Source organism: Ipomoea nil, unplaced genomic scaffold, assembly GCF_001879475.1.
Source record: "Ipomoea nil cultivar Tokyo-kokei standard unplaced genomic scaffold, Asagao_1.1 scaffold0782, whole genome shotgun sequence".
Classification (NCBI taxonomy): domain Eukaryota; kingdom Viridiplantae; phylum Streptophyta; class Magnoliopsida; order Solanales; family Convolvulaceae; genus Ipomoea; species Ipomoea nil.
The window spans coordinates 713976-858154 of NW_017617210.1; the positions used below are offsets into that span (position 1 = coordinate 713976).

Sequence of the window (144179 nt, forward strand, 5' to 3'; positions counted from 1 at the left end):
TTATAGGTTGCAAGCATCTAAAAAGTATATGATAGATCTAGAGATGTATATGAGATGAGTTTGTTGTATACAAGTGAAATCAAATGTTTTCAAAGTATATTCTATAGTGCTTTACAGGGTTGAGTGTGGTTATACTTAGCTTCGTGCTAACAGGTGTTTTCCTATTTGTCTATGTGTTGCTTGCAAAACCCCTTTCAGGTGGGCCCAGCAGTGAGAAGTGATCGAGTTAGATTAATCTCGTAGTTTGAGATGTCTAAACTCTAGTTATGTTGATGACTTTGTTTACGGATTTTAGACTCCTGATTGTTATTATGGTTTTGATGATGATGTAGACTTTTGGGGTGACTTTTTCCCCCTTATGTTTTTCAGTATTTATTTTGGGAGTTAGATATTTATTTTATTTCTAGTTTTACCCCTTAGCCTGTGCAATCACCACGGAGTGGTGGTTGTGGCGGTGACATTCCCACTAGTTATCTTTTTAGTTATTATTTTCGCTGCTTAGTTTATGTTAATGACTAATTAGAGTTGTGATTAAGAGATAGAAAAGTGGGGTGTTATAGAGGCAAACAATGGCTAACGGTCTACCGTTAAGAGGCAACACAACAGGAACATCAACTGTGGCCGGAGATCAACACTGTTAAACTTCCGCTACTACGAGGTTAGGCTTCTCGTATATTATTGTTTAGTAAACGTTAGATTATTTATATCTAACATTTAGTATCACAGCCTTTATAATCTCTGCCTGGTTGGTTGTTTTGCCCAAACAATATTAAGAAAAATTTTCATATACATCAAGTTTTTGTATATGCTTTGGTATTCAATTACATTCCTTTAATTCTTCAAAATATGCAAATATAATTGTATCTTTTTTTTTTTTTTTTGAAATAATTGTATCTATATTTAGTTTTGATATTATTGAGTATTTTTAGCATGCATATTTTTAATGAATTAAATTGTAATTGAATTTTTGAATTGCTAAAATTGAATTCGAGCATGAATCGAGGATTATATATAGTTTCTTTGAATTTTTAACGACTGCCCTAGTTTATTAGCTCGACGTTAATTTTGGGACGTTGGTTGTTGTCAACGCCGTTGCCAGCGGTCACCATAGATGGCTGGAGTAACGACGGAAGTTAGATTAAAAAAAAAAATATATATATATATATATCTTCGTTGTTCTCCATTCGGACGAGCCACCACTACAGCGTCGGTTCTACTAGTGACGACGAAGGGCCGTTGGCGACGAGTGAACGATGCAAAGGATCGTCATCCGGCGAAGGCGTCGCGAACTGGGGCGATCAGCGGCTATGACTAGCGTAGCGGAGAGATGCGGCGGAGGCGAAGCTGGGTTCCCCGGCGACGTCGCTACTCCATTCCCTCCTTCAGGCGACGTCGACAACATTGAGTTGCTGCTGCTTGTGTTTCACGATGTCACGTTCAAGGATACCCGCGGTGAACATGGTGTCGCAACGAGGAGAGATGGCGGAGGCATGCTGATTTTCCGGTGTCGTCGCTTTCCTCTTCCCTCCTTTAAGCGGCACTGGTTCACTTGTGATGGGCGGCGCTGTTGATTCTCATGGCTGCTAAGGCTGCTTCTGGCTGATTAATGTGAACAAGATGATGATGGACTTAAAGTTATATATATATATATATATATATATATATATATATATATATATATGAGAATCACTTATCATCAGTTATGCATAATTTTGATGGGAATAATGATGATATCAATAATGTTGATGGAAGTTATCAAACACTTCATGTACCCTCCTTTACTCTGGTTATAATTAAAGGCATCAAAGGATGTATGTCTAAAGATGGAGAAAAATACAATTATTTTTCATCAGTTGCCTACAAAATTCTGACATATCAGTTATGCATAATTTTGATGGGAATAATAATGATATCAATAATGTTGATGGAAGTTATCAAACACTTCATGTAACTTCCTTCTTTAGCCTGGTTATAAAGAAGGCAAATGATGTATGTCTAAAGATGGAGAGAACTACAATTATTTTTCATTAGTTGCCAACAAAATTCTTGGCTACACTACTTGGTAGGGAATACCCCGACCGACATAAGCGTTACCCCGACCGGTTGGCCTGCGTCCTTTTTTTCTTGTCTTTGCAGGTAACAGGTCGGGTTTCTTGTGAAGAACCCGGTCGGGATCCGACCGGGTGTTACCCGAGCGGCAGTGTCGACCACCGAGCGGTAGCCCTTAAGCGAGAGAGCTGACGAGGAACACGTGGCGGCTCCACGCATTGACAGGCAGGGCACCCGGGACATTGACACGTGGTTGCTACGTGGGAAGCATGCCGAACGGCCGGATTTGTGTCTCCGGCTCCGCGGCTATAAATACCCGCGATAGCGACAGTGTGAGGGACTTTTGGACGATCGATAGGTTGTTAGAAAATCCCGACCACAGTCAGTCGGTACTCAGAGCAACCAAGTAGATTGTACTTAGGGCCTTCATTGATCAATAAGAGTTATTTACTTGCTTTAATTGGTCTCTTATTTAGTTAATTACCGCATTACGTGGCAATTAACACTATCACTACTGTATAGGAGAGAATTTGACAGACAAAAATCCAAGTTACATGTTTGGTGAATTTCACAAAAAAACTTGTGAAATTTGGTATATGAGAGAATGTATTATACTTTTGATTTTTTTATAAATATATTAAAAACCCAATTACACTTATTCTAAGTTTGAGTATCTTTTGTTTTTTAACCATCAGAAACTTCAATAGATTAAACCAGAACCAACCTCGAGATACAACTCGGACAATAGTTATGTTGTGCATCCGTATGCACCATGCATGGTGCATACGGATGCCAAAACGACGTCGTTTTATTAAAAAAACGCGCGTCTCCCTCTTTAAAAAAAATCCAGGTTCGATTCCCAGCAACAACATTATATTGTTCATTTATTCTGGAATTTTAGTTCATAGATTATGGAATTATAGTTCATTGATTATGGAATTATAGTTCATCAATTCTGGAATTGTAGTTCATCGATTCTGAAATTTTAGTTCATAGATTATGGAATTTTAGTTCATTCATTCTGGAATTTTTAGTTCGTAGATTAGATTCTGGAATTATAGTTCATCGATTATGGAATTATAGTTCATCGATTCTGGAATTTTAGTTCATATGTTGTTGCTGGGAATCGAACCTGATTTTTTTTAAGAAGAGACACGCATTTTATTAAAACGACGTCGTTTTTGCATCCGTATGCACCATGCATGGTGCATACGGATGCACAGCATAATATGCCCAACTCGGAGGAACAAAGTCATAAAGACCAAGGATAGACATAGAAACTGTTGCCTGTGCAAGTACATGGGCTACATAATTCGCTGACCTTCAAACATGGCGAATAATAACATCACCAATGTCCATCACCAAGTTTGATTATCTATTTAAAACATTTTGTAATTTAGGAGGTTAATTACATTTTTTTTCAAATATTCTGAGAATATATTTGACTTTTATTTTTGAGTGACAAAGAAAACTGGCAACCACTTCCCACGTCTTTGACCTTTATCATGATAGAAACATCTTTCTTTGCAAAATTAAACAACCCAAAGATTGATGCATAACACTAGTTTCTCTAACCATGCAAATAAATGCCTATTAATCTTTTTCTGTATATTTCGCTTCGGTTGTTGAATCTCGTGCAAATTTGGTTTTGGTTGTATTGGCTGCAAGCGGAACGTAGGCGCTTTAGGTGTGTGTTGACCAAAGGACCAAAGTGAAATTATTACAGAACATAAGCGGATACAAATAGAATATGATTGTTTCCACTCATCTAATTATCGATATTCAACTCTACATCCTTTATGCCACTACTAAACAACCAAACTTCAAAATGGAGTGAAGATATATATATATATATATATATATATATATATATATATAACTCTTCCTCTTTTATGCCACTACTAAACAATCAAACTTCAAAATGGAGAGAATAAAGGGTGTTTATATTGGTTAGCTTGCTGTTATATCTTTTTTTTTTTTTCTTTTTTTCCTTGTGTGGCCTTACCGTGATACCGCCTACAGGGAGTTTCCTGAGACTTGCTAAAACTTCGCTTCAGCGTTGCAGTATTTGACTGATTAGCGTTTCTGGTAATTGTTTCTTTGCCTACAAACACAGTTCGTAAGATTAGTGTCGGAAACTCTGCAAGCTCCCATGTTTTCAGAGGTTATTCAAAAGACATTGGCATATTAATGGTGTTCTTAAGTACTAATCACAAACTTGGATTGGGAACTCTTGTGACAAAAGGTGGAATCGCCCACCCCACACCCCGGCCCGACATTTTGTGGAGGGATAAATCATGGTGACTCAACTGATCAACAAAGACTAGATTTTTGGTCACTGCGCACAAGGAGCCCCCTTCAATTTGAGAGGTTGCTCACAGACTGCAGCTAGTGAGACTCGATCCTTGGTCTATTGGATTGGGAACTCTAGTTAAGGCAATGATGGTGCTAACTGCTAAAAGCTCCACATTTGTTAATATATATAAATGATAACGATGTTGAAGTTACCTGAAAATGTCTCATGTGCAGAATTGGCTCACAACCAACATCTGCGATCAATCTCCCGTTTGGTGTTAGCACACTGAATCGCCTAGCCTCGTATGCTGAAAGATTATCTTTGCCACTTGGCAGGCTTTGGGAAACTTTAAGGAGCGAGCTCAGAGAATTCATCTGTCATGAGAAAACGAGGAATAGAGAAAATACTAAGATAATGAGCTAGCATAAGCAGAAATGACAAAACTAGAGAAATTATCAAAAAAAACTAATAATGCATGTGAAAGAAAACATGCAAAGTTTAAACACACGCATTATTTGGAGATTAGAAAATGAAAGTATAATAATTGAGCTGAAAGTAAAAATTGGTGTGCAAATGGGAGAAGAGGGATTGTTCGAGATCATTAATAATGTGGGTTTGGTGACAACAGAGAGAGAGAGCTAAAGAAAGAAATACGCTAACCTTCATATAAGGACAAGATGCACAGCCACCATGAAGAGAACACCCCTCTCCACTCGCAACTCCAGGTATAACAGGGACCTTTAAGAAATCACCCATGTCACCTAAAGAGAGGTCCTGAGATGAAATCTTTGGCGTTTTTGTCACTGACTCAGATGATACAGGGAAGACAATCTCGACACTAACTTTTGCTCCTCTGTCGGTAGAGTTCACGGAGCCTAATAATTTGCGAACTGCTGCAACTATTGAAGTAATCATTCCAGATTCTGTTCCTAAAACAAACTGAAGATGCTCATCGATGTTTCTATCCATTGCCTCTTGTACCCTTTGTGTTATAAAATCTAATATGTTCTGGGTAGACCCAACTACTCCCATCCCTCTCTGTTTAGCTTCCATTGCTAGTGAAAACATTTCACCAGGAACTTCAAAGTGGGCAGTGAGGAATGCATCACAATACATTTCCTTTATCTTCTCCACAACTTCATGACCAAAGAGGTGATGCACAATACATGTTCCATCCTGGTACACCCAAAATATAAATACAAGAATTGAAGGATATTGATTGACCAAATACGGCTAGTACAAAAGATGAAGAATCATCCATCATCCATATTATTAATTCCTTGATTTTAGTCCTTTTGTTGCTTTTACCTGTTAATTGGATTATAAAACAACTATATATCTTTTTAACTCTTGACTTATAAAGTAACCTATCCGTAGTATCTGCTCAACATGATTATGCCAACATCCTTGATTGGAATGGGACTCGAACCTATGACCTTCCGTTTAGAATGGTAACAGTGATGCCATCAGACCACAAGGTACTTGGCAATAGTGTAAAAACCATCTATTATTACCTGAAAATAGTGTAAACGAGGTAGCAAAGATTTAAGAGACTTTCTGTTATGTTGTGGATGTATCTCAGCAATTTCTTGATCAGTCATCATGGTCATCTGCTGAAACAACTCCACAATGTTTGCACCCATGTAAGAGTCAGGACCGTACCACACATTTAAGTTGGGTACTTCAGCAAATGCCTGCACATATGTGAAGTTTGAATTAAGTCAAATATTAAGAAGGGATTTTTTTTTTTTTTTTTTAAAGGTATTTTCCAAAATAACAAAGAGAAATAAAATAAAAGAAAAACAACCTGCAGAATAGTTTGCACAACATTAGAAGAAGTGCAGGTTATAGTTGGCACAAGCTCATGAGAATATGCTTTTGTCTCCAAAGCGGTATTAATGTAAACAACATGTAAAGAAGGAGAAGAAAGAGAAGCCGCCATTGCAAGGTAATCCATATATGCAGGACTGGCTGCAGCATCTGCCAAAGAACAACCAATGCGTTCATCAGACATCCGATAGACACCAACCTGCAAAGCAAAGATGTCAATATATGCCAAAAGTGTGAAACCATATCTCATTGCCCCATGTAATAAACTTCGGAAAACATAGTGTGTTTATACTACAACTTCAAAAGCTCCAAAACTAACATCATGATCCACCTTTCATCTGTAGTAATTGCAGTAAAGCAATATTGCAGAAAATTGGAAACAAGTAGAGAAATTTGCATCTACTTTTCTGTCAAAGAAAAAAAAATACTCCACTCAACATCTCAATAACAACACAAAGCAAGCCCCTTGATATAACATTGGATGAACTACTTAGCTAAACGAATCCTATTTCTCTATTAGCTCTATGTTACATATTATAGATTTATAGCACTCTATTCTCCAGTTCATATGAAATATGAAATAATTGCAAGGGGAGAATTCATTCGTTCAGATTCAAAAGCAATAGAAAGCATACCACAAAAATTGATAAGAATTCATGCTGAACTTACTAGGAAGTTATTTTCATAATTGCAAAAGATATTATTATATTAACAAGAATGAAGAAAGGTAGGGTATAGAGATGAAAAGTACCTCAGGAAATCCAGCCTGATCAAGGATTGCACGAACATTTTCTGACATAAAATCTACTCCAAGAACAGTGATATACTGACATCCAGCTTTTGCCATCTTAACAGCTGAATCTGCCATAACCAAGGAATCGGATATATGTATATGAGGCCACAGCTTCTGTGCTGCTGTTAAAACACCTTGGACCTCAGGATCCATGTAAAAATGTGCAACAATGCCAATTTTCTTTTCCTGTAGCAAATTGGCAATCTCTTGGACTTTTGAATCATCAGGAAACAGAAATCTGGCCTGCAATTACACTAAAATGAAACTTAGGCCTTTAAAATCTGGAATTTCTAAGATGGGAGTTACAGTAATTGCACCCTTGCTAAATATTTTCCCTCATTATATATTCTACCCAATTCACATAAAGTCTTGCTAAAAATAGATAGAGTTGAAACACATATTTTACTCCGTAATTATAATGAGATTTTCTCCAAAGCAAGCCAATTCTTTGTTTTTCTTTCTTGCTATATATCAAAAGCATGAGAACATTTTATTCTACAAGCACGCATCAAAATTCAAGGAACTACATAATTTGCATCATTGAATCAAGCATACTGCATACTTTTTGTTTTTTTTTTGTGTGTTTTTTGTTTTGGGGTGGGGAGGGGTGGTGTGTTCTTTGTCATTTGCAGTTTAAAAATTACCCATAAACAATACTGAAAACAGTCTGACAAATCTCAATATTTTGAGCAAAACGTTTCTCCATAGAATTTATTGGTTAAACAAATAGTTGTGAACATTTTTCCCTCACAAAATACTAACTTTTCTATTATTATCATCTAAAACTCGTCTCCTTATAATGTCTAATACTATTATTCTGCTGAGATCCCATTTATAATTATTTTTTTTTCTGCTGATATGTTTATTATTCATTTTGAGAGAAAAGCAGATGAAAACTGGGGACCTTGTTGTCTGGAGTAAGAAAGATGCTCTGGTTGTTTATAAAGGGCACAATTATCCGCTAGGGTTCAACGCTTCTCCAAAGAAACGTCGCAATCTGGACAGAATTCTTCATTGAGTGGTGGTGGTGAAGAGGAGAGTGTATCAATTGATGGATCACTCTATGAAAGAGAAGCTGACAGATTACTCTTTTAGCATGTTTTTGTCCTTGCATTATGAATAGGCAGAATGCAAATGAATGATGTAAAAAAAAATTCAAAAGTCTAAAATTTCTGGGTTGCTTAAAAAATGACAAGTAATGGAGTTTAATGAAATCCTCTGGTTTTTATACAGAGACTCACTGGAGGAATTATTCTATTACGTAATAAATTCCGTATAATTCCATATCGAGGAGGGAAGGACTTTCTTCCTTCTCAAGTGGCAGAGCGAGAAGCATTACTTATGAGACATCAATTTCATGAAGAATCTGCTGGGCTAGAAACAACTGAAATCTTATGAAACTTCAGTGAACTCTGACATACTTGGAACTTTGTCAGAATTCCAGCTTATCACAGGTTATGCAAAACAGGAAGTTAGAAATGTTGAGGTGAAGATTCAGATGGAGACTCAAAAAGCTAGATTGGAAAAAGAAGTGAGAAATCAAGAGTGGAAGCTTTTCATAGTAAGATATTACCAAATCCATACCTCCCATTTATGGTCCTGGGTAGGATTCGAACCAAGCACGTTTATGATCTTATTTTGGGTTGGCTGATCAGTTGAACTTTTGTTAATAAAGTGTGTGCAAGTGATCCAAACAACTTCATAATCAACACTAATCATGGATTAATTTTGCATCAGAATAACTCCCAACCATGACATGGACAATTAAATAATCAGTACTCGTGATCTAAAATTATCAAAAAGTAATCTGTGACAAAAATTTCAGAGACAGGCTAAAATACTGAATAACAAAACCAAGAAATGAAGAGAAAAGGCAAAAGATCACCTGAGCTTCAGCATAGCTTCCTTTGGCACTTATACCTTCAGCAGTGACTACCAGAGATGGGAATGGCTCACTTCGCATCCTGCCCTCCATTTCAGCCACCAAAGCTTTTGTCCTCTTCTGCATACTCATCAACACATTATGCCAAGTATTCACCCGAGAAGAAGACACCATTTTTCCATTTAAGCCCATCACATTCAGAGCACCCAAATCCTCTGTTTTCATGGCGAGAACCTCCTCCGGAGCTGCCCCATCGAGCATCCAAACCAAGCAGGCACAGAACCCTTTGGTAATTTCCGAATCGCTATCCGCAAAGAACCTAACTTTATTCTCCCCATCTAACCTCACATGCAGCCACACCTGGGCGGTACACCCGGGCACCCGATTCTCCATGGTTTTCAGTGAGTCCTCCATGGGAGGCAGCAAAGAGGAGTAGTGCAAGAGGCGCTTCACGCGGTCGATCGGCTCCGCGAGAGACTGGAATTCCGATGCAAGGAGCTGGAGCTTCGCCGGAGCAAGGTGGCTCGGGGGGCAGGTCTGTGATTCCGTCTCGGATGTTAAGGCAGCGCAAGAAAACTCCGGATTCCGGGGGCTCCGGAGAACGAATTTGGGAAATGATGAGGAGGAGTTGAGATCCATTTTTGACGGATTTCTGGTTTGGGTCCATTTCACAGAGAGTCTGGAGAAAGGCGAGGAGCTGGGACTGAAAGTGGCAATGGATTTAAAAAGGAAAGATGAGGAAGAGCAAGAAGCTTTCATGGCTACCACTGCGGCGTCCATAGAGAGGCAATGAAGGAAGAAGAGGTGCGGCGGCGGCGGTGGTTATGGGGGAGAGAGGCGGCTGGGGTGCAGAGAGGAGTGGAGGAAATTCGTAGGAAGGAAAGAGGACCTTAAGAAGCGCGAAAAGGCATACCAAAAAGAATGGTAGTGAATATACTTCCAATTATTTACTCCGTATTATTTATTCTGCACTTTATCCCCTGCCTGGCCTACAAATCTTACAAAAATAAACAAACAAATTAAATTGGAAGAAGTATTTTCTCCAAATAATAATAATATAATAATAGGACCCGAAAAAGCTAAATAAACATTTCCTTCAGAATTCCTAATGGTCGTTTACTTCATTTTTCTGTTTTTCAATTCCAATTTTCTATTTTCTCATTTTTTCAGTTTTTATTATCCATTACTCTAGTTTTCTATTTCTCCATTCCTCTAGTTTTTTATTTTTCTAGTTTTGTGATTTTATTAAATACAATCATCTTATATACCATTTGTATATTTATACAACAAAGATAATAATAATCATCATAATCATAATAATAACAACAACAATAATACCAAGACTATGTGGTATAATGGTACATGAGTTGGACTTCCGTTTGAAAGGTTGTGAGTTTGAGTCTCAGTATACTACATCAGGCGTCACCAGCAGGATTCAATGCTTGGACCTCAACGCCAGCCAATGTTGATTTTTCTCAATTTCTCCATTTTTCTGAAAAATTCTCCAATGTTGATTTTTCTAAACTTCTCTATTTTTTATTTTTTCCACTTCTCAATTTCTCAATTTTTCTGGAAAATTCTCCATTTTTTCAAGTTGGTAAACGACCCCTAATTCTCTCGAAACCTCTCTTTCTGTTTAACAAAATTTTAGCTTCTTTTTTGGGCGTTTCTTTATCTGGTGGCCGCCGGCCTCTGGCCGAAGCTTTGAGCCTTTGACGGAGCTTCGTTTATTGGCCGGCGGTCTCCTGTTTTCTTTTGTTTTTTGTTTTTTAGTTTCATAATAAAGTTCGCTGCCGATTCAGCCGCCAACCCTTCAAGGAAGTTGCGGTAGGTTCAAAAATCTAAATATTAAGGATTTCGCCAGATCGGAATAAAGAAGTGGTATGATTCCCGTGGATCCGTAAAATAAAGTTTAAGAGGTGTATTGCTGCTTCTCTTTTCTTTTGTGTTCTGTTTTTTTTTTTTCTGTGTTTTTCTCTCGTTTGTGGGACGAGTTTGTTTTCCTCTCGTTTCTTTTGGCGAGTTTGTTTTTCTCTCGTTTCTTTTGGCGAGTTCTTTTTTTTCATAAGTGTGAAACATATAAGTTAGTCATGGCGTATATGGACTTCATTCTGGGTGACAAAGATGACCATGTAAAAGAGCATCTCCATCTCAACTCGATGGATATATTGTCAATAAATGACAGATGGAAAACATATACTCAGGTGGTGTGCAAGATTTATCAACCAAAGTTAGTCTTGATTACGTTTGATCAATTTTTCAATGATATTAAAGAAGCACTAAATTCATCTAACGAATTCAACTTTAAATTTGTTAAACAATCTGCAATTCAAGTTCTTTGTAGCATTGCTAGGGAAGTTTTTTCTGTCTGACTATAAAGAATAGTATATTGTTCCATCGATTATATTTGTAATTGTTTCAGCTTATGATTAAATGAATGAGCTTCTTTATTAAATATATATATATATATATATATATATATATATATATATATATATATATATATATATATATATATATATATGACCCGTTGGCTAGGGGAAGAATTTTTCCAGATTTTAAAAATTTGAAGAATAGAAATGAGAAAACATGTTTTCTAGCACAATTTTTCATTTAAAAATAAAATAAAATAAAATACATTTTCCAGACTTTTAAAAATTGTACTATTTTTTAAATGAAAAATAGAATATATTTGGCTATATATATCACTATAACCACATTCTCACCATTATTTACTTACATATTTATTCATGGATAACATTTGTGTGAGACCGTCTCACGATGACTGGGTCAAATCTTTGATTAATGGCTCGGATCTTTGACCTCATTAATCAAAGATCCGACCCGAGACCCGTGAGACGGTCTCACACAAGTTTTTGCTTTAATTCATTATTATGATTACATTCATTATCATCTTATTTTACTTATCATCATATTTTATCTTTTCTACTTGCATTTATTATATAAACATAACTTATTTGCTTACCCTTAAAGTTAGATATTTTTTCACATTATCAAATTTAAATTTGAACTCTACACCAAGTTTTAGATTTTGATTGAACTCAATAGATTATTGGTTCATATATTTTTGGTTATGCTATATCGTAATACAAGTTTGGTCCGAATATCGAGTATTGAAATTTCACATATATTAAATTTTAAAGTAAACATTATGTATATACATGTTATTCAAAAGAATATATTCAAAAATATTTTAAATATTAGTTCAAAGAATATTAATATTATCTAAACTAAATTTTATGTGAACTTAATAGGTTATTGGTTCGAATATATTTTTAGTTATGTTATATACGAATATAAATTTGATTCGGATATCAAATATAAAAATCTTAAATATATTAGACTTAAAAATAAAAATTAATCAATCTGGCCCGCACTTTTTTTTTATTATTATAAAGGAAGGGGATACCCACATATACAAGCTACTACATCAGATGTCACCATAATCGCCTCCACCGAGGCCCGAACCCACTGCATAGGGGAGCAACTTGATACGCATTAATTGGGCTAACACGGTGCGAATGTTGATTAGACCGAGTATAATACGGGTTTAAAGATATATTCTACAGTTATGGCCTGCTCAGGACACCTCATGGTCTGACAAAAAAAAATTATATTTCTTTCATTTAAACCAAACATATTCAAAAATATTTTAAATTTAAGATCTAAGCTAAGACCTTGTGGTCTAATGGCATTAAGGTTGGATTCCTATATGGGAGGTTATGAGTTTGGGCTTCAGTGGAGGCGGTATTGACTCTTGAACATATATTACAGTTTGTGGTCTTCGTGGAGGCTATCCTTAAAAGGAGTTGAAAGTGTTAGCTAAAATTAGTTTTTTGATAAAAGCTGATAAATGTAAAGAGACAAAAAATGACATCTTCATAAAATTTAAATTTGTTTGTTTATATATTAAACTTTTAACATTTTGTCATCAAAAAAAAAAAAAAAAAATTAACATTTTCATATAAATTTATTAGCATAATCATGATCTATCATCCCATAATAAAATAACAATATTGTTGCAAATCTCCTTCATATAATAATAATAATAATAATAATAATAATAATAATAATAATAATAATAATAATAATAATAATAATAATAATTTCAAGCATAAGAGTCAGCTAATAATAATAATAATAATAATAATAATAATAATAATAATAACACTTTCAAACATAACAGCTAGTTTAACATCTCTTCAGTTTTCAGTTCCTAGCTTATAGCTTTTCAGCTCTTTTTAAGCTTTCAGCTACCTTTTCAGCTAGGTTTGCCAAATATAGCTTTAAGGTATCGTTCCAAAATAAGCTCTTATTTTAAGTTATGAGTTTATTTTGGGAATATTACCAAACAGAGCTTATAACTTATTAGTAGCTTAAAAGAGCGAAATGCCCTTATATTCAATGATATTTAAACTATTTTGTTGATAGAGGACAAAAAATAATCATTCTACAATAATACTAGGACCAAAAAAGGATGTTTAAAAAAAAAAGAATTAAAACTGGATTGTTACCTATAAATGCAGGACCAAATAAGGAATTAAGTCTAAATTTTTTAAACATAAAACAGAGAATGAAAACTAAAAAAAATAAAAAATAGAAAACAATTTATTGAAGTAAACGGGTATTACTCATTTAGTCATTTTTCCAATTCCATATTTATGATTGTGATTTATTAGCATCGAATCTGAAAAAGAGGATTTAAAAAGAAGATTATTCTGTGGTCCCAAATTCACTCTCATCTGTAATTGACTTTTGTATTATCTTTCCTTACTGCTCAAAAAGGGCAAGTAATGACCAACGATGTCGTAATTTCTTGACTAGAATCGAGTTCCATTCAGCATCATAACGAGAAAAATTAAATTGAGTTTTTTGTGGATCCAATTATAAAAATTAAAAATAAAAAGAAAATTGCTCAAAGTGGTTTGTTGAGTTGGTGGTTATCCTGTCGCACAATGAATTTGCACGTTGGGCGTTACTGGTGCACACAACGTACATTTCTTTTGCAAGTCTCACAAAAAAAAAAAAAAAAAAAATCACCACAACTTTTAACGCATCCCCAATTCCCACAACAGTTTTTGGGAGTTTTTTTTAGATAAAAGGAGAGGAGGAAGAAGAAAATTATAGAGATAATAAAAAGCCAAAACATGCAAAATTAATCATAGTAAATCTGATGTCACGTACAATGAACCTGAGTTAGGGATGGCAACGGAGCAGGAAGCGGGGTCCTCGTCCTCGTCTCCAAAATAGATCCTCATTCCTAAAACTGGTCCCATTTTTCGGCGGGGACCGGCAGAAAATTTTTCGGGGACGAGAAACCCCGCCTCATTTTTTTAATGATGCCAATGAAAAAAAATCAAAAAATTGGAAAGAATTGACTTAAAATATTTATAAATTAACTCATGTCTGCAGGCTCAACCAAAACAAGAGAAAAGTATGCACATCACGGAGATGAATTCACTAGCATTTCAACCTAAATATTATGGTGCGTTTGGAAACCCGGAAAATATTTTTCGAGTTTTCAATGTTTAGCCAGAGGAGGAAAAATAAGGTCAATGGAAAATGATGCATTAGTCAAAGGAAAATATGTATGTTTTGGGTGAAAATGACTTCCTCTTTTTTTGGGGAGAAGTCATTTTTCAAGAGATGCACATGCAAAAAATTTTGGGCCTAATTTTTTACGGACTTTTGCGAGTCGGCCCACCAAACTCGCAGGTTAGGGTTCATGCAACCAAAGCCCGCCCATGCAGGTTGGTGGGCCCCGCGGGCCGATCCTCGAATTTTTTTTTTTGAATTCAAAGTTCAAAAAAATAAGTAAAGTCTACAAATAATATTAATTTTTTTGTATTTGAAAATAAAAAAAAAAGTTACTTTCTTTAAAATGTTAATATATATATATATATATATATATATATATATATATATATATATATTACTGTGTTATGTGTAGAAACCCATACAAAACAAATATATCTATCATGCAAATGAGAATCATGCAAATCATATATATATATGTGTTTTTTATGATTTGCATGATAGATATATTTGTTTTGTATGGGTTTCTACACAGTAATATATATATATATATATATATATATATATATATATATATATATATATATAAAGAATGCTATTCAGAAAAGAATTTTATTAAAAGTATCAAACAATTAAAATTAAGATAGTTTTTCGTTGTGTAGCTAAACACCAGAAAGAAAAATATCTTCTAAAAAATAACTCATTTTTCAAAAAACATTTTCCAGAAATCATTTTCCTGTATTTAAAGCTTTTAATTTCAATTTGATAAACTTGAATCTTTCATGCCTCACACTAAAATTTTGATTATAACTAAAAATTTCAAACGTTGGCACTACATTTTATTCAAAAAGATAACTTCCAAAACTCATAAAATATTCTTTTTTTTTTTTCTTTCAAAAAGATAACTTCCAAAACTCATAAAATATTCTTTTCAATAAGATGCTTATAAACCACTATAACTTAATTTTTAAAATGGTCCTGGAATCTCAAAATAAATTACTTAAAAGTGAGAATGAAGGAATTACCCTGTTATATGTAGTATATGTTCATATATACTTTCTCAATCTAGGCTCAAACTAATAACCTCCCACTTAAGAGAGTCACTTCATGCCACTTGACCATAAGGTTTTTGGCAATTTAATTCTAATCTAAATCTAATATAAAAATAAAAATATAATACAGGACGTTTGGTTGGAAGGGGGGAATTACGTGTGAAAGGAATTGCAATTCCATGGGAGATGAATTACTCGGAATAAAGTAGGAATTTAAATTACAGTGTTTGGGTTACAGGAATAGAATTACTGGGAGTTTCAATTCCAATTTTGGTATACATGGAAATTGAAAGGGAATAAGTAGTGTAAAGTCCAAAATGTCCATTATTGTTGTGGTATTAATTTTAGGTTTAAGAAAGGGAGGGGTAATTTTGTCTCATCACTAGCTTTTTTTCTTCCCAAAATCCCAGGAATTAAAATCCCATGGGGGTACATGGGATTTTAATTCCATGAAAATGGGTGAATTGCAATTCCATGGAATTGCAATTCCTTCCAACCAAACGAAGGAATTTTATGGCCTTTGGAATTAGGTGGGAATTAAGTGGGAACGAAATTTAAATTCCCTCCAACCAAACACCCTGTAAGTGTGAATGAAGGTTAGTACCATTTATTTATGTCTATTTTTCTGTTATATTTTTTGATACATTAAGCTATAAAAGTTGTATTATATAATTTTTTTTTTAAAAAAAAATGTCCCTACCATTATAACTTCCGTTATCTATTTCCATTATTATTACCATGCACTTGCATCCACCATATACTTCCTTACTTTCTTTAATTATACGAATATATGTATATATTATATTAGAATATGTAATAAATAAATAAATAGAACTATAAAAAATCTTCTCTCTAAACTTAATTTGGGATGAGCACCCCCTAAAACCGAAAAAAATCTTCTCTCTAAACTTTCCTCTCGAGCGGTATCCTTCGTTTGGTACGTTACTAGTGGATCCACACTTAGTGGAACCTTCATTCTATGGAAGACGCGCGGCGAGCCGCGGTCAGCCCCCCATCCGGTGGCGGAAGGAGAGTCAAGAAGGGCCCCTTATGACTCACACGAGCAAGAGAGTGAAGATCCTCAAACGTACTTTTTTCGAGACTACCGCAACCCCATCCATGCTCAATGATGATCCCATGTTGGAGGAGTTAGACGGCGACTGGCTGGACGAGGGCTTCACAGTGGAACCAGACAAGGAGATGGAAGAGGTGAGGGATGGAATCCTAGTTGCTAAGTTCCCTAAAGATTTCCGGGAAGACCTGGTGAAACCTTGGCGCAAGGCACTTATCATCAAATATCTGGGGAAGCCTCCAGCCGTCCCGCTTCTGAAACAAAGACTACTCCGATTATGGAATATCAATGACAGGGTTGAAATGTTGGACATCGAGATGGCTACTGCGTCGTCCGGTTTAACTTGGCGACGGAGTATAAGCACGTCCTCCTTGATGGTCCGTAGAAGCTGTTTGATTGCTATGTGATCCCCCAGCGGTAGATGCCGAACTTTGATCCCCAAACCGCAAAAACGGAGAAGATTGTGGTTTGGGTTCGCCTCCTAAGGCTACTGGTTGAATACTTCTGGGATGACTCGATCAAGACAATTTTGAACCACGTTAGAAAGCCTATCAAGCTTGACAGAACTACAGCGGCCATGGAGCGGGGGAGATCTCTCAAAATCAGCGGAGAATGGAATTCGGATGGTAAGGTCTTTAAAGAACATGTCATCTAATTTTTTTCTAACTTGTTTTGCAGGGATTGACCAAGGGGGGCTTACACCCCGGTTCTTCATTGTGGTAAGAAATAAAGTCCCACAAAAGCCTAGAGTCTAATTCGTCCGGCTGACTTGGAGGAAGTTAGGAACACAGTCTTTGGGATGAAGAGGATGGGTAGCCCGGGTCCTGACAGAATCCAGGCCGCCTTCTACTAAGATTTCTGGAATGTGGAGGGTAATTCTGTAACTAATATTGTCAACGAGGCCATCATCTTCGGGAGGTACCTGTTAGAGTTAATACCTTCAATGGTCCTCCGAGTATTACCAATTTACCAGTTGTGGTCATCCGAGTTTTAAATGACCTCTAATGGTCCTCCATGTTTTAAAAAATAACCACCCGTGGTCCTAATTCTTAAACAAAATCCAAGTTTAAAATGACCACCAGACGTCCTAAAAGGACCACGGGTGGTTATTTTTTAAAACATGGAAGACCATTGGAGGTCATTTAAAACTCGGATGACCACAACTGGTAAATCGCTAATACTCGGAGGACCATTGGAGGTATTAACTCATACCTGTTAATTTGTTATAGGCATTCATCACTCTTATCCCAAAAAAAGGATAATCCTAAGAGCGCTGCTGACTTTCGGCCTATCACGTTGCTCAATGTTATCTTTACAATTGTGTCTAAAGTTATGTTAATAGAATTATGCCGTTGATGGATATGCTCATCGGCCCTCATCAGAATAGCTTTCTGTTGGGCAGATCTACCTTAGACAATATTGTTCTCACCCAGGAAATCATCCACAAATTAACAAGAAAAAGGTAAAAATGGTTGAAAGTCGACCTTCACACAGCCTATGACAGCATCGATTGGGGTTTTATGGAAAGGGTTTTGGTGGACTTTGGATTCCCGATTCAGTTAATCAGGCTTATTCTTTTTTCTCTCAAGAAGAGCAACATTGGGGTTCTTTAGAATGTTGAGAAACTTCCCCTGTTCCAACTAGGGAGAGGTCTGAGACAAGGGGATCCCTTAGCCCCTTACTTGTTCAATCTTGCCATAGAAAAACTCTCCCATATCATTCAACAAGAGGTCAGCAAGAAAAGGTGCAAACCAATCCACATCACAAGAGGAGAAATTGGGGTATCTCATCTTTCTTTCTTTCTTTCTTTCTTTTTTTTTTTTTTTTTTTTTTTTTTTTTTTTTTTTTTTTTTTTTTTTTCTTTTTTTTTTTTGCGGATGACCTTATGCTTTTCGGGGAGGCCTCCGAAATCAAATCTCCATCATCATGGATTGCTTGAAGGATTTCTCCTGTCGGTCAGGTTTGCATATCAATCTCTCTAAATCTTTGATTTACTGCTCTTCTAACACTCTTAATAAGGTCAAGATGGGGGTGGGAAGTATTTCTGGCATTCCGGTTACTGAAAATCTTGACAAAAACCTTGGCATCCCTATCTTTCAAAAGAGGGTTACCAAACGGCATTTCACCTACATCTTGGATAATATGAGAAGAAAGCAGACACCCTGAGTTTAGCCAGCAGATGGATTGGTGGGTCAATGACAAACCGTTGGGGCTGGAGCTTGAGATTGATATTCCGAGCACCTACAATGCAAGAGTTTGTGACTATATCACAGAGGATTTGTCAATAAAGTGCGAGCCATACCTTTACCCATTGACGAATGAACAAAGGATAGACTGGTCTGGCTGGGCTGCACCTCAGGTACGTTTTTCGTCAAATCTACTTACACTTTGATCGCAGGTACGAAGGCCGAAGAGAATAGCTGGGCATAGATTTGGAATCTCAAATGCGTGGAGAAAGTCAAGTCCTTCCCATGGCTACTACGCAAGGACAAGCTGCTCACAAATGTAGAAAGACGAAAAAGGAATATGACGGACTACACTTCCTGCCAGTGATGCGGTGACGAGGAGGAGATGACGGACCACATTTTCTAGGAGTGCCCTTTCGCCGTACGTCTAGTGCTGGGAAACTGCTTGGAGGCTTAGAGGGTTGGCATTGAACAGGTTCTCCCCCTTCATGAGTTGGGTTGAAACCAACTACTAGAGCACGAAGTTGATGACAGATGGCACTCCCTAGAGCGTCGTGTTCGTCTACACCCTTTGGAAGATCTGAAAGGCCAGGAACGATCACATTTTTAACAACAATTTTGGAACTCCCTCCCGCGTGACAAACTTGGCGCACAGATTTGTTGGAGAGGCCAGTGTAAACCTCATAAATCATTTAGGGGGGGGGGGGGGGGTCTCGAATGGAACTGGAAATGGATCACATGGACTCCACCGCAATCGGGTTGGGTGAAGCTTAATACAGATGGTGCCATGAAAAACAACTCGAGGTTAGCTAGTGCTGGGGGTTTAATCCGGGATTATCTCGATAGATGGGTTAAGGGTTTTTCTATCAAGATCGGGACTTGAAAAGGTTTGGGGCCTAAGGGAGGGTCTACGGCTCAGTCTGAGTTTAGGACTTGAAAAGGTTTGGGTTGAGATGGACTCGGCGGCGGTGGTGTCCATCATGAATAGAGGATGCAACCGGCCTAAGACAGTGGTGGTCTTAGTTAAAGATTATCTTGACCTTGCAAAAGTTTTTAGGCTTTTTCGGGTCACTCACATAGAGCGAGAAGCCGAGAAGGTAATAAGTGTGCCGACTGGCTGGCGAACTTGGGCCAGACGATTGATTGGGGGATCCTCTTCCTTGATAACGCCCTTGTTGAGATGAACGATCTTCTTTTGGCTGATTCTTGAGAAGTCGAGAAGGTAATAAGTGTGCCGATTGGCGAACTTGGGCCAGACGATTGATTGGGGATCCTCTTCCTTGATAACGCCCTTGTTGAGATGAACGATCTTCTTTTGGCTGATTCTTGTAATACCCCCATCTAAGGGTTAGATAGTGCTCTCCTTAAGGGCTTCAGATGCACACAAAAAAAAAAAAATGTAATAAATAAATTTGATTTCATTTACATTTTAGTTAGTCATTTCCTAAAATATAAAATAAAATTTGTAAATATGTAAAATCTAATCTAAATCTAAATAAAAAACTTATAAGAGTGAATCAAGATTAGTAGTTTTCCGTATTTCTATACTTAGTTGAACATATACGCTACAAAATTATATTATCATTTTTAAAGGACAAAATTATCTTACACTATTAAACTTCGGTCAATATACATTAAATTATACAATAATTATATTTAATCATTTACCATATCTAAATTCGTAGTTTAACAATTATTAATCATACTATAATTATTAACCAAATTATGAACTATTCTTTTTAATATATAATATGAACTCTACAACTATAAATTTTATGATTTTTTTAAAAAAATTATAAAATATTATTTTTTTAAAAAAATTATAACTATTGATAAGGAATATACCCCGAGTTCAGCCTCCCCGTACACTTCGTGCTCCTGTTTGGGTCGGGATCAAACGGTTTGGGTCAAAGTCAATGGGTCAATAGTTTAAACCTATATAAAGGCCATTACGCTCACAAGTTAGGGGTTCCTTCTCCTCTCTCCCCTTACACCCTCTATACTCTCTCTAAGCATGCAAGAAGATAAATGAATAAGAGAGCCCCGTTGAGCTATTTTTCTTAGTCTACTCCATCGTTCATACATTTTATATACATATACATACATATGGTATACACTCCACATACATAGGGTAATTAACCGTATCAAATATAATTTTAACATTAAATACTAATGTTGGGCATTTATTTTTGCGCATCGCGTATAAAAAAGAATAATGTTGGGCATTAATTTTTACATCGGTGAGGGGACGGGGATCGGGGTCGGGGCGGGCGGGAGATGCCCTCCCCGTCCTCATCCCAATCCCCGCCCCCGTTCCCCGAACCCGTCCCTGTCGGGGCGATGATGGATTTCTCCCGTCGAGGGCGGGTTAATTACCATCCTTAACCTGAGTTTTAAGTTTTTGGGGTTCATTTGGCACCCCTTTGCACACAAGAGAGAACATTTATATTATTCGGAGTATAATTTAAACCCCTTTAAAAATGTATATATATATATATATATATATATATATATATATATATATTAATTAGTGTAAACCCACATTCATTAAAATGGGACAAATGTTAAAAAATCTTCTCAATTTCATTTTTTTTTTCTCTACTTAATTAGGTAATCTTTTAAAATCAATTTTTCATTAATCTATTATTCATTTTGAGTGTGTGATATATCAAATCGAACATCACAAATCAATAATAAATATCAAATCTAATAGTAAGGTACAAAAATATCCAACCAAATGCCACCTAAGTGAATTCTCATTTCTCTGGAGTAATACTCCTTATTTAAATTGCATTGATGAAGTAAAAAAGAAAAAATTGAAGAAAAAAAGTGGACCATCTCTTAAAATCAATAATAATCAATCTAACACATAAAAAAATGTAAACGTAAATTACAACTATAATAAACGATGAAATATCCTTATTCTCCTATAATTAACCAAACATATTTTAAAGGATGGGAGATGAAGTCCAGTTTGGGCGACCAAGAATTAACCAATAACGTTTGGGTCAAATTTGAGAATGCTTTTTTTTTTTTTTTTTTTTTTTTTTAAGGAATTTGAGAATGCTTTTATTAACCAGTCTTTCACGGATTCACTGCCTCAATACTTTCTCCGTGTGGCAATACTTTCCACATGAGTCTAAAAAAGTTCAAAAAGCTAAGGTTAGAGTCGTATCGAGTTGTTATACCAATATACTATGTACCAGGGTCCACCTGATAAGTTGGACCTTGATTCTAAATGACGTATAAATTATGTATTTTTAGTATTAGAATTGTAAACTTTTAGAATATAAATTATATTTCTAAGTAAAAAATAGTCAAAACACATAATAACTGTAGAAAAGAATTTGTGAATATAATACAAAGTCATAAAATCCTAATTTGTTAATACTGTGTGACTGCAATATTTGAAAGGAACTTGTGAATACAAAACAAGATAATCAATTACATATATATTAACATTGTGTGTTCGTAGTATATAAATTGTGAACATTTGGACCAGTAAGGTGGACCTGGGTCCATAAAATAATTTGCGGAGTCGTATCCTTACAAGTTACAATCTAGGTTTTAAAGTTATTAGCAATGGTGAATTTATAAAAACTGTGATATTCAAATGGTTAAAGCTAAGTAATAAAAGTGAAATTATAATAGTTATATTATTTTTATTACTACTATTTTTATCGAATTTTTATCTCTTAAAATTTCTATAATTGGAGCAGCTAATTGTTTTAATCACTTCAACCACGACAAAATTTATCAAATAATCTTGTGGAGAGTCATTAGAGTAATTAGGGATGACATGCAAGTTCAATTGGTTATAAGATATCCATCCAAATTGAACCCACATGGATCAGATTTTTTTGGACGTTAACGGGCAGTGGGTTGGGATGGGTCTTAAAAATAATAAGACACCAGCGGGTTCAAGGCATGTTTTATCAATAGTTATGCTGTGTGCATGGTGCACACGGTTGCAAAATAACGTTGTTTTGACTAAAAACGCGCATCTCATTTTTTTTAAAAAAAATCAGTTTTGATTACCTTCAACAGTATTATTGTGGATATATAGTTATGAATTTGTGGATATATAGTTATGAATTTGTGGATATTTGGTTCATTCATTGTGGATATTTGGTTCATTCATTGTGGATATTTAGTTCATTCATTCTGGATTTTGTGTTATTCATTCACTGTGGATATATAGTTATGAATTTGTGGATACATAGTTATGAACTTGTGGATATATAGTTATGAATTTGTGGATATATAATTCAAATTATGCACAAAAAATGCTATTGCGAGGAATCGAACCTGATTTTTTTTTTTTAAAGTGGGATGCGCGTTTTTTACTCAAAACGGCGTCGTTTTTGCAACCGTGTGCACCATACATGGTGCACACGGTTGCACGGCATAATTTGCGATGTTTTATACATCAAACTCCAATAGAAGCTCACTCGACCAATCATTAGCCGTTATATCGTGGACCGCGGTGCATAATCGATTATGCACCGCGCATCAAAACGAATTTGTTTCTTTAAGTAAAGAAACGGCGCGCTGTTAGTGTTAACGGAGTGACACTACATTGTATCTAAATCAACACTGTCTCACGCATTATTTTTTTTTATTATCAAATGAAACTGCAATTATATCAAAACGATACTGTAGTTGTGGTGAAATGAAGCTGTAGTATATATAAAGTGAAACTGAATAACATTTCACACATTTGAGTGTATATTGTACAATGAAGCTGTAATTATATCAAAATGATCTTGTAGTAATGTTTTAATGAAACTATAGTGTATATATAAAATAAAATTAAATAACATTTTCACATATTTGAGTGTATAAATATTGAATGAAACTGTAGTTATATCAAAATGAAACTGTAGTTGTGTTGAACTGAAACTGCAATGTATACAAAATGAAACTGAAGAACAGAGTTATTTTTGTGGAATGGCGTGAAATGGATTACGTTTCTTTTCATTAAATAAAACAACGTCGTTTTGATGCGCGGTGCATAATCGATAATGCACCGCGGTGCACGATATAATTTTCCACCAATTATGTTATTTTATATAGGCCGGGGAACGTTCATTTATAATTTATTTTTTTGATTTAAAAAAAAAAATTACCGATTACTTGAACTCATTGCATCAAAATGAGAAGCTAAGATATCTAATTGGTTTATAGTTAGGAACTTAATTACTTGTTGGCCTATTAAATACCTTATTTAACCATTTTTTCTCTAAAATATTGTAAAATTATTATTATTATTATTATTATTATTATTATTATTATTATTATTATTATTATTATTATTATTATTATTATATACATAGAGTTGCACTCGGGTGCGAACGGCTCGCCCAGGCGCGAAATAGGAATGGATTCTGTTCGCCCACGTGTCCAGATCTAATGGATGAGAAACACTGATTTTTTTAAAAAAAATGCGGTGGCATTTTCGTAAATAATTGAACATCGAAGTGCAAGTAAAATGTATTACAAGTGCATGTAAAATGTATTATAGGTGCAAGTAAAAATTTACACTGAGCATCAATACTTAGTTGCACTTATAGTTCTAAGTAGTTGCACATATAGTTCTAAGTAGTTGCACACATAGGTATAAGTAGTTGCATCTAGGTGTATGAATGTTTGCGAGTGGTTTTCAGGAGTATTACTACCCGCTGAACTCAGATCAATGAATGTTAACAAGGCAAAATTACATGCACTTATAGGTCTCTTCCCACGAATTAGTGAATTCGGCAGGATTCTTTGGTACAAAATAAAAAATAGCAGGTCAATCTTCATCAATTTCATCGCAAATGTGAAATACTTATACAAATCAAAATGAAGGAGAGATAAAAAAGATGCAGAGTTTTTTGTCTGTTTGGCTAGTCAAGCATGGGATAATTCATAGATCTTTGGGCTTTGATTACCAAGGAATAGAGACTTTACAAATAAAGCCCGAGGATTGGCATTTCGTTGCTGTCATTTTATATGTATATGGTTACAATTATCTACGCTCTCAATGTGCCTATGATGTAGCACCTGGCGGACTGTTAGCTAGTGTGTAACTATAGGTGCACCTATAGTTATAAGTAGTTGCACCTATAGTGATAAATAGTTGCACATATAGTTATAAGCACACCCAAGTGCATGAATGGTTGCGGAAAGTGAATGCTAACAAGGCAAAATTACATGCACTTATAAAATAGGTGCACTTATAGGTGAAAATAGGTGCACTTATAAGAGATTTCACTTGCACTTCGATGTTCAATTATTTACGAAAATGCCACCGCATTTCTTTTAAGCTATTAGATCTGGACACGTGTCGCGCGCTGATTCGTTCGCATTTCCTTCCTGGACATTTATTCGCACCTGAGTGCGTCCCTATATATATATATATATATATATATATATTAAAAAAAACTATATTTTGTGTATATTAGATTTTTATTAATTAGATATTATTTTTAATATTATTTATTTTATAATTTTCCATAAGTTTATCAAATAATAATATTCATGTATGATTTTTTTTTTAAAAAAGTTGTAGTTTACGTATAATAGCTTTTTTATATAATTGGATATTAATTTTATTTATTATTTTATAATTGCATGCATGATCAAAGGTAAAACACGTCTTTGCTTTGAAAGCACGTATTTTTTGTTTGCTCATACTGTTCATAATTTGACCTATTAAGAGAAAAGAGCTAATATATATATATACACATCAACTTTGATGATGCGATTGATTCCTATTGAATTTTAAAAACTCAGCAAAATTTATTCCTTACGAATTGCATCGTCATCTGATCTATTTTGCTTTTAGAATATTATTACAAATCCATCATCATATTCGAGAATACTTGCAAACCTCCCTCACATTTAAGTATCCAACATTTGAGGATAATTCCAATATTTCAACATTTGAGGCATAGAGCCCTGCTGCAATTTTATTTGATGATTTTCAAATAGTGCTTAATTAAGTTTAAAGTGGGTGAAATATGTATGTATCAAAATTTTGGTTCCTAGCTTTACTCTGAAAACCAATAAATCACAATGTAAAAATTGCATAAAGACATGCAACTGAGTCGTTTGGACAATAAAAGAGTAATACTCCATTAATCTACACACAAATTAGCTGGTCAAGGCAGTGTTAACTATTATGCACGTACTCTATCCAAGAATGTAGTTAACAGAGGACATCATCCCTATTTACACAAGCTCTACCCAACTCCCTTGGAATGCATACCTTAAACCACCAACTTCATGAAATATAACCTAATCAGGCGGCTAAGGTGGTGCTTCACACAAGTAGTCTAGCTTTTGCCAGAATCATACTCACATAAAACAAAGCTCTTAATTACTCAGTCTCACAATCTCCTAAGATGGTCCCTTGAGAAGAAGGGATGCTGCAAGGCTTCCCGAGCAGTAAGCCTCTCTGAAGGGTCATATCTAAGTAATCCTTGCAAAAGATTAATAAGATCCCCAGCGGAATGGTCTACATGCTGCATCACGAGGTTCTGTTGAACAAAATCAAATAAGCTCAGAATCAAAGTGGGAAGAAGACTAAAGGGATACAGAAGATGCAATTAAAAATTAAAATGTCAACCTGAAGCCGAGGTAATTTAAGAACAGTTCTGATACTTTCTCTTGATGCTGCACCTTCAGGCCAATCCAGCATTCCCTTTCTAAGATATTTCTCTGCATGCCGACTGCAACCAAGCAATTGTGAGTTTTAAGCACACAACTCAAATGATATGTAACAGTAGATGTCAAAATAAAGCAATGAACAACTTACTCTACTCTCTTTAACATGTGCAGTGGCATAGGACCAAGCACCCTCTCCATCATAGCTAGGTGCTCTAAATTCTCATGAGTTTGGAATAATGCTTCTCCCTGGGAAAAGAATTAAATGATCAGATACTTGACCTTTTCTTTACAGAGAAATAGTACAAAACTGACTTTAAAGAGTTCAATCTTCCATTAGAGTTCCATACATTCAGATATAACTCACAAACATCTTCATCTTCATCTGAGAAATAGCAACATAATAAAAAAGTTGTTACAACATGGGTGAGAACTTACCGAGCATAGCTCCACAAGGATACAACCAACACTCCATATATCACATGGATAGGTCCATCCAAGACCTAAAATGACTTCTGGTGCCCGGTAATGACGTGTGGATACAATATAGGTTTGATTCTCACGGTCATAAGTGGTGCTACCAAAATCAATTACCTTGATTGCACTTGATTTTGGGACTCTTTTAAAATAAGTATCCTTAAGTGATCTGGAAGAGCACTGCATACACAAAAGCACACAACAGAACACAAAAATCATTAAAAATTAAAAATCCACTGAACTCACAAACTGTACATGTGTAGACTAAATTAAATATTTAAATGCACTACCTTGTAATCAGGAACCTTCACATACTCAGGAGAAACAAGGAGGATATTTTCAGGCTTCAAATCAGTGTGGATGAGATGCAAGTCATGCATAACTGCAAATGTTCAATGGCCATCACCAATTAGATAAAAAAAGGCATCAAAGTCTTAACATTATATATCTATATATTTATATATATGTAATAATAGTAAAATCCAGCACAATTTAGTTCATTTAATTATTTAACCATGATAAGGAAAAGCCAGCTGGTTAACTTTAGACTTACAAGACCTAAAAATACACCATTGATAATTCATACATATATAAAATAAATATATTGAAGTTTGGTATAAAGCAGTTATTACACACATGCTACACATTCCAACAGTTGTCTTCCAATCTCACGGACAAGGTCAATAGGAAATGAGCGGTAATTGTTTTTCCGTAGAAAATCGTATAAGCTTGGTCCAAGCTTCTCAAAGACCTGTTATCATTTAAGTTCATCCACAATTTTAATCCCCATAACATTTGTTAACTGGGGAAATTAATCCAATCCACTAACCAACCATATAATACTTACAATACAAACATGGTTACGATAGTCAAACCAGTTCCGTATTTGAACACAACTGCAAGGAACAAACAAATTCAACCACTGCCAATTTACAAGAGGCCAAAATGGGACCATAGCAAAAGTAATTAATGTTACAATAGGCACAGGCACTATTACTCACCGATTGCCTCCTTTATCATGTTTACCAAGCTGTTGAAGCACATCAACCTCAATCATAGCTGCCTCACGATACTTCTTAATGCCACGAACAATTTTAATGGCAACCATTTCTTTCCTTTCTCGGTCCCAACATTCTAGAACCTGTCCAAAGGTGCCCTCACCCATTTTGCTGTGTATCTTATCTGTAATTGGAGCAACCAAAAAGTCAGAGCAACATAAAATAACATCTCCATTTTTAATTATATGCATGCCTCTGTAAATAAATATATAGCTTCCTCACACAACTTTTGGAGTGATATACCAAATGCGAATTCATAGGAAATGGTTAACTATTAACTAAATTCATTAATGCACAATAAAATGATGAGAACCACTATATCTATAAGACTAAACAAAAGGTCTAATTTCAATCATAGTAAAAGATGATTACAGCGTGAAGTTAAATTTTCTCCAAGCTCAAACATATAATGCCCATCTTTGTCATCTTCTCTCCTGGGGGGAGAACCATTTTGAGCAACTCCCTTAACAAAAAGGGAACCAGTAAGGTCGGAAGGTTGCCTTGAAGATGCATAGCTTGTCACACTCCCAACCTCTTGTCCACAAAACAATCCTAGCTGAGCCTACACACAGGGATTCCATTCATGTTTTCCACAATATAAAACTGATTTTTCCATTACCTCAATGATACCTTCATACAAACTTCACCATCAAGCAGCCAAAAAATCAAAGCAAAGAGGTAAATTGAATAGCAGTAGATTACAGAATTCTCAACTTCACAGGACCAAATGAAAATATTTAAAATTTTGTGGATCTATCCTTTTTATGTAATGTAATCAGACACCTTTTCAAGATTAACACAATACAGTAAGATAATGGTAATTATCCATTATCAAAACAATCGGAATTATTTACACATGACCAATAAAGCAACCTATCTACCATACATTTGTTCTATGTAGCCAACTATACGTTCCATCAAACTAGATCTTAGCATCAGACAAAAACGATGTTAAAACTAGTTAAATATTTCCTACCAATCAGATCAGATCTGAAGCTATAAAACAAAAAAAAAAAAAAAAAAAAAATCAAAATTTTGGCATGTTTACTATGCAATTAAGATTTAAATACCGCACAAGATACACGGAGCTTACAACAACCTTAATCCCTAAATATCTAACTTAAAAATTATGATTTATAGATAGATATGTATATAGATCTTTACATAGTCAAAACTATGTGCATAAAATTTCAGGAAAAACACATGTTAATCATACCTGACGCGATAAAGAATCTAATCTTTGATGAGATCTAGCAAAAACAGAAGCGAAATACGAAAAAAAAAAAAAAAAAACGTAAAACTTGAAGAGATCAAAGAATTCCAAGGTCGGAACGTGTTTTTACCTTAGGGACCTCAGGGAGGACGTCCCAGCCCAATCGAGGCCGCTTCCGTGGTCGCCGGTCGAGTTGCGGGAGGGGAAACTCGGTCACGCGCTCTGTCTCCATCGTTGCAGAGAAATTTAGAAAGAGAGAGAAAGTTGAAGGAGATGATGATAGAGAGAATAAGGATGCGTGAGATTGAAACCCTATCTCTTCACCTAATATTGGCCTTTCAGCGTCGGAAAGGTCGGTTGAGGTGAAATCTACCCGTCCACGTGTCGTTCCTTTGGCCCTTAGATCTGCTTTCCTTCCCCCCGGAATGGATGGAGGGAATCGTTTGTGGGCTTCTAGTGCATCGTAGGCCCAATACGTAATGTAATAGGCCTGGATTTTCTCACTGGACAGCCTGTTATTACTTATTACTTACTAGTTACTACTACTTACTAGTGATAAAAAGATCTTTATATGGGCTTTCTGTTGGGCCTTAGGCCGACTCTAAGCCCAAAGACAATTTATATCGTGGATCAGAGTCCACTGTAGACACGGAAAATTTGAACCCGACAGGTAGACTAACATAATTGTTATTGGACCAATGTTGAGATTAATTATTGGGTCAATTTAATTAATTGGATCATAGAAATTGAATTAATTTAATTAGTCCAATTAAATTTGATCTTTGGCTATTGAATTAATTAATCAATTGGTCCAAGCCCATTTCATGTTTGAATTTGAATTATAATTATAATAATTTAAGTATAATATAATTTTATTATATTTGAATTAAATAATTATAATTTAATTTGAATTTGAATTAGGTTATAAAAATAATTAACCTAGACTTGATTTTGGGAAAAAGGTTCATTTTCCTAAATAAATAATTAACTAATTAATTAATTAAAAGGGGAGTTTGTTGAGGAATGTTGGTTAGGCTCTTACTATAAATAGAGCCTTCATTTTCATTCCAAAACACAACTTGAAGACTTGAGAGCTTGAAGACATTGAAGAACGCTTGACAATTGAGAAAACCTGAAGAGTTGAGAGCTCATTGAAGGCATTGAAGAACGCTTGAAGACTTGAAGGCATTTTTGTTGATTTTGCATGCAATTTGAATCCATTGCAAGTACTTTGGAGCTTTGCAGAATTGATTGTCTCAAGGATCTGGAAGTCTTTTGAAGACATTTGAGGATCTTAAGGCAACTTGAATCCATTGCATGTGTTTTGAAACTTTGCAGGGTTGATTATTTCTAAATTCTTGACGTTCGTTGTTGAAAGTCACGCCAATTGAATCCCGGAAGCTACGCCACTTGAATCCCGGAGGCATGCGGCAATTGAATCCCGGAGGCTACGTTATTTGAATCCCGGAGGCACTTCAATAGATAACGTCAGTGAAGAATCAGAGGACTAAACAGAGATTTTGTACCTGCATATTGAATTATACATACACTGTACAAGGAATTTTGTGGAATATATACAAAGTTTGCTTTTTTGTGTTTACATCCACATAGTATTATGAACGCAAGATCAAACACAACGTCGTTTTGATATTTAAACTTTAACAGATTTTATAGTTTCTCGTTTCTCATTTCTCATGTTTCAACATAAATTTTAATTTATTCTATCAATACTATTAAGGTACAGAATTTCATAACACGAAACACAAAAATTCACAACACATGACATATACACATGTTATACATTTACTTATTCTCAAATCTGATTTATGTAGATACTATATGTCCTATAGGCACATAATTTCACAATACAAGATATAAATTCGTAAAATAAGACACATAATATGTTATGTGTTACACAACTACTAATATATTTCAGGTATAGAATCCATACGTTTAAGGTACAGAATTCCATAACATGAGACACAAAAACGCATAACACAAGACACATACACATGTTTTATATTTACTTTAGTTCAGGTACAAAATCAATATTCTTAAGGTACATAATTGCATAACATAAGACACAGAAAAGCATAACACAAGACACAAAAGTGCATGTTATATTTACTTTATTTCATGTACAGAATCCATACACTTAAGGTAGAAAATCACATAACATCAGACATAGAAACGCATAACACAAGACACATACACATGCTTTATAGTTTAAAAAAAAAACTGTAACGTGAATTGAACAACAAACCGTCACCATCAAAATTAAAATTCAAAATTATGTCGTTTAGGACCAGGGTCCACAGTGCATTGTGGACCCTAGTCCACGATATAACGATGAAAGCCTAAGGGAAAATTATATCATGGACCGGGGTCTACATTGCATTGTAGACCCTGATCTAAAAATAACATTCAGATTATATGCTTGTAGTTGACACATTCTGTACCTACAGTTAATAATTTATGTGCCTGTAAACAAATTGAAGGCACAACACATAACATATTAACCAACATCTTATGTATATACAGTTAACATATTTTGTACATGCAATTAACAATTTATGTGTTTGTAGTCATCATATTATGTGTCTGTAATTACCATATTATGTGACTTCAATTTGTTTACAGGTACAAAAATTGTTAACTGCGCGTACAATGTGTTAACTGTAAACATATAATTTTTAGACCAGGGTTCACAAGGCAATATAAAACGATGGTCTATGGTATAACAATATATATATATATATATATATACACACACACACACACACACACACACACACACACACACACACACACACACACACACACACACACACACACACACACCGAAAAATGGAATTTAATTTATAGAAAATTAATTCCAACCAATTTTGGTACAAAATAAAAATTACATATATATACAAAGTATATATATATTAACAAAATAGGGATTTATTTTATCAAAAATAATCCCACCACAACTAGTACGAAACTAGTACAAGGGATTTAATCCTTACGAGATTAATCTCACCACTTGGTACGAAACTAAGAACAAAAAAAGAAATGGTTTCTAACCTGAGATTTTAACCCAACGAGAAGAAAAAAAAGAAGCAGAAATCCGAGTCATGTGTACACACACTCTCCTTAAAACCGATTTGCCACCTCCTGATGGTGCTAGGAGCGTTGAGGCGTCAGTCTCCCAGGATAAAACAGACTACGACTTTGGCGTTTGAGCACTCAAACCCAAAGCCCGGCGAACAAGAACACAAGTTGAGCACTCCGATATTTTACGGAAGATGTTGACAGAAACTTTTTCTTTGCAAACGAATTGAGAGTTGGGAGAAAACAAAGAAAGATTTTGAGAGTTTAAAAAAATTGAATCGTTTAAAACATTCTGCCAACATCCTAGTTTTTATAGGGAAGGGAGGAATTAATAGTCCACTAATGGCACATTAAACCAATAATAAATTCAATTTATTAATTGGATAATAACATTTGAAACGGTCGTACTTATTATCGAAAGAGTTAAATTCCAGCAATGGTCATCCGACTATTGTGATTTTTCAAAATTGGTCCTTGTCTTTTAATTTGGACAAAATAGACCATTGACAATCAAATTTGTTCCAGCAATGGTCTTTCCGCTAAACAACAGTTTAGTTGGCTTTAAATAGAGGGGTATTCATGTCATTTCCTCTTGCTGAATTACGTATCAGCACATCACTACTCTTCCTTTGAATCGCCTCCATGAACCTCCGGCCACACAGCGCTATACATCACAGCAGCGAGTTCAACAAGTATACACCAAGTACATAATAGTCAGATTCAGACACCGCAGTTGTAGTTGACTTGGTATGCTCGACTCTTGCAAAACTTCGTGCCCGTAACTGCTCCTTTGTACTGGATTCCACTCAGCTGCCGGGGGACCACGCCGGGACGATGAAGGTGTAGAGCGATCAATTTCGACGTCTCTGCCTGGAGAAGGAAATGGTTCAGGAAATGGCAAATTCCAAGCCTTTGTTCCTGACGATCTACGCCACTGTGGCGGTTGGCATTGTCTTCTCGACTTTCTGTGTCTTCTCTGTCGTCGTATACTCCTCTTCCGCCTCTTCCTCCTCCGCGCCTATAACCTCCTCCTTTTCTCTCTTCGCGATTGCTCTTTCCGCTTCGTCAGGTACTGTGACAACCCAAAATTTAGTTTTATAATTCCGATTTTAAGAAATTCCAAAATAGCCATTTTTATTCCTTTTTTTTTTTTTTTTTGCAAAAAGAACAGCGTTTGAATTAGGGCTGGGCACTTCGGGTTTCGGTTCGGTTTTTTTCGGTTTCGATTTTTCGGTTTTAAAAAAATTAAACCATTCGGCTTAAAATAGAGTTCGGTTTCGGTTTGAAAAGTTCGGTTCGGTTCGATTTCGGTTTTGGTTCGGTATTCGGTTCGGTTTTGGTTGAAGTCCACTAAATAAACGTTTCCTTTTTTACTTGCCCGATTGTTCAGTTGGCTCACTTGGAGTGCCACTTAAGTGTTTTGTTGATGACAATATAAAGAATCATCCATCTATAGTTAATATTTGAAAAATAAGAATTATTAAAATGCCAAATGTTGAGACTTACGACTTAGAGTTGAGATCTGAGGACTTGAGGAGTTAAAATTATTAATTATTATAATATGTATATATAATACTAGCATTTTGTACGAGTGATGCGCGAAAATTTTTCCCAACATTAAAAAATTGATAAATGCAAATAATTACAAATTATAGTTCAAATTATATTTCGCAAAATCCTTAAATTAGTAAATTTTAATTATCGTATTTGAAAAATATAGAGATGAACAAAATTGATATTTTGTTTATTAATAATGTAAACAATTTTGATATAATTTATACTTTGTTTTTACAATAAATAAATAAAATATATATAATACTAACTAGTAACCGGTCACATATATTGGTGCGTGTGCGTGCCTATATATATATATATATATATATATATATATATATATATATATATATATATATATATATATATATATACACACACACACACATATATGATTTACTATTCATAGAAATTTAATTAAAATATAATCAACAATTAAACTAATTATATAATGATTTTAATAAAATGATAATTAAAGAATAGGAAAAAGATATCATAGATAATTAGATATAGGTGTATGATAATAATGATAGAATTATGAAAGTTTTAGAATTAAATAATAACGATGTTATAACGGTATAAGGGTATTTTAGTCTAACAATAATGTAGTAGGGATAATTTTGTCTATTACAATTGAAGTTTACAACATTTAATAAAATAATATATACCTTTATTAACATACAAATGTAAACATTAACATAAATGTGTGTTTAGCTTAATGGGTAAAGCTTTTAACTTCAAATTTGGTGGTTAAGGGTTCAAACCTCACTTAAGACATTTAAGTATATTGTATATATTTATTATATAAAAAACCGATCGGTTCTTCGGTTCGGGTTTTAACCGAACCAAACTGAACCGATCGGGTTACCCAAATCGAGTACCGATCGGTACTTCGGTTTGGGACCGAACCGAACCGAAATGCCCACCCCTAGTTTGAATAAATTATTTCGAATGACTTTTTAAAATAAAATTCAACACCGAGATATTTAATTCAAAAAATCCTAAATTCTCGGCACATTGTGTGCCAAGTTTTGAACTAAAATTCAATCTGAGTGAAATCGCGAGACGAGAGATTTAATTCAAAAAATCCTAAATTCTCGGTACATTGTGTGCCAAGTTTTGAACTAAAATTCAATCTGAGTGAAATCGCGAGACATCTGAGAAGCCTAAATCATGTGTCTAACTAGAAATTATTTTTGGAAAATTCAATTTCAACCCTAAACTAGTCTAAATTCTAATTTTGAACCATGGTCCATGTAGCATGGTGAGCCACAACCCTCCAACACTTTGTCTGATATGATTTCTCAGCTTTGCCCATTTCCACTTTTGCTCTCCACCAATGAGTGGTGATCCTCCTAGGGTTTAGAGCCCTATAAAATGAGATGTTTTCAACCATTGTCTCCTGATTCCCTTCATTGTCTTCCCCAAACAAAAGTTCTGCAAGAAGCACAATAAGTTTTCCCTAGCCTTTCATTTTTTCAGTTTCCTGTTTTTCCATCTCTGAGACTCTAGTTTTAAAAGTTGTTGTGTGGCTTGTTTGAGGTGAAGGAGGTTGTAGCTGACTTGGGAAGAAGGAGGAATCCCAATAAGAAGGAGGACAAGAAGAGGTATAACCCCATAGACTCCCAACTTAGTGTTGGCTCTGTGAAGCCTTTGTGAAATAGCTAGAAATGAGTAGAAATGCTAGAATATTGTGTGTTTGAGTTATTATATGTCTTGTTGATGTTGTATGATGTGTTGTTGTTGATTTGGAGGTGGTTTATTGTCTGGTTTTGCATTGCAGGTGAAGAAGAAGCAACTGGTGCACCACTCAGTGTGCACCAGTGAGAGTCACGGGCCTAGCCAACGGCCCACGAGAGGAGCCGTTGGCTAGAGTCGTGGCTAGACGACCCTAGGCAAGGGTCGTGGCCCTAGGCCGCCGCCGGACGGTTCCAGGCGGCGGGGCTTGCCTAGTCCCGCCGATAGGTCCGTTGATGGTTACCTGTGCAGTGGCTGGGTCCTTGTGGCTCAGCTACGTGTCGTTTCGAACCGGGTGTCACGGTCCCTTGTGGCTCGGTACCTTGGGGCCGTCACGACGCACGTTTGGCCTTTGTTTTCGTTGAATTTGGATTAGAAATGAGCATGTTATGATAGAAATTTTGATGAAATGTTTACAGTAATGCTAATATGAGTTCATCAGACTTGCACTGCCTATGTGATTTTCTTGTTATTATCTTCCTGATGTTATTTGAGTATTAAATAGAGAAGCATGAACATTTTGTGAATAAGAGTTGTTGGAAAAGCATGACTAGAGTCTGTATTATGTTCAATGGAACTTGTAGTCTGTTTTGATGGTAGAAATGTACAGAGTATGTTATTTTGCAATCCAAGCATGATTGTGTGTTCTTTGAGAGTTCACAGTGATACATAGAATTGGAGCATGTGTACAGTAAATTAGATCCCAAGCATATCATGTTTTATAAGTGCATAAATGACTAACGTGAGCCTAAGTATTATTTTCCAAAATTCATGAGCATGTGGTATGTCATTACCTTGTTGCATTGAAAAGTTGTTGAGATGTGACGTGCATAAGCTTGATGCATGAGAGATATATATTTATTATCTATATCAGTGAGGTCTTGGAGGGCCCGTTAGGACTATGTCCTTTATGAGAGGATGACCGGACATTGCGATCCGATGACATGTAACGCGGTGTATTCCTACGTTACGAGGTTGGAAATTGCCCGCCAGGCTGGGAATCCTGGTCAGGGGGTGTGCACGCTGATAGTTCGATACCTGATTCCATAGAGTTTGAGCATAGAACCAAGAGAGTGGTTCTGTGGATGAGCAGAGTATTAGGCCGGCTATACGCCGTGCCCGGATAGGTTCGTTCACGCTACGGTGAAGTTCCTACCTCATCCATTTATAAGAAAGCGAGTCATTGCGACACTAAGAAAGAAAGAGCATGTGAGTCCTTGTGACTCTAAGAAACCTCCACATAAAAGTATTCTATTTAGAAACGAGAGTATATGTATATTTATCTTATTGCATCTTGTTGCATATTGAGAATGTTTGCGCAAGATCGCATATTGATAATTGATTGCACGAGGTGGCATGAGTAGTATGTTATAGATTATATGATGGATATTTGATTATACTTAATTTCATGTTGAGAACTTGATAGCATGAGATTGTTATGGAGTAGAGTTGAGTTTTGCTATGTTGATTATGTGTTAGTATGATTATGTTAATAAGTTGTTTATTGGTGAAGCATACCTGTTGATATTATAGGTTGCGAGCATATAGAAAACTGGTGGTTTATCTTAAAGTTTGTCTAAGTGAGTGAATTGCTTAATTTGGGAATGTGAACAAATGTTTTTCCAAAGTATATACTATAGTATTTTACAGGGTTGAGTGTGGTTATACTTAGCTTCGTGCTAACAGGTGTTTTCTACTTGTCTACTTGTTGTTTTGCAAAATCCCTTTCAAGTGGGCCCAGCGTTTGAGAGTTGTTCGAGTTAAACTAGTGTAGTTGATTCTGTAGTCTAAACTTGTTCGTTTTATGATGTTATTATGGTTGTAGACTTTTGTTTTTATGTTTGGTGATAGACACCGGGGTACTTTTCCCCCAAGTTAATTTAATGTAGAAATTTTTGGATTAGTTAGTTCCTTTAGCCTGTGCAGTCGCGGTGTGTGGTGACTGTGGCGGTGACATCCCTTTTGTCTAATGTTTAGTATTTAATGTGATGGATTAGTTATGATATTTAAGTTTTGTACTTAATTAAAAAGGAGTAGAAAATTAGGGTGTTACAAGTACATTCTCACTCCACACTCTTTTTGTGCACACTGATTGCATCACATGCATACTTGTTTAATTCCTATTTTTCTTTTTTCAGCTCATAATTGCCATAGATTTTTGCATTTTCCTGATGCTATTTTTTAAGTTTTGTTAGAATTCAGCATAATCTGAATATTTCACTCACCGGAGAAGAGAGAGCGAGGATGACCTAAATTATGATAGTTTTCACATAAATATGAGCTGGTAATAATGCAGAGAGATAATGATAAGAAAGAGGAAAGTAGAACTCTATGTATTTTAGATGGAGTGAATGGTGGGAGCTAATAATTTTCTTGGTTTGTGAATTAATTGAGTGATTTTTAGTTATTATGATTATGATTATGAATTTTCTATTAATGGGGGTGTATATATAACACTATAGGTTTGTTTAATTGTCTACAAACCCTCATATTTTTGGTAGAGATAGTGATGTAATATCTCTTGCCTTGGTTGAGAGTACATACATTTGCTATGGAGGTGATTCATGGAGGTTCGTCGAGATAGTATACATTTGCTGGAGGTTCATGGACGCAATTCAAAGGGAGAGTTATGTGCTGATATGTAATTCAAAAATAGGAAATGACTTGAATACCCTTATACTTAACGCCAACTAAACTGATGCTTAACGGAAGGACCATTGCTGGAACAAATCTGATAGTCAAGGGTCTATTTTGTCTAAATTAAAAGACGAGGACCAATTTTGGAAAATCACAATAGTCGGAGGACCATTGCTGGAATTAACTCTTATCGAAATAACATCAACGGTCACGAGCTTAATATATGATAATTTGCACCGACCATAACGACCCGTGTAACACCCCTAAAATTTTAAAACTTTGAAAGCTTATGAAGTAAAGGCAATACTATCATTAATCCCGAAACAGAGCATTACTAAACATAAGTGTTTGGGGGTGCTATGCCACATCTGAACTGGAGAACTCAGATGCATAGGCTATACTATCAAAATATCCTCAAACCAGTGTCATTACATCATCATGGCATGCAGGCCGATAGGGGAACTAACTAACTAAACTTCGGGTCCTCTAGCGCGCTCCGGAGCTATTCATCTGTGCATGAAAGCCAAATATATCTATTCACAGCGAATAATGCTGGTAACCCACTCCAACGCGATAAAATACAATATAGGTATATATATATATATATATATATATATATATATATATATATATATATATTTTTTTTTTTGAAAGTTACTGGCTCTACTACATTGTAGTATCTGTTCATATACTTTCTCAACCTACTGAAACACAAAGAACCAAAACACAAAGAACCAATAATGCCTCCACTGAGGCTCGGACTCATAATCTTCCAAATGGAAGTCCAACCCGGGTACCATTAGACCACATAGTCCTGGTAACCCATTCCAACGCGTTAAAATACAATATAGGTATATATATATATATATATATATACAATATAGGTATATATATATATATATATATATATATATATATATATATATATATATATATATATATATATATATATATATTATATATATATATATATATATATATATATATATATATATATGGTTGCATTCAAGTACAAACCCACTTAAAATACAAACTCCCTTTAAAATAAAAACTTGAGCTCGTGCACACATTAACATACTTACATGCACACAGCGCGTAGGAGGAAAAATCACAATCATCCATCAAAGCTCGTGCACACATTTAAATACTTGCATGCACACAGCGCGTAGGAGGAAAATCACAACTATCCATCAAAGCCCGTGCACACATTAACATACTTACATGCACACTGGGCACACTGCCAACAATATATGAAATTAGCTGAAGCACACATTATCACACTAACATGCACACAGTTTGTATTTTAAGGGGTGTTTGTATTTGAAAATAATCCTATATATATATATATATATATATATAGAAAACCATTTTGAAGCAGTAAGATATATATACTTAGGAGACTCTAGTTTAAAACTGAGAATAGACTCGACAAGTAGGGACAAACACATTTATCAGTTATAATCACGCATATAAAGATACTAGCATACACCCTAAGGTCACAAGTTTACGCAATATCAACATATCGGTATTCAATCATTATCACATAAGCACACTTTGGTGGTGCCGCAGGACCAATCGCATGCCCATACATGAGGTTCAGCGCATATAGCGCTAACATGGCCCCGAAGCACCCTGCCTCGTACCGCAGCACAAAGGAGTTGATCGCAACCAACCGATGAACCGCAACAGTCAATAACGTTTGATCGCAACCAAACGGTGGACCGCAGCCCGAAAAGTGTGTATTTCTGATCGCAACCAGATTATGAACCGCAGCTCATTTATAACGTTTGATCGCAACCAAACGGTGGACCGTAGCCCTATATATATTTATATACCTGACCGATCGCAACCGGCCTGGTTAACAGCCGATGGTTCTCAACCCATCCAACTGCCCGTATAGCCAATTGATCGCAACCAATTGGGGTATCATGCACACATAACACATAGCAAGCACATGCAACCCACATTAGCACATAGGGAGGGGGAAAAACGTATAAATAAAACTTATGCGTGGTCAACCACATACTAGGAATAGCCATAAGGGGTTCATACATCTTTCACCAGGCTAACGGGTTACCAATTCAACTAGCATGCAATACACAAGACTCTTTTATCTTACGAACGGTTCCCGAAACATCAAACTAGACTCAGGCACGACAAATGGGGTCCGATGGGACACCACGGGGCACGGGGAAACATCAAACGGGGAAAACCACCAATCGACACTGGGAAAAACCAACGGGTGGCCAGTGGGTGGAGGACCACCCGCCGGTTGCCCGCTGGCGGCGCCATAATGGGCAGCGGGTGCCCGGCGAGCAGTCGACTGCCCACTGCCGGTGGCCCTATTTGGGGTAACGGGTAGGTGGCGGGTTCTCCTACCCCCACCTACCCCCCCACTGACTCTTTTGTAATAATTTTGGTCCCGGGATCTTTCGTGGAACCCGAAACCATGTCTAGACACATTTAAACACGAACGACGACACCACGTAATCAAGTAATGGATTAAAACCAAGAATCACATTAAATACATCCTAACATGACTTCTACACATAATCAACACCCGAACATGCAAAATCTCACCCAAATATACCAAGAATATCACAATACGAAATCCACGATTTAACCTAGAGCTCTAATCATATTTAAAGCACAAGATCATAACTTTATCTTTAAAATAAAGAACATCAAGATTATCAAGATCAACACACAATTATCAAGATCCCCATCGAGATCACCAAGATCAACACATAAGATCATCTCATAAACATCAAGATCATATCACAATCATCATAAAAGCCTTATCAAGACACGAGTATAGAATTGCATATCAAGGGGCCAAAGAAGAAGATTATAGCAAGGAAAATAGGTTTTGTTGAGACATGGGTTACCTCTTAGCCTTAATTAGGATCCTTGGTTATTAAGGTTCTTTCTCTAAGATCTCCTCTTCTTGATTTCTCCTACGTTTGGTGATAGGGGAATTCTTGGGAATTCCTGTGTGGTGGAATCTATTGTGGTGTGAATTCTAGGTGCATCCTATGTCCTTATATATATCTAAGAGTCCTAATTAGGGTCTGAATGGTAGGGATTTACTAATTCTATTCCTTATAGGACTAAGGGTTTGGTTTAGGGATAAGGGTCCATGGTCTATGGTGGACCTTTCCTTAATTAATTAAGGGAATTTAATTCTCTTTTAAGGGTAAGTGATTAAACAATTAGTTTGGGTTAGAGGCCGTAACACGGGGTGTTACACCCTCCCCCCTTAACGGAAAACTTCGTCCCCGAAGCTTAGGTTTGCTGAATTGACCACCTCCCTTATCCTACGGTTTCGCCTCGGTTACCTTGCGTGAAAAGTTCGGAGTAGCGTTCCCTCATGGCTTCTTTAAATTCCCATGTTGCCTCTTCGGTTCCGTGATTGGACCAGAGGATCTTTACCATTTCTGTGGTTCGTTGGCGATTGGTCCTTGTCTTAGTGTCCAGGATCCTTACGGATTTCTCTTCGTAGGTTAGTGTGTCGTCCAGGCTTACCGCCTTGGGTTGTACCACGTGACTTGCATCGTGCACATATTTCTTTAGCTGTGATATGTGGAACACGTTGTGCACCCATTCCAGCTCGGCGGGTAGGGCGAGGCGGTAGGCCAGGTTTCCGACTTTTTCAAAGATTTCGTAGGGACCAATGAACCGGGGACTAAGTTTCCCCTTCTTTCCGAACCTCATCACCCCTCGAGTGGGTGAGATCTTTAGCCAGACCTTCTCTCCTGTGGATAATTCGGCCTGCTTCCTCCCCAGGTCGGCGTAGGATTTTTTGCGGTCCTGGGCGGCCTTCATTTTCTCTTGTATGCGTTTGACTTTAGTTATGGTGTCCTGTAGGTATTTTGGTCCCAGGGTTACTGGGTTGACCATGTCTTCCCAACATATGGGTGTCCTACATTTTTGGCTATATAGTGTTTCGTAGGGAGCCATGCGGATGCTTGCATGATAGCTATTGTTGTAAGAGAATTCGATATGGTCTAGGTGTTCTTCTCATGTCCCCTGGAAGTCTATCATGCAAGCTCTTAGCATGTCTTCGAGAGTTTGAATGGTCCTCTCGATTTGGCCGTCGATAGTGGGGTGGAAGGCGGTGCTTAAGCTCAGTCTTGTCCCCATGGCCGTCTGTAGAGATTTCCAGAATTGTGAGAGGAACCTGGTGTAACACCCCGAAATTTTTCAATTTTTAAGACTTATATAATAAAGGTAGATTCTCATTAAATCCCAAAACATAATATAAAGGAGTACGGGGTGCTATGCCACACCTGAGTTAGAGAACTCAGGTGCACAGGCTAACTAACTAATATCCTCAATAATGTAAATACATAAGCATGGCTCGCAGGCCGAAAGGGAAACTATCTACTCTACGCTCCAAGTCTCTAGCGCGCTCCAGTGTCTACTCCTCTGTGCCTGAAAGCCAAATATATCTGTTCAGCGAGAGATGCTGGTAACCCACTCCAACGCGTTGAAATATAGTATATATAGTATATATATATATATATATATATATATATATATATATATATATATATATATATATATATATATAGATATACAAAAATCATTTCGAAGCAGGAAGATATATACTTAAGAGACACTAGTTTTAAAACCAGGAATAGACTCAGCAAATAGGGATAAGCATATCAGACAATAATAACAACATCATAAGGAATACGCATTTACGGTCACAAGCCACTTCTCAATTCCAATCCACATTATCATCCAATCATCATTCATATCACATAATCATCGATGGCGCCACGGGACCAATCGCATGCCCCGAACATGAGGGTTAATGCCTTTAGCATTAACACGGCCCCGCAGCACCCTACCTCAGTACCGCAGTACGAGGGGAGTTGATCGCAACCAACCTTTGTAGAACCGCTGACGAACTCAACGTCGGACCACGATCCGACACACCGCTGACGCGCCTAGTCGGTGGACCGTGATCCCCTTTACAAGGGGGGACTTACGACCCTACACACCGTTGGTGCGCACAATCGGCGGGCCGTAGCGGATCAAGCCCGATACACCGCTGAGCTAAACTCAGTCGGTGGGCAAAGATCCTCGGAGACTACGGTCCTACATACCGATGTCCCACCACTCGGTGGGTCGCAGCCAGTCGTAGTCCTACACACCGCCTGATTACTCAGGTCGGTGGACTACAACCTTCCTCGGCTTGTTGGCCCCATACCGCCTGGCGCATCCTGGTCGGTGGGTCATATCACCGAGGCCCATGTGGACCTTCAGTCCTATACATAATCTTTATATACCTGACAGGTCTCTACCAGCCTGGTTAACAGTTGGGATGGTTCTCAACCCATTCAACTGCCCGTATAGTGGACCTCAGTCCTATATCACATTAATATCCCTGACCGATCTTAACCGGCCTGGTTAACAGTTGGGATGGTTCTCAGTCCATTCAACTGCCTGTATAGCCCAATTGGTCTTAACCAAGTTGGGGTCATGCATCATGTAACACACAATAGCACATAATGACACATTATTCACATAGGGAGGGGAGAACATATAATTAATCTTACATATGATCATTCACACACTAAGAATAGTTCCTAAGGGCTCATATAACTTCCACCTAGGTCCACGGGTTACTAATTCAACTAGCATGCAATTCCTAAGACTCGTTTAACCTACGAATAGTACCCGAAATTCCAAACTAGACTCAGGCACGACAAACGGGGTCCGTTGTGACACCATGGGGGACGGGGAACATCAAACGGGGAAGCTGGGGACCCGGGGTGGGGTGTGGACCAGCGGGTAGCCGGTGGGTGGGGGTCACCCGCCGGTGGGCGCTGTTCCGGGCAGCGGGTAGCCGGCTGCCCGCTGCCGGGCAGCGCCCTTCTAGGCAGCGGGTAGGTGGTGGGTTCCCCCACCCCCACCTACCCCCCACTGACTCTTTTCTTAAATATTCGTCCCAGGGACCTTTGTGGAACCCGAAACCATGCTTAGACACTTTTAAATGCAAATAACGACACCACGTAAGCAATTAACGGATCAAAAGCACGAATCATGTGGGACTTATCCTATTATGACTCCTAAATGTAAACAACACCCGAACATGCGAATTCCCTCCCAAATACAAATCGAGAACATCATAATACAAATTCTCAATCCAACCTAGGGCTCTAATCCCGCCCAAATCATCAAGAACATGTTTAACCTTTAACATCAAGAAAATATCAAGATTCGTCAAGAATGATCACATCATAATAAAAAACTTCTTGTCAACATTAATATTATCAAGATTATCAAGAAAGTATATAAATCATCTTATCAATCATCAAGAACATAACATAATTATCATAGAAGAATTCAATCAAGACACAAGAATATAGAGGGAGGCCAAGGAAGGAGATTATATCGAAGAAAATAGGTTTTGTTGAGACATGGGTTACCTCTTAGCCTTAATTAATTTCCTTGGATATGAAGGGTCTTTCTTTAAGATTCCTCCTTTCTTGATTTCTCCTAAGGGAGTTCTTGGAACTTTCTTGTGTGGTGAGGGATTATTTGTGGTGTGAGTTCTAGGTTCCTTCTATGTCCCTATTTATATAATTAAGAGTCCTAATTATGGTCTAAGTGGCATGGGTTCATTAATCCTATTCCTTATAGGACCAAGGAGTTGGATTTAGGGATAAGGGTTCATGGGCTTAGGGTGGGCCTTTCCTAGAGATTTTAATCTTTCTTTCTGGATAATTAATTAATTGGTTTATTGGCTATAACACGGGGTGTTACACTCTCCCCCCCTTAACGAGAAGCTTCGTCCCCGAAGCTTTGGTCCTTGCCGAGTAACTTCTTCCCTTATCATATGCTTTCGTCTTGGTTACCTGGTGTGAAGAGTTCGGGGTAGCGTTCTTTTATTGTGTCTTTGAGTTCCCATGTTGCTTCTTCGGTCCCATGGTTGGTCCAGAGGACTTTTACCATTTCTATGGTTCGTCGGCAGGTGGTTCTTGTCTTGGTGTCCAGGATTCTTACGGGTTTTTCTTCGTAAGCTAGTGCATCGTCAAGGTCCGCGGTCTCGGGTTGTAGTACGTGGCTCGGATCGTGTACATATTGCTTTAGTTGGGATATGTGGAATACGTTGTGTACCTGTTCCAGTTCAATGGGTAGGGCGAGGCGGTAGGCCAGGTTCCCGACTCTTTCTATGATTTCATAGGGGCCGATAAACCGGGGGCTGAGTTTTCCCTTTTTCCCGAACCTCATTACCCCTCGAGTGGGCGAGATCCTTAACCAGACCTTGTCCCCGGGGGTGAACTCGGCTTGTTTCTTTCCTTGGTCGGCGTAGGATTTTTGGCGGTCTTGGGCGGCCTTCATTCTTTCTTGTATGTGTTTGACTTTAGCTATGGTATCGTGTAAGTATTGGGGTCCTAGTGTTACTGGGCCGACCATGTCTTCCCAACATAAGGGGGTTCTACATTTTTGACCGTACAGAGCTTCGTAGGGGGCTATGCGGATACTTGCGTGGTAGCTGTTGTTGTAAGAAAATTCGATGAGGTCTAGATGTTCTTCCCATGTTCCTTGGAAGTCCAACGTGCAGGCTCTTAGCATGTCTTCGAGAGTCTGGATGGTCCTCTCGGTTTGGCCGTCAGTGGTGGGGTGGAAGGCAGTGCTCAGGTTCAGTTGTGTCCCCAAGGCTGTTTGTAGAGACTTCCAGAATTGTGAGAGGAACCTGGGATCCCTATCGGACACAATTTTTCGGGGGATCCCGTGGTATTTTACTACTCGGTTCAGGTAGGCCCGGGCTAGCTGCGTCATTGTCCATGTTTTTTTCATAGCAATGAACCGTGCTGTCTTGGTTAGCCGGTCCACTATTACCCAGATCTTATCCTTGCCGGTTGGTGTTGTGGGTAACCCTCCGACAAAATCCATGGATATGGAGTCCCACTTCCCTTGTGGTATTTCAAGGGGCTGTACGAGTCCTTTGGGCTTCCATCGTTCGGCTTTTACCCTTTGGCAGTTCAGACATTTGGCCATGAAGTCTGCGACTTCCTTTTTCATGTTGGGCCACCAAAACATCTTTTTCACATCTTGGTACAGTTTGTCGCCTCCGGGGTGTACTGAGTATGGGGAGTTGTGTCCTTCTCTCAGGATTTGTTGCTTCAGGTGGGGGTGCGTCGTGGGCACGCACCACCTCCCTTGATAGCGGAGGCTGCCATCTTCGCATATTTTGAAGGGTCTGTCCTTTCCCTGAGTTAGGTCGAGCCGAATTTTAAGTAGTTCCGGGTCTTGATGCTGTCCGGTCTTGATTTCTTCGAATAGTGTGGGTATGACTCTGGCATTGAATAGGCGGATCTCGGAGTTGGTTCAACCTTGCTCTACCACCTCCAAGTTCAACTTCTGGAAGTCCTTGTATAGCTGGTCTGGTAAGATCCAGGTGGCGTTGAGGGAGTGGTTAGTCTTTCGGCTTAGGGCGTCTGCCACAATGTTAGCCTTGCCTTCGTGGTACTGGATATCTAGGTCGTAATCTTTTATGAGTTCCAGCCACCTTCGTTGTCGCATGTTTAGATCTTTCTGGGTGAAGATCTACTTTAGGCTTTTGTGATCCGTATAAATCTTGCATTGTATTCCGTATAGGTAATGTCTCCAATTTTTTAGGGCGAACACGATGGCAGCTAGCTCGAGGTCGTGTGTGGGGTAATTTTCTTCGTGGGTTTTGAGTTGTCTAGATGCGTATGCTATTACCTTCCCCTTTTGCATTAGTACACATCCCAGCCCCTTTTTGGAGGCGTCGCTGAAGACTTCGAATCCTTCCATCCTGGAGGGGAGGGTTAGGACGGGTGCCGTGGTTAGTTTCTCTTTCAATTCTTGAAAGGCTGTGGTGCAGTTGTTGTCCCAACGAAAGGGGGTTTCCTTTTTCATGAGCTTGGTGAGCGGTTAAGCTATTTTGGTAAAATCGGGTACAAACCTTCTATAATAGCCAGCTAATCCTAGGAAGCTTCTGACCTCCGAAAGTGATTTTGGTGCGGGCCATTCCTTGACGGCGCGAATCTTGGTGGGGTCCACCTTGATTCCTTCTTTGGTTATTACGTGACCCAGGAAGGCTACGTTGTCCTTCCAGAATTCACACTTGGAGAACTTGGCGTATAGTTGGTGTTCTCTCAGGGTTTGTAGGGTTGTGCGGAGGTGCTTCTCATGTTCTTCCTCATTTTGGGAGTAGACCAGGATGTCGTCGATGAATACAATGACGAAGTCATCTAGGTGGGGCCGGAATACTCGATTCATGAGGTCCATGAATATAGCGGGTGCGTTGGTGAGTCCGAAGGGCACTACCGTGAATTCGTAATGGCCGTAGCGTGTTCGAAAGGCTGTTTTCTGGATATCTGGGTTGGCTACTTTTATCTGGTGGTATCCGGATCTTAAATCAATTTTCGAGAACACCCCTGCTCCTTTAAGTTGGTCGAATAGGTCGTCGGTTCGGGGAAGAGGGTATTTGTTCTTTATTGTAACTTGGTTTAGTTCCCTGTAGTCAATGCACAGGCGCATGCTCCCATCTTTCTTTTTAACGAATAACACCGGTGCCCCCCATGGTGAGGTGCTGGGGCGGATGTATCCTTTATCTAGTAGTTCCTGAAGTTGTGTTTTCAGTTCCTTAATTTCCTTTGGTGCCAGCCTGTAGGGTGGTTTGGAGATCGGGGCAGCGCCTGGTATTAGGTCTATCGTGAACTCGACTTCTCTGGTCGGTGGCTGCCCGCTGTCGGGCAGCGCCCTTCTAGGCAGCGGGTAGGTGGTGGGTTCCCCCACCCCCACCTACCCCCCACTGACTCTTTTATCAAATATTCATCCCGGGGACCTTTGTGGAACCCGAAACCATGCTTAGACACTTTTAAACGCAAATAACGACACCATGTAAGCAATTAACGGATCAAAAGCAAGAATCATGTAGGACTTATCCTATTATGACTTCTAAATGTAAACAACACCCGAACATGCGAATTCCCTCCCAAATACAAATCGAGAACATCATAATACAAATTCCCAATCCAACCTAGGGCTCTAATCCCGCCCAAATCATCAAGAACATGTTTAATCTTTAACATCAAGAAAATATCAAGATTCGTCAAGAATCATCACATCATAATCAAGAACTTCTTCTCAACATTAAGATTATCAAGATTATCAAGAAAGCATATAAATCATCTTATCAATCATCAAGAACATAACATAATTATCATAGAAGAATTCAATCAAGACACAAGAATATAGAGGGAGGCCAAGGAAGGAGATTATAGCGAAGAAAATAGGTTTTGTTGAGACATGGGTTACCTCTTAGCCTTAATTAATTTCCTTGGCTATGAAGGGTCTTTCTTTAAGATTCCTCCTTTCTTGATTTCTCCTAAGGGAGTTCTTGGAACTTTCTTGTGTGGTGAGGGATTATTTGTGGTGTGAGTTCTAGGTGCCTTCTATGTCCCTATTTATATAATTAAGAGTCCTAATTATGGTCTAAGTGGCATGGGTTCACTAATCCTATTCCTTATAGGACTAAGGAGTTGGATTTAGGGATAAGGGTTCATGGGCTTAGGGTGGGCCTTTCCTAGAGATTTTAATCTTTCTTTCTGGGTAATTAATTAATTGGTTTATGGGCTGTAACACGGGGTGTTACAGGATAGGTGGCGGGTACCCTTGCCCCCACCTACCCCCCACTGTCTCTTATGTAATAATTCGGTCCCGTGATCCCTCGTGGAACTCAAAACCATGTCCAAACACATTTAAACACAAACGACAACACCACATAATCAAGTAATGGATTAAAACCAAGAATCACACTAAATACATCCTAACATCACTTCTAAACATATCAAGACTCAATACCCGAACATGCAAAATCCCACCCAAACATACCAAGAATATCACAATACGAAATCCACGTTTTAACCCTAGGGCTCTAGTCATTGATATAATTTATCTTAGAATCAAGAACATCAAGATTATCACATAAGTATCAAGATTAGCATACAAACATCAAGATCATCTCATAAACATCAAGATTATCTCATAATCATCATATCAATATCAAGAAAAGCCTTATCAAGATGCAAACACAGAATCATATATCGAATTAGCCAATGAAGGAGATTATAGCAAGGAAAATAGATTTTGTTGAGACATGGGTTACCTCTTAGCCTTAATTAATCCTCCCTTGGCTATTAAGGTTCTTCCCTACGATTTCCATCCGATCGATCTCCCTAGGCTTGGTGGTGGGGAATCTCCCGGGAATATTTTTCTGTAATATAACTATGAGTGGTAAGGGTTCTAAATGCTTTCTAATCCCCTATTTATAGAATCAGGAATCCTAGTCATAATCTGAATAGTAAAGGTCTGCTTTCTTTATTCCTAATAGATATATAGGTCTAGGATTCCTAATTAGAATCTTATTAGTAAAAGGTTTACTCTCTTTATTCCTAATAGGCTTAAGACTCTAGTTTAGGCAAGGGTCCACGATCCATGGTGGACCATGTTAATTAATTAAAGAGAATCCTAACCAAATTAAATCCTTTTTAATTATTATTAACGGAATTTATTAAATAATTAATCCGGGATTGAAGGCCGTAACACGGGGTGTTACACAAACGGTGGACCGCATCCCAAAGATTATGTATATCTGATCGCAACCAGATTATGGACCGTAGCCCTATATATATATATATATATATATATATATATATATATATATATATATATATATATATATATATATATATATATATATATATAAATAACAGTCGATGGTTCTCAACCCATCCAACCGCCTGTATATCCAATTGATCACAACCAATTGGGGTATCATGCACAATTAACACATAAGCCAAACACATGCAACCCACATTGCCACATAAGGAGGGGGGATCATTGGGGAACACTTATTAAAATAACCTATGCGTGGCCAACCACATTAAACTACTCGAGACACGCCCAAGGGGTCATGCACCTTCCTCCTAGGCCAATGGGATACCAATTCAACTAGCATGCAATACACACGACTCTTTTATCCTAAGAATGGTACCTGATACATCAAACTAAACTCATATACGACAAACGGGGTACAACTGGACACAACAGGACACGGGGAACATTAAACGGGGAAATAAACCACCATTCGCACCGAAATTCCAGCGGGTGGAGGGCCACCCGCCGGCGGCGAGTCACGAGGCAGCGGGTGCCCGGTGGGCAGTCGCCTGCCCGCCAGTTGCCTGTTGCCAAGAGTGCGCTGGGCAGCGTGTAGGTGGTGGGTACCCCTGCTCCCACCTACCCCCAACTGACTCCTATGTAATAAAATTGGTCCCGGGATCCCTCGTGGAACCCGGAACCATGTCCAGACACATTTAAACATAAACGACGACACCACGTAATCAAGTAATGGATTAAAACCAAGAACTACACCAAATACATTTTAACATGACTCCTAAACATGCCAAGACTCAACACCCGAACATGCAAAATCCCACCCAAACATACCAAGAATAACACGATACGAAATCCACGTTTTAACCCTAGGGCTCTAGTCATAATTAAAACACACGGTTGTTTATATAATTTATCTTAGAATCAAGAACATCAAGATTATCACATAAGCATCAAGATTAATACATAAACATCGGAATCATCTCATAAACATCAAGATTATCTCATAAACACCATATCAATTTTGGGCAAAGCCTTATCAAGACGCAAGCACAGAATCACATATCAAAGGAGCCAATGAAGAAGATTATAGCAAGGAAAATAGGTTTTGTTGAGACATGGGTTACCTCTTAGCCTTAATTAGAATCCTTGGCTACTAAGGTTCTTTCTCTAAGATCTCCTCTTCGTGATTTCTCCTACGTTTGGTGATAGGGAAATTCTTGGGAATTCTTGTGTGGCGGAATCTATTGTGGTGGGATTTATAGGTTCCTCCTAGGTCCTTATATATATTTAAGAGTCCTAACTATGGTCTGAAAGGTAGGGATTCACTTATTCTATTCCTTATAGGACTAAGGTTTTGGTTTATGGATAAGGGTCCATGATCCATGGTGGATCCCTTCTTAATTAATTAAGGGATTTTAACCTCTTTTAATTGCAAGCAATTAAATAATTAGTCTGGGTTAGAGGCCGTAACACGGGGTGTTACAATTTCAATGATCTTCTATATCAGCATGAGAAATGGGGAGGGGGGGGGGGGGGGGTGGGGGGATCCCACACCTGGATATTCTCCTTCGCGGTTTTGGGGAGGAGGTGGATGGGTGTGGATTGGCACAGATGGTTATGAGAGGTCACCAATTTACCTGGGAAAAGATTAAGGTCACCAATTTCCGAAAGATTGGATAAGGTTTTAACAACGGCATCGTGGGGGGATGTCAATCACCATGCGGATGTATAGAACATTCTAACTCGTACATTGGACCACTCGGCTCTATTCCTTAATATCAATGCGCATGCATGCAAAGGGGAAGGGGCCCGAGGGGTTTCAAGTTTGAAATGGCCTGGTTGCTGGATGAGGGATGTAGGGAGGTCGTTGAGACTGCCTGGCAGGATCGACGAACTGAGGGTTTGCTGAATTATCAGCAACATTGTGGACACAGTCTGATGTGGTGGGGTTGTGACCATTTTCAGAAATTTGGAAACCGCATTAAACAGCTGCGTATGAAACAGGAAGCCATTAGACACAAGCGTGATCCGGATGCGATAGCTGAATTTCACAATCTCGAAAACCAGTTGTCTCAGCTGGAGGTCCAGGAGGATATTTTCTGGAGGCAGCGAGCGAAGCAACACTGGTTACGTGGGGCTGATGCCAATACAAAATTTTATCACAGGTATGCCTCTACCCGCAAGAAAAAGAATTTTATTGCGAAATTAAAGAATGATGATGGGGAGTGGGTGGAGGGAGAGAATATGAACTCGATTATTTTGGATTATTTTGAGAGAATTTTTGCCTCTAGTAATTCTGTATGCAGTGATCCTTTGTTTGTTGATTTTACTCCACGGGTTACCCTGACCCATAATGGTACCCTGTTGTGCCCTTTTTTATAGTGATGAGGTTAAACGGCAGCGTTTTCCATGTTCCCTGATAAAGCTCCGGGGCCAGATGGTATGGATCCGGTGTTCTACCAGCATTTTTGGGATGTAGTTGGGGAGGATGTGTCTATGTTTATTGTGAACTCCCTTAATTCGCGTGTTTTGCCTGATGGATTAAATGATACGAATGTGTTTATGATCCCTAAGAAAAATGTGCCTGAGGCGGTAGCGGATATGAGACCGATTGTATTGAGTAGTGTATTTTATAGAATTATGGCTAAGATGATAGCTAACCGGATGAAACCACTTATGGGAAATCTAATCTCGAAATCCCAGAGTGCTTTTATTCCAAGAAGGTTAATTACAGATAATATTTTGGTGGCTTCGGAGGTTGGCCACTTTTTGAATAGAAAGCAATGCGGTAATGTTGGGTGGGGAGCTTTAAAATTGGATATGGCAAAGGCATATGATAGGATGGAGTGACCGTTCTTGAGGAGAATGTTAGAGGTAATGGGGTTTGATAAGGGGTGGATTGACCTGATTATGTTGTGTGTGACAACAGTGGCATATAATATTGTGGTGAATGGTGCGCCTAGAGGACAAATAATTCCTACTCGGGGTCTCAGACACGGTGACCTCCTCTCTCCCTATTTATTCATTATTTGTGCAGAGAGATTATCTTTGCTTTTACAGAAAGCTCAATTAGCAGGGTCAATACACAGATGTAGAGTGGCTAAAGCCCCACCCCCCTCCCCCAGTATCGCACATTTTCTTTGCGGATGATAGTTTATTATTTTTTAAAGCAAATATCTAGGAAGCCAGTGTGGTTAAACAATGCTTAATGAGGTATGAGAACCTGTTTGGTCAAATGGTTAATTATCATAAATCTAATATTTGTTTCAGCAGGAATACCACATGGGAGGATAGAGAAGTGGTGGCGAATTGTTTAGGGGTGAACCAAGCACCCAATTTGGGAAATTATCTTGGTCTGCTATCTTTCATTGGGAGGAATAAAATGACAGTTTTCTCCTATTTGGAGGATAAAATCAGACAGAGAATTGGATCGTGGAACAAAAAACTGCTATCTCAGGCTGGGAAGGAGGTGCTTTTGAAGAGTGTGGCCCAATCTATGCCTACCTTTTCAATGAGTATTTTTTTTGCTACCTGAATCAGTTTGTTTGTCTATTGAGAGGACAATGAATAAATACTGGTGGGGGAAAGGTGTGGATAGAGGAATCCATTAGAAGGCCTGGGACAAGTTGTGTGTCCCTAATAAATATGGGGGATTGGGTTTTAAAGATCTTCGTTCCTTTAACCGGGCTATGTTGGGAAAACAGGCATGGAGATTTCTTACTAATCCTACCTCTCTTGCAGCTAGAATATATAAAGCTCGTTATTACCTAGCAACCTCTTTTATTGATGCTAAAATGGGAAATTGCCCAATCTACTGTTGGCGGAGTATAATGGCTGCACACGATATGGTTTGCTCTGGTGTTCAAAGAAGGATTGGAAATGGGGAAACAACTTTAATCTGGGCTCACCCCTGGTTACCTACCTGATAATCATAGCCCCTTAGTGCAGACAATAATGCCTGAAGAACTACGTGAAGCTAACGTAGTGGGTTTGATTGACCAGCAGACAAACTCATGGGATCCCCATATTTTGAGTGATTTATTTGAACCATAGGATGTGTGTAACACCCCGTGTTACGACCTTTAATCCCTGATTAATTATTTAATTAATTCTGTTAATAATAATTAAATAGGATTTAATTTGGTTAGGATTTCCTTTAATTAATTAATGTGGTCCACCATGGGCCGTGGACCCTTGCCTGAACTAGAGTCTTAAGCCTATTAGGAATAGAGAGAGTAGACCTTTTACTAGTCAGATTCTACTTAGGAATCTTAGACCTATATATCTCTTAGGGATAAAGAAAGTAGGCCTTTACTATTCAGATTCTGATTAGGATTCCTGGTTCTATAAATAGGGGGTTAGAAAGCAATTAGAACCCTTACCACCCATAGTTATATTACACGAAATTATTCCCAAGAGATTCCCCACCACCAAGCCTAGGGAGATCAATCGGATGGAAATCTTAGGGAAGAACCTTAATAGCCAAGGGAGGATTAATTAAGGCTATGAGGTAACCCATGTCTCAACAAAACCTATTTTCCTCGCTATATCTTATTCATTGGCTCCTTTGATATATGATTCTGTTTGAGTCTTGATAGAGCTTTGCCTAGGGGTTATATTGTGTTTATATGATAATCTTGATGTTTATGTGTTAATCTTGATGCTTATGTGATAATCTTGATGTTCTTGATACTATGATAAGTTATATGAATGATCTTGTATTTTGATTATGTCTAGAGCCCTAGGATAATAACATGGATTTCATATTATGTTATTCTTGGTATGTTTGGGTGGGATTTTGCATGATCGGGTGTTGATTCTTGGCATGTTTAGGGATCGTGTTAGGGTGTATTTGGTGTGATTCTTGGTTTAATTTCGTTAATTGAATACACAGTGTTGTCATTATGTGTTTGAATGTGGTTGGACATGGTTTCGGGTTCCACGACACCTACCCGCTGCCCGCCTCTACTGTTCCAGCGGGCAGCTGGCGGGCGGTGGACTGCACGCCGGCCACCCGCTGGAATAGTACTCACCACCGGCGGGTAGTTGGCTAGAATCCTGGCGTGGTTCGTGGTGTTTAACCCCATTTGATGTTTCCCCGTGCCCCGTTGGATCCCGTTGTACCCCGTTTGTCGTGTATGAGTCTAGTTTGATGTATCGGGTACCGTTCTTAGTATAAAAGAGTCTTGTGTATTGCATGCTAGTTGAATTGGTATCCCGTTGGCCTAGGAGGAAGGTGTATGATCCCGTAGGAGTGTCATGGGTGGGTTAAATGTAGTTTGTTACGTATGAGTTATGTTGGGTTAAGTGTTCCCCGATGATTCCCCCTCGTTATATGTCAATGTGGGTTGCATGTTGTTTGGCTTCTGTGTTGTTGTGCATGATAACCCAATTGGTTGCGATCAATTGGCTATAATGACTATCTGGTTGGTTGAGAACAACCTGATATTAACCCGATCGGTTGCGATCGGTCGGCTATACAAGCAGTTGGATTGGTTGAGAACAATCGGCTATTATATATATATATATATATATATATATATATATATATATATATATATATATATATATATATATATGGCTGCGTCCATAATCTGGTTGCGATCAGACATACATGACAATAGGGCTGCGGTCCATAGTTTGGTTGCGATCAAACGTTTATGATACAAATGAGCTGCGGTTCATTGATTGGTTGCGATCAATCTTCTTGTGCTGCGGTACAAGTTAAAGTGCTGCGGGGCCATGTCAGGGCTATATGCACTGACCCACATGTATGGGCATGTAAATGGTCTTGCGGCACCACCATATGTGTGTACACCAATACGTGCCTTATTGTTGATTGTTTGACTGTAATGATGACTGAATATTGATATGATTGGTATTGCATAGCCTTGTGAACTTAGGATGCATGCTAGATTCTTTATGTGTACGTTTAATTATATTGAATGCATATGTCCTTGCTTGATTGAGTCTGTCCTCGGGTTTTAAATTAGAGTTTCGTAAGTATATATGTATTTCGGTTTCAAAATGGTTTTCCTTATATCTACCTATATTGTACTTAACGCGTTGGAGTGGGTTACCAACATTATTCACTGAACAGATATTATTTGACTTTCAGGTATAGATGAGTAGCTTCGGAGCGCACTAGTTGGATTCGTGGACTTAGTTTAGATAGTACTAGCTTTTGATGAGGTGGCATGCGTGCCTTGAGTTGTATTGGGATGTTAATAATAGTTTATGCTTTGTTGGTTAGTTTAGCCTGTCCATCTGAGTTCTCTAACTTAGATGTGGCATAGCACCCCGACTATTATGCTTAGTTCATGCTCTGTTTGGGAATTTATAATGGAATTACCTTTATTATATATGTTTTAAGAGTTTCGAAAATTAGGGGTGTTACATGTGACTCGTATATTTAGGATTCCTATTAGCCAGGATTACGAGGACTCTTGGTATTGGTACAGTGACCAGAGGGGAATGTATTCTGTTAAGAGTGCATATAGGCGGATTGTTGGAGATTTTGAACATAATCCTGGTGCCTTTGATAAATGGATTGCATTATGGAGATTGAAAGTACCCCAAAATGGAAAACTTTTTTGTGGAGAGCTTTATGTGACATTCTCCCTACTACAAATAACTTGATTATAAAGAGAGTGGAAGTAGATCCAACATGCCCTATGTGTGGACTATCTCTTGAAGATGTTATGCACACACTTGTTTCTTGTGGTTATTCTAAATTAGTGTGGAATATTTTGGAATTGCCTATTGCAAATATTGTTGCTCTTTCTTTCCCAATATGGCTAATGGGTGCTATGGCAAATTTAACAGAGGAGCAATTTGGCATGGCGGTTGCAGTCCTTTATCACCTATGGAGCGCCCGAAACGAAGCCGTATGGAAGGGGGCATTGGCACGACCCGCCGGTGTGTGGAGACGATCCACTTCCGCGATGACGGCGTATGCCCAGGCGCACTGTCGTGGCCCTCGGCACATCGTGACTACGGTGGCGCCAGTGCCGCAAGGCCGACCACGATGCTGCCTCGATGGGGGATACCGGTCGCACACTGGCGACGCGACGTACGGTGTAGCGCTTTTACATCCGGATGGCTCGTTCAAAGCATCAACAAATGGCAAGCTTCCGGGTTGTTTCTCACCCCTTATGGCAAAGGCACTTGCATGCAAGGAGGCTTTATCTTGGCTCAGGGAGCGTAATGAATTGGATGTGGATCTCTTGACTGATTGCTCAGAACTAAAAATAAAAAATGATCCATAATTGACTAAAATGGAAAAGATAATGGTCAGATCATTACATTTTAATTTTTCACAATAATATTGCATAGTAGCATAAATCAAATTACAATTATATCATAAATTTTTCACAATTTTAAACAATGGAACAAAAATTAAAAACGGAATGAAAATTAAAAATGGAACGGAAAAATTTCAATAATAATATTCTTTTTTTGAAAGCAAAGAAAACCATATATTAATGAATCAAAGCAGAAATAGAGTCAGGGACTGAGTCACAATACATTGCGCTAGCCTGATTAAAGGCCGCAGAAGCTAGAGTGTGAGCAATCAAATTAGCTGAACTAGGCACATGACTAACTTGACAATAAGTAAAAGCAGACTAGACTTTCAATATGAAATAATGAAACCAACATAAGAATAGAGATCGTGGTGTTCATTCAGCAAATATCGACGCAACACAACACAATTCGTAAGTAGTTCTAATGATAAATCTCCCCAGTTCTTCAGCCAAGAGAGTACTTCCTTGCACGCGAGCGTCTCCGCCATAAAAGGGGAGTGACAATCCAGTAAAGGGCTATTGATCGCCGAACAAAAACTTCCATCTGGCGCAAGCAGTATAGCGCCAAAAGTAGCCTTCCCCGTCGCCGCTTTGTAGCCCGCATCTATGAAGCACCTGGGTCGTGCAGCCGGCTGGAGGGACGTGGAACCAACAATAGAGGGGGCTCCAGAAGCGTTCACAGCTGCGGAGGAGGTCGCTCGAGTATGATGAGCAGTCTGCCATGCATTCAGCGTGGACTGTGCCACCGTACCAGTCTTCCTCGGCCTCAGCAGAAACTTCTCCCAAACCGCCAGGTTTCTTGCTTTACAGATATGGTACATTGCTGCCACAAGAAGATTAAAATTGTCCTTAGAAAACATAGCCATAGCGTTTCTTAGCCAAACAGGCGATGTGTTGCCGTGAATCGAAGAGATAGGCACAGTCAAATCATTCCACACCCGAACAACATAATCACATAAAATGAAAGCATGCATGGAGTCCTCATTATCAATACCACACATGGGGCATGTTGGGTCCACATCAAATCTTTTCATGATCAAATTAGTTGTAGTAGGAAGAATATCACAAAGAGCTCTCTACAGAAAAGTTTTCCATTTTGGGGGGATTTTTAATTTCAACAAAGCAATCCAGTTGTCAAAGGACCCAGGCTGAACAACAAAATTCCCAACAATGCGCATATAACCATTTTTCACTGAATAACAGCCCCTAGGGTCATCATACCAGAACCAAGAATCCTCATAATCAGGGCTAATGGGGATGGTAAAAATACGATTCACATCATCCTGCATAAAAATATCTGTTAAAATATCATGATCCCATATACCAGACTCCTGGTATATCAGCCCCAGAAACCTTCGCACCACTCAACTCCACAGGCATAACTGTCTGAATCATAGGATCAAGCTCCCCTGGAAGCTAAGGGTGACCCCATACTAATGTATCTTTACCATTACCAATTCTGCGCCTGACCCCACTGCAAACCAAATCATGAGGAGCCATAATACTACGCCAGCAGAAGCTAGGGTTGTTCCCTACAGATGCATCAATAAAATCAGATTTGGGAAAATACCTAGCTTTATAAATTCTGGCAACCAGAGACTGGGGGTTTATTAGAAAGCGCTAGGCCTGTTTACCTAGCATAGCCAAATTAAAGGCTCGGAGATCCTTAAACCCCAAACCACCAAACTTCTTGGGGACACACAAAATACCCCAAGCTTTCCAATGAATTCCCTTATCAGCACTTGTACCCCACCAATAACGATTCATAGTCCTCTCAATAGATAGACAAACTGACTCAGGCAATAAGAAAACACTCATAGAAAAAGGTAGGCATAGCCTGAGCCACACGTTTTAAGAGAATTTTCTTACCAGCCTGGGTAAGGAACTTCTTATTCTAAGAACAAATACGGTGCTTAATTTTCTCCTAAATATACGAAAAAGATGCTCTCTTATTCCTACCTACAAAAGAAGGCAAACCCAGGTATTTCCCAAAATTGGGAGCCTGTTCCACGCCTAAAACCATGGCCACCTCATCCATGTCCATCTCTGAAGTGTTCCTACTAAAGCAAACACTAGATTTATGGAAATTAACAACCTGGCCTAACATGCTTTCATAAATGTTTAAACAGTGTTTAACGACCCCTGCTTCCTGGCCATTGGCTCTAAAGAACAAGAGGCTGTCATCTGCAAAGAACAAATGAGAGACTGGGGGCCGCCCTCTAGCCACCCTGATGCCGTGAATAGAGACATCCATCTGAGCTTTTGCAGTAGCAACAAAGTCCCTCCCGCACAGATAATAAATAAGTAAGGGGAAAGATGGTCTCCCTACCTAAGACCACGAGAATGAACAATTTTGCCACTAAAACCACCATTGATCATGATATTATATGAAACTGAATTTACACATAGCATAATCAAATCCACCCACCTCCCTGCAAAACCAAGTGCCACCAACATCTTACGCAAGAAACCCCATTCTATTCGATCATAGACCTTGGCCATATCTGACTTTAGTGCACCCCAACTAACAACACCACACTGTTTACTATTAAGAAAATGCCAAACCTCAGCAGCTACAAGTATGTTATCTGTAATAAGCCTATCCGGAATAAAGGCACTCTAGGACTCAGAGATTAAGTCCCCAAGCAAAGGTTTCATCCTATTAACCAACATCTTTGCCATAATCTTATAAACAACATTACACAAACCGATTGGCCTCAAATCAGAAACAGTTTCAGGCACACTCTTCTTAGGAATCAGCACCACATTGGTATCATTTAGGCCCACAGGAAAAGAGTAAGAATAAGACAATTAAGCACAAAAGCTGACACATCACCACCCACCACATCCTAAAAATGCTGGTAAAACCCCGGATTCGTCCCATCCGGCCCTGGGCCTTATCGAGAAACATAGAAAAGAGGGCAAATTTCACATCAGAAATATGAAAGGGACGCAACAACTCATCATTCTAGCACTGAGACACATGGGGAGCAATAGTAGCAAAAAGGGACTCATCCGGGGTCGACTCACTAGCCCCAAATATATCATCAAAATAATTTAACACAACAGATCGCATGGCATCACCCTCAACCCAGTCACCCGATGGATTCTTAAGCTTAAAGATAGAATTTTTCTTTTTACAAGTAGAGGCATACATGTGGTAGAATTTAGTATTCGCATTTGCACCTTTGAGCCAATGTTGCTTGGCCCTCTGCTTCCAGAATGCATCCTCCTAGGACTCCAACCGGCTAAACTGTTCCTCCAAAACCTGATACTCAGCTAGTGAACTGGGATCCGTAAGTCCCTGTAAAGCTAACTGACTCCTCTTAAGCTGCTTGATTTTATCTCCAAACTTGTGGAAGTGGTCACTCCCTAGGCTAATAACCGGTCACCACAAAGCTGTATATAATCCATTACACCACCAACCATACCAACACGCCATGCCCCCTCAACCACATCCCTACACCCCTCATCCAACAACCATGCCTCCTCAAAACGAAATCCCCTCCTCGACCCGCCACCACTAGCACGTGAACCATTAACCCCCAAAAAGAGAGCCGAGTGATCGGAGGAACGAGTCATAATATTTTCTACACATGCGGTAACCATATTACTATACCACTTGTAACACATCCGATTTTCATGCCATTTTAAAACTTAAATACGTAAAGTAAGGTAACTAACATATATCATAAAGCGTAAGCACAGCGGAAGTCTAATATAAAAACTGGGAAAACCAAGGAGTGTTATGCCACATTCACCTCAACGTGAATGCACAGGCAAGACTAAAACCATCAAACTATTTTGTTCAACAACTGTGGCACACAGGCCAAAACACTAACTACATTGTTCAAGGGAGCTAAACTACCAATGGCTAACGCTCTCGCCATGTCTACTCAGGACCTGTAAAGCACATAAAGAAAGGGGACGACGCCCGGTCAGCGAATATTGCTGGTAACCCATCAATAGGCGTTCAATAGCATATATAGATAGTATAATACAAAATCATTTTCGAAACGGAATACAGTATATATCAGTTCAAACCGTAAAGAGAGAAGTCAACTACGAAGACTCTATTACACTCTCAAAAGAACAAGGGAAATCAACATCCCAAGACAACATCAAGGCAAGAACAACAACAGTACAACTCAACACAGCTCAAGATATAATCTACTGACCACAAAGTAGAAAACATCAAGGCAAAGACAACAACAATAAACAAGTATAACTCGAGGTGTATTCTACTGATCACAAAGTAGAATACCACTCAACATGCTCATTAGAAAAGGATAGACATCCACACATTGGCACTACATGCCACAGTGACACTTCATGTCACAAGTTCCAACCTTATGGCTACCCCCGGCCTTATTACAGTTCCAACCATTACCTCCGAGAATCCCTGTACTTCTGAGTCCTACCTTATGCCTCCAGGAACCGTCGTTCTCCCACCAACAATTCCACCAACACATAGTACACGAGGTTACCGTTCATTTCAATCACACAACCACCTACAAGTGAGCCTGAAGCCCATGAGCCTGAAGCCCAGATTACAACTCCAATATCATTTCATGGCCACCACGAGGACCACATCTGTACCTTGGTGATTAATGTCCCATACCATTAACTGTGCAATCAAGGTACAACCAATACACACACTTTCATCATAGGAATCAATCAATGGATCACAACAAAGATATGAAACCATACTCAACAAGGAAGGATTACAATCCGACATCAACGACGATCAACACAAGTTGTCATCCACCATAGGGAAGAACAAACCACACACGCTAGCATTTCAACATCAAACTAGCATGCTTATCAAACGGGTAAACCAAACATAGTTCTGTGGAACATACAAGACTCATCATGGTTCAACGGATCACAAGGTTGAACACTTAGCACGATTCAAGACACCAAATCCTATATGGATTCCTAACATACGAAACATCAAGAAGACACTCAAATAACCCAACAAAACAACATCAGGAAGTCAAAACATCAATTACCGAGTCAAAAGAATCTCGGGAAACAAATCCCCAAACAACACCAGAATGTACCCCGCTGGTGGGGCCACGGGTGGACCTCCACCCGTGGTTCCGCCCGCAGGTAGCATTCACCCAAGGGCTTGTACCTCGCGGGTGGAGCTCTGCCCTCCGTTCTGCCCCCGGGTACCAACCTGTACCAAAAATAATCTCTTCGGGGATTTTCAACAACAAGTCCAAATTCAAGTCCAAAACACCCAAAATCTCACAAAATACAATAAGATGACTTGAATCCAAGAAATAGCCAAGCAATGGCATACAAGAATCCTAATAATAAGCTCTAGATATTCATTCTCACAAGACAATGCACCAAAACTCACATTTCATAGCAAAAATCACATGTAGAAGTCAAGAAATCATCATATACGTAAGAAAATAGATTTTGTAAGGCATGGGTTACCTCTTGTAGCCTAAACCTTCACTTTTCACACCCTTAAAGCTTCTCCTAAAGCTCTCCGTCAACTTCAACTTCAAGAACACACCAAAAGACAACAAAGATTCTATCTTTTAGAAAAGACACCTAAAAAGGTATTAAAAACACTAAGGGACTAAGGATCTTACCCTCCCTTATGCTCAAGGTTAAGAAAGTTTGAATCTTGGAGACCAACTTGAAGAATCTAGGATAGCTCAAAACTTGGCTTGAAGAAGAAGCTAACAATTTTCTAGAGAGAATGAGGAGCTTTGTGTTTAGGGTGTTAGGGAAATGAAGTGAATGATGGCTCTAGGTTAGCTTGGGACACAAACATAAGGTGAAAAGTCGTCTTTACCCTTACTAAAGTGGGAAGTGTAAGGATACAAGGGAACAATTCATAAAGCATGGAGTACAACCCATTTACTTGTATTGACTAGTCAATTTCTAGTCCTCCGACTATTGAATTTTTAGGATTTAAGGAATAAATTACCAATTAAACTAGGATTAATTATATAATTAATCCTTAAATAGAATTTGGATTTACGGGGTGTCACACCACCCCTCACAAGCGAGCACCTTATCCAGTCTCTCATCCATCCATCCCACCGTACCTCTCCCCTTCTCCTAAGTAAACTGATGTCCCCACATAGGTAACTGAGCCAAACAACACTCATCCGCAGCATCCCCAAAACGGCGAAGGAGGCTATCAGGATGGGGGTTCCCACCCCGTTTTTTCATGTTGAAAGAGAAGGTCATTGAAGTCACCTATCACAACCCACGGGAGTTCGGATTTCCCCGTGAGAGTTCTAAGCAAATCTCATGACTCCCTCCTCTTACTACGCTCTGGAAACCCATAGAACCCAGTCATACGTGTGACAACCCAAAATATTTTTTCCAAATTCCTATTTTATAAAGTTTCAAAATATAATTATTTTATTTCTACGATGATTATTTTAAATGGTTGACCCAAAAGTCTATCTGAGTCGAACCGGTGAAGTCATTTTACAACTATCAAATTTCTTTAGCCCAAATGATTTTAATCTCCTAAGTCTAATGATTTTACATCCCAAAAATATTCCCAAGCCTAACCATTTTGTCTAACATATTAGCCTTGTATTGATATTTATACATACACACTTGTATATTATAATAATATGATTTTGAGACCAAACCCTAGCTATGAATAGAAAGAATTACTGTTCACTTCCTTTACCCATCCAGTAGCTCAGTCACACTCCCTTCTCCATATCTCTTGTGTCTCTCTTTTCCTCTAGCTTCTTCCATCTTCATCAATGGCAGTCGACAACCCCCAGCCACCATCTCCACTCCAAGCTCCTCTCTATCTCTCTCTCTCTCTCTCTCTCTCTCTCTCTCTCTCTCTCTCTCTCTCTCTCTCTCTCTCTCTCTCTCACTCTCCCTCACTTCCATGGAAGCAGCCACCTTTAACCTCTCGTCCCCGCTCTCTTTCTCGACATAGCCGGCGGAAGAAGCAGATCGACACAGCACCGGCGACCTCTAGCGCCAGCGACGGTCCTCTTCGGTGGTCGGTGGCAGATCTAGCGTAGGAACAGCACCAACGACATGTCCTTGGTCATCTCTTTCCCTCGACGTAGCAGATCCGATGGTTGAGTAGAGGAGACGCGACGAACGGCGGCGGCGACCTCCATGGGCTCTGGTGAACAGCTACAGCGGCAAGGTTTCCCCTGTTTCGACGCGAACAAAGCTCCTCCTAGGTCGAAGAAAGCAATTTCTCTGGCAAACTAATGGCGGTGTTCGACGTAGTATTCCGACGAGCAGAGCGGTTCGGCGGCGGGCAGATTCCAGCGGCGGCACGATGGGATTCTCTCCAGTGTGGGTAGTGCAACTCGATAGTGGCGTAGGTGAGGTTTTGCCTTCTTAGTGATAAAGCTTAGTATGAAGATGAAATGATATGGTTATTAATGTGATTAAAACATTAATGGTTATTAAGGTGGTGTAGTGGTTAGTTTTATCTTTTGGATGGACTATTAATGATGGGATGATGATGCCTATGATTAAGAGTTAAAGATGATATTGATGGTGATTAGCTTATGATGGTCTAATTATGAGTTAATAATGAAGAAAGGTGTGAGTGATGGTTGATGGACTATTATTGGATGGGTGATGAAGAAAGGTGTGAGTGATGGTTGATGGACTATTATTGGATGGGTGATGAGGCTACTGATTGGTAATCATAATAATAAGATAATTAAGTAATGATGATACGAGTAATGAGTTACTGATGGAGATTAGTTGATGTCAACAAGAAATGGTTAAGGAGATGACGATGGAGTTTAAAGGTAATGATGAATAATTATGGACTAACAATAGGCATAAAGGTGGTGATATGGTTTAATACTATTATTGGTAATAATAGTATATTGGTGAGTGAATAAATGTTTGGTTGATCTATAAGTTTCTTATTAAAGTGGCTAGCTCGAGAGTGAGCTCAAGATCGAATGCTTGGCTTTGGAGCATGGTTTAAGGTATAAACCATGGACTCCCAAAATCTATTATTTTTGCCCCGTGTTATTGTTAGTATAGATAGATTCTTGATGTTTAGGAAGGAATGAGAATGCATGATAATGTGTTTATTATGTGTTGTTGGTTTTGAGGAGAAGGTCGGGCCCTCTGAGGCTCATCCATGTGTTGTTTCGGACCGGGACTCGTGGGCCTTTGAGGCTCGAACACTCGGGCTCGTTACGACATGCTAGTATGAGTTATAGTTGTATGATTTTTGAGTAAAAGCATGTTAGTAGACAAAGTATGAATTTGGTCATTGCGTATTTGTTTAGCTTTTGAGTTCAAAGTTATGAAATATCATATTGGCATTTGCTTACAAGAATTATTTGATTAAATGTGCTAATTGCATTTCTTAGCTCATGAATAGCGTATTTGTTGAGATTATTGAGATTTCTTGCATAAGTCACGGTTTTACAAACTTTGCATTTGAAAATGGCATTTTACCACTTTTAAAGATTAAGTACATTAAAGGCTCAAAGTGAAACCCTAAGCTATTTTCAAAACATTATATCTATTTTGGAAAATCTATATCTATTTGCATAGAGAAGCTTGCATGATAATTTGATTTCAAAAATGTGAAAGAGAAGTTATACGAGTTGTATTTGTGCATTGAGAAGCTTGCATAATATTGAGATTATTTGCATGAGAAAAGAAGTTGCATGAGATATATATGTTATCTATAGAACTGAGGAAAACCCTTGTTTTGGAGGTTCCCGTTAGGACTATGTCCTTTCGGAAGAAAAGAGAAAAGATCGGTATTGAGACCGACAAAACAGTGAAAGATTTGGCAAGATTCCCGGCAAGATGAAATGGTCACAGAGGACCGACAATTTATTCTAGAAGTAACTTGGTCGATATTCATGAGTTGCTAGGTTGGAAACTACTCGCCGGGCTTAGAATCCTGGTTAGGGGGTGTGTACACTGAAAGTACGATATCTGATTCCACAGAGAAAGAAAGAAAGACAGAAAGAAAGATTAAGAACCACGAGTACAGGTTTTGTGGGCGAGATGCGTATTAGGCCGGCTAGATTGCCGAGCCCGGATAGGTCCATTCATGAATCGTGAAGTTCCTACATCCCCCACGAGTTTGAGGTTCCGTTGATACGGATGTGGCGGTTGCAAGAGATGCACCGTTTGCTAGGGCTTCGCTGCGGCGGAGTACCTACCTCGAAAGAAAGAAGAGAAAAGGGAATCATCAGAAGGAAACCAAGAAAGAAAGAAGAGAAAAGCGATTCAAGTGACTCGACAGAGATCCTCCATAGTAAAAGTATATCTTTTTCAAATAAGAATGAGAGTATAAGCGTATATATATATATATATATATATATATATATATATATATATATATATATATATATATATATATATATATATATATATATGTATGTATTCAGCATCATATCCTTACTTATAGGATTGCTTCATGACATAACATATGTTTCATTTAGAGTATTTGAGAAGTACAATTTTATTGTTGTTTAAGTGTTAGCATGAAAGCATGATCTTACTTGTTAAACTTCAATTATTTATTTATCTATTAGTATGATTGTGAGTAGTGCATAGTAAACTATAGTTGGTTTATATCTGTTTATAGCATGTGAATGTGTTCAAGTATGAGTTATGAGTTAAAGCATGTTTATATGTTTTATAGGTTGTGAGCATATAGAAGTATTATGTATATCTATTGAGATTCGTTGACTAAGTGTCTTGATTGTTTATATTCATACTTGAGAATGTGTGTGAATGTAAAATGTTTCCAACCTATATCTATAGTACTTTACATGGTTGAGTGGTTTTATACTTAGCATTAATTTCTAACGGGTTTATTTTCCTATATGTTTTATAACCCCTTTCAGGTGGGCCCAGTGCATGAGAGCGCGCGCTGATAGACTAGTGTGTAGTCCTAGATGTAGTAGTTGCTACACAAGTACCCCTCTTCCCTTAGATGTATTTTGTTGATGGTTGTAGTAAACTACTTTACTGTTGATGGTGCGTAGACACCGGGGATTGTTTCCCTTTTTTGTCATTTTATTGAGTTTGACTTTTTGACTTAGTAGTTTTGTTAGCCTGTGTAGTCACCCGCGAGTGGGTGACTGTGGCGGTGACATTCCCCTTTAGTTTATCGTTATAGATTGTTATCTTAACTTAATTAATCTACCTTTGATTTATCCTAGTTAAGAATGATTATATCGGGTTTAGAGTTTAGAAATAAAAGGGGGTGTTACAAGTTGGTATCAGAGCGGTACGAACCGCCGAGACATAGGAAACTAAGTATAAGAGCCCTAGGTTGAAGTCCTAGGATGATTAAAGTTAAAGAATTGAGCCCTAAGTTGTAAGTTATAGGGTGAGAAAGATTGCCTTACTTGAGCCTAGGGAGTTTGACCATAAGCTAAGTGTTTAAGAATAAGATTTTCATGCTAAGAAGTTTCTTTGAGGTTATCAGTTATGTATAGAGACGCGGTGAGATCGTGTGATTTATGCGCATGCTTAATGTGATTTCATGATTTATTAAACTGTTTAGCATTTAGCTTATTGTATTCGCAGAAGTTGTTAGCTATGTGTTAAAGATTTCTTGAATCTTGAGTATATCGTTGTGTTCATTGTGCCAATCTTCTATTCTAAATCCCTTGTTGTTGATGGTATGATAATCCTTGAATTTGTACTGTCGAGCTTGAGCTTATGCTTTCTGGAAATTATCTCATAGCTTGTTGTTGATCCTTGTGTTATTCTGATTACCTCCAGTTTGCTTTCAATGTCTATCAAAGCTATCTAATATCTAGGGCTGAGTATGAGAAGTTGTTTTGTTTGATTTGAGCCTTGAATTGTTGATAATATCTATTCTTGACATTCCACGATTTATTGTTGAATTTGTATCTAGAATGCTTATAAATTCTTTCTAAGTATTCTTGTGAGCTTTCGTTGATTTGCAATGCTAGTATAATTGAATTCTTGAAGCTAGTATGATCTTGTTGAAAGCCTTATTCTTGGAACTCATTGAATTTGGTTGAGCTTATTATCCTTGAATCCCTATTGTTGGAATCCATTGAGTTGTTGAGTCAAGATCTATTCGTTGTTGTTATACCATTAGAATCCGTATTTGTGAGTTATTCATATGAGCTTATGTTTGTTGAGTATTTTTGAAAGATGTTTTGTTCTTGAAGAGCTATTGTATTGACTATGTATCCTTTTTGTACCCTCGGATTTTGTTGCTATTGTCTTGAGATTGTCCATTGTGGTATTCTTTCCTTGTTATTGAGCTATTGAGCTATTGCTTCAAGATCATCTCTCTTTTATTATCTCCCTTAGGGATTCCACTAGTGTTGATTTATTGCTTTGAGATTAAATCCTTATTGCATCTTTATTTGGAATCCGTTAGTATTGAGTTATTTCCTTGAGATTATTCTTTGTTGTACCCTTCTCTTGGAATCCGTTTTACAGCCTTTATTTCACAAGACTCCTTTGTTGAATCTTCAAAAACCATGACTTTGTTTGTAACCAATAGTACTCTCGAGTTTCAAATTTATAAACCTCTTACTTTATTCCTCTGTGAAGTCAAATTCCTTCAAATCAAGTGTGCACCTATTTGGTAAGTTCATGTTTGTTAGTTAAGTAGTTGCTTTATTTAACCTTGTTAATACCCTTGAAAAGTTGAAAGTTGAAAGTTATGTGAAAGTTGTTAATGTAGAGTTATGCTTATATCCTGTTAGTGTGCTTTACTTTTGAGAAAAGAAAGTTAGAAGTAGTGGGATTTTATTTTTGTGAAGTAGTAAGGTAGTAGCGTATGCATCTAGACAACCGAAGAACTTGATGAAGAAGGCTACTCTACTTGCAGTTTGGAGTCAGTTCTAGCTGTCCTTGCTCAAAATGATCGGCATCATCACTCGTGCAGCATCGTCTGCAAGACCTAAGCTAACCCCAAAGGTTGAAGTGAATCTTCGTGCAACTAGAGATAAATATGAAGAAAAGGAAGTGATTAGAGCTTAAAGGCTGCGGGTTAAGGATTCTCAATCGTGGAAGAAAGACAAGTGTAAATGTTGATGCAACAAGAAGAAGTCAAACCCACTCCAAGTGGATGTTTTTGGGATCAATGGCGAAGAGAATTTCAAAGATTAAACTCGAAGGTTAAAAGTAAAACTTGGACCACCGAGAATTTGGACGTAAGGTTGGATTAAACAAACGTGAAGGTGATTCCATCTATCTCTAAAGAGATAAGAAATGGATAAGTTAGGAGTTGTGAACTCCGAAAGAATGAATGTAACACCCCGAAATTTTTAAAACTTTTTAATCTTATAGTAGGAAAGCAATTCTGTTAAATAAATCCCAAACAGAGCATTATAAACATAAGGGTTTGGGGTGTTATGCCACATCTGAGCTGGAGAACTCAGATGCACAGGCTACACTAACTAAACATCCTCAAAGTAATTTCAATACATCAATAAGGCACGCATGCTAAAAGAAAGCTATCTAACTAAGCCTCGGGTCCTCTAGCGCGCTCCGGTTGCTAATCATCTGTGCCTAAAAGCCAAATATATCTGTTCAGCGAATAATGCTGGTAACCCACTCCAACGCGTTAAAATACAATATAGGTATATAGGTGTATATATATATATATATATATATATATATATATATATATATATATATATATATATATATATATAGGAAATCCATTTTGAAGCAAGAAGATATATACTTAGGAGACTCTAGTTTTAAAAATAGAGAATAGACTCAACAAGTAGGGTCAAGCGCATTCAATAGTTATAATCATGCATATAAAGACATTATCATATATCTTAAGGTCACAGGTTAATTTCACATTATTCATATCATCTTTTAATCACTATCTTTATCACATAAGCACACTTTGGTTGCGCAACAGGACCAATTGCATGCCCATACATGAGGGTCAGCGCATATAGCGCTAACACGGCCCTGCAGCACCCTGCCTCATACGGCAGCCCAAAAGTGAACCTCTGATCGCAGCTCATGTAAAACCAATTTGACCGTAGCCAATATTGGGGTATCATGCACACATAACGCATAGCAAGCACATGCAACCCACATAAACACATTGGGAAAGGGGAGAAAACGTATAATGAAAACTATGCGTGGTTATCCACATACTAGGAATAGTCCTAAGGGGTTCATACATCTTTCACCTAGGTCCACGGGATACCAATTCAACGAGCATGCAATACTCAAGACTCTTTTATCCTACGAACGGTACTCGAAACATCAAACTAGACTTAGGCACGATAAACGGAGTCCGTTGGGACACCACGAGGGTCGAGGAAACATCAAACGGGGAAGCCAACATCCCGGCGAGAAACCGGGCAGCGGGTGCCCGGCGGGCAGTCGCCTGCCCGCTGCCGGCGACGCCAAAAATGGGCAGCGGGTAGGTGGTGGGTTCCCCTACCCCCCACTGACTCCTTTTTCAATATTTGGGTCCCGGGATCTTTTGTGGAACCCGAAACCATGTTTAGACACTTTCAAACATAAACGACGACACCACGTAGTCAAATAATGGATCAAAACCAAGAATCATATTGAGCACATCCTACCATGACTTCTAAACATAATTAACACCTGAACATGTGAAATCCCACCCAAATATATCAAGAACATCACAATACGAAATTCCCAATTTTACCTAGGGCTCTAATCATATTCGAATCATCAAAATCATAGTTTTATCTTTAAAACCTAGAACATCAAGATTTATCAAGAACAACACATAATTATCAAGATCCTCTTATAATCATCAGATTATCAAGATCAACACATAAGATCATCTCATCAACATCAAGATCATATCATAATTATCATAAAAGATTTATCAAGACACAAGCATAGAGAAGGAGCCAAAGAAGAAGATTATAGCAAGGAAAATAGGTTTTGTTGTGACATGGGTTACCTCTTAGCCTTAATTAGATTCCTTGGCTATTAAGGTTCTTTCTCTAAGATCTCTTCTTCTTGATTTCTCCTACGTTGGTGATAAGAGAATTCTTGGGAATTCTTGTGTGGTGATATCTATTGTTGTGTGAATTCTAGGTGCCTCCTATGTCCCTATTTATATGTCTAAGAGTCCTAATTAGGGTCTGAATGATATGGGTTTGCTAATTATATTTCTTATACGACTAAGGGTTTGGTTTTGGGATAAGGGTCCATGGTCTATGGTGGACCCTTCTTAGTTAATTAATGGAATTTAATTCTCTTTTTAGGGTAAGTAATTAAATAATTAGTTTGGGTTAGAGGCTGTAACACGGGGTGTTACAATGAAGTCTATGACAATGGATAATGACTTTAGAATTGTAAGATATAACAAGGTGGGAAGAAAGTTGTAAGTAGGTCGTGTGTTTTTATGAAGTGTGAGGAACTAAGAATTGAATTAAGTAAGAAAATGGCAAGTTAAGGGAGGGATGTAAACTTGGAAATGATAAGTTGTGTGATAGTTTAAAGAAAGAAACTTAATGATGAGAATGAAGTAAGAAGTAGTTGAGTTAATGATAGGAGGATGGAAATGTTGAAAGACTAAGATTGTATTGATAGGAGTTTCATCTAAAAGGAAATGATAAAGATTAGTAAGAATGAGAGCTATCGAATCGTCGAAGCGTTGTGATCGAATCGTTAATGTAACACCCCGTGTTACGGCCTCTAATCCAAACTAATTATTTAATTACTTACCCTAAAAAGAGAATTAAATTCCATTAATTAATTAGGAAGGGTCCACCATAGACCATGGACCCTTATCCTTAAACCAATCCCTTAGTCCTATAAGAAATAGAATTAGCAAACCCATACCATTCAAACCCCAATTAGAACTCTTAGATATATAAATAGGGACATAGAAGGCACCTAGAAGTCACACCATAATAGATATCACCACACAAGAATTCTCAATAATTCACTTATCACCAACGTAGGAGAAATCAAGAAGAAGAGATCGTAGAGAAAGAACCTTAATAGCCAAGGAATCTAATTAAGGCTAAGAGGTAATCCATGTCTCAACAAAACTTATTTTCTTTGCTATAATCTTCTTCTTTGGCTCCTTCTCTATACTTGTGTCTTGGTGAATCTTTTATGATGATGATGATATGATCTTGATGATTGATGAGATGATCTTATGTGTTGATCTTGGTAATCTTGATGATTATAAGAGGATCTTGATAATTGTGTGATGTTCTTGATAAATCTTGATGTTCTTGATTTTGAAGATAAACTATGATTTTGATGATTTAAATATGATTAGAGCCCTAGGTTAAAATTGGGAATTTCGTATTGTGATATTCTTGATATAATTGGGTGGGAATTCGCATGTTCGGGTGTTAATTATGTTTAGAAGTCATGTTAGGATTTGTTCAATATGATTCTTGGTTTTGATCCATTATTTGACTACGTGGTGTCGTCGTTTATGTTTAAGAGTGTCTAAACATGGTTTCGGGTTCCACGAAAGATCCCGGGACCAATGTATTGAAAAGGAGTCAGTGGAGGGTAGGTGGGGGTAGGGGAACTCGCCACCTACCTGCTGCCCCAAATGGGCGTTGCCGGCAGCGGGCAGCCGGCGGGCGGGCAGTGGCACCCGCTGCCCGGTACTTCGCCGCCTGTGGGTGGTCCTCCACCCGCCGGCCACCCGCTGGTTTTTTCCACTTCGGGATGGTGGTTTCCCCGTTTGATGTTTTCCTGACCCTCGTGGTGTCCCAACGGACTCTGTTTATCGTGTCTGAGTCTAGTTTGATGTTTCGGGTACCATTCATAGGATAAAAGAGTCTCATGTATTGCATGCTAGTTGCATTGGTACCCCATTGGCCTAGGAGAAAGAAGTATGAACCCCTTAGGATTATTCCAAGTATGTGGATGACCACGCATATGTTTCATTATACGTTTTCTCCCTTTTCCCAATGTGATAATGTGGGTTGCATGTGCTTGCTATGTGTTATGTGTGCATGATACCCCAATTTGGTTTCGATCAAATTGGTTATACATGAGTTGCGGTCAGAAATACACTCTTGGGCTGCGGTCCACCGTTTGGTTGCGATCAAACGTTTTACATGAGTTGCGGTTCATAACCTGGCTGTGGTCAGAGATTCACTTTTGGGCTGCGGTGAAACATTTTGATGAGCTGCGGTTCATCGGTTGGCTACGGTCAACCCCTTTGTGCTGCGGTACGAGGCAGGGTGCTGTGGGGCCGTGTTAGCGCTATATACGCTGACCCTCATGTATGGGCATGCGATTGGTCCTGTGGCGCCACCAAAGTGTGCTTATGTGATAAGATAATGATTGAATGATGATATGAATGATGTGAAATATGCTTGTGACCTTAGGATATATGCTAGTGTCTTTATATGCTTGATTATAACTGTGATTGAGCTTGTCACTACTTGTCGAGTCTATTCCTGGTTTTAAAGCTAGAGTCTCCTAAGTATATATCTTCCTGCTTCGAAATGGTTTTCCTATATATATATATATATATATATATATATATATATATATATATATATATATATATATATATATATATATATATATATATATATATATATATATATATACCTATATTGTATTTTAACGCGTTAGAGTGGGTTACCAGCATTATTCGTTGAACAGATATATTTGGCTTTCAGGCACAGTTGATTAGCTACCGGAGCGCGCTAGCAGACCAAGGCTTAGATAGTTAGTTTCCTTTCGGCCTGCGTGCCTCGATGATGTATTGATATTACTTTGAGGATATTTAGTTAGTGTAGCCTGTGCATCTGAGTTCTCCAGCTCAGGTGTGGCATAGCACCCCAAACATTTATGATTTGTATGCTCTATTTTGAGATTGATTAATAGAATTACTTTCCTATTATAAGATTGAAAAGTTTTAAAATTTAAGGGTATTACAGTTAAACCGAAGAAACCCCTTTCAAGTCGAATTTCTTGTTCCCTATTGAAATGGAATTCCTCATTATTTCTTATAGAATTGAATACTCCTTTTGTTGAGAAATTTCTTCTATCTTTTCAGACCTTGTTCTTGTTTTCCTTTCGAATTGTTTCTGTACGAGTTGGCAACGTTACCTCCTAATTTGTAATCTTGATAATCTTGACCCTATTGTTATTCAATAGCATCCCTAAGAGCAATCTTGCAACACTTATCATATTCTTTTGGTCCTAAAGCCTTTTGACAATAGGTCTCAAGTTGTATCTCCAAAGAAAACTCTATCCAATCTCTTCAAATCTACCGATCTAAGCTTCGGGGACGAAGCTTGTTTTTAAGGTGCGTAGAATGCGACAACCTAAAATATTTTTCCCAAATTCCTATTTTATATAGTTTCAAAATATAATTATTTTATTTTTACGATGATTATTTTAAATTGTTGACTAAAAACCTATTTGAGACGAACCCGTGAAGTCATTTTACAACTATCAAATTTCTTTAGCCCAAATGATTTTAATCTCCTAAGTCTAATGATTTTATATCCCAAAAATATTCCTAAGCCTAACCATTTTTTCTAACATATTAGCCTTGTATAGATATTTATACACACACACTTGTATATTATAAGAATATGATTTTGAGACCAAACCCTAGCTAGGAATAGAAAGAATTACTGTTCACTTCCTTTACCCATCCAGTAGCTCAGTCACACTCCCTTCTCTCTATCTCACGAGTCTCTCTTTTCCTCTAGCTTCTTCCATCTTCATCAATGGGAGCCGACAACCACCAGCCACCATCTCCACTCCAAGCATCTCTCTCTCTTAATCTCCCTCACTTCCACGGACGCAGCCACCTTTAACCTCTCGTCCCCGCTCTCTTTCTCGACATAGTCGACGGAAGAAGCAGATCGACACAGCACCGGCGACCTCTAGCTCCAGTGACGGTCCTCTCCGGTGATAGGCGGCAGATCTGGCGAAGGAGCAGCATTAGTGACCTATCCTTGGTCCTCTCTTTCCCTCGACGTAGCAGATCCGGCTGTTGAGTAGAGGAGACGCGACGAACGGCGGCTACGACCTCCATGGACTCCGGCGAACAGCTGCAGCGGCAAGGTTTCCCCTATTTCGGCGCGAACAGCTGTAGCGGCAAGGTTTCCCCTGTTTCGGCGCGAACAGAGCTCCTCCTCGGTCGAAGAAAGCAGTTTCTCCGACGAACTAATGGCGGTGTCCGGCAGGCCTGTGTTCGGCGGAGTATTCCGACGAGCAGAGCGGTTCGGTGGCGGGCATATTCCAGCGGCGGCACGGTGGGAATCTCTCCGACGTGGGTAGTGCAACTCGACAGTGGCGTAGGTGAGGTTTTGCCTTCTTGTTGATAAAGCTTAGTATGAAGGTGAAATGATATGGTTATTAATGTGATTAAGGTGTTAATGGTTATTAAGGTGGTTTTAGCTAGACGAAGATGAACAAGATTGTGTTGCTACTACTAATGTTGTTTATTAAAAGGTTTCAATAATGTGTAAATATAATCGGTGATATTATGTTTTTTTAAATGGCAAAATTGTTATATATCGAGACAAAAAATATAAGTGAATTTCAATTTTGGTCCTGTGATTATAGGGGTCCTGTTAATTGCAGTCTACGACTTTCAAAAGTGTTAATTTAGTACCTTAATTATGCAATTTTTATCAATTTTTGTCACTCCTGTTAAATTGCCGGTCAAATTTTGCCGGAAAATTTTAATAGTCAAAATAATGAGGGTATTTTAATCATTTTGCATCTCTTTTCTTTCTCCCCATTGCTTTGCCGAATCTGTTGCAAACTTGCCGGAGAAGGTCGTCGGTAATGGTGAATTCAACTCGAGTTGCAGGCAGGTGAGGTAAAAACCTAGGACGAGAGTTGAGAGCTTTCAGTTGCAGCTCGAGTTTGTCCTTCTCTTCTTTTAGCTTTTGTTTCTCGTCCTTAAGTTCATTTTTCTCGGCCTGTATGAGCCAGAGTGACCATTGAAGAAAAGAAATGGAAGTGTGAAGCCATAGCAGATAACACCAAAAAAAATGTGAAGTTTTTGTTGATAAAATACAAAACCAAAGCCACACCTTTTAACATTAAACTGCTCCTATAAATCCTCAAACTACTAATGAATTGAATAGCGACCCAAGCACTAGTATAAATGTTAAAATACAAAAAATTTTACAAGTCTAGACATATATGAGCAATCAATTTCGACAGAAAGAGTAGAGTATACCTACAACTCTGGTGAATTCTGTAAGCATTGAAAATTTAAATAATATTATTGAACCGTGGTGGATATTTAATTACTAAAGTAATTACTTTGATTGGGCTAATTAGACTAATATTTATTTAATTGGGTTAATTAAATGGCCCATTGAATAATTAATTAGTTTAATTACTTAATTAAATGTAATTGGATGTTGGATTGTTCGGCCCGAGATGATGAAATATTTAATCGAGCTGGACCAGGCTGCTTGTATGAATTGGGTTGCCTAATTAGCGGGCTTGACTTGGTCTTGGCCCACTAAAATTATATGTGGATTATATAATTTTGAGGAATTTGAATATTTGATATTATTTGGAAATTTAATGAAATCATGAACCTGGACACAATGGTGCCCCTGTACATTCCTCAATTTAATTAAAGAAATTAAATTAAATAAGGAATTAAGAGTTGGTTGGAGATTTTCCCTCACACTCACCACTATAAATAGTGGTTTCATTTTCAAGAATGAAGGCTCTGGAAATCTGCATACTGAAGCTCTGTCGAAGTCTCGCCAGGATATCGTCTGGAACACGCCCGCGGTTGTACTACGTATACCGCGCTGAGGAACACGCCACTTGAACACCGGAAGCCCTTCTTTGAAGATCAAGCTGCATATTAGCCCTTCATTGAGGAACAAGCTACCAACTCCGGAGGCCCTTCAGCAAGGAACTACTCCAGTTCGGCATACTCCCGAACTCGGCATACTTCCAGTTCGGCCATACTCCCGAACTTGACATACTTCCAGTTCAGCATACTCTGAACTCAGCACACTTCCAACAAGGAACTCGGCATACTTCCGGTTCGGCCATACTCCCGAACTCGGCATACTTCAAGTTCAGCATACTCTGGACTCGGCACACTTCCAATTTGACATATTCCAAATTTGGCACACATCTAATAGGCATACTTCTAGTAGAAAATCAGAGGACTTCTCATATACAGAGATTGTACCCCTTCTTGATTGATACATACTATTTGTAACCGATACTTTGAATTTTGAATATATATAATTCAAGTTTTTCGCGTTTACAGTGTCCATGCATACACATAACACATTTATTATCACTTTGCATGCCGCCGCACCATTTAATGCTTCCACTTTAATTTCATCACTTTGCATGTGTGTGTACGTGCATAATATATAATGTACACATAATATATGTAGCATGTGTATGCGTATAATATGCACTGCACGTAGCGAGGATTTTCTTGGACATCTCCGTGGCAAATTTTCTTGAGCCTTAGTATTAGAATTTTGTCTTCCCATGCTTCATAAGGCAAACTGTTGAACTTGCCCCTTGATTGCAACTTCATATATTAAGAACTGTTTTTCAATAATGGTGGTGTTATCCAAGAGTCGACTGTGTTGACGCCAAAAGATGACGATAGCTTGAACAAGGCGGAGATGAGCTTGGAGGCATGTAACGACGGCATGCCTAGCTTTAGGCTTTTTGTAGATCGATGTTCTTTTTCGAACAAGGCGGAGATGAGCTTGGAGGCATGGAACGACGGCATGCAGATGTCAATATATATATTATTCAGGATCACAATAAAAATGTGATCCTGTGATCCTGAAAGTAAAAGTCCTTCTGTCTTTGCCATGGCAACTGCCACCGCCTTCGCTGTGTTCGTCGACAAAGGAGAACCGCTACGGAAGTCCGTCTGTAGAAGCGCCAGAACATCAAAAAAAAATAAATGGTGCTTTGTTTCTACTCTTTCCGCAATTAAAGATAGACTACATAGAGCCATGTGCCGTTTCACTTTTCCCATGTCTGCTTTGCGTGTGAGTACATGCGTGGCCAACTATCCAACATAACACATATATATGTTTGTTTTGCATGTGTTGCCAGCTGTGATGTGCATAATATACATATATAAAATACTCATGTGGGCCACTGGTTTATAATTCATATATATATATATATATATATATATATTACTCCACTGGTCCATACAGTGTACATATGTATATAATATATATGTAATCCATTGGTTATACTTGCTTGTATATATTACATATACATAGCCTGTAGACACTTAAATTTTGATAAATATTGATTATTTATCAATATTAGTATATTTGAATATATTTGAAATATTTTGGATAATATTGATATTATCTAATTTGTTAATTAGATAATATCAAAAGAGTTTGAGCTTATCAAAACTCTCTATCCTACAACTATAAATAGTGCATTTCATTTCTATGTAATCACACACATCCTAGGAAAAGTGATGTAAACATCTAGAAAAATATTATTCAGGATCACAATAAAAATGTGATACTGAAAGTAGAAGTCCCTCCTCCTTAATGATCATGCCTATGCCTATTGATCCAAACCTCCATTGAAGATCAAGCCATTTGAATCCGGAGGCCCTTCAAGAAGAACAAGCTATATATTCAAGCCCTTCTTTGAAGATCAAGCCACTTGAAACCCGGAGGCCCTTCAATGGTGGAGTGTTCAAGACATCAATTGAAGAATCAGAGGATCATCCAGAGACTTGTACCCACACCCCCTTGATACTTGATATGTAAACCAGAACTTTGAATTTCTAAATATATATTCAATTTTCTTTGTTTACAAATTCACCATTACCGGCGGCATTCTCCGACAAATTTGCAGCAAATTCGGCAAAGGAATGAGGGTGAAAGAAAAGAGATGCAAAAAAAAAACTAAAATACCCCCATTATTGCAACTAATAAAATTTCTCGATGAAATTTGGCCGGCAATTTTGCCAGAGTGATCAAAATTGATAAAAATTGCATAGTCAAGGTACTAAATTAACACTTTTGAAAGTCATGGACTGTAATTAACAGGACCCCTATAGTCATAGGAGCAAAATTGAGATTTACTCCAAAATATATTTTTCATACAAATGAATTAGGATATCAATTTATTTTTATAACTAAGTTGCTAAAGAACGAGCACATTTGCCTAATTTATAAAAATACTGAACAATGATAAATAAAATCTCCAAAGCTACAAAACTGCATGCGTACACCTACACATTAGCTATTAATTTGAGCAATTATTTGCTTAAATTCAAGCAACGATAACCTAAAAACACATTAACGATCCAAACTATACCTTCAATTACACTATATAATATTTGATGTTCTAATTTAAATAAGGAATAAGGTTCAAATTGGCCACTGAACGTAACCTGAATATGCAATTAGGCCACTGAACGAAAAAAAAGTGCAATTAAGCCACTGAGCACTCCAAAAATGTGCAATTTCACCTGATAGCAGGTTACCCTCAATTTTAGCAGGTTATCTGCTTACGTGGCAGCTGAGTTGGCATTTTTAATAAATTTTAATTAATTTTTAATAAATTTTAATAATAATTTTTTATTAATTTTTTTTAAAAAATAAAAATGACTTTATTTTATTTTTTATTTAATTTTTTCCAATTTTTTATAAAATTTATTATTAAAATTAATTATTAAAAATTATTTAAAAATTATTAAAAATGCCAACTAAGCTGTCACGTAAGCAGGTAACCTGCTAAAATTGACGGTAACCTGCTCTCCGGTAAAATTGCATACGTTTGGAGAGTTCAGTGGCCTAATTGCACATTTTTTGAGTGTTCAATGACCTAATTACACTTTTTTTTTTCGTTCAGCGGCCTAATTGCATTTTCAGGTTACGTTCAGTGGCCAATTTGAACCTTATTCCTTTAAATAATTATATACCGATCCAATTATTTTTAATATATTACAACAAATTCATTCCGTGCATCGCACGAGTGAAAATACTAGTTTGAAAAGAAAAATACAATGGTGTCAGTGAGTTATGCAATGCTAAAAACATGGCCCACTGGTAAAAGGGTACAATTATACCATGAATCAATGTTCACCTTACATGAACTTTGGAGGTATGAATGAGTGGGAAAGACTCATCTATCCTTAACTAAAGGTCAAGAGTTTGATCCCCCGTTTTGGGTATAGAGCACCACCTTGCATTATAACAAATTGAATGTACATAATATGTTAATTGTAACATCTACACAATTTATTAACTGATAGTACATAATATATTAATTGTAATAGATTCATAATTTATTAACTATAGATATGTAGTATATAATATGTTAATACATAATTTATTAACTGAAAGTACATAATATATTAATTGTAATATAATCATAATTTATTAGCTACAGATACGTATATAATATGTTAATTGCATGTATATAATACGTTAAGTACAAATATATAATACGTTAAGTGTAATAAATACATAATTTATTAACTTTAGCCTGTAGGTACATAATATGTTAATTGTAACATGCACATTTATTAACTGAAAGTACAAAAATATGTTTACTGTGTGTACATAATATATTAATTGTAATTGGTACATAATTTAATTTATTAACTACGGATACGTAATATGTTAAATGTGAGTATGTGACTACATAATATGTTAATTGTAATATGTACATAATATTTTAACTACAAATACATAATCTAAAAATTGTTTTGAATTAGGATCTGTAAAAATACACATTGGTAAATGGTATAAGATTGTAAATGAGGTATTTAAAATGAAATAAATTAAATCAATAGTTTTGGGCCTCAAATTCATTTTTCAAATTTGTCTCAGAAACTCAAATTTGTGAGACAATCTCACCAGTTTTTGCTCTACCTATAAAATCACTCAATAAAAAAATTTCCATTAGAAACATAAAATATTAATCGTATATCAATATATCAATATATATTTGATGGAATATAATGAGCTGGGCTTTGGTCCATGTGCATAGGGGGTGCAAGCCCAAAGGGGAAGCTGGTATACAAGCCCATAGACATAAGGATCACAAATTATGCTGTACAACCGAATGCACCATGCGCATGGTGCATACGATGCAAAACGATGTCGTTTTGGTTAAAAAATGCGCGTTCCACTTTAAAAAAATCAGGTTCGATTTCCGACGATAGCATTTTTATATATCCATAAATTCATAATTATATATCCATAAATTCATAACTATATATCCACAAATTCATAACTATATATCCACAGTGAATGAATGAATTAAATATCCACAATGAATGAACTAAATATCAACAATGATTGAACTAAATATCCAGAATGAATGAACTAGATATCCAGAAATTCATAACTATATATCCAGAAATTCATAACTATATATCCACAGTGAATGAATGAAGTAAATATCTACAATGAATGAACTAAATATCCACAATGAATGAACTAAATATCCATAAATTCATAACTATATATCCATAAATTCATAACTATATATCCACAATAATGCTATTGCCGAGAATCGAACCTGAATTGTTTTTTTTAAGTGGGACGCGCGTTTGTAGTCAAAACGACGTCGTTTTGCATCGTATGCACCATGTGCATGGTGCATTCGGTTGCACAGCATAACTATTGCATAAGGATAGCTGCACGCAGGGATGCATGCAGCATGACGGCGGCTTGCGTACACGATCGCATGCAGAGTGGTGGGCATGCGGGATGGCTTGCGGCTCGTGTGCATGCTTGCATGCGGGGTCGACGGCTATTCGTGCGTCCGAGCATACGTGGCTGTTACTCGCAGAAGGGCCTACGTGGAAGAGTGGTTGCGTGCATGGGGTGCTAGCGGGGCTGTATGCGTGAAGGCTAGGTGGCGGCGGTTTTCAGAACGTGGCGCGTGCGTATGTGAAACGATGCGGGATACGCGCGAGAGAGGCGCACAAGCGTGGTAACGTGCGGTGAGGGATGACACGTGTCTGGCGCAAAAAGGAAAGCATAAACGCCATACACGTGGCCGCTCTGAAGGGCCCCTCTTCAAGTATAAAGGGGGGGGGGGGGGGGGGGGGGGGAAGTCATGATCCGTGGGGACAAGGAGAGAGGATTAGATGGAGTGGAAAGAACCTCCCTGTAAGTGGCAAGTAGTCGTGGGATCGATTTCGGGTGGTGTTATTTTGCTTGTCTTGCGATTATCCTGTTTCCCTTATCTTGTAGCGTATTCACGTTGTCATTCCATCTCGGGGCTTGACAGTGGGCTTGGGAATTTTGGGGCCTGGCGCTCTCAACATAGTATGGTCCTTTTCCTTCATCGCCTGTTGTTCGTTCAGTTTATGGTGGATCCGATTCCAATAAAACCATCAATATTAAAATTTATCTGAGCATGCATGACCAAATATTACTGCAGGACATTTAGAATGTCAAATTGAAAACACATTTAATACTAGCTAGGGCAAATGTGTACTCTAGCTAACCATTGGAGTAGCGATTACAACGAGAGGAATTTTCTTGTGACATGTAATACCACTTCCTTCATTCATATCCAATTTTTCTTCTGCCAATGCAAAATCAAACTCACGTATGAGCGTAGCCAATGCAAGCTCAACCGTAGTAACCCCAAAAGCCAAGCCGGGGCAACCCCTCCGCCCGGCTCCAAATGGAATCAACTCAAAATGCATTCCCTTATAATCCACATTAGAATTCAAGAACCTCTCCGGGTTAAACTCTTCAGAGTTTTCCCATATTGTTGGATCTCTTCCAATTCCCCAACTATTAACAAGCACGTGGGTGCCCGCTGTCACATGGAAGCCCATCACTTTCACATCTTGGATTGTCTTTCGAGGGAGTAGCAATGGTGCAGGACTATGAAACCGAAGAGTTTCCTTTATGACAGCTTTAAAGTATTTCATGGTTTCTATATCTTCGTTGGTTTTAAATTTCGTTCTTACCTCATTTTGTAATTTTTTCATGATTTTGGGATTTTTTATCAGCTCTGCCATTGCCCATTCAAGAACTGTGTAGCTTGTGTGTGTTCCCGCCACAAACATATCCTAATCAAAAAAAAAAAAAAAAAACATGTACAAATTTCTAATTGTTGTAGTAATAACAAATATAAATTTTCAAGTAAGTAGAGAACAAAATATGTTAAGCCACTAAAAAAATCAATTTTTATTTTTAGTTATTTAATGTTAGTTATAACTATAAGCTTGTGAGCCATTCATGTCAATTATAACTATTATATTGCTATATATTTAACAATATTTAGTAGGATTTAAACTAATACCAATACGTACTATATAGTGCTATATATTTAACAATATTTAGTAGGATTTAAACTAATACCAATACGTACTATATAGTGCCCATTACTATGCAGGACTATATAGTGTCAATAGTCCTGCATCCGACATAGTGTCGATTGTTTAGATCATTGCAGATGTGCCAAGAGTTGGCTAAAAATCAACTATATATATATATATATATATATATATATATATATATATATATATATATATATATATAGTGTGAAACAACTCAAACAAGTAGCATGCTACATATGCATATTTGGTAACATAGTTAGCTTATCAGTCAGTTTTGGCTTATTTGATCACTATTTGTTGTTTAACTTGATTGGTTAAATATCAATATGAGTATTTGATTAATTATCTTTTTGTAATATATAGTTTATTGTTTCAACAGGGTAAAATTTAAAAAGCAGCTTAAAGCACTTATTTTGATAAGCTTTTTTAGAAAGTCATTTTGTATGTAATCAGCTATCAGCTAATAGCTAATTTACCAAATATTTTTTTACAATCGGCTAATGCTATCAACTAGTCAAACTCAATAACTCAATCAGCTAACAACTATTTACCAAACACCCCAATAATCTAAGGCGGTGTTTGGCAAATAGTTGTTACCGGATTGAGTTAGCGGGTTTGACTAGATGACATCATTAGCCGATTGTAAAAAGATGTTTGATAAATTAGCTGTTAATTGATAACTGATTACATGTAAAATGACATTTAAGATTATCATTTATTTTCTCAAAAAATAAATCGAAAAAGTTGTTTTGAGCAACTTTTTGAATTTCAATTTTTTTGAGCAATAAGCTGTTAAAAAAACCTGATTAATCAAACACTCGTTATTTATTCAAGTTAAACAGCTAATAGTAGTCAAACAAGTCAAAATTAATTGATAAGTTAACTATGTTAGTGCGTAAATGAAAAAGCTTGAATAATTAAGAATTACCAAGATTAGAGCTTTGATAGACTCTCTATGAATGGGGAAGCCAATCTTATCTTCTCTTTGTATTTGAAGCAAAATGTCCACCAAGTCTAAGCCATCTGCCTCTTTTTTCTCCACACGCGAGTGCTCTTCAACTACTCCCTCAATGAATTCATCCAATTCTTTAGCCAATTTCTCCACCCTTCTATCAAAACCATTGATTCTATTCACCCATGCAAGCCAAGGGATGTAATCCCCTATATCAAATACCCCCAATAATTCAATATATTGCTCCAGCAAACCCATGATATCCTTTGTCGTCTCCTCGTTTTGCCCATCCTCCTCAGTGTAGTACTTTCTCCCCAACGCCACCCTAGATATTATATTATTGTTAAGCCACAATAAAATATCAGTCAAGTTTATAGGGGAACCACATGATTGTTTGATCTTTTGGACCATCAATTGTGTTTCCTCTTCTCTGACGTTGCGAAAGGACTGCACCCTCTTGTTGCTAAGAAGGTGGAGCACACAAATGCTTCGCACTTGTCGCCAATACTCGCCGTAGGGGGCAAAGGCAACGTCCTTGGCGCCGTATAACAGGCGGTCGGTAATGGTGGATTTGGGGCGGTCGGAGAAGATCAAGTCGTGGTCTTTCATGATCTCTCTGGCGGCGTCAGAAGAGGAAGCCACGAGGACCGGCACGGAACCGAATTGAAGTAGGATGAGCGGACCATATTGCTTGGATAGTTGGTGGAAGTAGCGATGGGGGTAGGAGCCAAGTTGGAGGATATGTCCTAGTATTGGAAGCTTTGGGGGCGATGGTGGTGAGTTTTTTGTGTCTCTGGGGGATGAGAATAGCAATTTGTAGAGGAAGAGAATGAAAATAAACAAAGGGAAGAAAAGGGAATAATAATGCATGAAGAGATTCATCTCGATAGTTTGGTTCAGACATCATGGGTTATACCAAAAGGGAATATATAGATAATTGATTGATAATAAGACAATAACATTTTGATTTCATTCCCAGTTTGTAAAGTTATTGGGAGTGTGTGGCAAATGACTAACAAATTATTACATACAAAATGATTTTCTCAAAAAGTTATGGAAAAATCTATTTTGACACTAGTACAGAAAAGATCAAAAAAATTGAAGATTTCGCGTCCAAAATTTAAATTTTGGACGCGTAACGTGGGAGGCGGTGGCATTTTTGTAATTAAAATGCCACTATATAAATAATTTTTATTTTTTTAATTTTAGAACACTATCGGCGTCCAAAGTACAGAGCTTTGGACGCCTATAGTCGAAGCGTTTAATAATTCGCGTCCAAAGTGTCTAACTTTGGACGCGTAGTATTTTTGTTTTCTGAAAAAAAAACCCTCGCACAGCTTCTTCTCCATCCTCCATCCTCCATCGTCCAAAACCCTTGCAACGTCGTCCTCACCATCCCACAGCTGCTGCCGCTCTCCATCTTCCCGTCCTTGCACAGCTCCATCGTCGCCGTCGCACCGATCGCTCCTCGCACAGCTCAATCGCCGCCCGTCGCCGATTCAGCGTTGTTGCCTCCGCCGCTGCTACCGGTCCACGCCGCTGTTACGACCCGGAAGTTATGGCAGGGTCAAACGGTGTCGTTTTACAATTAGGGCTCAAATAAGTTGCTTGCAATTAGGGCTCGAATAAAATTGGTCACTTATTCAAACGTCGTCGTTGGAAGCCGAAGCCGTTGGAGGTCGTTTAAATTGAATGAAGCAACGTTGTTTTAACCTCAAAGGATCCAACGGTTGTGGGCTGCTGAGCTTGAGATCCGGAGTTTGTTAGAATGGATTTTTGGATGTATTAGCTAGACTTAGTCTATTTATTTGGTTGTTTTTCCTTTCAGAATTTTTATGCTTTTATTGAATTGAAATCAGGAATCTAATTTCCTTTCCTTCCCTCTAGACCTCTTTCTTCTTCTCTTCTTTACCTATTTCTTCTTCTCTTCTCTACCTCTATCTGTTTCTTCTTCTTTTCTCTATCTCTGCTTCTGTGTATTTGGTTTTTAATCTCAGGGTTGTGACATTAAGGTCGCCGCTCCAGCCGATCGACGCCGCAAGAGGTACGTATATGTATTTATTTTGAATATTTGTTTCATTGATTCTCTCTTTCACTCGGATCTATACTGCTCTTCAGAATCTACGGTTCGGTTATTCAATCTGAGCACCATTTGTTCCCTATGTGAAAATGGTGAGTCTCACTGTCTTATCCGCTTTCTCGATGTTTTTCCTGATAAAGGAGTTGTCATATATTCTAGGAGTGAATAGAAAGCATATTAAGCACCAATCTTTTTGAAATTATAGGAAGAATGTGTAATCAAGTGTTACATCTTGATATTTTTATGAGAAAATTTGGCTTCATGGACAAAAAATTAGCCAAGTTTGACCAGACAAAGGTGAGAAAACCATTATCCAGGGTTGCTACTTCGAATTAGACTAAAAGTGAGGGGTCATGGTTATATTTCGAATTACTCAATAGTCTTGTACATTTATACTTATACATGTGTTTATTGCTTTTTGATTGTCTTGTTTCAGATAAGTTATCTTGTAATGTTTGCTTACATATCTTTGACATTGGGTGATACTCCACGCTTCTCTTCATGTTATATATCATCTAAGGTATGGTTATAACAGCTTTGTCTTTCTTCATTCTTGCATTGCAAGCTCTTTTGTATTTGTTCTCATTAAAGTCTTAACTTATTGTTCAGATTTTATTGTTCTTGTAATACACACACAAAGTGCTCCACCATATATATACTAAATAGTTACTCATACATACTATACCATGAATTGAAGGATGATCACATAGTAGCTATTGAAAGCCCACATAGCATAAAAGAAATGTTCATATGATATGTGTACTTAATATTTGCATTACATGCTGCATGGTATGTATTGAAGTTTGCAGAGTATGAAGTAAATGTTCTCATTATATGTCAAAAGTTGGATGACATTTATCTGAGATGAATATTCTAAGGAAAATGACATTTTTTTTTTGTTATTTGTTATAGCCTTAGCATCATATAGTATATATAGATGCAGTTCAAATTATGCTAAGATTCATCATGATATACAGATGCAGTCTGTGTGTTTGGGGAAGGGGAGGAAAAATTCATACTATTTATTTTCCAAATCTTCAATGAACACAGAATGAAAAATTTAGAGTCTAGCATTAAGTTTCAACCAATTGAAAAACCAACAACCCAAGACACAGCCAAAAATAGTCAATCAGATTCATACTATAACAGTGTTCATATGACTTCCATAGTTCATTACAATTGTGTTGCGATTCTCCCAAAGTGAAAAGTTAATATGTTCACTGTTTGTAAGAAACATGAGTAAACTTTTTAAAATATTTGATGTAATCATGTAATGCAATGTAATTCTTGAATATGAGAAGAAGCTTGGTGTGTTGTAAATTGATTAATGTTGAAGTATATTATTTGTTGATAGTTATGCTGGAATGTACAGGGAAATATTGATAGTTTTATTAAATAAATAATTTTTTTTTAAAAAAGAATGACTATACGCGTCCAAAGTTCTTCAACTTTTGACGCGAATTATCATTTTCGCGTCCAAAGTACTTCAACTTTGGACGCGAATTATCATTTTTCGCGTCCAAAGTTACTTTGGACGCTAATTGTATATAGAATCAGCGTCCCCGCCATCTGCGTCCCAGCTACTTTGAACGCGAATTAGCCTTAACTTTGGACGCGAATGACTGTTTTTGTACTAGTGTGAGCAGCTTTTTTTAATTTTAGCATTTTGGAGTAATGAGTTGTTATAAAACACTAATTAATCAAACACTTATATTTATAGTTTAACGAAGTTAAATCGCTAATAATTATCAAATAAGTAAAAATTGACTGATAGGCTAACTATTTTACCAAACAAAGTCATTATTATACTAGATTGTAACAACAAGAATTTATATGGACGACGGTTGGTTTCAGATTGTAATGATTAAATTTATGATATTTGTAAGTGAAAATTAATATGTATAGAATAATTAATTGGCAATATATTTGTCAAGTTTATTCTAAGTTTAATTTAGTTTTTATTGATCTTCATTAATAGATATAATTAATTACCCATCATAATGATGTCATCTACATAGACCAACAGGAATACCCGCAAGGTGCCAGTCGAGTAGTGAAACAGAGACACATCGGTCTTGGATGCAGCAAAACTTGTAGACAACAAAAAATCATGTAGTCTTTTGAACCAGGCCCGGGGCGCTTGTTTCAGCCCATATAGAGACTGCTGGGTCCTCATAACCGGGTGGCTGCCGCATAAACACGGTTTCAGCCAAATGTCCATTTAGGAAGGCATTGTGCACATCCAGTTGGCGTAGAGTCCAGCCACGGGATACTGCAAGAGAAAATAACATGCGCACTGTAGTTGGCTTAACCACGGGACATAATGTGTCAAAAAAGTCTTCACCAGCGACCTGGTTAAACCCCTTGGCAACCAGGCACGCCTTATAGCGCTCTATAGATCCGTCTGCTTTGCTCTAGGTGCGGTATACCCACTTACACCCAATTATATTTATACCTGGCTCAGCCGGAATGCGTCGCGCCATTGCGGATGGCCCACAGCCTGAGAGTAGCAAGTCAGATCAACAGACACGGTTAGAGCATGGAACTGCTCACCCGTGCCCCGTGTCATGTGACAAAGCCGCATAACATAACCCCGCTCTTGCGGTTGAGTACGTGGAGTGCGCTTCCTGGTCGAGGTAGCCACATCAGCACCCTCTAGAGCCAAAGGAGCACCCTCTAGAGCCAAAGGAGCAACTGCTGGTCCCGTTGAGAGCTTAGTATTTGGAACCAAAAGCCTGGAACCCCATGGTGCATTAGGCTTGATTGGTTGCGGCTTATCCTGCAAAGACAAATCTGAAGCAAAAGGAAATACTGACTCATCAAATCTCACATGGCGACAGATAAAGGTCTTTCCAGTATTAAGGTTCGTGCTGCGATAACCCCTAAATGACGTAGGATACCCTAAGAATACACAGGGTGCTGAACGATACTTTATCGTGTGCCGATTGTATGGCCGAAGATAAGGGTAACAACGACACCCGAATACCCAGAGGAAACTACATGTGGGGGGGGGGGGGGGGGGATTTATACAAACTGTGATAGGGACTAGAAAACTCTAACACAGATGATGGTAAGCGATTTATGAGATAGTGGTTGTTTCAAAGGCAGTATCCTAGTGTTTTAAGGGAACCGAGCCTTCAGCCAGGAGAGCCAAATCGATTTCAATAACGTGTCTATTCCGGCGCTCAACCCGACCGTTTTGCTCGTGCGTTTAGGCACAAGATTGCCTATGCACAATACCATGAGACTCGAAAACAGTATGTAAACGGCGGTATTCGCCCCCTAAATTAGACTGTATAGACTTTATAGAACGTGAAAACATACGTTCTACCATTGCACGAAACAGTTCAAAAACCTTATAAATATCAGATTTTAAACGTAAGGGATAAAACCAGCAAAAACGAGAAAAACCATCCACGAATAAAAAAAAGTACCGAAAATCGTTCGCGTAAATAACAGGGCAGGACCCCAAATGTCCGTGTACACAAGATCCAAAGTATCACTAATAGAAGCATCTACTGTATCTAATGGGAAACGGGAAGATTTGCCAAGTTGGCAAGCAGAACACAACCCCGACAAACCAGATTTATTGGGAATAACCGGGCAACTTTGTAGGACACGCTGGACACTGGTCACCGCCACGTTGTCCTGGGACTGAGGCTAACCAGAATACTACTTGAAGCAGTAAACCACCGTATGGTCGTGAGAATGGCAGATTTGGCAAGAGGCGTGCCTCCACGCCCATAGCCCTAACCACCGCGCCCACGCTAATGACCGCGTCCCTGACCACCATGAGACTGCCGATTTCCAACGCTGCCATCTCCATTCTACTGGCGACCACGACCAGCGAGCATCGCCGTAGGAGACCCGCCAGAGAACGCCTCACCACCCGATAGAAAATCATCGGCAAAAATGAATGGCTGAGCTTGTAAAGAGTCTGACAATTGCGAGATGGACACGGGAGTACCTGAGACGGCTAGAGACGCTGCCATGGCACGAAATTCCAGTCGGAGTCCCTAGAATACGTACAAGTTCTGCTCATCGAGGGACATGGGGCGGCCGACGAGTGCAAGGTCCTCGACTATTAGCTGCGCCCGGCCAAGATACTCCACTGGCGAGCTGTCACCTTGGCGGAGGGACTGGAACTACCCGAGCAAGTTGAGGCAGCGAGCACGTGTAGAGGACCCCAACGCCGTCGTGATGGAGAGCCATACTTCCCGGGAGGTGGTGCGGCTGACGGCGAGGTACATTACCTCATCGGAGATGGAAGATATGAGTAAGGAGAAGATGGATTGGTCCTGTTGGATCCAAACGGCGTACGCAGGATTCGCAGTGGTTGTGGAAGTTGTATCGTCGGAGGCGCCATCGCTGGTGGTGATGGCGGCGTTGAGGACTGCCGGAGGGCACGGCAGGTCACCATCGACGTAGCCAAGGAGTCCCTGACCACGAAGGAATGGAACCAGTTGGGTGCGCCAGAGTAGATAATTTCGTGACACGTAATGATAGGCTGATGAAAGTGAATTAGGGGTGGTGGCCGGAGTCTGTACGGTGGCTGCAATCACCGTACGTTCGGAAGATTTGGTGGACATCGTTGGTAGGGAGAGAGAATTGGGATACCTATCGCTAACTGATACCAGATGAAGTGATAATTCTGTTGTATTCAATATCTGATTGGTAAATCAATAATACAATAATACAATGAGAAGGAAACATAACTTACTCCTACACAATAGGTTAGTAGCTAAAGTCAATCTAACTACTACCACATATTTACTAATATCACTAACAGAGATAAATTGTGGAGGATTAGTTCATGAAAAAAATCTTTGATGAACAAATTGTAGCTAAACTAGAGGCAAGAGGGTTTATATTTGGTGCAGCATATTATTGACTTAAGCTAGATAATCTTAGAGCTGGTTTGGCTTGACGTCAAGATTAAAATGAAGGAAAGATGATGATCTTGCTATGTTCATTGCCTTTTTCCTTTAAACATCTAATAACTACTCTTACATCTGCTGGCTCATAATCAGCGTAGACAGAATGCAAGCGAGGACTCTAATGCTGACAGTTTGTATGCTAATGGGAATCAAGATCGTGGAAGGAACCTAGTGAAGAAGGATAATTCTATGAAGAGATACTCCAGGTCTAAGTTCAGAAACAACAAGAAAATTCGATGCTATAAGTGCAAGGAGTTTGGACACATGAAAGAGACTGTCAAAAGTTGAAGATGCAGTAGGAGGTTGCGAAAGTGGTACATGCTGATGACTAAGACTATAGTAAAGGTGATGTTATAGCAATTTCATCATATCGAGTCAGTTGTCAGATTTGCAGATTCTGAACTCGGGATGCTCTTATCATATTACACCTAATAAGGAGTGGTTCACAACCAATAGGTCAAGTACTTTCAGTTATGTTTTTCTGTGTGATGATAGCTAGATGTTATAATATTGTGGGTATTGGTGAGGTTAACATCCAGATGTATGATAATATTGTCATAACCTTGCATGATGTTAGAGATATATTTGGGTTAACTAAGAACCTGATTATTTTGGGTAGTTTTCATGCCAATGGTTTTATTCATAGATCTAAAAGTGATTGGGAAACCATTAAATTTGTGGCTCTAACTGTGATGAAACTACTATGAAAGGGGAAAAAGGCAAATAGGAACATTTATAGGTTGTTGGGCATTACTTTTTAGGGGCAAATTTTTCTATGGACCATGATCTATGTAGCAACATGGATCATAAAGTATGTTTCATTTGAATTACACTTTAATTTTATTTGACAATATTGCTATGTTTTTAGTTTCATTTTTCATACACACTAGTTTCATTATAGCAATACTAAAGTATTATTTTAATTCTACCACAGTTTCATTTGAGAATGTACATTATTACAAGAGCTCTATTTTTTGTTTCATTTTGCACAAGTACTAGTTTAATTATAGTAATGCTGAAGTATTATTTTAATTACACTTTAAGTTCATTTGACAATATATGTTATTGTATGGCTCGGGATTTTAGTTTCATTTTTCATGCACACTAGTTTCATTATAGCAACACTAAAGTATCACTTTAATTATACTACAGTTTCATTTGACAACAATGTGCTATGTTTTTTAGTTTAATGCTCTATATCCATACTAGTTTTATTATAACAATACTAAAATATCATTTTAATTATACTACAATTTCATTCAATGATCATGGTCCACACAGTGCTGTGTGGACCATGATCCACTGCAGTTGGAAATTTTCATTTTAAGGTGTTGTTGAATGAATGCCGCCACTCATTTCCTCCGTTTTATTCCTGCCTGATCAACTTCGTCTGGTTCAGAACTGGAGAAAGGAGAAATCAGATCCAACAAGAGATTTTTGTTGCCCTTGAGCCATATATTTTTCTTCGACTAGTCATGTCTGGCATGGGTGCCTTGTCCATTATGATTGCCATGGATAGTGGACAAAGGGCAAGGAGAGTCCTCATGCCAGATAGGTGGACGGCTATGATTGCTAGCCGGAATGTTTTTAATTTTTTAAATAATAAGTTAAATGTAAATAAAATTATTAAAAATATTAAAATAATCTGTATGGTGTCTCTGTATATAACAACAATTTCATGTCACATCAAAAGAAGTCCTCATATGTGCGAGCTGATTATTTAAGCAACACATAAACAATAGCCTTCTTTTAATCCTCTTGTATGAGGTTAATTCTGATACTAAATTGAAACATGTGTTTTATCCCAACTAAAAATTTAAATTGATAATTGAACTATACATTTATGTTTATATATATTCTACGTTGAACATAAACCAAGTAAAGTTGGTCTACACAGACAAAACTGGGGAAATAAATGGCATTCATTCAGCAAGGGGTGCGACAAAGATGCGTGAGCTTATGGACACATATTTTCCGATTATGTTATTAAACATCCGCACATGGCTTTATTAGATCCATTTTGGCTGTAGAGTGGCGCGCGTATTATAGTGATTTTAGAATAGAAGATTCCAGCAGGGATCAATCACAACCTCTATGTTAAAATTTTACCCTCATTCATATAGATTTTTAATTGTGATTATTAGCATAACTTTACAAATTTTGATACTTTAAAATGTTATGCAGAATCAATTTATAACTACCAATCAATTATTTATACATACCCTTTTGTGTAATCAAGCGATACGCTGTCTGAACGGAACTATTGAGATGAATAATATAATTACCAATCAATTATTTATACATATCCTTTTGTGTAATTCAAGCGGCCTGAACGGAACTATTGAGATGAATAATATAATATGTAGCGTGGCATTAGGGAGGGAGTAAAATGATTGGATAAGCGGAAGTTTACCACTATTATTACTCCCTAGCTGACTCTGCTACACTTGCAACTTAAGAGTTGAGAGTCTAGTAATGGGATAATTGGATATGTTATTAATCTGACCCGGACACAAGGAAGAAGTGCACAACAATAAAAGAAATCAAACGTAATAGTTACATACTTATTACAGAGCACTGCCTCATTAAGGAGCAATATTTATGAAGAGCACCAAAAACTTATTGAGAAGAGCGTTGCAGTTATTATAGGGCTCATTGTATTGATCATGGTTGCTGTACTTATTAGTATAAATACTGGACTTATGACAAGCAGGGAATTGAGCACACTCAAATATTGTACTCAAACTATCAACAATACAATTACTCATTTGCTTACTCTTTCATGCACGTTTATGAAATGCTGGGAATGTTTGTTATAGGGTACTATTAATAATTATTAATCATATCATAACTATTAACCAAATTATTAGCTATACTTTTTAATGTAATATAAATTCTACAACTATGAATTTAATGACTTTTAAAAAATTATATACTATTATTTAAAAAAAACTATTGCAATATAACTATAATTTGATGGGAAAAATCAAAGAAAACATTATTGTTGTTAGTAATATTAGTTATAATATGTTTTATATTTCAGTGGCTGTTGTTTCCTTTGACTTAGCTTAGCTATTGTTTAGGAGTCTTAATAGGTTAGCATTCCTATAGGGCTTTTGTATTGTAACAGTTCAGTTAATCAGATTATCTTTCCTATCGTAAAACTATCATCTGGTATCAGTAAGCCATGCCAGAGATTTTTTCTCTCTCTCCTCAAACCCTCCACCCCGATGTCGACTAACTCATCGGAGCGCACTGTTAGCGCCGCCACTCCATCTCCGACCACCATCACCTTCCACTCCGCTCACCATTTTATTTCTACAAAGCTAACAACGAGAAATTTCCTTTTCAGGCGCACACAGCTCGTGCCGTTTCTCTGAGGACAGGGCTTGATCGGCTTCATCGACGGTACTACGCCATGTCCTCCAGCTTTCATCTTTGCCACTCCGGCGACCGACGAAGTCGCTTCCGGCGCGACCGCCGCCGCATCGACGCCCAATCCCGCCCATGCGGCCTGGACTCAGCAAGACCAGGTGATCTTATCGCTTCTCATCTCGTCACTCTCCGACGAGGTGATGCACTTAGCCATCGGCCGCAACACCGCGAAGGAGGTCTTGAAATCCATCACCTCATCGCTGGGATCATCCACCCGTGCCCGGTGCCTCAACCTGTTGGGGCAGTTCCAGAATCTCCGGCAAGGTGGCAGCTCGCCGGCGGAATACCTCGGACGCGCGGAGCTGATCGTGGAGTCTCACTCGTCGGTCGGCCTCTCTCGCCTGAAGAGCAGATTCTCTACGTTCTACGTGGGCTTCGCCCGGAGTACCGGGCTCTCGCCGCCGCCCTCACCGCGACTAGTGCACCGGTGACCTTGCCGCAGCTGGCCGATCTACTTCAAGCCCAGGAGTTTATTCACTCCGATGACTTACCGGCGCTAGACAGTACAGCGGCAGCCCAACCCACCGCTTTGTTTGCAGGGCGAGGACAGCGGCATGGCGATCACAATTCCGGCGGACGACACCCTGGACATGGTCGTGGCAGTGGCAGGCGTAGGCGTGGCAGAAACGACGAACAGAACCGCGGTCGTGGCGGCGCGCCTCGGTGTCAGATATGTCGCTCCCACGGCCACACCGCCCTCACTTGCTACAAGAGATATTCCGATCCACCGCAAGCCAATGCCGCCATCGCAGGTGAACTGCCTCTGTCGACGGACGTGGATACATGGTATCCGGATACTGGGCGACGTCTCACGCCACTCCAGACCAGCAGATGCTAGATCACTCCGAGGCATACACCGGCGGGGAACGGGGCAGGTTTGGATATTTCTAGTATATGCCATGCAACTATCCGTTTTGTTCCTAAACCGTTAAATTTGTCGCTTGTATTACATGTTCCTAAATTGTCACTACCCCTATTATCTGTCCACAAATTTTCTACTGAGAACAATGTCTTTTTTGAATTTCGCAGAGATTTCTTTTTTGTGAAGGATTGCATCACCAAAGCAGTTCTGCTTAAGGGTCCCTGTGACACCCCAAAAATCCACATTCAATCCATGGATTAATTAGGTAACTAATCCTATTTCAATTGAGGAATTAATTCCTAAAATCCTGATTTTTAATACTTGAGGACTAGTATTTTGACTAGTCAACTTCAAAGTCATGTTGTACCTTGAGCTTTGAAGGGTGTTCCCTTGTTCCTTACACTTTCTAAATGTTAGTAAGGGCATTCTTGACCTTTCACCAAGTGTTAGTATTGTAACCTAACCTATAAGACATCTTCATTTCACCCCTTACACTTTCTAAAACATTAGCTCTACCTTCTCTCTAGAAATGTGAGTAGCTTTTCCTCCAAGCTAAGTTTAGACCTTGCTAAGACTTCAAGATTTGCTTCCAAGATTCAACCTTTCACCTATTTGGTCATCTAGGAAGGTAAGATCTAAGTCCATCTCGTGTTTTTGGTTCCATCTTAGATGTCTTTTTCTTAAAAGTAGGATCTTTATGATCTTTTGGTTTGTTCTTGAAGTGGGTTTGGAAAGTAAGCCTTGTGGGGAGCTTGTTGAAGGGTAAAGTGAAGTCTTTTAGTCTACAAGAGGTAACCCATGCTCTACAAAACCTATTTTGCTTACCTATATGTGATTTCTTGGATTCTACTTGTGCTTTGCTATGAAATGTGAGTGTTTATGCATTTGTCTTGTGAAAATGCATATCTAGAGCTTGTGTTTAGGGTCCTTTTGTGCCATTGCTTGGCATTTCCTATGATTCAAGTCATTTTGTTGTATTGGGTGAGATTTGGCATGTTTTGGACTTGAATTTGAGCTTGGAGTTGAAAATCCCCGAAGGGATTATTTTTGGACACAGGGATGTACCCGCGGGCGGAACGACGGGCAGAACCCTACCCGCCGCCCACCCGCAGGTACATTGGCGTCGTGGGTGTGTACCCGCGGGGAACACAGTGGTATTGTGATGGGATTTGTTCCCCGTGATTCTTTTGACACGGTATTTGGTCTTTTGACTTCCCGTTGTTCTTTTGTGGAACTATTTGAGTGTCTTCTTGATGTTTCGTATGTCTAGAACTATATGGTAGGTATCCATGTAGGACTTTGGTGTCTTGAATTGTGCTAAGTGTTCAACATTGTGTTTCGTTGAACCGTGATGTGTCTTGTGTGTTCCTCGGAACAACCTTTGGTTTATCCGTTTGAAAAGCATGCTAGTTTAGTGTCTAAATGCTAGCATGTGTGTTGTTTGTACACTACAAGAAAAATGCACATAGACAACACTAGAAAGACAACAGTTTTTAAGAAAAGTGTTGTCTTTTGTATAAAAGACAACAGTTTGGTCCAAAACCGTTGTCTTTGATGCAACCCTTTTTTCAAAGACAACGGTTTTTACTTAACCGTTGTTATAAGTGTGTTGTCTTTGTGCATTTTGTGAAAAGACAACACCACAACGACAACGGTTTTTTAAAACTGTTGTCTATGTGCGTTTTTTTTTTTTTTTTTAAAAAGACAACGGTTTTTTTAACCGTTGTCATTGGTGTGTTGTCTTTAAGCGCATTAGAATACACAACAGTAGAAAGACAACGGTTATTTAAAACCGTTGTCTTTGTGCGCTCTTTTTTTAAAAAAGACAACGGTTTTATTTAACCGTTGTCATTGGTGTGTTGTCTTTAAGCGCACTAGAATACACAACACTACAAAGACAACGGTTTTTTAAAACCGTTGTCTTTGCGCATTATTATTTTTTAAAAGACAACGGTTTTATTTAACCGTTGTCATTTATGTGTTGTCTTTAATAGCACTTGAATACACAACACTACAACGACAATGGTTTTATATAACCGTTGTCGTTGCACGTTCTTTATTTGTTTAAGACAACGGTTTTATTTAACCGTTGTCTTTGATATGTTGTCTTTAAGCGTATTTGAATACACAACATTACAAAGACAACGGTTATAAAAACCGTTGTCTTTGCGCATCGTTATTTAACAGTTGTATAAATTAAAATAAAAACAAGGATGTTAATAACAAGAGTCGAACCTTTGACCTCAAAATTAACAAATAAGGTCTAACCAACTAAGTAACACAAACTCTTATGATTAAATGTGCAACATTTGGTATATAACTGGGTTGCTTCTGTGTTGTTTGTGAAAACCAAAACAACAATTTTAGAAAATAGTTGAAGGATCCCCTAGGAAGAAAAGAACTCAAGACCTCTAACATAATAAACTAAACTAAACCCACCAAGCCACACCAACACTTATATACTCAAGTGCAACATCTATGATATAACCAAATTGCTTATGTGTTGTCTTTAAGAACCAAGACAATGATTGTATAAAATAGATTAAGGATGCCACCACAAAGGATAAAACCCAAGACCTTTAACATAACAAACAAAATTAAATCCACCAAACCACACTAACTCTTATATACTAAATTGTTACACCTTATGTTTTAGCTATTATATCCTGAGTGTTAACAAGAATAAAAATGTAATTAAAATTTTTTGTCCAAATATATTGCATAAAAATTTAACAAAGAAAGAATATAATTCAAAAGTTAATTTAATAATTATATTTTCGTTCATATTTAAATATAAAATTATTCACCAAAATTTCAAAGTCAATTCATTAAAGTTTTATTTTCAATTATATTACAATTAAGACCAATCTATGAATTCAAAAAAAAAAATAAAAAAAATATCAAGTATAAAAAACAATAGATTATATCTATAACATTTTTGATATTTGTTATAGACCTAACTTTTTTAGGCTCTTATTAGTATAGTAGATAGTAGGTATAAAAATATATATCTTCTTCTTCTTCATATATATATATATATATATATATATATATATATATATATATATATATATATATATATATATATATCTTCATTCTTTTTAACTTTTTTTTTTTGTTTCCCTCCCAAACAAAAAAAAAAAAAAGAAATTCACACGCCTACAATTAGCGGAAAAAATTCCCTCCCAAACAATTTCTCCCTAACACTCCATTGCAACTTTTCCATCTCCTTAGTCAGTGCTTTCTACCGAGAGTGTCCTCTCGTCGCCTCCAACCTCCGACGCCGTTGCTGCCGCCAACCTCTGCCGCCATCGCCGCCTCCCTCCTCTACAGCCGTGAATAAGTCAGTAAACTTGGTTTTGAAAAATTGAAGGTTAGCTTTTCTCTTGTAATGTAATAAGCTATGAAATTCATCCAAATATTATCCATTTTCGCCCTCTCCTTTCTGCGGCTCAGTCTTCCCTTAGCATCTCTCTTGATTCTTCTCTAATCTCACCCAAAAACCTTCTACTCTCATTTAAACAAAATCTCAGATCTTTAATTTCTTGCTCAGCCTTTAATCTCTGAGGATGGAGTCCCCAAAGCACGCGGTCACGTTCTAGGCGGAAGCAGCGCCATAAACGTCGGTTTCTATAGCAAAGCCGATGATGTTTCGGCCGGAGCTCAAGAGTGGACAATCAGCGGTGAGAGATTGTTTGCTGGAATGGATTCGGTCAGAGGTTTCTCTCTATTTTTATTTCTCAGTTCAAAGTTTCATGCTCAGATATATTGTTGTTGTGGGAGTCTACGCTCATATCTGCTGCTGTTGTGGGAGTACGCTCACATCTACTCCTTTTATTATATCTACAACGGAACTAGCGACGGAGGGATAGAGGAGGTGGCGGCGGAGTTGGAAATCGGCCGGTTTGTGCCCATATTTCTTCATCACTCCACCCTGCCACTCACAATCGACGAAGTAAGCTTAAAACTATCATCTTTTTTTGCTTTTGTTGCTCTTGTAAAATTTTTTAAAGTAACTTTTGGTGGATTTTGTGAATTTATGCATATTCTTTCAAATAAAATCATTTAGTGATTTTAGTTTTTTACCTCTGTAATTCGATGGTAAGGCTGGTTAAGCTAAGATTATGTGTTTGGGAACATGGTGAAAATGATGGATTATCCAGAATCTTGAACCAATCAGGATAGAGTTGGCCAAACACTTACAAAAATTTTAATAAATTAGTAAATTACAGCTGTGTGTTTGCAAAATTGCTGGGAGAAAGGTATGCAGTTGTATGTATCTGTTTTGTATTTCTGTAACCTGGTGAATTAAACATATGGAATGCTAAAAATGTGTAAATTCATTGATAAATATGTTGATATTGTGTCAATACTCGAACTAATTAGTAGATAGAGCTTCTTCACACCACCTTTGGCATGGTTCTATGGATGTTTGCATAACTGAATTCCTTTTATCTACTGCTCGGTTCCTTTTCCAACAGGTTTTTCTCCCTTCAGTTGGACTGAATACCACCTTTCTCTCTTTGTAACTATTATAATGACATCTTAATTCCTGTTCCCTGTGATTCTAGATTGTAAGTGCTCACCAAAGTTCATTTGAAGATGACAAGTACAGTGAAATCAAGTATCTCTTTCCTTGTAATTCATGGAAGATGATTACGGTATGTCGGTATCCATTCTTATAGAATTCTATGTTAACGGCAATATTGTGATTTTGACTATTGTTATTCTAGTGAAAAACATAAACTTATTTATCAAACTCTTGATTTATAACCACAATATCCTTAGCAATTATCCACTTATAACTCCAACATGCTTCTTCTATGTTTCAGGAAAATGATGTGACGGTCATGATTTCCCTCCTTAAGTCCTCGAAACATGAACATTTTAAAAAATTGATCAGTCCCTTAATTAAGCCATTGCTGCGTTTCCTTTATCTCCCTTGTTCATCAAGTGGTAAATACATTTTTTTTGGTCAGGCTTAATTTAAAATCTTCAATTGATAATACGTTCTTTTTAGTGGTCATGGTTGGTGCTTCATTTCATTAGAACTAATGTTCTTTCTTTTATTTGCTCTCTATATTGTAGATTTTATGCGAAATCTAGGATCTGCGTGGTTATTGATTGGTGGCTTATGCTACCATCTTTTGATTAGCTACACATATTTGGAACCCACTGTAAAATACTCTGTAAAGCACTCACAGCTGACAGAAAAAAATTGCTTGTCTCCAGCTTGAGAATGAGGTATTTTTATATTTAGTTTTTTAAACCACTTCAACTTGAATTACTACTTTTCAGCCTCGGGTTTTGCCATTTCACTCCATGGGGAGAAACTTGTAAATTTTAAAATTTTGAGTATTATGTTATATGCATAAATGCATAAATTACCCTTTGAGATGATTGAACAAAAAATATTTAATTAATTAAGTTCACTAAAAGTGGATCATTTAGTGTTTGTTTGGCTCAAGTTATTGCGACAAACAAATGTTTACTAGATATCAATCTTATTGGGACAGTCCAAAGTGGAAAGTTTTGTGAGCAATACTTAGTCTAAAACTGTGACAAGCTCTCATGCCCAAGCTTGATGTGAAAATTCTATTCATGATCTTACAGGTAAGAAGAGAGTGTACTTATTTATCAGGGTCCTTTCAGTTAAGAGAAGATGACAGACATACCAAGGTGTTAGAAGAACTCAATACCAAGCTGAAGAAACTTCAAAAACATGTAAGGAGAGTTTTATTATCCATATGTTTTTAATGTTGTTGATTCACTTGATTGTTAACATGCTTTGCATTTATTACCAATGTCATCTCTAGTCTTAGCAATTACTAGTTATATGTTTATATATATATATATATATATATATATATATATATATATATATATATATATATATATATATACATATATATATAAGCACACATGAATTCTGATAACTCGGGTATTATGCCAGGACAGAAAAACATTCACTATTGTGCTTGAATGCCAAGAGGAGTAAGTAGCTAGTGAAAAGGGGGAAGCTTTAAGGTATAAATACTAGTGAACTTTGCAAACTCTTGTATTAAAAGTTAAATTTCTAACTTATGTAATTATTCTTTGCAAACTCTTGTAACTCTTGTATTAAAACTTTACAAAAACATTCACTATTGTGCTTTAAATACAAGCTTAAGTTCAAAATGGAGAAGGAAACCTCCATGACAAGTCTCTTGTTACAAAGGACAACACAAGTAAGTTGTGTTATTCAGTTTTTGCTTTCTTATCAATCTATCTTCTGGCTTTGCACCTTTACTGCCTCATTTGTATAGAAACTCATTTTATCACTTAGGAGGCACAACATCTTTAGCTTGCATCTTTGTGATTTGTATGGAATCAAAATTGCCAGGTCTTGCGTTAGCCACAGTTCCTATTATAGTCAGATTGTCATCTAAACAAGCCAGCTCATCAACTACTCATATGGATATTATCACCCGGATATCAATTCTTGTTAACTGTTCTCCTTGTGCTCCAGGAGTTGTGTATGGATATTATCACCCGGATATCAATACATGTAGTTCTAACAAGTTGATTATGACAAAGCGGTTATTGATCTGGTGCGTTCAGAATGGGCCGATATTCTATCATCATGTTATATAGAGTAGGTATGATTTGACGTTGTGATCATTTAGACTTGGTTTGTGGATCAGAATTGTTTTTTGTAGTATTATGACTTGGATGATGATTTGATTATAATTGGTCATGCTCAGTATTTAGACTTGTTATTATGAACCTTGTTTAGCTTGTGCAATGTAACTACACTTGGCCATGGTGAATGGATAAATTGTTTTTTTTTTATATGATTAAAATTTAAGCAGGTTAAAAACGGGTTGAGACAACGGTTAAAAGTTGTCTATTTTACAATAGACAACAGTTTGAAACTGTTATCTTTTTTACAAAAGACAACAGTTTGAAACTTTTGTCTTTTCTACAAAAGACAACAGTTAAAAACCGTTGTCTATGTGCATCACTTTTAACAACACCGGTTTCAACAACATTGAATTGACAACGGGTCAAAAATCGTTGTCTTTGGAAGAAACGACAACGGTTTAAAACCGTTGTCTATGTTCGTGACTTTTAACAACACCGGTTTCAACAACACTTAATAGACAACGGTTAAAAAACCGTTGTCGTTTCTAGAAAAGACAACGGTTATTAACCGTTGTCTATGTGCGTGACTTTTAACAACACCGGTTTCAACAACACTTAATAGACAACAGTTAAAAAACCGTTGTCGTTTCTAGAAAAGACAACGGTTATTAACCGTTGTCTATGTGCGTGACTTACAACAACACCATCTTCAACAACACTTAATAGACAACGGTTAAAAAACCGTTGTTGTTTCTAGAAAAGACAACGGTTATTAACCGTTGTCTATGTGCGTGACATACAACAACACCGACTTCGACAACACTTAATAGACAACGGTTAAAAAACCGTTGTTGTTTCTAGAAAAGACAACGGTTATTAACCGTTGTCTATGTGCGTGACTTACAACAACACCGGCTTCTACAACACTTAATAGACAACGGTTAAAAAACCGTTGTTGTTTCTAGAAAAGACAACGGTTAAAAAACCGTTGTCTATGCGCGGGACTTACAACAACACCGGCTTCAACAACAGAAATTATACCCCTACGACAACGGTTATTAACCGTTGTCTATGTACATTTTTCTTGTAGTGGTACTTTCTGATTGGTTGATGATAACTTGTGTTATTCATCGTTGTTGTTGTTGGGTTGTGACCCATTCTTTGATTGAGTGTGTTTCATACTTTCATTGCAATCCGTTGATTGATTCCTGTTGAGGTGTGATGTGTGTGTGGCTTTACCTGGATTGCACGATTAGTGGTATGGGACACTAGTCACCAAGGTATTGCAGTGGTCCTCGTGGTGGCCATGATGTGATTATGGAGTTGTGACCTGTGTGTCAGGTTCATGTGGTTTGGAGAGGCGTGTGTCGCCGTGTGTGTGAACGGTACCTTGTGTACTATGAAATTGGTGGTTTTGTTGGTGGGGGACGACGGTCCCAGGAGGGAAAAGGTTGGACTAAGAAGTACAGGGGGTCCTGGAGGTAATGGTTGGAAAGAAGAAACAAGGTTGGGGGTAGCCATAAGGTTGGAACAGGGCATAAGGCAGGCATACCAACTCGTGATGGGTGATGTCACGGGGGCTATTGTAGCCGGTGTTGTGTGTTCTTCTATTGTGACGTGTGTAGTCACAAAGGCATGTGTGGCCTTGGCATGTGTTGCCGGTTGTGTAAGTCTTATTCTTTTGCGTTGTACTTGTCGGGTTTTGGTCTATTAAGTTATGATAGATCATGCCTTAACTCTTTTGTGAATCGTATTGTTCTTTTGGTCTTGGGATGTGTTCCCGTGTTGTTTGTTGAGAGTTTTGAGTCTTATGTTGACTTTGACTCTTGGTTTTACACTTATATATATATATATATATATATATATATATATATATATATATATATATATATATATATATGTATTCCGTTTCCAAAATGGTTTTACAGTTTATACCTTACTTATGTATGTTATTTCACATGTGTTGGTGGGTTACCGGCATTATTCGCTGACCGGGCGTCGTCCCATGTTTACCTTTGTGTTCTTACAGGTGATGTCTAGTCGAGCGCGATGTCTAGTGCCCGATAGTGTAGTACCTTTCCCTTGTTGTACGGCCTGTGAGCCGATTTGGTTTTTAAACTTATGAGTTTTTGGATAGATGTAAACCATGCAGATTTGGCCGTAGCGTTTATCGTGTTGATAAGCGTGGCATAACACCCCCGTTTAGATTTCATGTTATCCAGTTATCCTTTTTCTTCCGCTGTGCTAGTGTTTTGTTATCTTATCTGCATGCGTTAAGGCTTTTATTATAGCTTGTTTTGGGGGGGGGGGGGGGGGGGGAGGGGTGTTAAAGTTGGTATCAGAGTCTAGGTTTGAGCCTAGGAAGGAGTTAAGTCTAGACTTACTAAGTGGCTAAGTGTGGTTTGAGAACTTTAAGCGACCTTAAGAATCTAAGTGTTAGGCTTAGGACTTTAGGACGCGCGGTGAGGTTGTTAGTTCTTGTGTCGTATTCTGTTGTGTTTTCTGTGGTTTGTTTTCCTTTCAGCTTTGGTTCTCTTTAGTTGAGGCAGCAGGTAAGGGTGCGGGCCCTAAGTTCCTCCCGTTATCGTGCTGTTGCTATAGAAGTCAAGGATGGTATCATCGAGACGTCGTGCAAGATCTTCAAAAGCAGTCACTAGTGAACAGTTAGCGCAAAGCCTTCATCAGCTGACGCAGATCACCCGGACGCTGAGTGACACCCTCCTCAATATCAACCACCCTCTTCAGAATGGGAATCGCGACGTAGTGCGCCAAGTTTCAAGTCTCCGTCCCCCGACCTTCGCCGGTGGAGAAGATCCTGCAGTTCTGGACGAGTGGATCCAGATGTTCGACAAGATATTCGAAGCTGTGGTTTGCCCGGAGGATCGCCAAGTGGAGTTAGCTACGTTTTACCTTCGGCAAGAAGCGGACTCGTGGTGGATGCTTGAAAGACCAGCTTGTAGACAAGATCCGGAGTTCAGTTGGGAAGACCTGAAGGTTAAGTTACGCGAGTGGTTCTATCCTGCTCCAGTCAAGGAGGCCTACCTTTGTGCAACCGACCTCTACCGAGTTCAGCAAGTTCAGAAAGGAATCCGGGGGAACCGTAAGAAGAAGCTTGACGAAAGTGTTTCACCTGTGGTTAGGAGTTTGATGGCTACTAATGTTGGATCAACAAGAAGCCTGCAAAGGGACGACTCTAAGAGAGGTAAAGCTCCCAAACCAATCTGGAACAACAAGGCTAAGGGAAGGCGCCCCGTTTGCAAGAAGTGTGGAAGTGACCACCCCGGCGTCGACTGTTATGGGAATCCGATAGAGTGCTTTGCTTGTGGCAAGAAAGGTCACCTATCCTTTGAGTGCAGGGCTAAGATGAAGACTTCAACGGACTCAACAACAACCTCAGCAAGGCAAGATCAATAGTTGTGAGACAGATGCAAGTGGGAACCGTGGAAGTAAGTTTTGTACCCTTTTGTTGTACCTCCCTTCGTCTTCGTGCCTTTCCTTGCTTGATAGCTTTGATCGTTAGCTTGTTTGAGTGTTACCCTTGACCCTAGTTAATCTTTTCTTGTCCCTAGACAAATCCAATCACCTTTTTGCCAAGTGTTCCTTTTTCTTCCAAACCTTGTTCTTGTTTCTTTCCAAATCATCTTGTGCAAGGCGGCAGTGTCATCAGCTTATGAAGGAATCTGGCAAGGTCTAAGTGTTAAGCCGTGTTTGATTCGAAGTGGAGAGGCTTCAGTTCGTTAAAAGTGTAATGACCAGCGTCAAGCCGATGTTTCGCCAGAAGTTGTGAATCCTTTTACCTCTTGAAACCGATCTTCATCCCTTATCTGTTTTCGAGAAATCTTTCCTATCTCTTCGAGCATCGTTCTCGTTTCCTCCTTAATTTGATTCTATACAAGATGACAACCTCGTTTTCCTAAGTTGTAATCTTGAAAATCTTGATTTCCTTCCTAACCTACGCTATTCATTAGCCTAAATCTAGTACCCTTTGTTGGGAAATCCTTTCAATTCTTTCAGACCTCGTTCTTGTTCCTCTCTTGATTTGACTCTGTCCAAGGTTACGACCTCATCTTTCCTAAGTTGTGACTTTGAGAATCTTAGTTCCCTTCCTAGTTATCACTATCCTAGAGTTTAAATCGGATATCCTCCGTGAGGAAATTCTTTTCAACTCCCTAAAACACCATTTTGATTCCTTACTTCTTAAGTTGTAGTCATGTTTACCTTTCTTCTCTTCTTAATAAACATGGTCCTCGAGTTGTTGAACCTAAACTCTCACCTTGATCTTCCCCTTTGAATCGAAACTCGTTCTTGTTTTCCCTGCTTCTAACTATTCTGTGCAAGGTGGCAACCTTATTTCCTAAGTTGCAACTTTGATGACTTTGATCCTACTCCTAAGTAACGTGGTCCTTGAGTTTTTGAACCCAAACCTGTCGCTCTAATCCTTTCCGTCCAACCGCATCTCTTCTTGTGAGCCTTCTTTCCCCTGAGTTACCCTTTCTCCTTTGTTACCGTTCCTATTTTGAACCTTTCATCCGTACCGAATTTTTGAAGTTTCAAGCGTTGCTTTGAAGAGAGTTGGAAGGGGTGTGCTAATGCAAGTGTTAAGTCGGTAGCCTGCATCAATGTTTGCCCAAGAGCTGAAGAGAAGGACATCCAACTCGTGTTTTGGATCAAGCAGTTGCAGCTTTTGTCGGAAGTGTCGGATCAAGTTCACGCAGTTGCCGAGCTCAAGTTAAGTAGTAGGGGTACCTTGTTTCCTTTGGTTGAAGAAGCCAACAGAGATCAGTTGAAGATGCAACCCTGGTTCTGTGATCCCGAGTGATCTAGTTTAGAGTTCTTGTGGTGTCAGTTTCTGTTTGTGGCTTGTTCCTTAGCTGAGCCGTCTCGTTTTGAGTAGATCGTTGGCTAGTTTTGAGCAGGAGTCTGGCTCGGTGTGAAGTTAGCTTTCCTTCCCAGTAAATCTTTTAACTACCACCTTATCTTTCTTTCTTGTCTTACCTTTGTGAATCCTCAACCTATCTCTAAGTCTTGTGTTTCGTTTTGTTAACCGATGGTTTTGGTGTTGAACTTTGTTGTGACCAAGCCTATTATTCTTACCACCTTAATTCGAACCCTTGTTTCCTCTAACTTTGTTTAGTGGCGATCACCTTTGTTGCTTAAAACCTTGTTTGCAACCCATCTCTTGAGCTTTGTCATCCGTTTCGCAAGTCGACCGTTTTGTTGTGGCAACTCGTTTCTTCTCTCGGTTACTGTTGCCGCTCTGTTGTTGTCGCTTTTCGGCTGTGCTTAGTTGTTCTCTCTTGTTTGTCGTGGTTGTTAGCTTTTATTTTGGGTAGTGGGTTTAGTGGCTTGCCTTCATGAAGACGCAGTTTGTCGCAGTGCACCAAAGGCTAGACCAGATCGGAGCCAGTTCAAGCCGCAGAGGAGAGGATGATGAGGAGTCCAAGGAGTCAGAGAGTGAGGAGTTCTAGCTTGGGTTGTGGTATCCCGTTCGCCTTTTTCTTGTTGTTATTTTGTTCGTAGCCGTTGTTAGTTTGGTAGTAGTTTGTTGTTTGCTTTGCGTGCTTGTCTTTGCTTGATGCTTGTGGCTTAGTTAGCTTAGTAGTAGTAGTGAGTGTTTTGTGTTGGTTGTCTTGTCCTTAGTGTTTGGCTAGAAGTTGATGTTGGTGTTAAGACTAGAGTTCGTGATGCTCAATCTATTCCTTTGTTAAACTCTTGCCAATTCTTGATTTGAAATGCCCTCTTTCTTGTTTGGAATTCTAGTGAAATCTTTTGAGTTTTGACCAAAAGAGCTTATTCTTGAACCTCTTGTCACAATGTTGTTTCCTATCAACGTTTGTCTAATTCGTCGTACCAAGCTTCGGGGACGAAGCTTCTTTGAAGGGGGAGAGGATGTGACACCCCAAAAATCCACATTCAATCCATGGATTAATTGAGTAATTAATCCTATTTCAATTGAGGAATTAATTCCTAAAATCCTGATTTTTAATACTTGAGGACTAGTATTTGACTAGTCAACACCAAAGTCATGTTGTACCTTGAGCTTTAAAGGGTGTTCCCTTGTTCCTTACACTTTCTAAATGTTAGTAAGGGCATTCTTGACCTTTCCCCAAGTGTTAGTATTGTAACCTAACCTAGAAGACATCTTCATTTCACCCCTTACACTTTCTAAAACATTAGCTCTACCTTCTCTCTACAAAGGTGATTAGCTTTTCCTCCAAGCTAAGTTTCGACCTTGCCAAGACTTCAAGATTTGCTTCCAAGATTCAACCTTTCACCTATTTGGGCATCTAGGAGGGTAAGATCTAAGTCCATCTTGTATTTTTGGTTCCATCTTAGATGTCTTTTTCTTAAAAGTAGGATCTTTATGATCTTTTGGTTTGTTCTTGAAGTGGGTTTGGAAAGTAAGCCTTTTGGGGAGCTTGTTGAAGGGTAAAGTGAAGTCTTTTAGTCTACAAGAGGTAACCCATGCTCTACAAAACCTATTTTGCTTATCTATATGTGATTTCTTGGATTCTACTTGTGCTTTGCTATGAAATGTGAGTGTTTATGCATTTGTCTTGTAAAAATGCATATCTAGAGCTTGTGTTTAGGGTCCTTTTGTGCCATTGCTTGGCATTTCCTATGATTCAAGTCATTTTGTTGTATTGGGTGAGATTTGACATGTTTTGGACTTGAATTTGAGCTTGGAGTTGAAAATCCCCGAAGGGATTATTTTTGGACACAGGGATGTACCCGCGGGCGGAACGACGGGCAGAGCCCTACCCGCCGCCCACCCGTAGGTACATTGGCCTCGTGGGTGTATACCCGCGGGCAGAACCACGGGTAAGGGCCTACCCGCGGGGAACACAGTGGTGTTGTGATGGGATTTGTTCCCCGTGATTCTTTTGACTCGGTATTTGGTCTTTTGACTTCCATTTGTTCTTCTGTGGAACTATTTGAGTGTCTTCATGATGTTTCGTATGTCTAGAACTATATGGTAGGTATCCATGTAGGACTTTGGTGTCTTGAATCGTTCTAAGTGTTCAACATTGTGTTTCGTTGAACCGTGATGTGTTTTGTGTGTTCCTCGGAACTACCTTTGGTTTATCCATTTGATAAGCATGCTAGTTTGGTGTATAAATGCTAGCATGTGTGTTGTTTGTACCTTTCGATTGGTTGATGATAACTTGTGTTATTCATCGTTGTTGTTGTTGGGTTGTGACCCATTCTTTGGTTGAGTGTGTTTCATACCTTCATTGCAATCCGTTGATTGATTCCTGTTGAGGTGTGATGTGTGTGTGGCTTTACCTGGATTGCACGATTAGTGGTATGGGACACTAGTCACCAAGGTATTGCAGTGGTCCTCGTGGTGGCCATGATGTGATTATGGAGTTGTGACCTGTGTGTCAAGTTCATGTGTTTTGGAGAGGCGTGTGTCCTTGTGTGTGTGAACGGTACCTTGTGTACTATGAAATTGGTGGTTTTGTTGGTGGGGGACGACGGTCCCAGGAGGGAAAAGGTTGGACTAAGAAGTACAGGGGGTCCTGGAGGTAATGGTTGGAAAGAAGAAACAAGGTTGGGGGTAGCCATAAGGTTGGAACAGGGTATAAGGCAGGCATACCAACTCGTGATGGGTGATGTCACGAGGGCTATTGTAGCCGGTGTTGTGTGTTCTTCTCTTGTGACGTGTGTAGTCACAAAGGCTTGTGTGGCCTTGGCATGTGTTGCCGGTTATGTAAGTCTTATTCTTTTGCGTTGTACTTGTCGGGTTTTGGTCTATTGAGTGATGATAGATCATGCCTTGACTCTTTTGTGAGTCGTGTTGTTCTTGTGGTCTTGGGATGTGTTCCCATGTTGTTTGTTGAGAGTGTTGAGTCTTATGTTGGCTTTGACTCTTTGTTTTACACTTATATATATGTATTCCTTTTCGAAAATGGTTTTACAGTTTATACCTTACTTATGTATGTTATTTCACATGTGTTGGTGGGTTACCAGCATTATTCGCTGACCGGGCGTCGTCCCATGTTTATCTTTGTGTTCTTACAGGTGATGTCTAGTCGAGCGCGATGTCTAGTGCCCGATAGTGTAGTACCTTTCCCTTGTTGCTGTGAGCCTATTTGGTTTTTAGACTTATCAGTTTTTGGATAGATGTAAACCATGCAGATTTGGCCGTAGCGTTTATCGTGTTGATAAGCGTGACATAACACCCCCGTTTGGATTTCATGTTATCCAGTTGTCCTTTTTCTTCCGCTGTGCTAGTGTTTTGTTATGTTATCTGCATGCGTTAAGGCTTTTATTATAGCTTGTTTTGGGGGGGAGGTGTTACAGTCCCACTTCGGGAAGTCTATATAAATTGTTGATCCCGAAGGCACATTTTGCGTTCATAAGTACCCGGGCATCATTACGAGTGTGGCATCAGCGGTTGGGACACCCTCACGGTCAAGCCCTCCAACACGCTCTCAAAAGTTGTCCGGTCCTCCCTAATAAATCGAGTTTTTATGAAGTATGCACCGTTTGTCAGCTCGGTAAGTCATGTCGTTTTCCATTTGATAGGGTTCCTACTAGTAGTGACAATGTATTAGACGTTTTGTATACGGACATTTGGGGTTCGTCTCCCATTATTTCTGCTTTTGGATTCCGGTACTTTGTCTTATTTGTAGACGATCATTCTCGTTATTGCTGGTTTTATCCCATGAGGTTAAATCAGATATATATAAAAATTTTGACTTGTTTGGGGTGATGGTAGAACGTCAGTTTTCGCGTTCTATCAAAGCCATTCAGTATGACTTAGGGGGTGAGTACCGACGCCTCCATAAAGTTTTTGAATCTCTCGGTATTATCCATAGACAATCTTGTGCGTATACGCACGAACAAAATGGCCGAGTGGAACGCCGCAACCGACACATTGTCGAGACCGGCTTAACACTACTCGTTGAAGGTTCAGTCCCCCTAAAATATTGGGACTGCACCTTTGAAACAGCCACACAGTTAATCAATTGTCTACCGTCAACTACACTACAGTTTGAAAGTCCCCACTACCATTTACATAAAACTCGTCCCCCATACACACTCTTCCGTGTCTTTGGGTGCCGTTGCTTTCCCTATCTCTGGCCATATAATCGGCACAAGATAGAATTTCACTCGGCTCCGTGTGTTTTCCTAGGTTACCCTATCTCCTTTAGGGGATACCGTTGCATGGACCTTACTACCGGAAAGGTCTTTATCTGTTGCCATGTCCGGTTTGACGAAGCGGTCTTTCCTTTTTCTAAACAGTCTTCTGTGCAAGACCGACTGCAGAGTATGGCCAAACCACCGCCCTGGGGTGTAGGCCCCGTAGTGGTTCATAATCAAACCACCCAGACGACTGAGGAGCTCCCGATAGCTTAGGTCCCACCGCCCCTGGCCTTGGAGGAGGCCGGGTCGTTGCCGCAACCTGTCGAGACTCAACCTCGGCAACAGGGTCACGTAATGCGCACACGCCTCAAAACGAGGGGCACGTGTGAACAGTTCTTCGCACTCAATGAGACTGCGGACCCATCCTGCTACTCTCATGCAGTAGGACATCAACAATGGCGTGATCCTTCGTCCTCTTCTGACATTCATGCTTTTTCCGACTCCGATTGGGCAGGCTGTCCAGTGGACAGAAAATCTACGAGTGGGTACGCAGTGTTTCTAGGAACCAACCTCATATCATGGCTCTCCTGCAAGCAGCACACGGTAGCTCGCTCATTGACTGAAGCAGAGTACAGGGGTTTAGCCGATGTGGCAATTGAGGTCACCTGGGTCGTCTCCCTTCTTCGAGAGCTCGGTCTTCACTCTGGTAATCCGGCGTCTTTGTGGTGTGACAACCTGAGAGTTACATACCTAGCAGCTAATTCGGTTTTTCACGCCCGAACGAAGCATGTCGAGATTGATTTTCACTTCATTCGAGACAAGGTTGCGTCAGGGGAATTTATTGTGAACTTCGTCTCCACGAGGGATCAGTTGGCAGACATATTTACGAAGCCGCTTCCTGCTCCACATTTTCAAGCTATCCGAGACAAGCTCAACGTTAATTCTCACCAACCTTGTGCTTGAGGGGGTGTTTTAGTAATATTAGTTATAATATGTTCTATATTTCAGTGGCTATTGTTTCCTTTGACTTAGCTTAGCTATTGTTTAGGAGTCTTAATAGGTTAGCTATTCCTATAGGGCTCTTGTATTGTAACAGTTCAGTTAATCAGATTATCTTTCCTATCGTAAAACTCTCATCATTGTCAATGACAAAACGTTTGATAGATAGAAGCTAAGAGAGTTGGTCAAGGTGTGAACATTAATACATTTTGTAATTGAAGGGAACGTGGAAGTGACGATTTTGAAGTATGTCCAATACTAGAAATATTCAAATCTTTACCATTACCAACTCGAAGAGTGTCATTCCCTGTGTACTCTTCCACTTGTTGTAATGAAGATGAATTCGAAGTGGCATGGTGGGTACTAGGTAGCACGAGTGTCTAAGAGCCAATTTTGAGAGAATGAAGTAGTGGCTAGATCATTAGCATATGTCATATTCTCTTGAGGGCCAGGGGCTCCTAAACATCTCCTATAGCATTGCAGGGCAGTATGACCAAGGCTGTTGTAGGTTTGACATTCTAAAACGTAGCCACAACCACATCCACGACCCTTGTATCCTCTTTTACCACGATTTCTGCCACATGGTCATTCAGTAGTGCATTTTGGTTGTGAGGTAGTGGATGGTGCATGATGGGCATCAAGTGCTATTGGTGACTCCCGGGAAGCGGTCAAAGCGATGCCATTAGCATATATGAATTGACGTGCAGTAAGATAGTCGTTGGATTGATCAATTTTCACAGGTACCTTAGTGGTCAATGATGAGATCATTACAGTACTCAGGGCGTAGGCCTTTGAATAGATAGAGATTTTGTTCATCCAAACCAATTGGTCAGCCAGCTTCTGCAAGCAGTCCAATTAAAACCTTAATTTTGGCAAGATACTCACTTGTAGTGGAATCTTCTTAGTGCAAAGACAAAGGAGACTTAGAGAATGAGCCAATAGGAGGACCGAAAAACGGCTTCAATAGCTTGCCATAGGGCTCGAGACGTGGCATGTCTTACTGCAACATACATGACTTCATCAGATAGAGACGAGATAAGTATGGACAAGATAGAATAATCCCAATAATAATAATAATAATAATAATAATAATAATAATAATAATAATAATAATAATAATAATAATAATAATAATAATAATAATATTAGTAGTAGGTATTAGTAGTGCGTTCGGTCCCCAACGTTAGGTTTCCATCTCGACCTAACAAAAAATTCAAAACCATCTATTATTAAAGGGGTAAAATAGGAAATTAACATATTATTCTCTTTCTTATATTTGAGTCAACCTCATACATACCTTGTGTCCGTCCCCTTATGTTTTTTTGCTAGAAGTTTGCTCCTAGCATTTTGTACAATGCTAAGGTCTCCTCTGCAGTTTTTATCTCCATGGCATCTCCAACCGCATTGTCAACTATTGATTGGCTGGCTTGGATCAAACCATTGAAGGTTTAATTTTGTAGCTCTAATGGGTAGCCATGGTGGAGGCATTAAATTAGCAACATTTTGAAGATTTCACATGCCTCATGGAACGGTTCGCCTTTAACTTGTGAGAAAGTCACAATTTTTTTCTTAATTCAACAGTTTTAGCATGGGAATAGAATTTACCTATGAACTTATTGTACATGTCCGGCCATGTCCGAAGGTACCCCAGCGTGAGGACATGAACCATGTCTTTGTTGCATCTTTCAAGGTGTACGAGAAACACCTCATCCTCAGTTCCTCCTCTGTCAGGTCATTCAACAGAAAGTTCTGGACTATCCCGTAAAAATCCCGAATGAAGGTTTGGGCATCATTGCTTGCTGAACTGTGAAGAGACGGCAACTGGTTGTAGTGGACCATCTTTAGCTCATAGATTCTGGCTGCATTGGTAAGCACTATACAAGAAGGTGAGGTTCCTACTTGGGGCCTACCAAAGTCTTTCATTAGCCTAATGTTGGGTTGAGGAAGTGCAGTTATGTTTGTTTCCTTTTGGTTCAATAATTGGGTTTTCAAAAAGTAATTTTTTTAAAAAAATTTTGTCTGTTTTTTTTCTATCAATGTAGTCTTCTAGAGGCAACAATTTAGGTTTTAAAGAATGATGACCAAGCGTAAAATAAAATAACAAATAAATAAACAAGGAAAACAAATAAACAAATAAGATAATCAAGAAAAAGTAATAGGGAAAATAGAGAAAAACTAAACAAATATTAAGCAATTTTTTTTAAGTAAAAATATATAAAAAGCAAATTTCACAGTAAATAATTCTCCGACAATGACGCTAAAAATTGATGGACAATTTAATTATCCTCGCAAATGCACCAGTCAGTTGCAGATTAGCTGCAAAACAAGGGTCGAACCCATAAGAAATTAATACAATGGAATAATGAAAACTGAACTTACGATTTTAAAGACTTCAAAATCGAGTTTCAATTTCGATAAACTCTAGAGAAAATAATTCACAAACCAAGGAAAAGGAAATTGCAGGCAACTTGATAGGTAACAGAAGAATAAAATCCTAGGACCATGAATTCAATACCAATACTAGATTTGCAAGTTAGTTTAGTTTTGCCAACTAATTAAGGGTTTGTTTTTTTTTTAAAAAAAATTATGAAAATTCTGAATGGCATCTAGAATAATTCATGTGTTTTAACCATTCATGTATTTAAGATACTTATTCAAATAGTTAAAACTCATTTAGCCTAAAAAAACTATGGAATATCTAGTTTAGGAACCTAATAAATAATCTAACAACACAATTAAATTATTAATCATTTTATCCTACTATCCTACACTACAAGAATGAAGATATTTAGTGACAAATCTTTTGTGATACTTCGTAATTTAGTCACAAATAATATTTTTTTGTGACGAAAAAAAAATTATTCGACACTATTGTGTGGGATAATTGTGGTAACTTTTTTTGTCACAGATAGTATGGTAATTGTGACAAAGTAAGTATTTGTTACGAATAATTTGTCACTATTACTAGAATAATAGTGTCGTAACATACGTTGTCACTAAATGTATGTGCATTTTGGCGGCATAATAACTATAGCGGGAACGAATGTAATTGTGACAAAATATAATGTATACACAAATTTTTGTACTTTTTGTGACAAATAGTTTTTGGTTACTCTTGTTTATAATATTTGTGACAACTTTTTTTGTCAATAAAAATACAATTGGTTAGTACCATTAGAAAGGAGAAACAATTGTTATAAAAAATATTATTATCACTAATATTCTCATTTTTTGTGATGAAATTGTTATAAATATTTGTGACGCTCTATAATTATATAACAAAAATTACTAAATTGTGAAAATAATTGAGTTGATTTCAAATTTTGTCACTAATTTATGATAATTGTGACAAGTAATTAATTGTTACAACGACTTTGTCACCATAATTAATCAGATGAATATTGTGTGAAGTTATGTTGTAATCAATGTTTGCTACTAAAATTGCATTCAAGTTGGTGTCAAGTAATTTGGTGTGAACTAGGTATTAAATATTGTGGTCACTTAAAATGCAACTAGTTAGTGCCTCTTAAAATAAATGTAATTTTGAAAAGTTAAGCAAAATATACACCATCAACGTTAGGAAATGCACTACAAAAACACACACAAATTAGTTATGCATCACCAAAAACACACCATTAGGTATGATTAAAAACACCACATAGTAGTGTTCGGAAATACACCATTAGTGATAGGGAGTTATATGGTGTATTTCTTTGGGTCGGTTGTGTATTTCTTAGTGTATTTTTGCATTTCAATATTGTGTGTTTTTCTTACACTATTGGTGCATGATGTGGATAATTACTCGGAGTGTATACCGTATGTATAAAGCAGGGAAGAAGACATAAATGTAGCTCAAGAAGGCCTTTTATTCATTGTATCATTTAGAGAGAGTTGAGAGGCTTCTAAGTGTAGAGAGAGGGAGGAGAGAGGGAGGAGAGAGGGGGGAGAAAGGGGGGAGAGGGAGGAACCCTTAAAAAGAAGGGTCAAGAGCCCTTATATAGGTGCAACCAAGACGAATTTGACCTTGACCCGAACCATTTGTCTCGACCTGAATAGGAGCACGGAGCATACGGGGAGCCTGAACTCGGGGTCCAACACAGGGTAGCGAAATTTCAAAAAGAAAAAAGAAAAAAAAATCTCAAACAACGTCGTTTTGCATCAGGGTGCACAATGCAATACGCGCCCTAGTGCAGGATATAAATTGCCCAATTATATGATGAATCAATGTTTACCTTGCATTAACCCAACATGGTAGCTCAAATGGCAAATGAGCTCTCTTTGTAGGGAAAAGTTTTGAGATAACTCGGGTTCGATTCTAACGGACAGAGAAAGACGAAGGTCTAAATTGGCCATGAACGTAACCTGAAAATTCAAATGTTTGCAATATGCAATTTCACCTGATAGCAGGTTACCTGCTTACGTGGCAGCTAAGTTGTCATTTTTAATAATAATTTTAAAAAAATATTAAAAAAAAACGACGGGGTGGCGGCCACCCCGTCGTTTTATTTTTATTTTTATTTATTTTTTCAATTTATTTTTTAAATTTATTATTTAAATTTATTAAAAATTATTTAAAAATGTCAACTCAGCTGCCACGTAAGCAGATAACCTGCTAAAATTTATGGTAACCTGCTATCCGGTGAAATTGCATTTAAATTTATTATTTAAATTTATTAAAAATTATTTACAAATGTCAACTCAGCTGCCACGTAAGCAGGTAACCTGCTAAAATTGATGGTAACCTGCTATCCGGTGAAATTGCATACATTTGGAGTGTTCAGTGGCCTAATTACACTTTTTTTTTTTTTTTTTTTTTTTCGTTCAGTGGCCTAATTGCATTTTCAGGTTACGTTTAGTGACCAATTTGAACCTTATTCTTAATTAATATTATGTATTTGCGAGTAACAGATTATGTACTTTCAATTAATAAATTGATGGTACATAGTATATTAATTGTAACATCTACATAATTTATTAACTGAAAGTACATAATATGTTAACTGCATGCAGGGACGGACCCAGTGTGGGGGTAGCTGCCCCCACTCCCCTCACCCCACCCCTTTAAATATATGTATATATATGTATACATATATAGCATGAAAAATTGTATAAAATCTATATTTATCTTGAAAATATCAATTGTTTTAATAACTTTGTTGGTTGACTCTAAAGTTTGTGTTATAAAAAGGCTTATGTCATGAGTTTAAATCTCATTAGCAACACTTTTAATTATCTTCTCTCTTTCATTTCTTCACAAGATAAATTAAATATTTTCAGTATACTTTTTATGTATCATTTAATTAACAAATGAAATGCTCTTTTAGTCTAGTTTTTATAAATCATTTAACTAATGTAGTATACAAGTTTATAATATACTTTATTGTATTCGAATTAATTTAGAAAAATCGATCTAACTAAAAGAAATTAAAATTTAAAATTATTTATGAATATATTGTTATTCAAATTATTTTATCTAATTCATTATGTTTCATATTTTCTCATAAATATATTGTAATTTATAATGTATTTTGTATTTTAAACTTATTATGGTTGTTTGATATTTTGTCATTGATATTTCTAACGTCATTTAATATTCGCCCCACTAAGATGATTTTCTGGATCCGTCACTGACTGCATGTACAAAATATATTAATTGTAATAGATTCATAATTTATTAGCTATAGATACGTAGTACCGTCAAAGTGGGCCGAAGCCCGCAGGTTAGGGTCATGGAAAAAATAGGCCCGCGAAAATGTGGACATAACGGGGCGGGCCGGAATTGACCCGCAACCCACGCAGGTTAGCCCGTGCGGATCAGTTAACTCTTACGGATACGACATACAGAGTAATTAAGATTGTGGCTTCCGGTGAGGTACTAGTAGTTATGTGAGATCATGAGACTCGATCCTGTGCGTTTATTTTGGTTTTTTAATGGCTGTGATTTGAGGGCGAGATGATGGTTAAAATGAGATGCCGTGTTTATTATTAGGGGTACGCATGTAATTATCCATACTCATTATTTTCTTGCCGTTTTGAATTCGATTCGGCGGTGTTATTTTCCTTATACGCAATTGCTTTATTTCGTGTCTTTCCGGTTTCCTCGTTAGCGTCAAATTATAAAACAGCCGCAGGCCGCAGCCATCTCTTTCTCTCTCAATTGTCAGCGTTCATTGTGTTCCTACATGGACGGTTCCTCAACTAGGCATTCAATGCGTCGGCATGGTTCTTCCTCCGCTGTTGTTCAAGATACGTTATACTCTATGGCCTACTTGTTCATTGTTGTATGATGATTTTGGGTTTTAGGTTGTTTCTGTTTGTGGGTGGGTGGTGCAACGGTTGTGTGTGTTCAGTCGGTCGAGGGAGTGGGGAAGTAATTGCTGGGGTTCACTGGGTGGTTTTATGGTCGGTTTTTGGGCCATTGCTTCGCCTGCATGTGCCATCTATTTGGGGGCTTGATGTGGCTGTTGTGTTGGGAAGGGGGTGGTGGGCGTTGGCGGTAGATGCCGGCGATGGGTGGTGTATCATTAAACGGCTTGGTTCGTCGCTGGGGTTTCCGGTGCGGGGGGGGGGGGGGGGGTTTCGATTAGGTTTTGCATGTTGTTTTTTTTTTCTCGAACTTGCGTTGCTGTTGTACTCTCTCTCTCTCTCTCTCTCTCTCTCTCTCTCTCTCTCTCTCTCTCTCTCTCTCTCTCTCTTTTCTCGAATTTGCGTTGCTGTTGTACTCTATCTTTTTTTTTTTTTGGAATTTCAGGTTTTTTTTTTTCCGGTTTGTTTAACGTGGGTGGGAACATTCCTAAATGCAGTAGGATGTTATGATATTTGGCCGTGTGTGCGAGTAGTTGGTATGGTGTTAGCATGTTTATGATTTGGCTTGTGTGGATAGTTTGTTGGGAGATGAACATTTAGTTAAGTTAATTTTGGTTTGAAAACATTCTCATAATTAGTTGGTTGGTATGTGCTTGTTTTTGCCTGGGCATGTGCATGTATTTGTTTGGGGTTTTTGTTGTGGTTGGGGTAAAATATCGTAACACCGTACTATTATGGTTTTTGGACTTTATACGTGTAGTTGTTATGGCGTGTGCATGTATATGGTTTGAATTTAGTCAAATTGAAATTTTGGACATTACCCGTTCTGTTTCGTTTAATTTGCTGTTTTATTTTATTTTAATTTTTTATTTTTATTAATTCCATGTTTTTTTTGGATGGTTTAACGTGGGGAGAGTCATTGCTAGCGCAGTACGGTTTATGGTCTATCGCGGTGTGTGCGAGTAGTTGCTATGGTGTTTGCGTGTTTATGTATTCAACTGAATTATTAAGATATTCAATTTCAATTGCATGGGTATGTGTTGCAGAAGTTAAAGTACTATACAATTATATTTAATTTTGTTTGATTTTATGGATCAGTTTTAAGTTTCAAAACTGTATCCACCAATTCATGTGCAAATATTCTCACACGATAGACAAGTCGCAGTAGTCTTAGCCTTAGGAGGATGTCCATTTAAAGTACTCCGTATAAATTAAATTTAATTAAAAATCTGTACTACAAAATGTTAAGAAGAATAAAAAATCAGATTTTAGGTACAAATTTTGTTCCTTTTAGTTGTACAAATTAAATATATTTTTTGTACGTAATTTCAATTAAAATTTTCGGATTTTAATAATTTCTTCTTAATAAATAAAAGTTATTAAAAAAATCTGACATTATAGGTATAAATTTTTGTACCTGTAAGATGTTTGAATTAAATATATATTTTGGGTGTGCATGTCTTTGTTTGGGCGTGTGCGAATTGCATAATATTATCTTTACAATGTTATTTCTAGTGCTTGATGTATTCAGAAGAAGGATAAAAATTATGAGGGATATCGGTGGATGCATGTTGGTTGTCCGTTCTTTGTAATTAATGAATGTATGGGTAGAATTTGATTTTATGTCGGTACATTGTCTTTGAGTTTCTATATGTGGGGGGTTTATTGGTTTTTTTTTTTTTTTTTATGATGTATTATCTAATAGTCGTGTGTGTTTTGCAGTGTCATCGCGTGTGCGTATCACGTTTGGGGGTTTTTGCATTATTTTTAAAGCAAAAGTAGAAGTTCTTTTTGTTTTTTTTTTTAATTCATTTTTTGACGTGGATGTACTTTTATTGGTGTTTTTTAGTTTGAATTTTAGGGTAAGAAATAATTATGTAATTGTTTCGTGCGTTGTTTATGGGGGTGGTATGGTGCGTGCGTTAATTTATCTTTCGATTTTTTATAAATGTACATACATTTATTTAATATATGGTTTTCCTTTTGTTTTTTTTTTTAAAGTGCTTTTGATGGTATAATATTCATTTCATGTCTTTTTTTGCAATAGTGTATGTTCGCTTGTGTTTTCGTTACGCGTGTGCATGTCAGTGGTCTGGCATGTGCGTTTTACGATAACCAGTGTTCTAACATCATTTTTACTTTGCTTTTAAAAATAAATTGGTGTTTTCTCTAACTGTTTTTTCCTTTCTTTTTTCCTTTTTATTTTTAAATTTTTATTTGTCCGTGTATGTTTGTGTGTAGATCTCTTTTTCCCTGTGTGTGCATTAACCTTGGCATTTTTGTAGGGAACAGTTCTGATGACTTTGTTGCCCCCCACCCGGTGCAAGCTTGCCTGCTGGTGAAGTAGATCCTCTGGCCCCTCTTGTCGCCATGTCTATTCCTGCTCAATGTGTGCCGGAGGAGGTTGGTCCCCAAGATGGGTTAGATGGGGATGATTCCGTTATCTTTCCACGTTTGAAGACTCGTGCATCTCCGAAGCACTTAGTAGCACAATTCAAGCGTTTTAATGCGTGCCAGCGCAAAGTTGTGGATGAAATTGGCTTAGGGGATTTATTGTGTCTTCAGGTACATGATATCCCAAAGCACTTGGGTTTTTGGTTGCTAACGAATTTTTTTTTTTAATTGAAAAAGAAAAACTCTTATTAAAAACCAAAACAACATCTTGCCAAGGCCCAAAAGTGACCAAAGCTACAATGAGATAAATGAAAAGCTTAAGGCCTAAGGCTAACTAGTAAAGGAGATAGACTCTAACCACCAAGTGGGCACAACACCCATACTGCAGACTACCTGCACCACATGCAAAGCTGGACAATTCCTGTGCATCATGCCCTACACGAAGGGTGGGAACGGTGCTCCAAAGCCAAAAAAGAAGGATTAATTGCTAACGAATTTTGACATGTGGAGATGTGCGTGCGTTTGGGGAAATGGCGGACCGAGTTTGCGTTGGGGTTGCCTTGTGGTGATGTGGTAATTACCAAAAGAAACAAGGACGACGTTAGTGACACTTTGAAAAAATGGCGGACCGAGTTTGAGAAGACGAAGCATACGGTCACGTTAGCTATGATTGGGACGCTGTTGCGTTCTCGTTTGGAAGGGGATGTGTGGTTGAAACGCCACTTTGCCGTGTTGGCAATTAGTATCTTTGGGTCCCCTATGTCAAATGGGTATGCAAACCAATTGGTTTTTCACCATTTTGAGGATGTTGATCAGATCAGAAATCTCAATTGGTGCAAGTTTGTCCTAGAGTGTTTTGGTGGGGCGCCATGCCAACTGGATTACTGACCCTTCTCAGCCATTTGCGGGGCCTATTCTGCTTTTGGTGGTATGTTAGTACATTATGCACTTTGTGGGGTTTATATGTTTGTTTAATTTGTTTTTTGTGTGCGAATTACTTATGTTGTCAAGTGTTAGTTCCTATATGTGGACATGGTGGTGCATGCAGACAAGAGTGTTCCTCGTGCTTTCTCTTCTTTCAGATGTTGGAAAATGAGTCATCTTAAGGCCCGAGAGTTGTCGGAGATGAAATATGGGGCCTTTGTTCTGGGGGAGGTGGTCGGCCCTTATGTGTCAACCGTTGACCGAACTAATCCGTCTACTTCTCTCCGCGCAAACATCCAGGTATTTATTACCCAAAGCCGTTTAGGCCGTTTTCATTTTTAATATCGGGTTGTTTAGTTTACTATGCAGTTGTTATTTTATTATTGCTATTAGTAATTTTTTTTTAAACAGTAACAAACTTTTTAGGTGGTGTCGTATGTTACAATTCATTTTTCTTATTTTTTTTTAGTTAATTTATAAACTACCCTGTCTAATCTTTTCCAGCTTACTGGTGTGCATACGTGTACTCTGCTGTGTGCATATTTCTGATCTCATTATTCCATTTTATTTTTGGGACTGTTGGTATCTTCGTTTCTTGCGGGTGTGTGTGCACTACTGTGCTACAGCGTTTGCACGTTATTAATATTTGCTTAAGTTGTTTATTATTATGGAATACTATTCTTCTTCTTATTATTATTATTATTATTATTTTATACCATACATATATCATGGAATTATGTAAATGAACAGGAGCATACCTAAGTCTATGCGTATGTATAGTTTGTCGTGTGCGCTATGTATGTTCCACATTTTTAGCTTCACACCCTCCTGTATTGTTGGACGTATGCCCATACGTGTACTCTCCTATGCTCACACTCTTTATTTATATGACCGTTTACTGCATTCATTAGGGGGTTCGCTGATTTATCCCAAACTTTATTATCCCGGAGTCAGTTTGTGCATCCCCGCGTAACAGCTTGTGCATGCTATAGATTCCTTTAGTTTCTCATTATTTTACGTATGTGCGTTTGAAAGCTGCGGTCTGTGCACTATTTTTCATAGTTGCATTTTGGTATGAGTTTTAACATAGTTCATATTTAACTGCTAAAGTGTGGCTTGGTTGTTGAATGCAGACGACCGATGAAATGTTTGATGAAAAGGCAGGTGTGCTAGGTGTGGCCCTGGATGATATCGTGCAGTTTCTTCATCAACACCCTCATTGCTCCACTCGTACAAATAGTTTCACGCGGTTGTTTCTGTTGCACGGAGAATAATTTCTTTGTCTTAGACCCCTGCACCATTAGAGCCGGTAGACCATACCCACGGTGATGATGAAATTTGGAACAATCCAGTGAATTTTCAGGTTGTTGATGCTGTGGTTTTGGCTGTCCAGCAGCAGAACGCGGTTCAAGAATCTCCCAAAATCAATTAACGCCCGAGCATGGATACCCAAGGGTGTGATGAGGTGGCTGCAGTCGCGCGTTAGTGTGAAAAGGGTTCTTTGCCGGTAACACCGGGTGGTCCTTTGTCTGATTCCCAAACTGTAGTAAGTATGATAGTCTACACTACGTGTCCTTCCAACCAACGATTTTCCATGCACTCACCTCATAAGGAGTGTGTAATCTTTTTTCAATAAAATCATGTTTAAAACATAACTGCAACTCAACGTCGTATGCACATCATTCGCGCACGCATTCTTCCATTAACGCTCCCACCCCGTATGTTACTTGTATGACACGGGACAAAAAAAAATAAATACTTGGGATAACATTTCTCAATTTCACTATTTATACAGAATTCTGATTTTGTGCCATAAATGGTGTATGCTTATTCTATAATAATACTTAGATTTCAAACCTTAGTATCTTTATTATTTTTTAAATTATATTTTCACAACCAACCTTATTCTACTAATTCGCACAGGCATCCTCCCATTAATGCCCACACCCTCATATGTTACTTGTATTGTACAGGGAAAAAAATAGGAATAAATGCTTGCATGTCAGACGTTATTAGTCTTATTATTTTTTACACTTAATTTTTAAACCACATCTTCTTTTTATTTCGCACAGGCCTCCTCTAATGCATGCACACACGTCCGTACATTGCAAGTTTGGTACGCAACAAATAAAATCAATTCGTGCGATTACAAATCTCGAATTCTCCATTTTCTAGTAGTTCATGACATAAGGAACCTCAAATGGTGTAAGTTCAGCCTATAATAATACTTTAGTTTCCAACCTTTTTATTATTATTTTAATTATTACTATTTTTTTTTGGCAATAAACTAATACTATTTCGCACACGGCTTCTCTCATACACGCATATACCACTGTTCGTTACTAGTATGGTACAATATAGTAAAAATTACTAGTTGCAAAATTATACTACCCTTACACTACGTCTCTTTTAAATTAAAAAATTTCCACGCACTCACCTAACATACATTTTGGTTCACACTTTACAAAAAAAAAAAAAAAAACCCAACCAAAAAAATGTATTCCAAAACACCGTATCCAGATATTTCAACATTAATAAAAATATCATTTCACCGTTACATGATCTCTTGCAGTTCCAAATATTTCAATATTAACAAAAATATCATTCCAACGTTACGTAACTAGTACGTCTTTAGAATCTGGACTATTAAATCAAAATTTTCAACACTACTGTTAGGAATAAATTGTAATAGATTTTGATATGCCAAATTGTAAATCGTAGAACCTCAATTTTATTTTGGTTAGAATAGTCGAGTCATAGACCAAGAAAGGGAAAAATAAATTCAATAGTTGAGGAAAATGGATGAAGAAGATATAAAGCCTAAAATCAAGAATTTGCCTAGTGAAAATAGCAAACAGAAGAGGAAGATGTATGCGTATGAAGATGTGTACACAAGTTATGAAGACTTTCATCCTAAGAAGAAATCTCTCAAAGAAATTCAAGAAGAAATCCATCAAGAAATCCCGAAGAAGAAAGAACGTAACTTGAAGTTTGCATGAAGCTATCTTGAAGATCAAGCATCTATAGAAAGAAAGGAGTACAGCAAGTGAAACGAGATGATAATATAACTAAAAGGTTGTACGGATGAGTTGGTAAAAGCTTGAAATATTATACGCAAGGTCATAGGTTTGAATCTCACATCCCATATATTTTAAAGAAGCCAAGTTTAAATCCATGAATTTCACGTAAGAAAGGGATCTCACGCTTGGGCAGAAGTTTCAACTTGAGATTTGCAAAGGGCTTCAATTCAATTTCCAAATATAGTAAGGGATGAAGTTCACATGGGAAGAGATTTCCCTAGTCCAAACTAGTAAGGGATTAAATTGGAGATTATATTTTTGAAGATAGAAATCCCAAGAGGCGTGATCTACACCAGATGAAGTTTTTGGGACGCCATTTTTGCGAGAACCTCAAGCTCAACTTGCAGAGAATCTCTGACATATCTGCAACGTTATCTTATTCTCTGAAAAGGCTATACAGCTAGAAGAAATTCTAAAATGAGAACGTTTCTTTCCAACGGACAGATTCTCATTACCAGATATAAAAAGATGAAGATTGAAGCAGTGGAAAGTAGAAGCAAGAATAAAAAGAGCAAAGAGCAGAGCTAAACAGAATATATGAAATTCAAAAGAGCTTTCCATCTCAAGAGCTTAAATTGATATATTCTTAGTGAGATAAATACGCAGAGTGATACAGAGCTTATAAAAGAAATATCCAAGAGTGTTAGAATCTTCATCAACTACAAGAGACTAAGCGCATCATTGAAGATCAACTACATAGTCTCGAAATTGGAAGCAAGGCAAACTTGTTTTGGAGCAAAACAAGAGAAATGAGGAAAGTAGCACGGAGCTGTGAAATCCTAGATTGTCACACGGAGTTGTGAGATCCGAAGCAGCAGTGTCGGAAACACTGGGTGTGATTAGTGCGGGCTTTGTGATCAAAGCACTAGATCACGGAAGGAGCGTTTCTACCGGAGCGTACTAGATCACAGAATTCATTGTATCTTAGAACCAAGTAGTGGTGGATATAGTGAATTGCTCTTGGAGATAAGAGCAAGTGGAGTAGGAGGATTACACCACCTCCGAACCACTGTAAATTGCCTTGTGTTCTTTACCGCTTTCTTTACTTACTGCTCTTGCTTGCTTCTCACGAGAATAATCTTGACACAAATACACACACACCGTACCGTTTATTATTTCCGAAGTGAACCGGACTGTAACAATCTAGTTAAGAGTCTTGGTTTCTCTGTTGCCTTAGCAATTGTTGTACTGTGCTAAAAAGTTTAAAAGTCTTTTCACCCCCCCTCTAGACTTTTACCTTATCTCTTTTGGGACCAACAATTGGTATCAGAGCATGTAGCCTATTTGAGTCAGCTTGTTTTTTACTAATACCAACAACTGGTATCAAAAGCACGTTGCCTATTTGGGTCAACCTGTTTCTGACTTCTAGGCAGATCCATGTTACCCAGTGTGGGTAATTGGATTATTTATCTCTCGCATCCTCCGAGAAGATGAATAAAGATTTAGGTCAAAATATATTATTCACAGTTGATAAATTTGATGATTGGAAAGTTCGTATGCAGGTTAATTTATCGGCCTTACATGATGAAATGTAGGAAGTTATCTCAATGGCCCGATCGAAATATTGAAAGTAAATACGACATTTCTTTTATCACCGGATGCTCAACAATTGGCACCAAAGCCAAAACCGGAATGGACGTCAGATGATAGAAAGAGGAACAATCTTGACAACATTGCCAAAGATATTCTGTTGAAAGCCATTGATGATATAATATTCCCAAAAGTTCAAAAATGTACAAGTGCAAAAGAAATTTGGGATACTCTCATCAAGATCGGAGAAGGAGATGAACAAGAAAAAGATAACAAGCTCACTATTGCTATGAAGAAGTTCGAGGACTTCAAGATGCTCTCAAACGGATCCATTGGTTATATGGAAGCTCGAATGATGAAAATCCTTGGAGAAATTAATAACCTTGGCAAAAATATTAGGCAAAAGGAAATTAATCTCAAAGTCCTACGAGGCTTACCATCTACATGGGACATGAAGGTTACGGCTATGCGAGATCACTGAGATCTAAGAATATTGTCAACCGACAAATTATTTAGTGATCTTAAAGTATATGAGTTTGAGATGAAGGCCAAAGATGATGAAGTTCATGAAGCTCGAAATTCTGCTCTAATGGCCGAACAACGGTCAACCTCCAGGTCAGTAGAAAGTATTGATTTTATGATTGACAAACATTTTGCTCTTTTTGTTAAAAGATTCAAAAGGTTTATGCGAAAAGGAGACAACAAAAATTATGCACGTGGAAAATTCGTCTCCCGCACGTCATAAGAAGAAAAAATCGAAGAAAATAACAATCTATGCTACAATTGCCGCAAACCCGGACAGTTTAAAATAATTGTCCATATCCGATCGTTAGCAAGTATCAAGGAAAAAATGTTGAATCTACGCCGAACAAATCCGAAAGCAAAAGGTTCAAGCGCAATAAAAGAAAAGCTCTCATTTGCAACGAACCAAACGAAAATGATGAATCAGAGGAATCATCATCAAGCGATGAAAACTCATGTTCGGATGATGATACGGCTCTAGTATGCAAGTCAATCGAGTTCAGTTCAAGCGAAGATTGCTTTATGGCACTCGGAGCAGAAGAAGAAGAGGTAACATTTAATTCTTTCAATTCTGTTAATTCCTCTTTTTCTCGTGAATCTATTGGCAGCCTAATGCGAGATTGTCAAGAGATTCTGCTCACTCATCCTCAACTCAAGGAGTGCAATAATATTCTAATTCTTGAAAAAAAAAGAGATGAATAAAATATTGCAAGATGCTTTACTTGAAGTGAGTAACTTGAAGAGTGAATATATTCAACTTTAAGAAGAATGTAAAGCAAGAGAGGTTAGAGAACATAACCTCCGGGCTACCATTGCTACGTTTACTATTTCGTCCAAAATTATGGATAAAATGGTAAGCATGCAAAAGCCATCAGGAGATAGAACCGGACTCGGTTATGACTCCACATGTTCTCAAACCCCTCCGAAACTGACTAATCTTACTACCCCTTTAAAGTGCAAGTGGTAAAATTTGTTAAAAGTCACTTCAGCACGATGAGACAGGGACTTGGCTATCAAGAGAAAGCAAAGTTGAATGTTGATAAGCCGAAACAATTTAATACTAAGGCAAACCAAAAAAAATTCTTCAAGCAAAGATATGCCAAAGAGTCTAGTGCAAAAAGAATTTTTAGAAAAGAGGGAAGCTTTTCTAGAAATAGAGTTGGAAGATTTTATTCCACTCAAAAGGATTGGTTGTATAAATCTTGTTTTAATGCTTCTTATAGACCAAAGCAACAATCCTTTTCCCATGTGCCTAAATATAAAAATGTTTTTCAAAACCCGGCGCCAAAAATGTTTTCAAAAGTTAATTATGACTATCATGTTTCAAATGGTTACAGACCACCTTATCTTAATTCAATAGGATCTAGGTGGGTTTGGTTACCAAAAATCACTAACAGTAAAGGACCCAAGCAAGTATGGGTACCTAAAACCAACTAATCGTTTTTGTAGGATGTTTGGTACATTGATAGTGTTTGCTCACGCCACATGACTAGAAATAAATCATATCTAGTGAATATCAAGAGAATCGATGGACCAAAAGTTATATTTGGAGGAAATCAAAATTATGAAACTACAAAAGGAGTTGGTACAATTGAAAGAAATGGATAAAAGATCGAAGATGTTTCATTTGTTGAAGGCCTAAAATTCAATTTGTTGAGCACTAGTCAATTTTGTGATAAAGGCTATCTTGTGGAGTTTTCCAAAGAAAATTGCCTAATAAAAAATGAGCTCTCAAATGAAGTTGTGCTCACTGGAAAAGGGAGAAAGAACATGTATGTTGTTGATTAGAGCACAAGCAAGGATTCAGTATGCTTAATGGCCAGAAATTCAAATGAAGCAAATTGGGAATGGCACAGAAAGCTCAACCATTTAAACTTCAAGACTATCAATCAACTTGCAAAGAAAAATCTAATTGAAGGATTACCAAGTATTATATTCAAGAAGGACTAAGTGTGTGATGCATGCCAACGCGGAAAGCAAATCAAATCATCATTCAAGTCTAAGACGCACGAATTAACATCAAGACCACTAAGCTTGTTACACATGGACTTATTTGGACCGATTGATCCAATAAGTGTAAGTGGTAAGAAATGTACTCCTGTTGTTGTTGATGATTTTTCCTGGTACACTTGGACCGTATTTCTCAAGAAGAAAAATGAAGTTGAACAAGTGTTGCCGAAGCTGTTGAAGCAACTACAAATCGAAAAAGAATTGCAAATATCAAAAATTCGAACCGATCGTGGAACCGAGTTCGTGAACAGAATGATACAATCATTTTGCAATGCACAAGGAATATCACACCAATTATCTGCCGCGAGAACACCACAACAAAATGGTGTTGCCGAAAGAAGAAATCGGACGCTTAAAGAAGCGGCACGAGTGACGATTAGTACAGCCGGTCTCCCGAAAAGATATTGGGCGGAAGCTATCAACACTGCCTGTTACACTCAAAATCGAAGCATGATCCACAAGCAGTATAGCAAGACGCCATATGAGCTATATAAAGGGAGAAAACCAAATATTGGTTATTTTCATATTTTTGGATGCAAGTGCTTTATTCATATTAATGATAAATTGCATCGAAAAGCTTTTGATGAGCGTGCAGATGAAGGATTTTTTCTAGGATATTCGACTACCAGCAAAGCATTCAAAGTTTTGAACAAAAGAACAATGGTGGTTGAAGAATCCATAAATGTGGTATTTGATGAAAAATCACACGTCAATATTGATGCTTAGGAAGAAAATGGCGAAAATATTGAACAAAATGGTAACAAGTGTCATATTGATTTTTGTGATACTGATGATACGTGTGAAGAAAATATTTTGTAGGGAATGGATGAGTTGGAAATTAATTCTCTAGAAAATCCCATCTCTCATCCAGTAAGAAATGAAGTTAGGGATGCAATTGGTATTGAAATTGCAAATCAACCCAGGGATGCAGTTGAAGTGGAAATTGCAAATTAGCCCTTGGATGCAATTACTGGAGAAGTTGGAAATCTAGAAAATGAAGGAGAAATTCGAACCAGTGCTACCAGTTCTCAACCAGCGAATCCACCCAGTACCATGCACCCATTTGAACCAGACTTAAGATGGTTCAAAAATCACCCACCATAATTAGTGATCGGAAATGTTCGAGATGGCGTAAAAACAAGATCATCTACCATGGAAGCGTTGTTCACATGTTATCTATCTCAGATTGAACCAAAAGAAGTGGACGAAGCTCTAAATGATCCAAGTTGGATTGACGCCATGCAAGAGGAACTCGATCAATTCAAAAGAAATGACATTTGGGAACTTGTTCCAAGACTAGTGAACCACAATGTTGTAGGAACTAAATGGGTCTTTCGGAACAAAGCAAACGAAGAAGGCGTGATTGTTAGGAATAAAGCAAGGCTCGTTGCAAAATGATACTCTCAAGAAGAAGGAATAGATTTTGATGAAACCTTTGCCTACGCCGCACACAAAGATTTCACCGTTTATCAATTGGACGTGAAAAGCGCATTCTTGAATGAACTACTCGAAGAAGAAGTTTATGTCGAACAACCCCCAGGTTTTGAGGTAAAAGGCGAAGGTGACAAAGTCTACAAACTTAAAAAGGCATTGTATGGGTTGAAACAAGCACCTAGAGCTTGGTATGATACCCTGTTAATGTTCTTGATAAGATGTGGATTCACCAAAGACCTTGTTGACAAAACTCTCTTTATAATTCAAGATGGTGATCATATTTTATTAGTGCAAATCTATGTTGATGATATTATTTTTGGAAGCACTAACAATTCTTTGTGTGAGAAATTTTCAAAGCGTATGCAGAATAAATTTGAAATGAGCAGGATGGGTAAATTGAATTATTTCTTGGGCTTACAAGTCAGACAATTGAAGGAAGGAATATTCATCAATCAAGCAAAGTACACTCGCGACTTGGTAAAGAAGTTTGGCCTTGATGGAAAATCATCGATCAAAATTCCAATGAGTACATCAATAAGGCTAGACAAAGACGAAGATGGAAAAGATGTCAATCAAACAAAATATAGAGGAATGATTGGTTCACTACTATACCTCACTGCAAGCAGGCCGGACATTTCTTATGCTGTGGGAGTGTGTGCAAGATTCCAAGCAAATCCAAAAGAAAGCCACCTCACCGCAACAAAGAAAATCATAAGATACTTGAAGGGCACAATCAATGTTTGATTGTGGTATCCTAAAGGTACATATTTTACGGTAACTGGTTTTTTAGATCCGGATTTTACAGGTTGCAAAATAGATAGAAAAAGCACCTCCAGAACATGTCAATTCTTGGGAGGAAGGCTTGTTTCTTGGTTTAGCAAAAAGCAAAATTCCATCGCAACTAGTACCGCCGAGGCCGAATATATTGCTGCAGGAAGTTGTTGTGCTCAAATTTTGTGGATGAAACAACAATTGAATGATTATGGAGTGAATTGCAAAAACGTTAGCATATTTTGTGACAATACAAGTGCAATCGCTATCACTCAAAATCTGGTGCTTCACTCAAGAACCAAACACATCGACATACGACATCATTTCATAAGGGATCATGTTGAAAAGAAAGATCTAAAAATCGAGTATATCCCTACGGAGAACCAAGTTGCAGATATTCTCACAAAGCCTTTATGCGAAACAAGATTTTCTACCTTAAGGCACGAATTGGGAATGCTTGATATGAGCTAAGTATCACTGGACTTAATCTCATGATTTAAATTTGATACTTGTGCTCAAATAAATTTTTTTGATATATTCGTTTATATATATTTGTTTGAAAATTGCATAAATAATTTAATTCAATGTGTTTAACATCAAAATTGCATGTGAAAATTAACGTGAAATTATGTACCATGCAAATTATTTTTGAAAATCTGTGTTTATTTGATTTAAATGCATGTGTAAGTGTTTTAATTGTGGCTATGGTATAATATGCGTGCTAAGTATGATTTAATTGCTTATGAGAAAATTTGTCATGCTAATTGTTTTTAATTGGTATTTAGAATTATTGGTTAGTCTCTAAGTAATTTGATTATGTTTAAGAAATTTGTTTACAAATATGTGTTTTAGAAACTTCTGTATATGTGTATATGTATTCTTGGTGATTTAATTAAAATTTGGCTAATTTCCAAATTTGTGTTTAGTTTAATTAGGAATTAACGTGTATATGCATGATTATATATGGATGTGATTTAATTGCTAAAATTTAAATTCCATATATGTTTCGAAATTTCTTGTGAGATTTACGAAAATCTGTGTGATTTGGGATCATATTTATGTGAAATTATGTGTTTATATCTGATGTGTATGTTTTTGAGAAGAAAAAGGAAGAGATCAGATTGGATTGAAACCTCCTCCCACTAAGCATCTACCCATAAAACCTAATTCCATTAAAACTCTCTATCTCTCAAAACCCACACCCCTTAAACTTCCACCCATAAATTAATCCCACAAAATCAGATCCCCTCTCCCGTAAAATCTCCTCCCAAATCCAAACTCTATCTCAAATCTTCAAGAATAATCAGAGGTGTCAATTCATAATCTTCTTACTCTATACACCTTACGTATATAGGGTACCTAAGAGACTGTGAAGCATTTAATGTTCTTGTCTGCTAATGATAACCCCTTTTCTCTTTTCTAGTGACACCTTAACCAAAAGACACCTCCACCCCTAAATGTGTCATGTCACCACACCTATTTTAAGGGTCTCAATTGAGATTTCTCTTTGAGAATTATACCTCATCTTAAAATCTTCTTAAACCATACGAAACCCTTCGTATACCTCTCAGACGAAAATCCCTATTCTACCAAGATAAAAAATCTCTCTCTCTTAAACTCTCAATCTCATCGGCGAACACCATGTCTGGAACCAAAGCCATGCAACCCAAAAATCTACTTATTCTACAACAACAACTGATCGATGAGATAACACTCAATCCAGAGTTTTTCATGATTGGAGCAGACAACAAGGAAACATCAACGAAGATTCTTAATGCTTTGAAGGATTGTGGAATATATGATTTCTTCACCTATAAATATGCTGGAGCTTTTGAAATAGATGTGACCGAGTTCTACCTTCATGCCACCGTGAAGGATAACGTGATTCATTCTAAGGTTGGAAGAACAGATGTTAAAGTTTCTGAAAAGGACATCAAGGATTGCTTCAAATTCCCTGATTCAGAGTTGATGCCCGAAGCTCACCATTATGATGTTCAATCTTTTTGGGATGAAATTCGTGGTCCAAAAGCACCTGCAGTTCATAGTTTGATCGAGCCAAAGAACGTGTTGAAACCGGAGTACGATATGCTTATTGAGATGATGTACAAGATCCTTGACAACAAACTTGGAAGTGTGGACGATCTATCTGGAACATCCGTAAGTCTTATGAATGGAATCATGCAAGGAATAAAGTTCAACTGGGCTAAATACATCTTCAATCGCCTATTATTCTTTGTGAACAGTGCAAAACGTCAAGATAGACCATTTGAAGGAAATCACTTTCTTCATAAAGTTGGGTATGGACTTATTATTGGAGAAATTCTAAGAAAGAAGAATGTGCCTCTCAGAAGACACAAAAGTGTTGGAATTTACAGAACACTTTTCAGAAAGTATGGACCCGACTATGGCAAGAAATCAAATCAAAGGAAAGGATCTGAAGAAGGTGGTTCCACAAGCACACCACAAAGCTCTCGAAGAAGAAACAGTAGAACCTTATCAGCAGCGAGTGCACATATGGGTTCTAGCAATCCAAGCAATAGAGATCAGGAAGCTATAAGCTCAGCTATGGAACTTATTCCATTTTAAGAAGTGGCAGAGTCTGAAGCTCATGAAATGGACATACCCGTGATGCCAGCTGAAGAAGACACCACACAAATGGAGTTTGCAGGAGTTGAAGTGCAAGTTTCCAATGACTTGCAAAGGAGAAACTCAGATCAATCTGTAGTTGAAGCTAATGTTGAACCCATAGTGTTCAATACAACACAAATCCGAGATAACCCAGAACTAATGAAGGAATTAGACCGAGTTCAAGCATGGAAGGAATGGAGACTTGAAAGATATCATTCTTTTATCTCAAAAGTTGACTCCAATTTAATACGAAGTGAAGATTTTGCTTTTGAATGGCTTGGAACTGACTCAATGCTTGAAGCACTAAACATGGATGCAAATCAAATTTATTGATTGAAGCTTCAAGAGAAGAATAATAAAGGAAAATGAGTGTAACACCCCGTGTTACGACCCCTAAAACCAATTAATTAATTAACCCATAGCCCAAGAGAAAGAATAAATTATAATAATTAATTAGGGAAAAAGGCTCACCATAGTCCATGGGCCCTTATCCCTAAACCCAATCCTTAGTTCCAAAAGGAATAGAATTAGCAAACCTATAATATTAGTTCCTAATCAGGACTCCTAAATATATAAATAGGGGACTTAAGAGTCACCTAGAACCCCCCCCCCCCCCCCACCACAATAAACGACTCACCACCCCAAAAGAGCTCCAAGAATTCCCTTAGAAGAAATCAAGAAAGCAAGAAAGCTTAAAGAAAGACCCCTCATAGCCAAGGAATTAATTAAGGCTAAGAGGTAACCCATGTCTCAACAAAACCTATTTTTATAGCTATGATTTCCCCCGTAGGATTTCCCCATATTATCGTGTATTGATGATTTGTGATATTATTATTGATGATTGATGGGATAATTCCATGGGTGATCTTGATATTGGGAGAATTTTGATAATTATGGTGTTCTTGATGATCATGTGGAGTTCTTGATGTTTATATGTCGTTCTTGATAATTGTATGGCATTCTTGATGCTTATGTGTTATTTATACCGAATCTTGTAATTAGAAGACGAATCGTATTCTTGTTGGTATAAAGGTGATTAGAACCCTAGGTTGTATCGTATGATATTATGCTTGGTGTATCGGGTGGGGAAATCGCATGTTTGGGTGTCGATTATGTTTAGAAAAGCATGATAGGTTATGTGCCGTACGTTTCTCGTATTTGATCCGTTAACTGTCTACGTGTTGATCGTTAATTGCGTTGTAAAGTGTCTAAGCATGGTTTCGGGTTCCACAATGGTTCCCGGGGCGTTTTGTGTATTAAGAGTCAGTGGGGGGTAGGGGACCCCGCCACCTACCCGCAGCCAGAAGGGACGTCTCCGGCAGCGGGCAGCCGGCGGGCGGGCAGCTGCCCGCCGGCGACGCGCTGCCCGGAACAGTGCTTACCGGCGGGCAGCCGGCGGGTGGCCCCCCACCCACCGGCTACCCGCTGGAAATCTCCCCCATTCGGGACCCCGGCTTCCCCGTTTGATGTTTCCCCGATCCCCGTGGTGTCCCAACGGACTCCGTTCATCGTGCCGTGTCTAGTTTGATGTTTCAGGTACCGTTCGTAGGTTTATGAGTCTTTTATATTGCATGCTAGTTGAATTGGTATCCCGTTGACCTAGGTGGAAGAAGTATGAACCCCTTAGGACTATTCTTAGTATGTGAAGGATCACGCATAGGTTTTGTTATACGCTTTCTCCCCTTCCCAATGTGTTAATGTGGGTTGCATGTGCTTGCTATGTGTTATGTGTGCATGATACCCCAATTCGGTTGCGATCGGATTGGTTATTCCTGAGCTGCGGTTCAGAAGCTGGCTGCGGTTCAGAAGCTGGTTGCGGTCAGATTTACACTCTTGGGCTGCGGTCCACCGTTTGGTTGCGATCAAACGTTTCTACATGAGCTGCGGTTCTTACTTTCCTGGCTGCGGTCAGATGACATACTCTTGGGCTGCGGTCCACTGTTTGGTTGTGATCAAACTATGATGAGCTGCGGTTCATCGGTCGGTTGCGATCGACCCCTCCGTGTTGCGATACGGGGCAGGGTGCTGTGGGGCCGTGTCAAAGCTATATGCGCTGACCCTCATGTATGGGCATGCGATTGGTCCTGTGGTGCCAACAAAGTGTGCTATGTGATGAGATATGGATGAGTTATGAGTATCTTGGGGGATGTGACTATGGGATTTATGTTGGGGATTGTTTATGTTGGGTTATGTTTATTAATTGTGCTCAACTTTATCTGTCTTGCCTGTTGTGGATTGCATACGCTTGTTATAACTGTTGCTTGTGTCTAGCCTTATCTGTCGAGTCATTCCCGGTTTTAAAAGCTAGAGTTCGTAGAATATATCTTCATGCTCAAAATGGTTTTCGTATATCTATATATATATATCTCTATATGTATTGTATTTCAACGCGTTGGAGTGGGTTACCAGCATCTCTCGCTGAACAGATATATTTGGCTTTCAGGCACAGAGGATTAGAGCACCGGAGCGCGCTAGACTGGAGCGTAGAAGTAGAGTAGTTTCCCTTTCGGCCTGCGTGCCATGTTATGCATTTATATTTCGGAGGATATTAGTTAGATAGCCTGTGCACCTGGGTTCTCTAGCCCAGGTGTGGCATAGCACCCCGTACGCTTATGTTATATTTTGGGATTTAGTGAGATGTTATCCTTGTTATATAAGTTTTAAATGTTCTTGAAAATCTGGGGTGTTACAATGAGCGGCCGCAGCAACACAAGAAGATGTCACTCAAGTCCCTTCTAATAATTTTGAAAAAGGAGAATGAAGTAAGACTACAAATTGCTCTACACAGATCTTTGAATGACACTAATCGACATTCAGGTGATACTTCCATTAATATAGCCAATGATTTTCTTGATAATTTTGGAGAAAGGACGAATGAAGGAAGTACACTTGTTGAAGTACAAATTTCAGCCTCTGAAAATCATGATTCTATTCCTCTCAGAGTTCACTGTGCTGAACTTTTGATATCTAATGTGACCCCTACCAATGTTGATATAAATGCAATGGACCCTACAAGGGATGAAGTAAGGGACCAAATTGATGGTGAAATTAGACCATTAATTGGGGGGGGGGGGGGAATGTTTGTATGAAGCGCAAGTACATGATAACGACCATGTGGTGTCACATCAAAACAACTCTCTAGAAGTCAATTTAAATACAGAGATTATTTCAAGAACAGAGATCATTGCAGAAGAAGAAACTGGAAATCAACATCAAGTAGCCGATTCACCTGAAGGAAATATGCAACTTGTTGAAAACCTAGTTCTACCTGATTCACGAAGGAATTTGTTCAAATCTTTGCACTCCCTGAACATGAGTGGAAACCGAAGCCATGAAGAAGATGAAGAAGATCTATTAACATCACTGTTTGCAAAAGTTACAGAGACAAGTGATGTTGTGTGTCAAAAGATTGGAACTACTCTAACCGAGCAAGGACATCTCTCTTTGCAACATTTTGAGGACACACGAACTAATTTGAAGGAGCTATTGGAACATCAAAACGCTCTGCAGACAAAAAATAGACAGAGCCGAAAGACATTTAAAGGGAGATCTCACCGAAGGATTATTGGAGATAATCCAACTCATGAAGAAGGAACGAGAAGCTACCGAGAAGATCAACAATGAAAGACACTTGAGACAAATAAAGGCCATACAAGATCAAGAGACAAGGATAAATCACCTTGAGGTGAAATTATCCTCTTTGGCTAATAACATGTCTGTTTTGCAGGATGTTTCTCTCAAAACACATGATGGTGTTAAACTTGTTAAAGCCAATCAAGAACAAGATTCCAAATCCCTTGGATTTTTGGTTGATAATGCCATAAGGGGGGGGGGGGGGGGGGGGAGAAATTCTCAATCATCTGGCTTTACAACAACAGGAATTCTTCCTTGGAAGTCAACAACAACAGCCAGTTTTGACCGCACCAACAAAAGGTCGTGGCCGAGGACGTGGTCAATAATCCCAAGTTGGTTTCGCTCAATTTGCAAATCCGAGTCTTGGATCAAGCTCATCGAAAGTTGCTGAAACTCGAGGCTGGTTCGAATGCTCAAAAGAAACCGTAACACCGCAGAAAATCTTGACAGCCGAGACTGTGCCGAGTATGGTGAAAATATGGCCCAAAGCTGATCAAGCTAAATGGATATCTAACAAGAATAATGAAGAAGAAGCGAAAAGGAAGCGAACCGAGATGTGGTACGAGCTTAGAGATCATACCAACAATAATGGTGAAAGTTTGGGATTCCAAAGAAGCTTTGAAGAATGCATAGTTTGGTGGGAAGCCGGAGTTCTTCTGGGCCCCAACATTAAAGATGCCTTTGGACACTACATGGCTGGAAATGTGACCAAGAGATTTGAATGTCAAAAGTTCAAAAATGATATCTGTAAGATGAGAGAACACATCAAGGACATATTGAAAGGTGACATGGGAGTCAAGAAACCCAGAAGGTAATAAGATATGAACTCCTCAAAAATATGGTGTTTTGAATATCTATATTTTGAAATGATTTTGGCTATAATAAAATTTTCCTCTATCGACTAATATGAATAAATATTTCCCTTGGTATGATCTAAGTCTGTTTTTGATTTATTTTGGGTATCTTGTATTAGTTCGTGAATTAAAAGACAAGAGTTGTTAAACGCATGCAAAAATTGAAAAGATAAAAATTGATTAAAAATTAATCAAGGATGCGTATAGGACTTGTCTGATTTAATACACAAGTATTTTCCCTAGAATTATATTTGTCAAACTCATCTTGTCTATTTCAAAATAAAATTGAGCAAAAATTGAAATTATCTTTCAAAGACTTAAAGCCAATGTTTGAGTATAAGTTATGGCATTACCAAAAGGGGGGAAATTGTTAGGAATAAATTGTAATAGATTTTGATATGCCAAATTGTAAATCGTAGAACCCCAATTTTATTTTAGTTAGACTAGTCGAGTCATAGACCAAGAAAGGGAAAAATAAATTCATTAGTTGAGGAAAATTGATGAAGAAGATATAAAGCCTAAAATCAAGAATTTGCCTAGTGAAAATAGCAAACAGAAGAGGAAGATATATGCGTATGAAGATGTGTACACAAGTTATGAAGACTTTCATCCTAAGAAGAAATCTCTCAAAGAAATTCAAGAAGAAATCCCTTAAAAAAATACATATCTACGCAATCATCTTTCTTCTCAAGGTATTGGGATATTACCATCTGTATATCCTTCTCTTTCATGTACGCCAAAAGCTCTCTCCTGTAATTTGGAAGTCTTGTTGTGTAGCTCCCACATTCTCGGCCCCACCAACCATCTCTGCGTATATATCAAAACTCTTGCTTGCTCCAACGTTTACTTTCCCACAGTTTGTTATGAATTACTGATGTTCAATGTCTATTTTCCTATTCACTTTCACGAATCGTTTGTATTTATCCTCACACAGATAGTGTGTGTGTCGTTCTTCAAATGTCTTTACTACATACTTCCCCTCATTAACCAACTTCAGTACGAGTCTAGCAAGGCATCCAACTCTGTTCGTGGTCCGTCGACGCTTCTGTTTTGTTGTTCTTTCCTCAGCAGTTTCTTTACCTCTTGGGTCCTTATACCTTCCCGAGAACATACCACATGTTATTTCAAAATATGGCCGTATTTGTTTTTTTTTTTTATCGGAACTACGACGCACATCAAATCCAACTACGGTAGCGTAGTTCGTATAGAACTTAATCCCATTTTCTAGTGTGTCGAATATCTGCCCTTCAAATGGTTTCACGCATGCATCACATTCAGTTAACCAAGATTTCGTACCACCAGGCGATACATCATAACACAGTCATGTCCATTAGCCGTTTCTTCACCATTTACAGCGCCACCCACACTTGGGAATTCTGTTATATATGTGGATACAAAGTTTAGTACATGATCAATTATATTCACGCACACACATCTAAATTATGTTGTCATACGCCCGCAACACCGTACCGCTACGTTTCATACGCCTTCATATGTTATCCCTTACTTTCTATTACAATATAATTATATGCACCATACTTTTTCGATGCCCACACTTTACATATTTTTTCACGCACAGGCCTGCTTGTATACTTAGTCTACTGCTTTTGGTTGTTATCCATCCCAAATATACAATTCACTCAAGCCAGACCATATACACGCACACGCTGTATTCATTCCACGCACACGCCGTATTCATTCCACGCACACAGCGGCAAATGCATTAACACTACGTCATTGTGACTTTTTACTCCACGTTATTAAACACCCAGCACCAGGTGCCGACACCTGGTGCTGCGGATATTTTTCCTATGGGATCTATGCAGGGTTGGCTTCGTGAGTGTAACACCCCGTGTTACGACCCCTAAGATCAATTAAATCATTTAATCAATTACCCAAAAGAAAGAATTAAATCACAATAATTAATTAGGAAGGCCCACCATAGTCCACGGGCCCTTATCCCTAAACCCAATCCTTAGTCCCAAAAGAAATAGAACTAGCAAGCCCATAATATTAGTTCCTAACTAGGACACCTAAATATATAAATAGGGGACTTAAGGGGCACCTAGAAACCCCCCACCACAAGAATAACGCCCACCACCACAAAGAGCTCCAAGAATCCCCCTAGAAGAAATCAAGAAAGCAAGAAAGCTTAAAGAAAGACCCTTCATAGCCAAGGAATTAATTAAGGCTAAGAGGTAACCCATGTCTCAACAAAACCTATTTTCATAGCTATGATTTCCCCCGTAGGATTTCCCCATATTAATGTGTATTGATGATTTGCGATATTATTATTGATGATTGATGGGATAATTCCATGGGTGATCTTGATATTGGGAGATTCTTGATAATTATGATGTTCTTGATGATTATGTGGAGTTCTTGATGTTTATATGTCATTCTTGATAATTGTATATGCTTAATTGATCCGACCACACTCATCCATAGAAATGGTGAAAGTCCCACTTGGCCGCGGGTAGGTGGCGGGTCCCCTACCCCCACCTACCCCCCACTGACTCTTTTCATCACAAAAACGCCACGGGAACCATTGTGGAACCCGAAACCATGCTTAGACACTTTACAACGCAATTAACGATCAACACGTAGTCAATTAACGGATCAAATACGAGAAACGTACGGCACATAACCTATCATGCTTTTCTAACATAATCGACACCCCAAACATGATAGAAAGGTTTTGGGTCTACCTCGGTCTCCTGCTCCTGAGCTGGACGTCCCGCGAGTGCCCAAGGTGGCCTCGATTGCTGCCACCCTCTGATCTAGTGCGCGTGTCGTACGGATCAAGGATGAGAACCATTCCTCCATGATTTGGTTTTGCCGGTTGAGCTGTGCGAGTATGCGTTCATTGATTGAGCCCTCGTTTTGCTCCCTTGGGTTCCCTCCTGATCGTGGTTGCACCGACGGGTTGGGTTCGTCATCTTCCTCCTGGTCCTCATTTCCCTCCAGGATTCCGCAATCTTGCATTGCTCGTTTGAGCTTCTTGTTGGAAATGTCTAATTGGTCGACCAATTCTCTTCGTGTCCTACTTTACAGTTAGGATGGTTCTCAACCCATTCAACTGCCTGTACCAGAGCCTCAACACGCCCAGAAAATACCCCAACCCAGGATTTCGGCTTCCCCGTTTGATGTTTCCCCGACCCCCGTTGTGTCCCAACGGACTCCGTCCATCGTGCCTATGTCTAGTTTGATATTTCGGGTACCGTTCGTAGGTCGTATGGGTTTTATATACTGCATGCTAGTTGAATTGGTATCCCGTTGACCTAGGTGAAAGGAGTATGAACCCCTTAGGACTATTCTTAACATGTGAAGGATCACGCATAGGTTTTCTTATACGTTTCCTCCCCTAGATACCATCCTCCACAGCACGGGGTCAATCCGCCGGGTTGGGCTATGTGCACGGGTGCCGACACCTGGTGGGCTCACGAAGGACCCACCTGCGAACAAGACCCCGGATTCAACTGGGAAACCCTAAAAGCGCGGCTACGAGAACAATTCTATCCCAACCACCTAAGAGCCACCATATACGAAGAATTCCTCCACCTAAGACAAGGTGCAACCTCGATCACGGAATACTACCAACAATTCCACCGACTGGCTCGCCTCATCCCCGAGCTAGTACCCACCGAAAGGATCAGGATCGAAAGGTTCATAACAGGCCTTGACCCCGAATATCAAAAAGCCCTGGCCACACAAGAGCCAGGAACCCTCAGGGAAGCCTATGCCAAGGCATCCCAACTACAACAAGTGCCAAACCAACCCCGGGAAACACGCCTGGGAAACAAAAGGAAATCAGAAGGAAATCACATGAACCCCACCCGCGGCCTTAAAAACCCCAGGGCCGCCACACCCCGCCAAGTCACAGCGCCAACCGCTCAAGGAAGAATCCTTACTCTAAGCAAAGCCAAAATTGGGGATAGCAACATAGTCTCCGGAACCTTCCTAGTACACGCCACCCCCGCCGCAGTGTTATTTGACTCGGGGGCTACCAACTCGTTTATAGCAACCGAGTTTGCCACTTGGCTCGGCCTCAACACCAGCACCAAGGTTCGACTCCAGGTCAAAGTGGCCTCCGGCGAAATCCTAGAATGCGACCGCATGTACGAGAATATAATGATCACCATACAAGGGGTGGAATTTCCCAGCAACCTAATCCGATTCAATCTGGATGGGGTATAGGTGATTTTGGGCATGGATTGGCTAGGGAAATACCAAGCACAAATCCTATGCGGAGAACAAAAAGTGGTCCTGCGGGGCCCAAACGGTAAGAGGGTATCATACTATGGGACCCACCAGGAAGCCGGGATCAAGGTGGTGAACATGATGAAAATGAAGAAATACCTAAACAAGGGAAGCAAGGCCTTCCTATGTTCGGTCGAGGACCTCAGCACCAAAACCCCCGAACCACGAACCATTCCAGTGGTAAACGAATTCACCGACGTCTTCCCGGACGAAATCCCCGGGGCACCCCCAGTCAGAGAAGTCGAGTTCACCATAGATCTCGTACCGGGCGCTGCCCCAATTTCTAAACCTCTTTGCCGATTAGCACCAAAAGAAATGAAGGAACTAAAGACGCAACTGCAAGAATTGCTAGACAAGGACTACATCCGTCCTAGCACCTCCCCATGGGGAGCGCCAGTGTTGTTTGTTAAAAAGAAGGATGGGAGCATGCGCCTATGCATCGACTACAGGGAACTTAACCAAGTCACGATAAAGAATAAGTACCCCCTTCCCCAAATCGACGACTTGTTCGACCAACTTAAAGGGGCAGGGGTATTCTCAAAGATTGATCTAAGATCCGGGTATCACCAAATACAGGTGGCCAAACCGAACATTCAGAAAACAGCCTTCCGGACACGTTACGGTCACTATGAATTCACCGTAATGCCCTTCGGACTCACCAACGCGCCTGCCATATTCATTGACCTCATGAACCGAGTATTCCGACCCCACTTGGATGACTTCGTCATTGTATTCATTGATTACATCCTAGTCTACTCCCGAAACAAGGAAGAACATGAAAGACACCTCCGCATAACCCTGCAAACTCTAAGGGAGCACCAACTATATGCCAAGTTCTCTAAATGCGAATTTTGGAAAGACAGCGTGGCCTTCCTGGGTCACGTGATAACCAAGGAAGGGATTAAGGTGGACCCCGCCAAAATCCGTGCCGTTAAAGAATGGACCACACCAAGCTCACTCACTGAAGTCCGAAGCTTCCTAGGCTTGGCGGGCTACTACAGGAGATTTGTACCCGACTTCACCAGGATAGCCCAACCCCTCAACAAACTCATGAGAAAGGAAACCCCCTTCCAATGGGACAACGACTGCGTCTCGGCCATTCAAGAATTGAAGGATAAGTTAACCACGGCACCCGTACTCGCCATCCCCTCCGGGGAGGAAGGATTCGAGGTCTTCAGTGACGCATCTAATAAGGGGTTGGAGTGCGTGCTAATGCAAAAAGGCCGAGTAATAGCCTACGCATCCAAGCAGCTCAAAACCCACGAAGAAAACTACCCCACCCACGACCTCGAGCTAGCCGCCATCGTGTTCGCACTAAAAATTTGGAGGCATTACTTATACGGGGTGCAATGCAAGATTTACACGGACCATAAGAGCCTAAAGTACATCTTCACCCAAAAAGACCTAAACATGAGACAACGGAGGTGGTTAGAACTCATAAAGGATTACGACCTGGACATCCAATACCATGAG

General features: G+C 38.4%; 4 protein-coding genes across 4 annotated transcripts; all 4 read right to left on the reverse strand.

Moving 5' to 3' along the window:
* Positions 1-4017: 4017 nt before the first annotated feature.
* On the reverse strand, positions 4018-9767 carry LOC109177033 (quinolinate synthase, chloroplastic). Its single transcript, XM_019326371.1, has 7 exons — positions 8854-9767; positions 6927-7211; positions 6153-6374; positions 5860-6039; positions 5006-5521; positions 4558-4719; positions 4018-4153 (listed from the first exon to the last, which is right to left on the reverse strand). The coding sequence occupies exons 1-7, from the start codon at positions 9628-9630 to the stop codon at positions 4103-4105; spliced, it is 2193 nt and encodes a 730-aa protein (XP_019181916.1). The 5' UTR covers positions 9631-9767; the 3' UTR covers positions 4018-4102.
* Positions 9768-25756: 15989 nt separating this feature from the next.
* Positions 25757-29424, reverse strand: LOC109177034 (serine/threonine-protein kinase AFC2-like). Its single transcript, XM_019326372.1, has 10 exons — positions 29245-29424; positions 28274-28463; positions 27845-28025; positions 27691-27739; positions 27480-27594; positions 27134-27225; positions 26805-27023; positions 26518-26615; positions 26329-26431; positions 25757-26239 (listed from the first exon to the last, which is right to left on the reverse strand). The coding sequence occupies exons 1-10, from the start codon at positions 29344-29346 to the stop codon at positions 26090-26092; spliced, it is 1299 nt and encodes a 432-aa protein (XP_019181917.1). The 5' UTR covers positions 29347-29424; the 3' UTR covers positions 25757-26089.
* A 3712-nt stretch (positions 29425-33136) lies between these two features.
* LOC109177024 lies at positions 33137-42038 on the reverse strand. The gene is made up of 2 exons (XM_019326367.1): positions 41477-42038; positions 33137-33282 (listed from the first exon to the last, which is right to left on the reverse strand). The coding sequence occupies exons 1-2, from the start codon at positions 42036-42038 to the stop codon at positions 33137-33139; spliced, it is 708 nt and encodes a 235-aa protein (XP_019181912.1).
* Positions 42039-82412: 40374 nt separating this feature from the next.
* LOC109177006 (cytochrome P450 71A3-like) lies at positions 82413-85232 on the reverse strand. Its single transcript, XM_019326352.1, has 2 exons — positions 84307-85232; positions 82413-83108 (listed from the first exon to the last, which is right to left on the reverse strand). The coding sequence occupies exons 1-2, from the start codon at positions 85210-85212 to the stop codon at positions 82524-82526; spliced, it is 1491 nt and encodes a 496-aa protein (XP_019181897.1). The 5' UTR covers positions 85213-85232; the 3' UTR covers positions 82413-82523.
* Positions 85233-144179: the final 58947 nt, after the last annotated feature.

What these genes read in the sequence shown, in the direction of transcription:
- LOC109177034 (XM_019326372.1), bottom strand. Translation starts at nt 29,346, where the DNA reads ATGGAGACAGAGCGCGTGACCGAGTTTCCCCTCCCGCAACTCGACCGG. An exon ending in TCCTCCCTGAGGTCCCTAAG is followed by an intron (nt 28,464 to 29,244) that starts GTAAAAACACGT and finishes CCCTGTGTGTAG; the next exon opens with GCTCAGCTAGGATTGTTTTG. An exon ending in CACATGTTAAAGAGAGTAGA is followed by an intron (nt 26,432 to 26,517) that starts GTAAGTTGTTCA and finishes GCTTGGTTGCAG; the next exon opens with TCGGCATGCAGAGAAATATC.
- LOC109177033 (XM_019326371.1), bottom strand. Translation starts at nt 9,630, where the DNA reads ATGGACGCCGCAGTGGTAGCCATGAAAGCTTCTTGCTCTTCCTCATCT. An exon ending in CTCGTTTACACTATTTTCAG is followed by an intron (nt 5,522 to 5,859) that starts GTAATAATAGAT and finishes TGGGTGTACCAG; the next exon opens with GATGGAACATGTATTGTGCA. An exon ending in TGCACATGAGACATTTTCAG is followed by an intron (nt 4,154 to 4,557) that starts GTAACTTCAACA and finishes CTGTGTTTGTAG; the next exon opens with GCAAAGAAACAATTACCAGA.
- LOC109177006 (XM_019326352.1), bottom strand. Translation starts at nt 85,212, where the DNA reads ATGAATCTCTTCATGCATTATTATTCCCTTTTCTTCCCTTTGTTTATT. An exon ending in CTATCAAAGCTCTAATCTTG is followed by an intron (nt 83,109 to 84,306) that starts GTAATTCTTAAT and finishes TTTTTTGATTAG; the next exon opens with GATATGTTTGTGGCGGGAAC.
- LOC109177024 (XM_019326367.1), bottom strand. Translation starts at nt 42,038, where the DNA reads ATGGTCAACCCAGTAACCCTGGGACCAAAATACCTACAGGACACCATA. An exon ending in CTCCGAACTTTTCACGCAAG is followed by an intron (nt 33,283 to 41,476) that starts GTAACCGAGGCG and finishes GGGTTGTCACAG; the next exon opens with TACCTGACGAAGCGGAAAGA.